Source organism: Saimiri boliviensis, chromosome 17 (assembly GCF_048565385.1).
Source record: "Saimiri boliviensis isolate mSaiBol1 chromosome 17, mSaiBol1.pri, whole genome shotgun sequence".
Classification (NCBI taxonomy): domain Eukaryota; kingdom Metazoa; phylum Chordata; class Mammalia; order Primates; family Cebidae; genus Saimiri; species Saimiri boliviensis.
Genome location: NC_133465.1, coordinates 33752133 through 33894489, shown reverse-complemented (window position 1 = coordinate 33894489; position 142357 = coordinate 33752133). Strand labels below are relative to the sequence as shown.

At 43.6% G+C, this 142357-nt stretch overlaps 5 protein-coding genes, 1 long non-coding RNA gene and 1 pseudogene across 9 annotated transcripts in view; 4 read left to right on the top strand and 3 right to left on the bottom strand.

The window, feature by feature from the left end:
- LOC120366915 (uncharacterized) overlaps positions 1–292 on the bottom strand; it is an 8226-nt gene extending 7934 nt beyond the window's left edge. Inside the window, exon 1 of the long non-coding RNA XR_005581436.2 lies at positions 205–292. This is a non-coding gene — a long non-coding RNA (uncharacterized LOC120366915). The remainder of the gene's footprint in view (positions 1–204) is intronic.
- Positions 293–21268: 20976 nt separating this feature from the next.
- On the top strand, positions 21269–27339 carry DYNLL2 (dynein light chain LC8-type 2). Its single transcript, XM_039476565.2, has 3 exons — positions 21269–21549; positions 24971–25109; positions 27031–27339. The coding sequence occupies exons 2-3, from the start codon at positions 24978–24980 to the stop codon at positions 27166–27168; spliced, it is 270 nt and encodes an 89-aa protein (XP_039332499.1). The 5' UTR covers positions 21269–21549; positions 24971–24977; the 3' UTR covers positions 27169–27339.
- Positions 27340–59185: 31846 nt separating this feature from the next.
- On the top strand, positions 59186–69059 carry LOC101050447 (mediator of RNA polymerase II transcription subunit 31). Of its 2 annotated transcripts, XM_010341954.3 has the most exons (5): positions 59358–59467; positions 62765–63101; positions 63918–63995; positions 64281–64377; positions 68682–69059. In XM_010341954.3, exons 2-5 carry the CDS (start codon positions 62939–62941, stop codon positions 68872–68874), a joined length of 531 nt encoding a protein of 176 aa, XP_010340256.1. In that variant the 5' UTR covers positions 59358–59467; positions 62765–62938; the 3' UTR covers positions 68875–69059. The 2 variants fall into 2 exon arrangements, with proteins under 2 accessions (XP_003931394.2, XP_010340256.1); XM_003931345.3 differs by lacking the exon at positions 62765–63101 and having other exon boundaries at positions 59186–59467.
- A 1461-nt stretch (positions 69060–70520) lies between these two features.
- TXNDC17 (thioredoxin domain containing 17) lies at positions 70521–72592 on the bottom strand. Its single transcript, XM_003931344.4, has 4 exons — positions 72392–72592; positions 71789–71870; positions 71311–71386; positions 70521–70695 (listed from the first exon to the last, which is right to left on the bottom strand). The coding sequence occupies exons 1-4, from the start codon at positions 72534–72536 to the stop codon at positions 70627–70629; spliced, it is 372 nt and encodes a 123-aa protein (XP_003931393.2). The 5' UTR covers positions 72537–72592; the 3' UTR covers positions 70521–70626.
- Positions 72593–73316: 724 nt separating this feature from the next.
- Positions 73317–76673, top strand: LOC141581844 (uncharacterized). Its single transcript, XM_074388530.1, has one exon. It carries the CDS (start codon positions 73317–73319, stop codon positions 76671–76673), a length of 3357 nt encoding a protein of 1118 aa, XP_074244631.1.
- Positions 76674–78340: 1667 nt separating this feature from the next.
- On the top strand, positions 78341–136362 carry KIAA0753 (KIAA0753 ortholog). 3 transcript variants are annotated; one of them, XM_074388532.1, is made up of 18 exons: positions 78341–78436; positions 84817–85447; positions 89080–89186; positions 90372–90434; positions 90840–91055; positions 93577–93787; positions 99193–99422; positions 101185–101351; positions 102845–102961; positions 104070–104159; positions 104390–104479; positions 112145–112223; positions 113275–113355; positions 116614–116799; positions 117871–117952; positions 122142–122262; positions 122776–123000; positions 133020–136360. In XM_074388532.1, the coding sequence occupies exons 1-18, from the start codon at positions 78341–78343 to the stop codon at positions 133135–133137; spliced, it is 2910 nt and encodes a 969-aa protein (XP_074244633.1). In that variant the 3' UTR covers positions 133138–136360. The 3 variants fall into 3 exon arrangements, with proteins under 3 accessions (XP_074244633.1, XP_074244632.1, XP_010340259.1); XM_074388531.1 differs by having other exon boundaries at positions 78341–78439; XM_010341957.3 differs by lacking the exons at positions 78341–78436; positions 89080–89186 and having other exon boundaries at positions 85361–85447; positions 133020–136362.
- LOC120366768 (large ribosomal subunit protein eL36-like) lies at positions 106611–106931 on the bottom strand (annotated as a pseudogene).
- Positions 136363–142357: the final 5995 nt, after the last annotated feature.

Here is a 142357-nt window from a genome sequence, read left to right as displayed (position 1 = left end):
GAAGAGATTCAGAACCCCCAAGTCCTCTCCTACACACCTACAAGGCCCCCAGAGTACTCTTCTGCAGTGCCTTCTATCAGAGCCGCCTACTCCTGGGGGCTTGCACCTTCAGCCAGGACCAGCGAGTGGCCCTGCTAAGAGATGTTCTGATTAGGCTCAGGGCCACTCCCCAGCCCCCTCTGTCCTCAGCAACATGAGTCCCACCTTTTCCTCCTCACCAGGAGCCTTGGGAGCTTGGGAGATATACCACGGATGGCTCTGACATGAATTTTCGACTCGGTGCGCCAGGCGATCAGAGCTGACTCCTCTCCCTTTTCCCATGGAGGTGTTGATAGTAACAGCAGTGACGAGCTGCCAAGTTGGCAGGAGAACAGAGCGACTGTGCACTGCGGATGGAGGGGGGTGGGAAGCGGCAAGCCAGCAGAGGGCTGGGCCAGAACGACAGTTTGTTTATCCCGAAATTGAAAGGGTCCCTTTAGTCTCAGCCACCAGCATCTTGCAGGAAGGAGGGAGACTTCCTAGAAGGTGGAGGCTCTGCGGGGAGGTCCAGGGTTGGTAATGTGGGTGTTGCTAGTCGGGTGGGTGGAAGGGATCTTCTGGCCGGGCCCGAAGCCACCAGCCAGCCTGGCCCCAGAGGCAGGACAGATACCCACCTTTGTACCTGCTGTTGAGGTGGCTGTGGAGTTTCTAAACTGGAATGGACCTGGGACGGGGATCTGGAGTTCTGAAGCTGCTTCCTCATAAATATAGAGACATCAAAGGGCATTTAGGAGGGTACCCATGCTCTGTCAATCAAATAAATCTGGAACCTGGGGCAAGTATTTTAATCCCTTGAGCCTCAGAGATTAATAATATTTACTTCAAAGCTTTGTGTGGAGACTCAATAAAGCAGTGATGGCAAAAATTTGTCTCCTGTTTACTCCAAGGCAGACACTGTGCTAAGAGCTCTATGTATGTGAATGCATTTAATCTTCAAACTTTATCAGGTGAGTACTATGTATATTCCCATTTTATGAAGGAAGTAACTGAGCACAGAGGGGTTAAGTAGCTTACTCAATGTCACAGAGCTAATGAGTAGCCAGGTTGAGAATTTGAACCTAGTAGTGTGTTGCTTAGGCCTGTGTTCTCAGCCCCTGTACTAACTGCCTTCACAGTGCAGCTGAGCTCTGAGCAGGGTGCCTGGCACAGAGCAAACATTTAGTGAATGTTAGCTACCATCATGACTTCCCTGGAGCAGTTCCGGACAGGGGACCCAGGCTCCTGACATCTATACCAGGGACTCCCTGGGGCCCTAGGTTGTTCTCCTTCCATCTTTTGTTTGTACTATCTCGTTCATCCTAGGAGCTGGAGGAACTTCTCTTTTGGAGAGATCGCTGGGCCTTGCCTGCTTCTCTCATCCCCTCCTCCCGAAGGCAGAGCAGAGGAATTCTCGGCTTCTTCCAGATACCCTCAGCCTGCAAAGAAAACATAGTCTGCTGTGTCTGCTGCCAGCTCCTCGCTGGCGACAGCTACAACCCATTTGCTCAGCACCAGCCCCAGCCTGTGCTGTGGGTAGAGCCAGGAGCCTGGGGCAGGACCCCAGTGCCCTATGTGAGAGCCTGGGCCAGTTACTGCCTTGGGGGCCACTCAAAGGGAGAGGCGTGGCTCACATGTTTTCTTGAATGGCTGTAAGAGCAATGACTGAAGGTTGGTGAGCTGTGTGCATGGACTCTTTCTAGGGTAGGAAATCCATTGTATCAACATGTTTTCAATTTTGGGAGGTTCATTAACACAGCCATGCAAATTGGTAGCCAGCTTTACAAGCTCACTAAACTGCTACTGGCCACCCTTGCCTCTCCTGAGGTGCCAGGCAAAGAATCCTGTGCCACTTTCTGGGTGACCAGAGCTACCTTCTGTCAGCTGTGAGATAGCCAAACCACACCCAGGAGCCTGCATTACTGACTGCCCCGCGGTGTGGACACCTCAGAACAACATCGTTTTGTTTATGTAAGTTCGGAAGCATTGCGGGTGTGTTGGGTACAGAGTCACCCCACTGTTTCCATCGGGTAAGATAACTGATGACAGGAGAATCAGGTAGGGTGGGGAAGCTGGGGCTAAAGCTCTGCTATGAACTCAGAAGGAAATAGAATATTCTAAATATTACAGAACAGACATAGCAGGGATACAGTATCTTCTAGTTAGAAACTTTTAATTAAAAGAATGTTCATGCCACGGGGATCAGCTAGAACATGATGGTCAATAATTATAAACAGTTGAGCATGGTGATGTGCACCTGTGATTCCAACTACTAGGGAGTCTGAGGCAGGAGGATCACTTGAGGCCAGGAGTTTCAGGCTGCAGTATGCCATGATTGTGCCTGTGAATAGCCACTGCATGCCAGCCTGGGCAACATAGCAAGACTTCATCTCTAAATTTTTATTTTTATTTTTTTGAGATGGAGTCTCACCACTCTGTCACCCAGGCTGGAGTGCAGTGGCACAATCTCTGCTCACTGCAGCCTCTGCCTCCTGGATTCAAGCGATTCTTCTGCCTCAGCCTCCTGAGTCGCTGGGACTACAGGTGTGTGCTACCGCACCCGGCTAATTTTTGTGTTTTTTTAGTAGAGACAGGGTTTTGCCATATTAGCCACACTGGTCTCAAACTCCTGACCTCGTGATCTGCCCGCCTCAGCCTTCCAAAGTGCTGGGATTATAGCATGGTATGAGCCACCATGCCTGGCCTAATTTTTTTCTTAATTATGAACTAAGAGGACAGTCACGGCCCCACAATTCCCTTACCATGCTCAGTACACAAGCAGCATTGAAGGCTCCTTAGGCATGGGAGTACTCTCTGCCTGGGCCAGGGAGGTGAAGAGGAAACTGAGGCACCAAAGTCGAAGAGAGGTCCTGAGATGTTTCAGGGCACACCTAGAAGGTAGTTGCCCATCACAACACAGGGCTGGCGACCATCTTGGTCTTTGGGATCTAAAATATTCAACTTGGGTAGTAATTCCTGCCTGTAAACCCAGCACTCTGTGAGGCCAAGGTGGGAGAATCAGTTGAGCCCAGGAGTTCAAGACTGGTCTGGGCAACATAGCGAGACATCATCTCTACTAAAAAGGAAAAATAAAGTCAGCCAGGCATGGCGGCACGTGCCTGTAATCTTAGCTACTCAGGAAGCTGAAGCAGGAAGACCCCTTGAGCCCAGGAGTTTGAGACTGCAGTGAGCTATGATCATGCACCTGCATCCCAACTTGGGCAACAGAGTGAGACGCTGTCTCAAAAAAAAAAAAAAAAAAAAAAAAAAAAAAAAAAAAAAAAATTCAACTTGGTTTGTTGGAGATTTGCTTTTTCCAGTGTTGTAATAGAAGTCAGAAAGAGGAAAGAATGCCTTATAGTCAACTGATGGGCACATGTCTGCTCTGTAAAGTAAATTACAAGGGTCTTAGTTCACTGTGCCCAGAAATGCATTTACTCCATTGGACCCTGAGGGGCTCATTTACAATACATGACAAATCGTCTGGGGGGTGGGTGTAGCGGGAGACTCTCTTGAGGAGTGGAGAACAACTGTGTGTTTCCCGCTGCTGGTTCTGTTCGGTGTCAAGCAGCAGTCAGAAGAAAGGCATGAAACCAGGCAAGGTGAGGAGCAAAGAGCTGGAACTGAAAGCAGAGAGAATTTACCATCGATGAGAAAATTAAGATCAAGGCAAGAGCTACAGGGAGTGGACACCTGCCTGCCCGTGAGAGAACCCCATGGGACTGGGTGGGGGAAAGAGGGCACACTCCCCAGCGCTTGACCTTGGATGGGGCACACGGCTGGCCAGCACAGAGGCAGGGGGATGCCCTGGATGACCTGTGAGAGAGTTCTTTCCCCCAGAGGTCTTGGGAGGAAGCCAGAATGGGCATGCAGAAGTGGGTCGAGGTTCTATTTTCCTGAAGAAGCCCTGAGCTGGAGACAGGATGCATTGACTGTTTATTTATTTATGAGGCTATCGATTATAATGCAGCTTTTCCACAGGATCCTGAGGCAGCTCGAGCTGGAAGAAGAAACCTCCTACCAGTTCACTTTCTTTGCCCTGAAGATGTCGGGTGTTCAGATAGGCTGCTTCCCTCCCTCCCTGGTGGTTCTCTCTCCTCCCCCCAGCCCTCTGCAGCCCACACCTCTGTACTACCTGAAGGATGGGGGATCCAGAGAGTTCCTCTAGTTTCTTGGGTCTGGCTGTTCTGGGGTCTTTCCAATATTTAGGGCATATCCCAAATCCTGAGAGCACAGGCTGTGTGCTTCACATGAGTAGATGGAAGATTTCTCAGTTATAAAGGCCTCTGAGATCTTCCTAGCAAAACTCTTTTGTTTTACGGAAGAGGAACAGAGGCCAAGGAGAAGTGATTTCCCCAAAGTCACACAAGGTGAGAGGCACAACCTGGACAAGAATGAGGCTTCTCAATCCTCCCAGGTGACAATCCCTTCCACTGTACCATGCTGCCTCCCAATTGGGCCCCTTTTCCTTGAAGTGGGCCCCCAGACAGATCCTTAATACCCACTCTTCCCCCTCAGTCCGGGGTTGGGGTGCCTCCGAGCTGGGAATCACTCTTGGGGACACGTGCTCTCTTTGGCATTTCCCCAACAGGCCTCTCCTTGGTTTGTTTTGCACTTGATGACATCCTGGTTCTCAGTCTGCCCCACTCCCAAAGAGGACTGAAGAGGCTCTGCTAACCCCAGAGCAAAACAGACGGTGGCGATAATGACCACAGGCCTGATCAGCCTCACCTGGCCTCTTCTTCCGCTCCCTTTGCCCTCCCCATGGGCCACCTTTCCTGAGGCCTCTCCCAGCCTTTGTGCCCCAACACTAGCCTTCTGGTGGGCGGAGATGCCATGTCCACTAGTTCCTGTGAATAAATGAGTCTTCTCTCTTGGCCCTGATTGGAGAGCTCAGTCTGCTGGCAGAGGCAGGAAGAGGCCTGCCCAGATAGACTGAATCTAAGATACTGGCCAACACTGTACTGCACCCCAAGGGCTGCCTCCATAACTTTGGAGACCCTGAATACTGGCCTGATTGGATGTGGCTCTAAAGATGAGGGTCATTGCTTAGGGCTGGACAGGTACTTGGCCTTATCAGGATTGTCTATGTCAGATGCAGAGGCATGTACCTGTAGTCCCAGCTACTCAGGAGGCTGAGGCAGAAAGACCATTTGAAGTTAAGAGTTCAAGGCCAGCCCAGGCAATATAGCAAGACCCTGTCTCTTGAAAGAATAACATGAAAACAAAAGATTTCCTATTTTCCTGTACCTCTCCTGAAGTTCACTTCGCCATTCATCATTCCACGGTTTAACCCCAGCCCAACTTACTGGCTTTATTTGACATTTCTTCCCTTCCCACAGGCTATGCTATAGCCAAAAGGAATTTCAAATAAACACTGCATTTTCTTCCTTCACCCCTATTGTTCTATAATGTCCTACCTTCTTGCTCCACACAAGTAAAAAATTCATGTTATAAGCTACTTTCCCTGATTACAGCAGCTGATGTTTATTGAGCATATACTATATGCCACACTGCACCTTTTCCTCACGGTGACCTCAAAATTCTCCCAATTTCTTCTAGGGTTATACAATGAGTGGCAAAGTCAAAATCTGAACCCAGGCCTGTGTTCTCCAGGGTCCATAATCACAGCCGCTACACCGTATTGCCTCTCAGGAAACAGGCATCCTTCTCAACAGTACCTTTCTCTGACTTAGGATTTGATCGGCACGTCCCTTACCACACATCACGTTTTGATTTTTCCTGTAACTATTTAAATCATATCTCTTTGTTTCCTTATTAGACCACGAGCTCTTCAAAAGTAAGGGCTGGGTGACATTTGGCGTCCCCAGCACCAGGCCCAGGGCTAGCACAGACAAGGTTTCATTAACCGCATTTCAAATGAAAGAATGAACACACGACTGAGCGTATCTGAATTGTAGTGAGGGCTAAAGTCTGCCCACAGTGGAACAGGGAGTTGGAACTTGCTTTTCTGAAGGCCCCAGCCTCACATTGCCTTTTTAAAGGCACCATGGGAAAGGAAGAGAATGGAAGCGTTTCATAGATAAGTGAGAGCAGGAGCGCAAACCCCTGCATGTCTGTAATTACAGAGCCTCTTGATTCTGGCTGCTGTTGGCAGCATGCTGGGGAACATGTTTTCAATCCTCCAGGTTGGGCACTGCAGGTACTACTGATTGCTTTGTGTGATCTGACATGGCTGTGAAAGGAAAAGAGAGAAGAGGATAATAAAACCTCCAAGCAGTGGCCTTGCCAGCAGAGCAAGGGCCTTCAGTGTGCACCCCACCATCGAGACCCGCTCGTGATAGGGCAGAGGGGAATCTAGCTGCCTTTTCTGTGCTGAACTCTTTTGGGAGTAGCGTCTCCACATGGAGCAGCCCAGGGCAAGGTGGTCTCTGGCAGGGTTAAGGGCAGTGTCAATTCACTGAGAAACCTTCTAAGTTGGGAAGACATTGCAGGAGGCTGTAAGGTGCAAAGTTCCTGATGGAGGACCGAATCTGCGAAGGAGGTGTGTGTGTGTGTATGTGTGTGTGTGTGTGTGTGTGTGTGTGTGTGTTCACTCTTGCTTGAGTGTGTCAGAAGCAGTTAGGGGAGGGTGCCCAAAATGAGACTGTGCTCCTTCCTTTCAGGGCCCTGAGGTTCCTTGGTGGGTCTATTTTCTCCAAGGTTCTGTTCAAGATTTAGCTTTCTTGGTCCAGGTTTAGAACAGGCAGATCTGGCGCCTGAGCCATGGCTAGGAGGACGGGGCTCTGCATTAATAGGAATCCACCTTTTTGTTTTGTTTTGTTTTTTGAGTCAGAGTCTTGCTCTGTCACCAGGCTGGAGTGCAGTGGCGCAGTCTCAGCTCACTACAAGCTCCGCCTCCCAGGCAAGCGATTCTCCCGCCTCAGCCTCCCAAGTAGCTGGGACTACAGGCAAGAGCCACCACGCCCAGCTAAGTTTTCTATTTTTTTTTTTTTTAGTAGAGACGGGGTTTCACCATGTTGCCCAGGATGGTCTTGATCTTTTGACCTCGTGATCTGCCTTCCTCGGCCTCCCAAAGTGCTGGGATTATAGGCATGAGGCACCACGCCTGGCCTGAATCCACCTTTGTTGAGAGAGAGGTGCACTCCCACCCACCATTCCTAGCTTCCTTTCCACAGCTGCATGTTCACCTCCTGCCCAAACAAAACAACAGCCTCAAAACGCTTGCCTTCACATGACTTCACTTACTTTTACTCTGAGGCTTGTATTTTCAGAGCCCATTTACACTCATTTGCCTGCTTCCATTTATAACAGCCCCTTCAGGAATACAGAAAGCAAAGATTCTTTTTATTGTAGATGAGGAACTAAAGCCCAGAGAGGCTGTGTGACTTGTTTTAGGTCACACAGTAAATTAGCAATGAAGCCCCAGGATTCCCTGCTCTGGCTTCCCGACTCCCAAGTTCTTTTCTTTCTTCAGTTCTGGGTCCCTACCTACCTGTCTCCTGAAAGGAACTCTCCACAGAGAAGCTCACACTTCATTAGTAACATGCACATCAATTCTTCTGGTGCTGGGTCAAAAGCAACTCAAAACTGGCACCATCCTTCCTCTCTCCTCCTTACCTCGTTCCTCCATTTCTATCCACCCCCCCAACCCCACTTAAGAAGTACTCATCTCCAGCAAGACTGCTCAATATAGCTTTTGCTGAAAATGTGGGGTGAATGCCAGGGAGCTTTCCTGGGAGGAGAGCCAGTGCTGTTTGTCCTTCCTGGGAAGGAGAAAGAAACAGTGGTGGCCTGGGTCCCCATAAATGGCCTGTCCAGGCCTGGAGAGGGGCCGAAGACATGGTGATGTGTAAGGAAACTAAGGGATATGATTTAGGTAGTTACAGGGTGTTGTCTTACAAGCTTCTCTTTGCCTCACCTCCCAGGCTGGTAACCTAATGGTTGCTGGATGGCCACCTCTTTAAGACTAAGAAGTCATCTAATCTGGTTCTACCCTCCAATTTGTCTACATGGCTTTGGGATGTTATGCATTGATTCATTCATTTATTCAGCAAATACTTGTTGATGGCTGACTATGCACTACGTTTGCTGGAAGTGCTGGAAACAGCACAGTGAACGTCACAGGCAAGATTCCAACAGTTTGAGAAAAGGACACAGTTCTTTAACACACTATTTTTGGGGGTGAGGTGGGGTGGGCAGGATAGAGAAGTAATGGGAGCTCAGAGAAACAGGGTAGCTGAGAAGGCCTCTCAGGAAAACATGTGTCTAAGCTGTGGCTAGAAAGATGAGCAGAGCATTAAGCAGACCGAGGGGGGAAGAGTGTTCCAGGCACAGTGAACAGCGTGCGTGCAGGCCCCGAGGCTACAGACCCACACCGAAGGAACTGAAAGAAGCACACAGGACCGAGCGTAGCATCCAAGGGGCAGATGGAGGGAAGACGGAGTAAGAGATGAGGCTGGAGGGTGGGGCAGGGACCGGGTCACGGAGGGCTTGAAACCTATGTTGAGTAGAATGACAATAAGCCACTGAAAGCTGTTAAGATGTGTGACATATTCAGATGCATGTTTTAGAAAGAGATTTTTCACTTTTGTGTGGAGTGACGCTTTTCAGTAGAAATATAATGAGAGCCACAAATGGGAGCCACATATGTAATTAAAATGTTTCTAGTAGCCACATAATGTAAAAATAAATAAGTGAAATTAATTTTAAATAAATTATTTAATCCAATGTATAAATATATTATCATTTAAATATATAATCAACATAGAAATACCAAGATATTTTACTTTCTTCATATTAAGTCTATGAAATCTGGTGTGTATTTTACACTTACAGCACATTTTGAATTGGACTAGCCACCTTTTGAGTGCTCCAGGCCACACTCAGTTAGCGGCTTTCATATTGGACAATGCAGACGTACAGAATACATTTGATGGAGCAAGAATGGGTATTAGCAGACGAGGGATGACGCTGTTGCAGCTGACCTGAAAGGTTATGGTGACTTGAGGATAAGGACAGATTTCAGAGATATGACTCCCAGGTTTCTGCCTTGGGCAGCTTGCTGGATGCTAGGTCCATGATGAGATGGAGGAGTCAGGAAGAGGTTTGGGGCTGAGTAGATGTAGAAGGGTTGAAAGTGAGGAGTTTTGTTTTGGACATGTTGCATTTGAGTTGCTTGTGGGGCATCTACAGAAGAACTTCTATTTGATAGTTTTCCTTCACTCCAACTTTTTGACTGGGCACATGGTCACTCAGAATAAAGATCATATATGGACCTCTGAGTTCTGGCCAGGGGGATATAGGCTCATGTATTGTGAATTCCAGCAAGTGTCTTGGAAGAGAAAGAATATGCTCCATCACTGCTTTCTCTCCTTCCTCTTAGAGCCTGAGCAGCCATCCTGGATCAGTTGAGGGTTGAGGGTGGCAGAATTATAGGTAGAATCCTGAGACCCTGACACTACGGAGTCATCACACCAGGCCTGGACTTAAGACTTCTGCACTTTTATCTTGTTTCAGCCATTTTATTTGGGATTTCCTTTTACTCACAGCAAAGGGATTCTAATGAATATAGCACTTAAATGGAGATGTTCACAGGGCAGTTAGATCTTACGGGTCTAAAGCTAAGGAGAGGGGTCTGGACAGGCTATAAATAGATTTGGGAATTACCAGTCTGTAGTTGGTCACTGAAGCCATAGCAACATATAAGATCTCCAAGGAAGAATGGCCTAGTGAGAAGAAAAAAAGATCTAGAACAGAACTCTGAGGAATACCAACATTTAAAGAATGAGCAGAGGAAGAGGAGCCTGCTAAGGGGACAGAAGGAGTAGCCTGAGAGACAGAAAGAAAACCAGAGAAGTGCTAGTGCTATGGAAGGCTAGGCAGGAGAGCGTCTCAAGGAGAAAGTGATCAACAGAAAACAGCCATCTCTGCTTGCTTCTGTGAGTGTGACAGAGTCTGAAAAAAACAACGTAGGGTTCTGTTGCTACCCAGATCCCAACAGACTAGTCATGTCATCCTTCTGCTCATAGCCCTTCAATGGAGTCTTAGTTTTTTCAGGATGAAGTTCTAGCTCCTTTGCACACCCTTTGGGTCCCTCCAAAGTCTAGCCCTAACTTTTCTGTCCAGCCTGTTCCTTTCCCCAGCATACTGTAACCTGGTTTCCCGTCATTCCCTGCCTTGGCTCGTGATTTTTTTTCCAAAATTCTACCCATTCTCTAAGACTTACCTCAAATGCCAACCCGTCTGTTCTCTGATTCTTCCATACAGATTCATTACCACTAACCCATGTTCCCAGACCATTTTGCTCACTCTTGGTCACAATCCTCCCTGTACTCTGACCTGTGCTAAAGTTGGTTGTACACATGTGTGTCTCCCCAGTGACACTGCAGGTCTGAGCAGTTGTAACTGCTCATCTCCATCTCCCTGGGCGCCTCCTACAGAGCTTGTTAGATGTTTCAGAAACGTCTATGGAGTTAATGGAACTGTTGTCCTCGCACAGACCCTAAGTAATAATGTAATCTCTGTTTTCTTTGTCGTATTACTGAAGGGGTAGAGGTGAGAGAGGAGACACTGATATAGAGAACCCTGGTATGGAGGAAAATAGACGTGTTGTGTTTGAATTCAGCTGCTCAAAGAAATCGTCCTAATCTGTGTGTCCCTGACTCCAGCAGCTTGTATAAAGAACCACCTTATTAATAGAAAAGCAATGGGGGAAAAAAAATAAACTAAAAATTCGTTCTTTGAAGAGATGGTAAAAATTGACAAATCTTTAGCTAGACTGACCAAAGACAGAAAGAGAGAGAGAGAAGAAGGTGAGAGAGAAAGAGAGAGAGAGAGAGAGAAAGAGAGAGAGAGAGTCAAGTTACTAAAACACTAAAGTTAGGAATGAAAGAGGGAATATTATTACCAACTTTAAGAAATAAAAAGGTGCAGCCATCAAAAATAACATGATCATGTTTTTTGAAGGAACATGGATGGAGGCTATCATCCTTAGCAAACTAATGCAGGAACAGAAAACCAAATACCGTGTGCTCTCACTTGTAAGTGGGAGCTAAATGATGAGAACTTATGAACACAAAGAAGAAAACGACAAACACTAGGGTCTACTTGGGGAGGAGCAGAAAAGAGAACTATTGATTACTGAGCTTACTACCTGCGTGAGGTAATAATATGTACAACAAACTCCCATGATATATGTTTCTCTGTGTAACAAATCTTCACGTGTACCCCCAAACCTAAAATAAAAATTAAAAAAAAGAAATAAGGATTTTTAAGGAGATATTATGAACAAAGTGCATAGCCTAGATAAAACATACACATTTTTAAAAAGGCATAGACTACTAAAACTATCTCAAGAGACAAGTAATCTGAATAGGACAAGAAAGAGATTGCATTATACCAGGCGTCCCCAAACTACGGCCCGTGGGCCACATGCAGCCCCCTGAGGCCATTTATCCAGCCCCCTGCTGCACTTCAGGAAGGGGCACCTCTTTCATTGGTGGTCAGTGAGAGGAGCACAGTATGTGGCGGCTCTCCAATGGTCTGAGGGACAGTGAACTGGCCCCCTGTGTAAAAAGTTTGGGGATGCCTGCCTTATACTATCTTAAAAACTTTCCCACAAAGAAAATTCTAGGCCTTGATGGCTTCACTGGTGAATTCTACTAAATGTTTAAAGAATTAAAATCAGCCCTTTCTACTCTTTCAAACATAGAATAGGAACACTTTTCAACTTATTTCATGTTACCAAAACCAGATGAAGACATCATAAGAAAACTACCAGCTGAGCACAGTGGCTCACACCTGTAATCCCAGCACTTTGGGAGGCAGAGGTGGGTGGTCAGGAGTTCCAGACTAGCCTCGCCAACATGGTGAAACCTCATCTCTACTAAAAACAGAAAAATAAGCTGGGCCTAGTGGCAGGTGCCTATAATCCCAGCTACTCTGAGGCTGAGGCAGGAGAGTTGCTTGAACCCAGGAGGTAGAGGTTGCAGTGAGCTGAGATTGTGCCATTGCACTCCAGCATGAGTGACAAGAGCAAAACTTCATCCAAAAAAAAAAAAAAAAAAAAGTGAAAAATAAAACTATCAATATCACTTATGAACATAGATGCAAAAATCTTTAACAAAATATTAGCAAAATGAACATGGCAACATATAAAAATGATTATATATCATGACCAAGTGGGATTTCCCCAGGAATGCAAGATTGGTTTAAACATTTGAAAAATCAATCAATAGGCCGGGTACAGTGACTCACACCGGTAATCCCAGTACTTTGGGAGGCCGAGGTACGAAGATCACCTGAGCCCAGGAGTTCAAGACCAGCCTAAGCAACATAGTGACACCCTGTCTCTACGAAAAAAAAAAAAAAAAAAAAAAAAAAAAAAAAAAAAAAAAAAAAAAAATTGAGAGGCTGAGGTGAGAGGATCACTTAATCCCAGGAGGTCAAGTCTGCAGTGAGCCATGATCACACCACTGGGTGACAGAGTAAGACCCTTTCTCAAAAAAAGTAAAAATAAAAATAAGCAGAAAGGAAAAAGAAAGTCTATCAATGTAGTATACCATACTAACAATAAAGAACAAAAGCCATGTGATCATCTCAGTAGATGCAGAACAAGCATTGGACAATTTGATAACATTTCACGATAAAAACACTCAACAAACTAGGGATGGAAGTAAACTTCCTCGAGTTGATAAAAGCATCTACAAACCTCCCACCTCTAACATTAATGGTGAAAGGCTGGAAGCTTTTCCCCTAAGATTGGCAAGAAGACAAGGATGACTGCTGTCACCAACCCTACTGAGTAACATACTGAAGGTTCTATCTAGGACAATTAGGCGAGAAAAAAGAATAAAAGACATGCAGATTTTAAAGGAAGAAGTAAAACTATCATAGATGACATGATTTTGTATATAGAAAATTCTAAGGAATACATACATACACATTGTTATGAATTAATGCATGAATTCAGAAAGGTTGCAGATTACAAATTATAATGGACTATACAAAAGTCAATTGTATTTTATATACTAGCAATGATTATAATCTGAACACAAAATTATGAAAACAATTCAATTTACAATGGCATCAAAAATTACTTAGGGGATATATGTACTGAAAGATGTGGAAGAGACGTACACTGAAAATTAGAACACATTATTAAAAGAAATTAAAGAAGTCTTGACTAAATGGAAAGACATCCATGTTCATGGACTGGAAAACTTCATATTGTTAAGATGGCAATACTACCCGAATTGATCTACAGATTCAACACAACAGCTATCAAAAATCCCAGCTGGATTTTTAACAAAAACTGGTATGCTGGTCCTATCAGTCATATGGAAATGCAAGGGACTCAGAATAGACAACAAATCTTGGAAAATAAGAGCAAAACTGGCGGACTCACACTTCAGATTTCACAATTTACTACTTAGCTACAGTCATGAGTTCAGTGTGGTACTGGCATAAAGATAAATATGTAGATCATTGAAACAGAATTGGCAGTTCAGAAACTCTTTGCATTTATAGGCAACTGATTTTTTATAAGGGTGTCAAGACAGTGGTGAAAGAATAGCCTTTTCAACCATTGATAAGAGACAACTGGATATCCGCATGTAAAACAAATGATGTTGGACTCTCCCTCACACCATACACAAAAGTTAACTCAAAATAGACCACCGGCCTAAATGCAAGAACTAAAATTCTTAGAAGAAAATGAAGGAGTAAATCTTTGTGAAATTGGGTTAGGCAATAGTTTCTTGGAAGTGACATTAAAAGCACAAATGACAAGAGAAAAAAACAGACAAATTGGACTTCATCCAAAGTAAAAACTTTTGTGCTTCAAAAGATATTAGTGAGAAAGTGAAAATATAGACCCATGGAATGGGAGAAAACATTTGCAAAATTAAATATTTGATGAAAGTCTAGTATCCAGAATACATAAAGAACAACTCAATAGTAATAATAATAAATCCAATGAAAAATGGGCAAAGAATATGAATAGACATCTCTCCCCAAAAGATATATAAATGGTCAATAAGCATACGAGAAAAGATGGTCAACATCATTGACTATTAAGGAAATGTAAATACAAACCACAGTGAGACACCACTTCACAGTCACTAGAATGGCTATAATGAAAAAAAGGCAAATAAGAATGTGTTGGTGAGGATGAGGAGACATTGAAACCTTCCAACATTGCTTGTAAGAATATAAAATGCAGACACTTTTGAAAAAAATCTGGCAATTCCTCAAAACGATAGTATAAAGTTTCCATAAAACCCAGAAATTCCATACCTAAGCATATTCCCTCCCCCCAAAATGAAAGCATATATTCACACACAATCTTGCACATGAATGTTCCTAGCAATATTATGCATAATAGCTAAAAAGTGGAAACAACCCAAATGTCCATCAACTGGTGGATAAGCAAAATGTGGTATACCCATACGATGGAGCATTAATTGGCCATAAAAAGAATAAAGTCCTGATTCATATTATACTGTGAATGAACCTTGAAAAAATACTAAGGTGAAATAAGTCAGTCACAATCACAGAAGACCATATATTGTATGATTCCATTTATATGAAACGTCCAGAATAGGCAAATCCATGGAGACAGAAAGTAGACTAGTGGGAATTGGAGGAGATAGGACAGAGACTGCCAAGGATATGGAGTTTCTTTTTTTTTTTTTTTTTTTTTTTTGAGACGGAGTTTCGCTCTTGTTACCCAGGCTGGAGTGCAATGGTGTGATCTCGGCTCATCACAACCTCCGCCTCCTGGGTTCAGGCAATTCTCCTGCCTCAGCCTCCTGAGTAGCTGGGATTACAGGCACGTGCCACCATGCCCAGCTAATTTTTTGTATTTTTAGTAGAGACGGGGTTTCACCATGTTGACCAGGATGGTCTCGATCTCTCGACCTCGTGATCCACCCGCCTCAGCCTCCCAAAGTGCTGGGATTACAAGCTTGAGCCACCGCACCCGGCCGGAATATAGAGTTTCTTTTGGGGGTGATGAAGCGTTCTAAAATTAATGAGTGATGGTTGCACAGCTCTGTGAATATACTAAAAACCACTGAACTGTGCACATTAGAAAGATGAATTTTATGACATGTGAATTATATCTCAATTAAGCTGAGGGGTGTGTGTGTGTATGTAATATTAAGTTGATATGTAAGGTGGAGGGGTCCTCCATTTTCCTAGTGAGAAGATCCCAAAAAGTTTTTGTTTTCGTTTTAGAAAGAGTCTTGCTCTGTCGCCCAGGCTAGAATGCAGTGACACAGTCTCCGCTTACTGCAACCTCTGCCTCCTGGGTTCAAGAGATTCTCATGCCTCAGCCTCTGGAGTATCTGGAATTACAGGCATATGCCACCACACCTGGCTAATTTTTGTATTTTTAGTAGAGGCAGGGTTTTAACATGTTGTCCAGGCTGGTCTCAAACTTCTGGCCTCAAGTGATCTGCCCACTTCTGTCTCCCGAAAAAAGTTTTTTGTCGCCTTGAATAAACCACAGTATGCCTGATAAGGCAAAGTTTTTCTTCAAAATTATCCTTGAAAAGGAAGACAAAATTGCACCAGTCTCATTTTGTAGGGGTCCCCACCTCCATTCCCCACCTCACTGTCAGGGACCAATGGTGAGAGACCATAGTGTGCATTTTTATGACAGTGGGGATAAGGATTTCCCTCATCTGTGACTCTGCCCTTCTCTCTCAAGGCTCTCAAGAGAGTGGACATTGGTGGTTTCTTACTTCTTGTGTCCACTAGTGGACTTTCTCTCTGTCAGCTCTTCCTTCCTCCATCTCAGAAGGTCTGTCAATCAGGCTGCTCTTCTCTTTTGTGACCAAAAGGTGGACATGTGACTTCACTGGGAATTTGAATTGAGAGTGGGGAGCCGCCAGGAGAACAGTGGATTTGCCTTACTGGGATGCCCTGAGGCAACTGTTCCATGAGTGCTGCTCCCTGGAGTCAGGGTGGCTATTCCAGTCCTGTTTGTTTTCCTTGACGTATTTCTTGCACCTAAGAACACAAACTTGGTCTTTTTAGATATTCAAGGCTGGTAATTTCCATAGCATTGTCTTGATTCTCTCTTGATGGTAAAGACAGGGTTTCTCAGGGTTGCCCAGACAATGAAGGAGGGAAACTGTTAAATTATGAGGAGTCATGACCTGAACACAACAACTTCCACCAGGCATCTTCTCTTTAGTTTCTACTTGGTGACCATTTGCTTTAATACTTTAATTGAAGCTCTAAACAATTCATTGAATCTAAACTAGATCAAGGCATGTTGTTTCTTAGGGGAATACAAAGATGAGCAAAATGACATCCCAGCTCTCAAGAACTCATTTGGTGTGAATTCTGACTGAGTGGATTAGAGAAGGTATCCTTTGTGATGGGGTTATTGAAATAGAGAATCATAGACTTTGGGGCTGCTGGGGACCTTACAGATCAGACAGTCCTCATCTTTCAGATGAAGAAATCCAGAGTCTGAGAGGCGAAATGACTTGACTAACAGCTGAATATGGCTTGGGACTTCCTCCTTGACTCTTAGTCCAGTGCTATGTCACTAGTTCAAGTGGCTGATCTTGTCTGCTTCTTCAGGGAATTTGAAGAGAGGAGGGACAATTTTTTTTTTTTTTTTGAGATGGAGTCTCATTCTGTCACCCAGGCTGGAATGCAGTGGGATGATCTTAGCTCACTGCAACCGCTGCTTCCTGGGTTCAAGCAATTCTCCTGCCTCAGCCTCCTGAGTAGCTGGGACTACAGGCACCCACCACCACACCCAGCTAATTTTTGTATTTTTAGTAGTGACAGGGTCTCACCATGTTGGCCTGGCTGGTCTCAAACTCCTGACCTCAGGTGATCCACCCGCTTCAGCCTCTCAAAGTGCTGGGATTACAGGCATGAGCCACCACACTCGGCCAAGGAGGGACACTATTTGGGGCTTGGTAAATAGTTGGCTAGGGAAATATGTCTTGCAAGACCACCCAATAAATCAGCAAAGAAATGAGGTGGATCTCAGCACTTCTAATCACATGGGACTTGACAGAGGCGACTGGCACCAGGGTCTGCACTGCAATGGGAGTGTCAGTGTATGTTTTTCCCAACCTTCTACAATTTCCTGGAGATTTTAAAGCCCAGTGTATATAGTATGCATTGCTGGTTCTTGGCAGAGAGAGCCTGGACACTGTTCCTTGAGGTGGAGGAAGAGAAACAGTGTCCTTCCAAGCTATACTTTTCAGTCATTAATGGGCACAATCAATTTATACAACACTTACAGAGAACTTTCCATTTCAGGAACTATGCCAGGTCCTGCAGCCACATGTAAGTAAGACGTGATTCTCACCTGAGAGGAACTACAGACAAACATAAGACTGACATATTTAATATTTAGTGGTCAGTGAAAACCCCTGGATGTTACAGAAGACGAGTATGCATTCCCTCTGGGGTTCAGGGAAGGCTTGGTAGATGACATTCAAACAAAGGAGTTAGCCAGGAAAAAAGCTCCAAGCCTCACAGGCAGGAGAGCCACATGAGCTCAGGTGTGGAATCTGCGTGTAGGGAAACAACAGGCAGTGGATGGTGTTACTAGAGCAAGAACGGCGAGATGGAAAGTGTGGGGACATAAGGCAGAGAAGCAGGGGTGCAACGTGTGGTGGCTAAGTTATGGGAAAGGACTTGGTCTTTATTCTGAGCAGTAATGAGGTACGTGCCTGAGGAAATCTGCATTTTAGATAGACCGCTCCATTTAAGGTAGAGGAGCCAAGAATGGAGACAGAGAACCAAATGAAAGAGATGATGAGTCCTTGACATGGGGGAGTCATAATGAGAAGGAAGGCATGGATTGGAAATATATCCAGGAGGTAAGCAGTGATGGAGACCTGGTGGGTGAGGGAGAGACACAAATCCAGGGTTTCTGGCTTGTGCCTGGGTGGATAATGGGGTCATAAGCTGAGATAAGAAATACAGGGAAGGCAAACAAGTCTGGGACAGAGAGGTTGATGATGACTAACAGTTATTAATCACGTATATGGACCAGGCACTGTACCAGGACTTTTTCATACATTTTCTCTTAACTCCATGAAGTGGATATGATTTTCAATTTATAGATGAGGAAAATGAAATTTGGAGATGTTGAATAGTTTAGCCAGATCTGCACAGTTGGTGGAGTGGTGGAAAGAAGTCAGAATCCAGGCATTCTGGCCCACTGCTTTATATGTGTACATGTGAAGAGTCTGAAGAGCCTGTGGGGTATCCACAGGGGAGAGGTCCAGGCATTAGGGTGGTCACTGGGGCCCAGATCATGGTAAAAACCATGAATGTGGGTGAAATTTCTAAGCTGAGCAGTGAGGGAAACAAAGTGCTCTGGGGAGGCCCGAAGTTAAAGAAGTAGCCAGACAGAAAGGGGTCCACCAAAAAGCCAGAAACAACAGTCTGATTTTGATTTTGAAATCAGAAGACATGACTGTGCTATCTGGGCAACAGGAAACTGGGCAATCGCAAACAGTGTAGCTGTATCAAATAAAAACATTCACCAAGTTAAGCCGACATATTAATTATAACAGTGGCTATGTTGCATAGTAATTATCCTAAACAGTAAGCATCTTACACAAATAGCAGTAATTAGTATACCACAACTTTCCCAAACTGTGTCCTGTGGAATAGTAGTTCCTGGAGATGTTAATAAATGTTTGGATTTAAAAAAGGGCTTTGGAGTCAGATAAGTTTAGGAGATGCTGGTATAATTTAGATAGAGGGCAAACCCTGTTTGATACTTTCCCTCCTCTTTCCTCTGTTAGGAGGCAGACTAGTATAATGGCTAAGACTGCAGGCAGTGGAGACAACTGGAGTGGAATTCTGCCACTGACAAATTGGATAATCTTGGGCAAGTTACTAAACTTCTCTAAACTGTAGTTTGCTCATCTGTTCAGGGTTATAGTAATCCATTCACTTCAAAAGGCAGCTCCTGGGATTAAACGAAATGCATTGCATTTAAAACGCTTAGAATAGAGCCTGGCATAGAGCAAGGGACTCATGAGGATTAGTTATTATTATCTATAAACCATACTATTAACACATCTTCCTGATAATCTACAGCAGGTATCCCCAAACTTTTTACACAGGGGGCCAGTTCACTGTCCCTCAGACCGTTGGAGGGCCGCCACATACTGTGCTCCTCTCACTAACCACCAATGAAAGAGGTGCCCCTTCCCGAAGTGCGGCAGGGGGGCTGGATAAATGGCCTCAGGGGGCCGCATGCGGCCCGTGGGCCGTAGTTTGGGGACGCCTGATCTACAGTTTAGTCCTTGACACACACACACACACACACACACACACACACACACTGATATTCACATTTCTTCAAAGTGAAAACCCTTGGCTCTGACTTCTGTTAGTTGAAGTTCTTTGTGCCCTTGTGTCCACCCACCACAGCCTGGAAATGAGCAAGCTCTTATCCCTGCTGTACTTCAGGAAAGGGGAGCAGGGAGACGGAGGATTTATGGCCTGGCAGCATGGCCTCTGAACTGCCACTGCCAGCTCATAGTAACCCTTGGGAATACTCGAAAAAAGTCATCTTCTGGTTGGACTCTGGTTTGTACCAGGACACACAACTTAGCAAGCAGCGTACAGGCTGTATTTTAGCACCCACTTGCTCGCTTGGTTGGATACTCTTGTGCACTGAATGACCTGTATAACCATACATGGCAGATCTGACCTTCAGGTCCTGGAAGGGGCTGGAAGCACAAGCCCTAAGTGGATAAATCGTGCTTCCTCATCCCCCTCCCACCGTCCCAGAGGCCACGCCTCCCATTCATGAACAGAAAGACTGACATCAGAATACCCTTAGTGTGAGGGGATACCCCAGGCCTTGATCGTTCCTCTGAAATCCCCAGCTGAGGTTGTTAGAAGACAGAGATGTGGAAAGCAGAAACGAGAGGGGATATTTCCAGGTTTCCCCTGACACATAATGAACACTAACTTTTAATGCTTCAAGCTAGAGCAGGCCAGGGCCAGAGCAAGTCTGACTTCCTGACTTTGGGAGCAGCAAAGGGAAAAAGATGGGAGTGGGAGCTTTCCCTGGCAGCTTCTTAATCCCTACTGTGTGATCAGAATGCTTGGTTCCCAGTAAAGGCTCGTCAGCCCTTTAGGTAGACACTTTCTGTATGAAACAGACCAGAGTGTTTTCCTCTGAGGCTAGTGAAAACCGCAGGCCTGCGGGTCTTTTCTGGTGGTGGGGTGGAGGGAGGGCAGGCAGATTCCCAACCGCACGTTTACACTCACCCTCCCAGCAGTCTCTTCAGCCTCCAAGGGGCTGCTGCCTGGGTGCACCGCAGCCCAGAAGCCGGTCAAGCCCGACCTGCGGGATCTGGCAGGGCTCTCCCCTCTCTGTACTTTGATCCTCTCTTTTATAAAGTGAGGGGTGTGGACGGGGTGCTTTTTAAGGCTCCACAGCTCGGACAGGCTTTAATTGGCACCTCTAGGGACTTCTATTTACTCTTCTGCAGTCCTGGACAGGCAGGGACAGACGACAGGAATGGCTCACTCTCACCCCCATCGCAGAAGGACCCCAAGGCCGTAAATGTGCAAGGACAGCAGAGGCCTGCGCACCAAAACACCCCCCATCAATTGTGCTTCGGCTCTGTCTCCACTGCTCTTGTAGATGAATAACCGGCTGGGCGCCCAGCTGAGAGTTTAGGTCCTTCAGCCTCAAACAACAAAGGCTAAGCTGGAGGAAGCAGGTACCTTTCTGGACGTGAGGGGAGGGAGCCCTGGGGCCCCACGCCTCTCCCACTCCACAGTGCTGGCTGTCCCTCTCCTTCCCACAGATACGGGAGGAGGGAGTGTCCTGCCATTTCCCCTGAGACTAGTGACTTCATCTCCTCCCCTTCCTTTCTCGAAGGTTGGGGTCTCTACCTCAGCCCCTCTGCTCCCTGGATCTGAAATCTCCATCCCCCTCGCCCTTTTTTCTCCTTGGGACTGGGGTCCCCACACCCCTCCTCTCTCGGGGCCACGTCTCTTAATTCCTTCTCAGGCCTGGTCTCTCCAGCCCCGGACGGAGGGGTCGGCATTCCTCTCCTTTCCTAAAGCCACGGCTCCCTCCCCCACCTGCTCCTGCTCCTCCTCCCCGCCCCCTCCCTCCGCCCCGAGGCATTGTGGGAGGAAACAAGATGTGGGGCGAGAGCGGCGCGGGGAGAAGCCCGCAGTGCGGGGCCGGGCAGGCGCAGCCAATGGGGAGCGCGGACGGCGGCGCGCGCGGCGGGGGGGGCGGGGGCGGGGCGCTATTTCACTGGGGGCCGCGCGTCGACCGCTCTCAGCGGCAGAGCGGAGCGGACCTGTGAGGCGCCAGTGCGGAGCGGGCGGGCCGGCGGCGCAAGGCGGAGCGCGGGCGGCCGGCGAAACTCCCAGGGCGGACCGCGGCGGGGAGTTATCGGCCCCGGGCTGCGGGAGCCGGAGACCGCGGCGGCGGCGGCTGCTGCTGCTGCTGGAGGAGCCCAGGGGACACCGCCCCTGCCTGCGCTCTGCCTCGGGCCATCGCTGCTCCCCAGGGGCCCGTGCGGACTCGCCTCCGTGAAGGTGAGCTCTGGGTGGGGGCGTCCCCCGGGTGGCGGCGTCCCCCGGGTGGCCGACCTGTGCCCGTCGCGTGCGGCTCCATGCGCCCCGGCCTCGCCGCGGTGGCCCTGCGGCTTCCTTAGCCGGCTCCAAGGCCTGTAACGGGGCTGGCCCAGCAGCCCTCCGCGTTGACGGTCCGGGCAGCGCCGCGCGCCCCCGCCGCCCCTCCCTCCCGGCGCAGCCCGGTCTGCGCCACTCTCTGCCCCGGCCACCCTCGTGGCGCTGCTGGAGGCCGGGGCTGCAGAGCTGCCCCCGCCCCCGCCCCCCGGGAGTCTCCCAGCGCTGCGTGGAGGCCCCTAGTGTCAGGGGCCGGGGAAGAGGGGGTGGAGAGGGCTCGGGCGTGACGCGGCTCCTCCTGCCGCCACCGCCACCCTCTGGGGCGTCCTTCCTGCAGCGAGGACGCCCAGTCACTCCGGCGCTGTTCCAGGCTGGGCGGGGGAGGGCGGCCGACCGGCCGGGGCCTGCGGACCTGGCCGGCGGCGCGGGCAGGAGATGGAGGGGGGAGGATGCTTCCTTGTTCCCCAGGTGCTGCTCTTCCGGACCGCAACGCACTGGAGGATGGGATGGTGGAGGGATACGGCCCCCTGGGGAGCCCAGAGGGGGAAGTAGCAGTGTGTGTGTGTTGGCAGGTGGGGATGGTGGTCCGTGTCATTTGGGGACTTATCCTTTTTTTGTTGTTGTTGTTGCAAAACCCGGGATAGAGGATGGGGGCTGTCCTGGAGTGCCCTTTGCGCTTTTCACAGGAGCCCTGGCTCGTGACTGAGACGGCTGGCCCGGGGCCCTCTGGCCATCTTCTCCTATTTGGAGGCCCAGGTCCCTTGCTTTTTCCCCAGGAGGGAGGGGCTAGGCTGGACACCTTCCTCTGCTTTGCTCACCGGCACCTTGGACAGGGGTGGTAGGGGTTGGGCTTCACCTCTCTCAGATGCCTGGGGGGTCAGGGGTGAAGAATCGTGCCATTGTAGTCACAAGACCAACATTATGTAACCACAGGCTCTCTCCTGTAGAGTAGGGTGGCTTTTAATTACCGTAACAAAGTTCCTCCTTTGGACTTTGGGAAAGAGGCAGTGGAGCAGGTGAACTGGCAGGCAAAATGGTGCCAATTTCATACTTTCACTTTGCTGTCTAACCAGGCCCCACCCCCACCCCTGGGTTTGTAAACAGTGCCCCCTTCTGAGTGGTAACCTGGAATAGGCCACCAGGTGACACTAGTTTTTCTTCACTTACACAGAGCCTTATAAGAACATTTCTCCCTGTGCTGCTGCTGTTTCTTTGCTCAAACCCATTGAGATTGCCCCATTTATTTCATTTCAGCCATTGGTTTTTGAAATGAAAATGTTGATTTGCCCAAGGTCATGTAGCCAGTCAGTCCTTGAACAGGGCTCTCGGAATCTTTCCTCAGCACCACATGGTGCTCACAGATTCCAGTTGAGGATCTGACTTTCCCTCTCAGGAATGTAGGGGCAGAGGGTGCTGGTCTACCACCCTTTGCTCAACCAGTTTCTGCCGAAGTGGAACCAGCCCTGCTTAGTTTGATAGTGCTAGATGAAGGGGCCTTGGATGTGGTCAAGGGCTGCCTAGCTGGCAGCTGGTGTGTGTGCATTCTGTGCATTTGTTGCAGGCTCAGATGCTAGTGGTGAGTTCTGCTTTCCCTTTCAGCCATCTAGTCCACAGGCCAATGTGAACTCAGAGATCAGGGTGGCCTGGGATGATACCAAGGATCTGTCCTTGAGCACGCAGGCTCCTCTGTAGCCTTGTATTATATACAGCTGGAATGACAGCATCTCTTGTCCATTGGGCTGGGCCACAGAGTGGTGCTTTTAGGGGTGGCGTGATGGGGAGATTGTTACTGCTCCATGTGTTGGGACTGTGGTCAAGGACAAAGGGCTCATCCTCCTCTGTTCTGCATAGTAGCTCACATGCCACCTGTCAGGCAGGTCCTGAGGTTCTCATCCCAGGAAGGGTCTATGCAGGGTCTGCTTGGGAACTCTGGTTGCTGTGGGATGGATGCCATGGTCCTGATAACAGGGATATGAAACAAGGTTCCTAAAATAGTAATTCTTTACCTTTCTTAGGTACTTTTTTGAATCCTTTATCTCCAGGATGTTCCCAAGCCTATGTTTATTTAGGGGAAGAAAGACTTCAGCATTCCTTTGAGGAAAATAATATTGTTCCCTAACATAGTACCTTTCACATCACCTAGTAGGTTAGTACTTTTTGAATGAATGAATAAATTTGACATAAGCACCAAAGAAATGACAAATCAGTGTTGAAGCTGGATCCAAAATCTAGGGCTTTCAAAAATTATATTGAGCTTTAAAGAATGAAATTGTACTGAGGTGAGTAGGGAAGCAGAGGGGAGGATGGGACCAGAGACATGTCCTGTGTGACCGACTGGCTAAGTCTGAGGCTGCCTTCCTACCCTCTACCTCTAAGGGACATCTCAGCCCGGAGTACTTGAGAGAAGGGATAATTATCATTATCTTTGCCCCACAGGGCATTGGTGGCCTGGAATATACCCTACCCCTTTTTGTATAGGGCAGAGGTTGGCAACATTTTTCTGTGAAGGGCCAGATAGGAAGTATTTTTGGCTTTGCAGGCCATACAGTCTGTTGCAGCCACTCAACTCTACCATTGTAGCATGTTCCTGCAAAACTTTATTTTACAAAAACAGGTGGTTGGCTGGATCTGGCTGATGGACAGACAATTCCTTGTAGACTGTCCTTGTCTGCAGATGCTATCATAGAACGTTAGTTAATCCTTAAAACAACTCTCACTAGACAGCTGTCCTCATTGCTAAAATGAAAATAATCAAATGCAAGAAGTCCAAGTGACTTGTCTAAGACTACTAGAGATAAACTCAGGACCAGGAGTCAGGCCTACCGAGTCCTAGTCCATCTTCTTACTGCTACGATGCCAGTGATGTAATAATGGTCATTAAATCAGAGGCTTGTTCTGTTCAAGTGTTAGGATACCTAGTTTATTCTCAGGACAACCCTGCAGTCTCCATTTTACATATGATGACAAAAACACAAAGATAATGTAACTTGTCCAAGGACACAGCTAGTAGATGATACACTGTAATATCATCTTGACTATTAGTGCTGTTCAGAGTATCAGAAGTAAATTTTAGAGTTGGAAAACCTCATTTTACCTATGATAAAAACTGATGATTTATTATGTCGTATTGGCCCTATATTACCCAGGGAGGGAACAATGTCTCTGCTAAAAGCTTAGGAGCGCTCTCTCCTAATGCTTCATGTCTGTGTTTTTTGTTGTGCCCACCCTGTATACTCCCCTCTCCCACTGGGACCCCACACCCAGCAGCTAATGTTCACTGCCCAGAGGATGGTGTTCTGTCAGCCTTACCTCTCTGCTCCTTCTGTAGTGTCACGATGTCTGACCGGAAGGCAGTGATCAAGAACGCAGACATGTCTGAGGACATGCAACAGGATGCTGTTGACTGCGCCACACAGGCCATGGAGAAGTACAACATAGAGAAGGACATTGCTGCTTATATCAAGAAGGTACGCTGGGGGAGCTGGGGGCTGATAGCCAGGGGTGGGGATTGATAGCTGAGCTAACCTCCAGGGAGATCCGGAGCTGGGAACATGAGAAAGCCCATATATCCTATGCAGACAAAACTCTAGGAACTTGCAAAGCAGACAAACTAGTAAGTGATTCTGAATTGCCCAAGCATTGACCTTAAGAGTTGTTAATAGCTCTGTTAAGTATGTGTGTATATGTTTACTTTTATAGATAATTATGCTACTGCAAGATATTGGGGAAGTATAAGATTATGCAGAGAAACTTCAGAATTAAATATTTTTGGCCCAATTCAGAACTATTCAAAATTAAGATCAAGGATATTTGAAAGAGAAAGATGTACAAATTTTCAGGGAACTACATCATTTTAAAGTGGGTATGCCTAGCCTATAATAATCCTCATTGTGTAGGAGGTTTCCTTTTTTTTTTTTTTCCCCCCTTAAAAAGGACTCAGATACTACATCAACCCTTTCTACATTCTTAAGAAAAGGGTGGGCTTGAATATACAATTTTTAAGAAATGGATGAGCAATAATGGGGCCATAGGTTTGGTCTCTGAAAAATTCCTGAGTGAATGGGTGACTGGATATGGTTAACATGGTAAGGAAGCAGCTGAGCCAGAAAGAAAAGGGGTAGTGGGGCCCCCCTGATTCCCAGTCAGGTCCCATATCAGTTGGAGGCATAGTCCCAGTATTTGATATTCTCAGCTCTGGCATCTCAAGAAGGATGTGTAAGAATGGTACAGTCTGGTCCATTGAAGCGGTAGGGTCTCTGAGTTTTACAGAACTGTGTTTTCCTACCCAAATGGGTAGAATGAAAAGAACCTCTGGAGTCCTGAGAGACTTTTTTGGGTGTGGAGCCAAGGGTTGCAGAGCCAGTTGGGACTTCACCTTCTCGCTGTCCTGTGGTTGGAGAGCCAGAAAAATCCTCAGATTTTTTGATCCAGCTCTTATTTTGCTTATGGAGAAATGATAACCAGAGAAGTAACTGGCTCTCCTGTATTACACGAAGTCTAGAGCTAGGATGGAAGCTGGGTTTGGTTTTCATTTTCGTAGTACTTCTTGGAGAGTTGTGTGGTATGGGGGCTGTGAGAAGACCAGATAAGTTGTATGTTGAGCATGTTGAGGGATGGAGCCCCAGAGTTGGCAGCATTGGTGAGCCCATGGTGGGGGGCTCCTGCCCTTTTGTGGACAAGGCAGGATGCCTCTAGAACTGAGTCTGCTGGCTGAGCCACAGGCAGTAGGGAGCTGATTAGCTCACAAAGATTTTCTGTAGTTTTGATGCTGAACTTGTGCGCCTGAGGGAATTGCCTTGATCTCATGGTAGAGGTTGTTGTTCTGGTACATACAGCCCACACAGTGCCAGGCACATGGGAGTGCCTTTAACTTTAATGTCTTATGTAGAACTACCTCCTGATACTCCTGATGTTTGGTCCTGTTTTGCTCTAATGCCTTGGTGTTTAACATTTGGAAATGCTGGTTTAGTAATGTGTGATACAGCAGGTGGTGGCTCCCCATTTGTGCCATGCTATTTGACAAATGGTCCTTTATTCCACTGGCCTCTCTGATTCCCTTTCTGAAGAATCCCAGGGTGGGTTAGGGGTGGTGTGAGTGGGTGGGGTAGCTAGAGGGAGGAGAGATGATCAGAGTGTAGAGTGCTGGAGGCTCAGGGGAGAGAAATAATGGAGCCTTTGTGGTGTTTCATTATTAATGAGGGGAAGAGTGTCCTGGCCAGCCTTAGAACCTGAGCTCCTGAGGTTTGGGGAGCTGAGGTCGAGGGGTGGGGTAAGGGTGATAACAACTAAACGTGTTGGTGCTGGAGTTGCAGGGAGAAACTCCCATTCTGATTTCTCCTTCTCTAGCTACCCTAGTTACCTTGCTTCTCTACCTTTATTCTTTTTTAGGAATTTGACAAGAAATACAACCCTACCTGGCATTGTATCGTGGGCCGAAATTTTGGCAGCTACGTCACACACGAGACAAAGCACTTCATCTATTTTTACTTGGGTCAAGTTGCAATCCTCCTCTTCAAGTCAGGCTAGGTGGCTGTGGTGAAGGTGTCAGTGGCGACGGCAGCGATGGCAAGCAGGCGGCGTTGCTGGGACTGTTTTGCACTGGGGCCAGCATCAGGATGTCCTCTCCAATGGCTGTGCTACTGCATGGACTGTATACTCGATTTCATGTGTATGTTGCAGTAAACAAAACCAAACCTCTTTCTGTTTAGTTGCCTGGGGAAGACGGCTGCTTTATGTTTATTTTTCAAGACTTTAAAAATATTTTTTGGTTGTATTGCACTAGGAAATCTCTCCCATCTCTCCCTTTTCTCTTTCTTTACCTATACAAAATAACAGGCCCTCCACAAAGACTAGGAGGCTGAAAGACTAGGAGGGCTGAGGAAAAGAAATAGGTCTCTGGAGGTGGAACTAAAACTGTGCAGCTGCCTCTTCCTGGCGGTGGATGCTGCTTTGGGAGGGCCAGGGAGTCTGCAGGGGGACAGTGTTGGGATTGTCAAGGAGAAAGGGATAGGAATGAGGTGGAGGGATTGATCTAGTACCAGGGAGAATATTCCACTGAACTGTGATTCAATGGCTTGGGGCAGAGGGGGTGGGGAGGGGATGTGTTCTTTAGGGGCCCCTGAGATGTGTTTGTCTGTGGTGTGTGGGAGTGGGGAGCAGACTTGTCTTGCTGTCTTGTCAGAATTTCTAAGTAAGGGCTGTGTCTTTGTGGATTACCTTCTTTTGTTCTTCCTGCCAGAGATCATGACAGGAGGATGTTGGGGGTAGGATTAGCCTGAATTTTTTTTTTTTTTCTTTACATTCTTCTTGTCTGCTCCCTGCTTAGCCCTCAGTTTTCTCATTCCTCTGGAGTTCTCTTAGAGCAGCCCCTGTTGTTAGTTGGCTGGCAAGGGAATTTCTGGTGACTGTAGTTCCTTAGTTAGGTGTTAGCAATCAAACCAAATCGATATCTCCCTTGATTCTTGTGTGTGTGTGTGTGTGTGTGTGTGTGTGTGTGTGTGTGTGTGTGTCTGTATGTGTATATATATGTGCGGGGTTTGGGGTAGAGGGGAGGGAGGGGGCAGGACAGTGTGGAATCTCTAGGGTGTATGGGTAGGTAGGGGACACAGTTCTAAGTGGGCCTTTATGTTAAAAGCCTCTGGGAATATCTGTTTTGGAAGTAAAGATAGGTGTCCCCTCCTTGCTGTCATCTAGCCCAGACACTCTGCTTGCTCTCTGGCTGTCTGTTCCCTGGGAAGGCTTTAGGAGGACCACCCAGGACAGGATGACCATGCTGCCATCTGCTCTGGAGCTGGGTCTCTGTGCAGAGGGACAGTGACTGGATGGTTATCTCTCTGGTGGGAGGTGAGGATGGAAGTGATAAAGAGCCGAGAGGAGCTTCTGGGGAGCCTCGGGGGAGGTCAGTCTTGCAGTGATGAAGCCAGATAGCAGGAGATGGAACAGGGCTGTGAGGGGAGGAGATTCCAAGGAGGATGCAGGGGAAGTCTTATCTGTTAATGTATTAGGAGTAGGGTGGGGCTTGGGGTGGGGTGGTCATTGCCGTTTGAGCTGCTGATTCTCATGAGTCGCCTTCAAAACTCTCGTGTAGGGTTGACAATGTGGGGGGTGGGGAATCCAACTTATTTTATTTTCAAGTCCATTCTTGGGGCTGGTGGGGAGGCAGGAGAATGCCCCTCCCTAAGCCCTTAGTGTGTGCCGAGCTTGCTTTTTGATGTTGGCAGGGGAGGGGGGACCTGGGTGGTGACTGAGTTCCCTATATCAAACCCTTCAATGGGCACAAAATTGAGTGCTTGATTTTAGGTTTTATTTTTTTATGAATGTCCAAATCTGTTTCTCCCTGCCCTCCCAGACTGTGTGGCCAGTTGAAAGTGTCTAGTTTGTGTTCATCTCTCCCTCATTTCTGGAGCAGGGCCTGAGACCCTGCCACATCTCCTATGCTCTGCATCCACGCCTCTTTTGGACATTAAAGGTTGACTGATGCACCTCTGCGCTGTTTGGGTCTCTTTGGGGGTTAAGGGGTTGACCTGGTGGCAGTGGTGCCACACAGTGGGTGATGGTGGAGGATTCCAGGATGGGGTAGAATGGGGACTGAAGAGAAGACCAGGCACAAGATACTGATTTTCCTGAAGCAACACTTATTTGTGCCTAGGCTTATGCCCCTTAAGTGGAAGAAAACTAGCCAGGAGCACTCACCCTCAAGGGCTCCTGGGTCCTACTGTCCTTGGTGGTGATGACCAGGTGAGCCATATTTTGTGTCTTTGGGATAGTAGCTGCTGCCTTCCTAGCTGCCATCATGGACCTGCCTGAGCTTGGCTTCTTCAACTTTTGCCCAGAGTTCATCTCTTTCATACTCTTCCCCTTCTCTATTTCCCTGAACCTGGGAACTATTTAGCAAAGGGTCTGGCCACTCAGAAATGGAAAGCTGGGAATATTCAGAAAGATGGAGCCACTTTTGGTGGAACCTAAGTGATTCTCGGACTCCTGTTGCCCAGACACAACTTGAGAAATCAGCAGTGCCAAGACTGAGAGTGTCTGCCCACCCCTGACTACACCGTCGTATGGCTGCAATCCTGATGGAGGGGTTAGGGAGCCAGAGGTGCTTTGGTTTCTTTGTGTTAACTGTTTATCTACTCAAAAACATTGAAGAGTTCTTGTATGCCTGGGCTTAGGATGCTGTTCGTACAGTAGAATGAGACAGGCAAGTTCTAGGCTTCTGTGACGTGCAGACTGTTGTGTGTAGAGCAGATATACACACACTGATCAACTTTTTCCAATAGTGATAAATGTGTTATCAAGGGAATGAACTGGGCAATAGGCTATTGAGTGTTAGAGGCAGGTAGATAGGGTTCCTCCAGTTAGGAAGGAGTTTGGCTGATCTTGGCAAGAAGTTCTACATCTGGGGCAGTGAGGTCCTAAGGGATTAAGATTAAAAAAATGGGAGAGACTCTAGAGCCCGAACTTCTGCTACTGCCTTAACTGACATAAGTAATTTGACAGAACTGGAGCTTTGGGAGGGAGAGTGAGGCCACAGTTCACATTTCATCAGGAATGAGTATCTCCAGGGCCAAAGCTCATCTACTTCCTGCCCTGATGAAAGGGGTAGTCCAGTGGCATCTGTGAACAACACATTTCCTGCACAGGTAGGTGCACAGTGCTCATCTGGAAGGCTAATCCTGCAGGGCTTACTGGAGAAGATGAGCCTCCACTCTGTGGGGCCCAGGATAGGAAAAGATGTGAGCATGTGTCACTGAAGGGACTGTGGAAGGCAGATGGAAATTGTGGGATTGTCTCAGAAGAACTGTGGCCATGGGAATGCCAATATCCCTGCATGTATCCTGTTCTCCAGTCTTCTGGGGACTCCCTTTGACTGAACCCAGCCAAATGGCCGATGACAAGGCAGACCCAGGGATGTAGTCTATAGGGTTCAGTCCCCGTCCCTACAGTGAACAGCAGGAAAGAGCAAGGTGGTGACAATCTAAGGGAGGCAAATGGAGAATAACCAGCATGGTAGGGGATCTTCTTTCTTGCTGTGGTGCTGTCGATCTCTGTTCCCTGAACTCTAGTGTCCTCCAGCCTAGACTTAAGGTGTGGCTCCCCACTAAATTATTCCCTCACCTCTTTTAAGTCTTTGCTCAAACATCCTCTTAGCAGAGGGGCCTTCCGACATCCTGTGCAAGATAGCGCCTCTCCTCCATCACTATTAACCTTAATTCCACATAGCACCTGCCAAGTTTGACGTAATTGTTTACTTTCTGGCCTCCGACAACTAGAATATAAACTCTGTGAGAGCATTTTTCTCTTAACTGCTTATCTTGAAGCACACAGTACAGCACCTGTCCTGTAGGAAGTGCTTGATGCATACAGATCAGATTGCTCAAATGGAAAGAGGAGGGTGCGAGCAAGCCTGGGCAGCGCTGGTGCCCCAGGGCAGCCTTGCCTTTCCTGAAGAGAATGGCTGCCTTAGGTCTGGCTCTCCTTGTTGCCCAAGCCCTGCCACCTTAACAGGTGTGAGAGGGTCACTCCCTAAGTGTATTTAAGCCACAGCCCCTCTTGCTTGCCAGTGTGAGAGGGTGAAATAGTGTGTTCATAAAATGCATTTTATTTTTAAAGCATTTCAGTTTATGTTGCTGAAACCTGAGAGCACCCCTCTGAGCTAGACTCAGTAATCATTAGCCACATTTTTGGATAAGCAAACTGAAATCAGAGAGGGTGAGTGACAAGGCCCATGTAGCTGGTGGCATTATTAGGGCTTAGCACTGATGTACAAGGGCTTGACTGGGTTTGGCAGCAGGGGTCTCATGAATACTCTTAAGATGTAGGCCCAGATCTCTTGGGAGTGAATCCCTGATGTTCCCTCTCTTGGGGCTCTGGTTTAGCAGGGACAGCGAGGATACTTTCCTCTCTCCCTCCTCCTTACTCCTCTCTGCTAAGGATTGAGGAGCCACCTCTTCCTCCTTAAGGCCTTTGGGAGAGATGGGTCTTCTGGTCTTAGAAGGGAAAGCAGATGCTCAGAGTTCTGACGTCTTAGGCCTCCCCTGAACAAAAAGCATAGCCCCTTCATTACCCAGTAACAAATATGACCTGTCACCTGTTGAGGTCAGGTGTACCTGTGTGTCTGTCTTTGTGATGTGTGAGGGCTTGGTGTCCACACTAATGTACATGAATATTCCTACCCACAGACTGCTACTGTGCCAATATAGATGTTCCTAAGAAAGGTCAGAGAACCAGCAGAACCCTGGGTTCTGCCTCTCCCTCCTTTTGTCCGGATGAAGGTGTGTAGGTGTGTAGTCTGTGGTGAGGCTGCTGGACACTCCTGTTTCGGGCTTTCTAGAGAGAATCCAAACATGCAAAAACAGTGTGGTAGTGAAAGCAGATGAAATCTAAAATCAGAAGACCTGGAGTCGAATCCCAGCTCCAACACTTACCCACTGGATGAACTTGGACAAGTTACTTGATCTCTCTGATCCTCGATTTCTTCATCTATAAAATCAAATGACATCATATATGTGAAAATGCTTGGAAAAGGGTAATGATGATGATGAAGATGCTGATTATTAGGGTATCTAATAAAGTTGGAGAAATAACAGAATCCCCCCTCACATCCCTATTCCACCACCAGCGTTCTCCCTCCCTGCTCAATTACACCCATGCTATAGGGAAGAAAACGGGGAAGAAACGTGTCTAAGATCACATGGGTGTTCGCAACAATTGGGATGCAGAACTTGATCTGACTCCCAGGCCAGGTTTGATTTTGGTTTGCAGTGGCAGAGAGGACTAATTTATCACTGGGTTCTGAGCCCCCTACTGAACTCTGGATTGCCCTGTACTTGGTGGTGGTGTACGGTTCAGTAGTTTTTAGCATATACACAAACTTGTGCAGCCATCACCACTATGTAATTCCAGAACATTTGGTCACCCTCAAAAGAAACTGTGTACCTGTTTGCAGTCACCCCCCCATTCCCCCTTCTCCCCAGCCCTAGGAAGCCACTGATCTACCTTATTTCTCAATGAATTTGCCTATTCTGGACATTTCATATAAATGGAGTTGTACATGTGGCCTTTTGTTTCTGGCTTTCACTTAGCATGATGTTTTCAAGATTCCTCTGTGCGTAGCATTTATCAGTACTTAATTCTTTTTTCTAGCTGAGTAATGTGTGGGTCTATCACATTTTGTTTATTCATCTGTTGATGGATGTTTGAATTGTTTCTACTTTTTGACCATTGTGATTAGTGCTGCTATGAACATTGATGTACAAATTTTTGTGTAGATACATGTTTTCGATTCTCTTGGGGCATATTTTCTTTGTTAATGTCAGTTTTCTTATTTAAAAAAAATCTAGACAGGTTGGCAAATATTTTTCGTAAGGGATCAGATAATTATTTTAGACTTTGTGGTCCATATGACCTTATATATATATATAGATTACAGTTTCTGAATTTTGCCATTTGAGCATGAGAGCAGCCATAGACAATATGTAAACAAATGAGCATGGCTATGTTCCAATAAAACTTTTAAAAAGCAGGGGCCAGATTTGGTCTGTGGAGCATAGTGTAACAACCCTTAATCTAAATGACACATTAACATGATACATTATTCTAAAGGCACAAAAGGCAAAAATTCTCCCTCCCACCTCTGTCTTCCAGCTACTGGGTTACCTTCCTTAGAGGCAATAATGTTAAGAGATTCTGTGTGCTCCTTTAAAATAATGAGCATATTTTAAAGTGGCTATGTTCTATTCCACTATGTGTTGCCGATAGTTTAATCAACACAAAAGAACTGATGTATCTGAAGGTAAAAGAATACTATTTGAGGGGTGTTGCACTGACCTGCCTATCTTACTCCTCGATCAGAATAATCTTTTGAACTCCTGAGATTTGCCCAGTCATTTTGGGGCCATGTCTGATGAATGCTTGATGATCTCTTTAGGGTCAAAAACAAGCGTTGACTCTGAAGAGATGCAAGATTTTCTCAGATGATTTGTGTATCAGTCAGAGTTCCACCAGAGAAACACAACCAGTAGGTTATCTTCTGTCTTGTCTATTTTCATATCCATGTATCTGTCATCTACCTAGATTATTTGCAAGGAATTGGTTTAAGCATTTGTGGGGACTTGCTAGGCAAATCCAAAATCCATAGGGCAGGCTGTGTGGGAGGGAGGTCTGGAAACTCTCAGACAAGAGCTGACATTGCCGTCCACAGGTGGAATTTCTCCTTCTTCAGGGAAACCTCAGCTTTCAACTGAGTGGATCAGACCCAACCATATTATCCAGGATAATCTCCTTTACATAAAGTTAACTTATTGTAGATGTAAATTACATTTATGAAATATCTTCTCAGCAACACCTAGATCAGGTTTTGAATAACTGAGTATTAGAGCCTAGCCAGGTCAACACATGAACCTGATCACCACAATCCATGTCTTGTTAACTTGGCACCTGTACACATCTCCTTAAACCATTTAATCTCCCAATAAAGACAGCAACAAAGTAAAACTTCTGCCTATCATGACACAGTTAACCTGTGTACAACTGAAAATGTGCCCTTTCCCAGAAGAGAATTCACAGTCCTTGACTGGTGTTCACTTTTATTCTTGAAAATCCAGTAACTCGGCCGGGCGCGGTGGCTCAAGCCTGTAATCCCAGCACTTTGGGAGGCCGAGGCGGGTGGATCACAAGGTCGAGAGATCGAGACCAACCTGGTCAACATGGTGAAACCCCGTCTCTACTAAAAATACAAAAAATTAGCTGGGCATGGTGGCGCGTGCCTATAATCCCAGCTACTCAGGAGGCTGAGGCAGGAGAATTGCCTGAAACCAGGAGGCGGAGGTTGCGGTGAGCCAAGATCGCGCCATTGCACTCCAGCCTGGGTAAGAAGAAGAGCGAAACTCCGTCTCAAAAAAAAAAAAAAAAACAGAAACAAAAAGAAAATCCAGTAACTCTACTAATATTATGTAAATGTAGCTATTTCAATAAATTTTATGTTTGATGACAAGGGGATAAGAGGGAAGAAAAAAATGCATAAACATACATGAGCATTCATAACAAAATAATGACTACTTGTAATAATTATAGTACTCACTTCTGCAACTGGTCACATGATTGTAGCTAGTGTTTATAACTACTCTTCTTCACTACTTATTCCCTATTTTATTTGCCTTCCTCAAGAAACTCAGAGCTGGTTGTAGTTCTTTGCCTGGTGGGAGGGCCCCAAACTTTCATTCCTGAAGGGTCTGGGAAATTAGAAGTCTTACCTGCATTGGGTTATTACCATTTTCCACTGGCTTTAATCACCGTAGGCATGGTAGTACTACGAGATGTCCTGAGGGATCTCTGGTATTCCAGACATACTTTTCTTCCCTCCGTTGTTTCATAAAAGCTTAATTTCCATTTGGTAGTCAGGAGGAATCACCCCGGCCCAGTGAAGGCAAACTCTTCTTTGCCTGTTGATTCAGAATCATGGAGCGCAAAATGACCCATGGCAGTCTTCACTTCCAGTTCAATGAAATAATTGTGACTCCTGGTGAAAGCATTCCTCCCTTTGGAATGAAGACCTCTAGATAAGCAAAGCATAAAGCTACAGAGATGGGAGGCAAAGATTTTAGCAGTGGATAACTAGGGATAATAGTGAGTTGTGCCATTTCATCTCTACTACTGATCCCTGGAAACATGAATCCTAGCTATATGACAAATAGCACCATATGTGGGAAGCTGAGTTGGAGTATATATGGTCTCCTGAAGGACACTGCCTCCACCCTGCAAGGTGTTGCCGCCAAGCTGGCACTCTAACTAGATCTTCAAAAGGCCGTTCTGCCTTTCAAGCCTCGGAATGATGGAGAACATGGTAAGCTATGAGCATGGGCCCATTGCTACCCTTCACTTGCTGTGAAATGAGTTTATTCATCAGAAGCCCTGCTGTGTGGAAAAAATGGTGATGGATAAGGCATAAAGTCTACAGATGATAGTTTTGGCAGAGCATTAAATGCAGGGAAAGTAAATCCAAACCTAGACTGTCTGTTCCAGTAAGAACAAAGTGTTGCCCTTTCATGATTGAAGTATTCCAATCAACCTGCTGCAAGGTGGCTGGCTGATCACCCCAGGGAATGTTGCTGGGTCTCAGTGTTGGTCTTTGCTGCTGGCAGATTGGCAGATTGGACACTCAGCAGTGGCTGTGCTCATGCTGGCCTTGGTAAGTGGAAATCCGTATTGCTGAGCACATACATACCTTCCACCCCTGCCACCATGGCCGCTTTTCCAGATTCCTATAGAAATGAAATTGTACAGTGTGTACTTCTTTGGGGCTTTGGTTTTTTTTTTACTCAGCATAATTATTTTGAGATTCATCTATGGTGTTTTTCTGTGTATCATAGTTTGTTCCTTTTTAAAATTGTTGAGTAGTATTCAATTGCATGGCTATACTAAAATATATTTATCTGTTTCTCAATTAAAGGACATTTGAGTTTCCATTTTGGCAATTATGAATAAAGCTGCTATAAACATTTACATACAGATTTTTGTAGGTTTTTATTTCACTTGGATAAATAACTAGGAGTGGGATTGCTGGATCTTATGGTAAGCATATGTTTAACTTTATAAGAAACTGCCAAACTATTTTCCAGAATAGCCACACCATTTTGCATTTCCACCAGCAATATATGGGACTCTCAGTTACTCCTCATTCTCATCAACATTTGCCATTGTCAGTTTCTTTTTTTAAAATTTCAGCTATTCGGATCGTATGTGATGGTATCTCATTGTGGGATTTTAAAATATCACATTTTTTTTGTTAAAAAAATTTAAATTGGCTGGGTGCAATGGCTCATACCTGTAATCCCAGCACTTTAGGGGTCTGAGGCAGGTGGATCAACTGAGCTAAGGAAATTTGAGACCACTCTGGGCAACATGGCGAAACCCTGTCTCTACAAAAGTTACAGAAATTTTATGTTAGATGACAAGGGGATAAGACGGTGTGTGTGGGCATGGTGGTGTGTGCCTGTGGTTCCAGCTACTCAGAAGGCTGAGATAGGAGGATTGCTTGAGCCTGGGAGGTTGAGGCTGCAGTGTGCTGTGATGGTGCTAGTATATTCCAGCCTGGGTGAAAGAGCAAGACCCTGCCTCAACAAACTAAATTAAAATTTTATTTTTGAATTGACAAATAATAATTATACACTTTCATGGCGTACATAGTGATGCCTTGATATGTATAATACATAGTGATCAGATCAGGGTAATTAGCATATCATCTCAAACATTTATAATCATTTTTTTGTGTTGGGAATGTGCAATATTCTTCCAGCTATTTGAAACTATATATTATAATTAACTATACTCATCCTACAGTGGTATAGAACACTAGACTTTATTCCTCTTATCTAGTTGTAATTTTGTATCCTTTAACAAATCTCTCCCTATCCTTCCCCTCCCCCACTCATTGTGGTTTTAATTTACATTTCCTGTGGCTAATGATGTTGAGCATCTTTTCAAGTGATTATTTGCCATGAATGTAGCTTTGATTAAAATCTTTTGCTCATCTTTTTACCGGGTTGTTTGTTTCCTCAATGTTGAGTTTTAAGAATTCTCCATATTTTCTGAATACATGTCCATTATCAAACATATGATTTGCAAATATTTTCTCTCAATTGGTGGCCTTTTTATTCATTTCACTATCTTTTGTATAGCAAAAATGTATTGAATTTTTATGAAGTCCAATTTATTCTTAATTTTCTTTTGGTGTTGTATTTAAGAACACTTTGCACAACCCAAGGTAGCAGGGGTTTTCTCCGTTGTTTTTTCTAGGAGTTTTAAAGTTTTACATTTTACATTTAGATCTATGATCCATTTGGAGTTAATTTTTGTATATGATGTGAGGTATGAATCAAGGTTTCTTTCTTTTTTTTTAGTTTTAAAGATTTTTTTTGTTTTTCTTTTTAAATTTTTAGAGACAAGGTCTTTTTTTTTTTTTTTTTGAGACGGAGTTTCGCTCTTGTTACCCAGGCTGGAGTGCAATGGCGCGATCTCGGTTCACCGCAACCTCCGCCTCCTGGGTTCGGGCAATTCTCCTGCCTCAGCCTCCTGAGTAGCTGGGATTTCAGGCACGCACCACCACGCCCAGTTAATTTTTTGTATTTTTAGTAGAGACGGGGTTTCACCATGTTGACCAGAATGGTCTCGATCTCTTGACCTTGTGATCCACCCGCCTTGGCCTCCCAAGGTGCTGGGATTACAGGCTTGAGCCACCACGCCCGGCCCGAGACAAGGTCTTAAGGTCTCACTCTGTTGCTCAGTCAGCCTGGAGTGCAGTGGCACGTTAGTAGCTCACTGCAGCCTTCTAACTTCTGACTTAAGCAATCCTCCTGCCTCAGCCTCCCAAGCGGAGACTATAGGCACATTCCACCATGCCTGGCTGATTTTTAAATTTTTTGTACAGATGGGAGTCTTGCTTTGTTGCCTAGGCTGGTCTTGAACTGTTGGCCTCAAGCGATCCTTCTGCCTCAGGAGGGATTACAGGCTTGAGGCACCATGCCTGTCTATTTTAAGGATGTAAAATATCCTTGGCATGAGAAATGTTCATGACATAGGTTAATTAGGAAAATGGAACAAAACACAAGCATATACCTGTACGCACCTTTCAATTTTAACTTTGAAAATAATGTATAGGTAAATACTTATTCATGATCATTCACACATCTATCTTGTAAACAAATTATATTCTGCTTTTTAAAAATCCAGTCTGTAGTTTTCAGCTGCAAAATTGGCAAAATTGGGGATAGCAATATGTAATTAATTACATTTCCTATTTGTCTTGCCTATTTTTCTCCTTTGTGGCTTTCTTTTTTTTTTTTTTTTTTTGGTTTTGGTTTTGGATTTTTTTTTTTTTTGAGACAGGGTCTCGCTCTTTCACCCAGGCTGAAGTGCACTGGCATGATCACAGCACAGTGTAGCCTCAACCTCCTGAGTTCAAGCCATCCTCCCACCCCAGCCTCCCAAGTAGCCAGGACTACAGAGGTGTGCTACCAGGACTATAGAGGTGTGCCTGGTATTTTTTTTACTTTTTGTAGAGATGTGGTTTGAGACTCAGGCTGGTCTCAAACTCCTGGGCTCAAGCAATCTGCCCATCTTGGCTTTCCAGTGTGCTGGGATTATAGGCGTGAGTAACTGCACCTGGACTTTCTTTTGAATAGATCAATTTTTAAAATAATTCTGTTGTTTTCCTCTGTCATTTTGGAAACTATACATTGTTTTCTTATGTTTTTAGCAGTTACTAAAGTTACAAGATATGTATTAATATATTGATGTTGATAGTTAATACCTATATGGACCTTAAAAACACTTTTAGGCCAGGCGCAGTGGCTTACACCTGTAATCTCAGCACTTTGAGTGGCCAAGGCAGGCGGATCACCTGAGGTCAGGAGTTCAAGACCAGCCTGGCCAACATGGTGAAACCCCATCTCTACTAAAAATACAAAAATTAGCCAGGTGTGGTGGCGGGTGCCTATAATCCCAGCTACTTAGGAGGCTGAGGCAGGAAAATCACTTGAACCCAGGAGGCGGAGGTGCCGTGAGCTGAGATCATGCCATTGCACTCCAGCCTGAGCGACAGAGCAACACTCCGTCTCTAAAAAAAAAAAAAAAAAAAAAAAAAAAAAAAAAAAACCCACCACTTTAAACTTCACTTATCCCCTTCCAACTTGTACCTTTTATGGGACTGTATTATAATTCATTATTATTATTGCATTCCACACTTATTTTAGCTCACTTTTTAATTCTTCATTCATTATTACATCTCAAAAATATAAAATCACTTTCATTATTTTTCTTTTGTGATATTTCTTTTTTCTTCTCTTTTCCCTTTGGCCTTCCCTCTCCTTCTTCCTTCCTTCCTTTTGTTTTCTTTCTTTCTCTCTCTCTCTTTCTTTCTTTCTTTCTTTTTTGAGATGGAATTTTGCTCTTGTTGTCTAGGAGGGAGTGCAATGGCATAATCTCAGCTCACTACAACCTCCGTCTCCCAGGTTCAAGAGATTCTTCTGCCTCAGCCTCCCATATAGTAGCTGGGATTACAGGCATGCACCACCATGCCCAGCTAACTTTTTGTATTTTTAGTAGAGATGGTTTCTCCATGTTGGTCAGGCTGGTCTTGAACTCCCGACCTCAGGTGATCCACCTGCCTCGGCCTCCCAAAGTGCTGGGATTACAGACGTGAGCCACCGTGCCCAGCCTCCTTCCTTTTGTTTGCATTCCTTTCTTTCTCTCTCTGCATATTGTCATCCCATCTAATTGTTTTAATATTATTTCTTGAAAGACATTTTTTCTCCATTAATTGTCTTTGCATCTTTGTAAAAAATCAGTTGGCCATGTTCGTGGATTCCTGTACTTTCTATTTTGTTCTGTTGATCTATGTGTCATCCTTTTGCCAATGCAATACTGTAGCTTTATAGTAAATCTTGAATTTGAGTAATGTGAATCTTACAACTTTATTATTATTTTTTGAAATTATTTTAAGTATTCTGGTTTCTTAGCCTTTGCATATAAATTTAAGAATCAGCTTACTGATATTTAAAAAATATCTTGCTAGGATTTTGATTTGAATTGCATTTAATCTATTTATCAATTTGGTGGCGATTGATAGCTTCATAATATTGTTTTCTGATCCATGAACGTGGTGTATCTCTCTATTTATTTGTCTTCTTTTTTTCCTATGACTATTATGTAATTTTCGGCATACAGGTTCTGCACACAATTTGTTAGATTTATTTCTAAGTGTTTCTAAGATTCATTTCTAAGCATTGTTCTAATAACAAATGCTATTTTTAACAGTCATTTAAAAAATTGTTTTAAATTACTGATTTCCAGTTGCTTGCTTGATGTTAGTATACAGAAATATGATTGATTTTTTTTTTTTTTTTTTTTGAGACAGAGTTTCGCTCTTGTTACCCAGGCTGGAGTGCAATGGCGCGATCTCGGCTCACCGCAACCTCCGCCTCCTGGGCTCAGGCAATTCTCCTGCCTCAGCCTCCTGAGTAGCTGGGATTACAGGCACGTGCCACCATGCCCAGCTAATTTTTTGTATCTTTAGTAGAGACGGGGTTTCACCCTGTTGACCGGGATGGTCTCGATCTCTCGACCTCGTGATCCACCCGCCTCAGCCTCCCAAAGTGCTGGGATTACAGGCTTGAGCCACCGCGCCCGGCTGATATTTTGTATATTGACTTTATATTCTGTGACTGTGCTAATTCAATTTTTTTTTTTTTTTTTTTTTTTTTTTTTAAAGATGGGATTTCACCATGATGGCCAGGCTGGTCTTGAACTCCTGATCTCAGGTGATCCACCCACCTCGGCCTCCCAAAGTGCTAGGATTACAGGCTTGAGCCGCCGAGCCTGGCTGCTAATTCACGTTTAGATTCTAGGAGCTTCTTTGTACATTCTGTGGAATTTTCTGCATACTAAATCATGTTGCCGGTAAGTGGAAACAGTTTTATTGATTTATTTCCTTTCGGTATGCTGTTTTTTTTTTCTTCATTTGCTAGGACTTTCAGTATATATTGATATATTGAATAGGAGTGGTGGGCATGAACATCATGGGCTGCTTGTGGATCTTACAGGATGCCTTAATTCAGGCTTCTATAACAAAAATGCCATTGACCAGGTGGTTTAAATCACATTTGTTTATCAAAGTTCTGGAGGCTGGAAATTCCAAAGTCAAGACATTGGCAAATTTGGTGTCTGGTGGCGACCTGCTTCTTGGTTCACGAATGGTTGTTTTCTCCTTGTGTTTTCACATGCAAGAGTAAGAGAGCTCTCTAGAATCTCTTTTATAAGGACACTAATCCCATTCATGAGGGATCTGCTAGAGGTCCCACCTTCCAAATTAGAGTCTTTGCCAGAGCCCTCATGAATCAGGCATTAGGAGGTGGGGCCTCCTCCCAAAGGTCCAACCTCCTAATGTTTATTACATTGAGGGTTAGAATTTCAACATACGCATTTTGAGAGGTGGGCACAACATTTTTCTTTCTTTTTTTTTTCTTTGAGATGAAGTTTCACTCTTGTTACCCAGGCTGGAGTGCAATGGCGCGATCTTGGCTCACTGCAACCTCCGCCTCCTGGGTTCAGGCAATTCTCCTGCCTCAGCCTCCTGCGTAGCTAGAATTATAGGCACGCGCCACCATGCCCAGCTAATTTTTTGTATTTTTAGTAGAGACGAGGTTTCACCATGTTGACCAGGATGGTCTCGATCTCGTGACCTCGTGATCCACCTGCCTTGGCCTCCCAAAGTGCTGGGATTACAGGCTTGAGCCACCGCGCCTGGCCCACAACATCTTTTTCTATAGGAAAAAGGAAGCATTCGATCTTTCAGCATTAGGTATGATGTTTAGAGACAGGGTCTTGCTATGTTGCCCAGGCTAGTTTTGTACTCCTGGCCTCAAGTGATCCTCCCACCTTGGTCTTCCAAAGTGTTGAGATTACAGGCATGAGCCACTGCCCAGCTGTATTAAAAAATATATAGATGCCCTTTATCAGACATCTTTTACTCCTAGTTTCTGAGAGTTTTTATCTTGAATAGATGTTTAAATTTGTCAAATGCTTTTCCCATATTTACTGAGATAGATAATCATGTGGTTTTTTTTAACTCTATTAATATAGGAAATTACAGTGATTGATTTTTGAATGTTAAATCCAACCTATATTACTGTCTCTTTGTCGATGTTTGGAAAGTCCCAGTCAAGCCATCAAATGATGCAGCCTCTGCATTTTTATTTATTTATTTATTTACTTACTTACTTTTTATGGAGTCTTGCTCTGTCATCTAGGCTGGAGTACAGTGGTGCAATCTTGGCTCACTGCAACCTATGCCTCCCAGGTCAAGCGATTCTTCTGCCTCAGCCCCCTGAGTAGCTGGGATTAAAGGTGTATGCCACCACATCCGGCTAATTTTTATAGTTTTAGTAGAGACAGGGTTTCGCCATGTTGGCCAGGTTGGTCTCAAACTCCCGACCTCAGGTGATCCTTCCACCTCAGCCTCCCAAAGTGCTGGGATGACATGCGTGAGTCACTGTGCCTGGCCTATTATTATTATTATTTTTCAGACAGGATCTCACTCTGTTGCCCTGGCTGGAGTGCAGTGGCATGATCATAGTTCACTGCAACCTCAAACTCCTGGGCCCAAGTGATCCTCCTGCCTCAGCTTCCTGAGTAGATAGGACTACAGCTGTGCACTGTCATGCCCAGCTAATTAAAAAAATTTCTTTGTAGAGATGGGTATCTCACTATGTTGCCTAGGCTGGTCTCAAACTCCTGGCCTCAAGCCATCCTCCTGCCTTGGCCTCTCAGAATGCTGGGATTATAGGGATGAGCCACCATGCCTGGCTCCCTGCCAACATCTTGACTGCAACTTTGTAAGAGAGAACCAACCACTCAGAACCGCTCAGCTAAACCATTCTGGAATTCTTAACACCCCCTACCCCGTCCCCAGACAGGGGAAATAGTAAATACTGAGTGAAATAGTAAATATTTATCATTGTTTTAAGCCTCTAAGTTTTGGAGTAATTTGTTGTGCAGCAATAGCTGACTAACACAAGCACACACACATTTAAATACATGGACAAAGAGAGGTTTGGATAAACTTTAATCCTCTGGAAAGGGACTGACTTTAGGGGTTGGAGTTTAGGGCAATCTCTCTCTCTATCTCTCTATCTGTCTTTCTATCTCTCTCTCTGTCCATCCATCTGGAGAATGTAATTGTGCGAAAGGAAAAATGCATGCTATCCAAATATTAATTACCAATGTCTATCAACTGCTGTATTGATAAACAAAAGTGGTATTCCATACAATGGAATATTGTTCAGCCATGAAAATGCTTACAATACAATATAGCATTTCATGCTTATAACAGAGATGTACTTTGAAAACCTGGAAAGTGAAAGAAGCCAGAAATAAAACACCACATAAAACCTGTGAGATTATAAATGTTTCTTGTTTAAGCCACTACATTTTGGGGTAATTTGTTACATAGCGATATATAACCAATATGGTAGGTTTGTAAATATTAGCGTGACTAAAAGAGTATAGTGAAATGTCCAGCACATAAAAGGACACTATAATAAATGTTGGCTGGTATGAGAAGAAAAGATGTGTCCGGTTCCAGAGATTGTCCCTCATGGGAGACCAGGGACAAGGAGGAGAAGGGCACAAGGGGAGGACCTCAGTACTTGCCCCAGCTGGACAGAGCACCTCAGGTCACTCTCTGCCTGCTCTGGAGGAAGAAGACATGAAACACACACATGCTCCCTCACCCCTTAATCTGCATTTTCCCCTCTTAGGGTACTGTTACTTTGTCCATAGCATAGAGTTATGTAAATACTAGTTATACAATATGTAACTAGTATATAACCAATAACTAGTTAAGTAGCTGATATATAGTAGTTCAGTAGCTGATATTTCCAGTTGCCCATCTTCTGCAGAGAACCCCCTCTTTGCCTCAAAGCAAACAGCACCCATCCCTTCTTGCAGGGAAGGACTGCATATGAGAGAAGGAATTACCTTTCTCCTGCTCGGCTTCTGTCCCAGGAGTGAACCCCTTTCCTGTTCTCCAGGGAGTCAGCTTCTTCCCATTCAAAGGAAAAAATGTCTGTGACTCCTGTCCCTTCCTCAAGGAAAGGAAATATGATCAGAGTGTTGCCAGTCTGACTGTGTGCAATCCTTTTAATGAGAAAAAATATCCCAAGGACTCCTCCTTGTTGACCAGTCCATTTTATTATGATATTACTTAAGTATTTAACCACATCTAACTATATGCATATAGCTCTTATATGACTATAAAACTCAAAGCAAATTTACAAAGTAAATACAAACATGATTACAAAACCTGTAAAATTCAAGTGAAAAGACACAAATGTATTTTTTTTTTCTTTTTGCATCTAAGTCACACCTCCTGCCAGGAATGAGCACCTGCCAGCCAGAGCACAGGTTCCCCTAGGCATGCTGTGCTGCGCGTGCCAGCTGGGTCACTCACTTCTCCCCCCAGTTTTCCTTGATTTGAACCTTTACAAATCTTCCCTTCTAACAACACATCTTGGGGTCATTTGGTTACCAAGTGGTGCGAGCACATCATTTAGGTATCAGGTCTGTTTTTTTTTTTTTTTTTTTCCTCCTCATTAGCTCTGAATAATTAAAGTAGCTAAAGCCACAGGTAAATAAATACAAATGGGGCCACTGGAACTGGGAGGCAGCTCTGAGTTTTAAAGTGGCCATCCAGAGTTCCTTTTTTTCTTTTTTCTTTTGAGATAGAGTATCGCTCTGTCATCCAGGCTGGAGTGCAGTGGGACAATCTCGGCTCACTGCAACCTCTGCCTTCTGGATTCAAGCAATTCTCCTGCCTCAGCCTCCTGAGTAGCTGGGATTACAGGCGTCCGCCACGACACCCGGGTAATCTTGTATTTTTGGTAGAGACGGGGTTTCGCCATGTTGGGCAGCCTGGTCTCGAACTCCTGACCTCAGGTGATCCTCTGGCCTCGGCCTCCCAAAGTGCTAGGATTACAGGCGTGAGCCACCGCCCCCAGCCTGTTTTTATTTTTAATGTTTATTTTTTAAATTGACAAGTAAACATTGTGCATATTTATGGTGTGCACCATGACATTCTGATACATGTATACATTGGGTAAGGAGTCCCTAGTTTTTAAAAGAAGGGTTGTAAAGCATCTTGTGCCTGGCACTTTTCGGTAATATTTAGTTTCGTCCCAGCAGAGTCGCAATTCGTTTCATATTACCTTTGGTTGTTTGTCACTCGGTGTAAAGTTCTGGAAAGAGAGGTCCATATGGTAATCCCCTTTGTGCCCACACTGCCTAGCACAACGTTCTGGGCACGGGTACGCAGCCCTTAAGTTTTCAACGAACGTAGTTGAACTCGCATGGAAAAGCAGCACCATCTTCTGGCTGAAGTGGGTAATGCTGCACAGGGCCAGAGAGCGGCTCAGTTAGAGGTTTGCAACTCAGGTGTGTGTGTGGATGCGCGCGTGTGTGAGTGTGAGCGTGCGCACGTGTGTATTCTAGTACAGATAAATGCACTCTTTCCTCACCTTTGCCGACCTCTACTATCAGAGTTTTAGCCTGAGAATGGTTGAGGCATCCTGGCCTCTAGAGTGAGATGTTTGCTTTGGAGCAAGCTTGATCTGAATTCACCCGTCTGCAATGTGGAGAATCAGGCCCAGAGAGGTTAAGGCTGGCTCAGGGTCACCCTGCACGGTGGTGGCAGGGCTAGGCTGGAACCATCACTCCTGACTCTTCATCCAGGACTCTCAGAATTCCAGGGACCACCTTCCTCCTGAATGCTGAAGTTTTTGTCTTTCTAAAACCATAATCTTTGCAGTGGATGCGCAGCTTGGGAGAAGTCATTTGGTTATGAATGGTTGTAGGCAGGGAGCAAGGATGGCAAGTTGAAGGAAAAAGCATTTGTTTATTGAACATGCGATGTGCCAAGTACCCTGTATGTATCTGTATGTACAGACTATCATCTTTACAATGGAGATGATAGTAGCAGCTCTTTCAGAGCATTGTTGTAAATAAAGTAATATAAATGTAGTCATATACGTAAAATGCTTACATATATTTAAAGTTGCAGGACTATAAATGAGCACTCATATGTTTTAGTTTCTATATCAGTTATATTGTCTGGGATGCAGTTATTTGGAAACAGTCTGATCCTTTTCGGTCTTGCTTTAGTTAGGCAGCTTCAGAGGAGTGTTCTGTCTAGGACTAATTATTCGCCACTATTGAGTTATGGCCTTCCGGCATATTCTATTCTGTGAATTATGAGCTTTTCCAGTCTGGCTGGAGGCAGCAGGCACTGTTTCTGGCTCTGTGCAAGTCCTGGGCACTGTTCTCTCCTCCCTTCAGAAGGACCTCAGGTGGTTTCCTCACACACACCTGCTGATGAGTACACTGCTGAATACTTGACAGGGACCCTCTGCACATCTCTGGGCCTCTCTGTGTAGCCCTCTCCTCTCCAGTACTCTGTATTAAGAATTCTGGCCACCTTGATCTCCTGGGACTTTGCTGTGTCTCCTCAACTCAGAAGCTCATTGGCTCCACCTGGGTTCCCCGTCTGTACTGTGGCCTGGAAACGTTTTTCTGGGCTGTGAGCTGGGGCCATCTTAGAGTTCATATGTTTCTCCGTCTCTCACATCACCATCCTTTGCAATCCACCCAGTGTCCAGATTCTTACCTTGTTATTTTGGCTGTTTCAGGCAGGAAGATAAATCTGGTTCTTGTTACTTCATCTTGGGCAAAACCTAAGCCCATCATTTGATTTTACAGCTTTAAACAGCAGCCATCTATTTACTCATGATTGGCAGGTTGGCGATTTGGACTGAGCAATTCTGCTGGCTGTGGCTGGGCTCACTCCTGGACCTGCAGTCAGCTGTGCATCAGTGAGATAGCTCTGTTTCCTGGGCATTTGCTGGCTGTTGACTGGAGAGAAGAAAGCAACTGGACCACCTGCCTCTCCTCCTCTAGCAGGCTAGCCTGGACTTGTGGGTTCCTAGAGCACTAGAGAGCAAGCCCTTGCGATGAGCACTTTTCGCTTCTATTCTAGAATCAGTTTTGCTATTGTCCCTTTGTCCAAAGACAGTGACCCACCCAGATCCAAGGGGTTGAGAAATGGATTTCAGCTCTTGATGGGAGGAACTAGGAGCTCTGTTATGATTCAGGTTCCTTCTCTGTAAAAGGGAGTAGAGAGCACCTATCTTGAGGATTTGTGATAACATATAAAGCGATTCTGTTTTAATGTGGTGCACAATCACTAGCTGGCTGCTGATTTTTATTCTTTTTTTTTCTCTATCTACTATTTCTAGTGGTGGGAGTGGGGAGTGGGAGAGATGGGCTACCGCCTGCTGAGACCACCCTCCCCACTCACCTCACTTTGCTCAGCTGCCTGTGCTGTTGATATTGCCAAGACAATGATGACATGTAGACCATCCCCAAAAGATGCTGTGTGATAATAAACACCCCTTGGTCTGCCTGAGTGGAGTGTGTGTGTACACACACACACATGCATGTACAGGTAAGCCAATGTCAGAAGAAACAATGGCCTGAAATTAGCAAAAAACAATTGTTTCTGGAAAAATTTGCACCAATTGCTTGGGAATCTGAAGGCAAACGTAGGCACAAGCCAAGTCAAGAGATCAATGGGCCTAAAGCAACTAATGGCAATGATGACAATGGTGATAGTGATGGCGAGGGTGATGATGATGGTGATGATGGTGATGATGGCGATAGTGGTGGTGTCAGTGATGGTGATGATGGTGATAGTGATAGTGATGATAGAGATAGTGGTGGTGTCAGTGATGGTGATGATGGTGATTGTGATGGTAACAGTGATGGTGATGGTGATGATGGTGATGATGACAGTGATGATGATAGTGATAATGGTAGCTACATCTGTTGAGCTCCAGCAGATGGATGTAATGGTTCAGAGCAGGTCTCTGCTGTCAGGAAACTGATTGAATCTTCTTCTGCTTCTCCAGGACTTGAGGGTCATATTGGTTAACCTCTCAGCTACTCTTTGGTAAATGTGGAAATAGTAGTCCTTACCTTTCAGGGTTGTGAAGATGAAATAACATGTGAATTCTCAGCTTGGAGCCCAGTACACAGCAGCACTTGGTATGTGGTGAATTTTGTTAAGACAATATTACTCTCTTGGGCTAGGTACTGTGCTCAGCACTTCACATACATCTTTCCATGTAGTCCTCCCCAAAAGGTGTCATGATAGTATTATGATCCTCATTTTGCAGGTGAGGAAACAGAGAGCAGAGAGTGTGTAGCATCCCAAAGTCATTTAGCTTTCTTTTTTTTTTTTTTTTTTTTTTTGAGACGGAGTTTCGCTCTTGTCACCCAGGCTGGAGTGCAATGGCGCGATCTCGGCTCACCGCAACCTCCGCCTCCTGGGTTCAGGCAATTCTCCTGCCTCAGCCTCCTGAGTAGCTGGGATTACAGGCACACGCCACCATGCCCAGCTAATTTTTTGTATTTTTAGTAGAGACGGGGTTTCACCATGTTGACCAGGATGGTCTCGATCTTTTGACCTCGTGATCCACCCATCTCGGCCTCCCAAAGTGCTGGGATTACAGGCTTGAGCCACCGCGCCCGGCAGTCACTTAGCTTTCTAAGTAAAAACCAGAATTTGAATCCTGGTTGATCTTACTCCAAAGCCTTACCGTTAGGTCTAAAGGCTTGTGGTGGGTTTTTGTATTATAGCAAAAGATTAAAAATATAATTACCCACCAGTAGGGGATTGGTTAAACAAGTTACAGGACATCCTGACAATACACAGAGTTGCAAACAAAGTATTTAGGAAGATTTTCAAGCTATATTAAGAGAAAAGGGCACAGTATAGAATAGCACACAGTATACTACTACTTCTATAAAAGAGGAAGATTGACATACAAATGTATGTGTTTACATATGCACAGGACACACAAGAAACCAATGGCATTAGATGCCTATGGGGAAGAGAACTAAGTGGCAGGGGGACACAGATGGGAGGGATACTTTACTATGCAACCTTTTATATTTTTTGGGTTTTTTTTTGAGGGTCAGAGCTGATCTGTAATTTAATATGTGAATAATTAACATGATTTCACTGACTTCATTTTTTATTACTCTCCCCCACTCTCAGTCCCTACAGCTACACTGGGTACTTGTGTTCCTCAAACATACCACGTTCATTCCAGCCCAGGGCCTTTGAACTTGATTTTCTGCATGAGAACCTCTTCCCTTGATCGTTGCCTTTCCCTCACCACATTCAAGTCTCTGCCCAGACGCCATCCTTCAGAGAGGCCTTTCCTGAACAAGTGACCTGAAATCACCACCACTGTTCATCATTGCTTTCTTTATCTCACTACCCACAGTCTCCAATTATGTTATTATTATTATTATTATTATTATTATTATTTTTGCGACGGAGTTTCGCTCTTGTTACCCAGGCTGGAGTACAATGGCGCGATCTCGGCTCACCGCAACCTCCGCCTCCTGGGTTCAGGCAATTCTCCTGCCTCAGCCTCCTGAGTAGCTGGGATTACAGGCACACGCCACCATGCCCAGCTGATTTTTTGTATTTTTAGTAGAGACGGGGTTTCACCATGTCGACCAGGATGGTCTCGAACTCTTGACCTCGTGATCCACCCACCTCGGCCTCCCAAAGTGCTGGGATTACAGGCTTGAGCCACCGCGCCCGGCTCCAATTATATTATTCTGTTTTTCTGTGTATTTACTTGCTTCTTGTCTATTCCCCCACTACAGTGTAAGTTCCAATAGGGCGAAGGTTTTTGTCTGTTATATTCCTGGTGTACAATACATGACAGATGCTTAATAAATATTTGCTGGTTGAATTAATGAGTAGATAAGCCTAACCTTTCTCCGTGATATTATTCACAGATAAATATGTTAACGTATTAATCAATCAATTGAACATATATTTATTGAATGTCTAATATGTTATAAAACAGTCTAAAGTTCCCACCCTCCTGGGGCTTTTATTCTCATTGATTGATTCATTTATTTACTGATACACAACTACAAGCCAGGCTCTATGCTAGGTACTTCAGAAGAGATGTTGACAAAAAGCAGTGCTTTTTTTTTTTCCTTTAAGACATTTGTACTTGTTTAAGGAGTAGGGATGGAAGTGGGAATAGGACTGGGGAAAGATTTGGTTGCACAGTACAAAATATGAAATGTTAGGTGCCGTAGGGCTAGGAATGAAGACAGGGGAAGAAAGACCTCATTTGCCTTCTCTGATGTTTTAGGCTCTAGGGAGAGTGATGGAAATGGGAGTGGGAGTGGGGAAATATTTGGTTGCACAGTACACTATCTGAAATGTTTGGTGCTGTAGGGCTGGGAATGAAGATAGAGAAGAAAGACCTTATTTGCATTCTCTGATGTCTTAGGCTCTAGGGAGAGTGACAGAAATCAGAAGAGAAGGAGAAATGTTGATGGTCAAACAAGTGGTCCAGAATTCTAACAGAACAAAAGAAGAAAAACTGTATTAGACTTCACTTTCTACTGGAGAGGCAGGCGGGAAGCAGCCCCATGTATGCCTGCTGTTGTACTCATGACACTGTCCACACACCATGAAACAGGGAACTCAGTCACAAAACATCGTGTCTGAAAGGTTCATGCATGTCACACAGTAGGGGCTTAAATAAATATTTGTTGGGTGAATGGAGCACATACGTATAACCCTTTGCTGTAATAAATTTGTTAATTCAACAAAAATTTATTCAGTGCCTACTATGTGATATTTTGTTGGGAGGAGTTTTCTAAGCCTGATTTGGAGGAAGACCATGGATTTAACCTGCAACATGTCCACTGCCAGCCTTGATGGGCCCTCTGGAGGGACTTGTAGGGTGAAGTGAATGTTGGGAGCTCGTTTAGGCAGCCCTAGCCATGTGTTACTGTCCATGGTCCTGAAACACCACCCTTGATCTTTAGGACATGAATGCTGCTTCTAACACAAGAACATTGGTGACTTGTGTCCAGCATCTTTCAGAGATCCTGAAATAGGTATGGAAGAAGAAGGTAGAGGAATATAGGATACAGGGTTGGGGAGAGAATACACAGAGGCTCTTAGAAAGGCACAGCCCCAAGAGAATGTCAGGGAGTTATTTGACTTTGAAATATTAATATTTCACTTCCATTATGAAGGAAACCACCCTAGACATAGACCATGGCTAAAATACTGTAAAGCTGAAGAGTAAGGAGAAATTTTTGTATGAGACTAAGCAAAGCTGAGTGAGTATTAACAATATTGGGAGAGCAATATCAAGATGGCTCAAATGAAATACCAGTTGTTATATCAAAGAGTTCATGATAAAAATAAGCTATATGGAAAATTTTACATATTTATTACATATTCATTATGTAATATGTATGCTATATAAGTAAATTACATATGTTATGTCATATATAATACATTGTCTATATTTTGTATATAATAATATATACTATTTGTAATATTCCTCATAGCATATTATAACATTAAGCCATATGGAAAAGTTTAAAGAAGAAACAAACCACCCAGTTCTATCACTCAGAAATATGATAGTTCATCAAATCAAGGTTTTGGTTATACTTCAAATTATTTTTTGTATCACTAAGAAAACCTAAACCATAATAAAATACATAACTTAAGGCCGGGCGCGGTGGCTCAAGCCTGTAATCCCAGGTCTTTGGGAGGCTGAGGCAGGTGGATCACAAGGTCAAGAGATCGAGACCATCCTGGTCAACGTGGTGAAACCCCCTCTCTACTAAAAATGCAAAAAATTAGCTGGGCATAGTGGCGCGTGCCTGTAATCCCAGCTACTCAGGAGGCTGAGGTAGGAGAATTGTCTGAACCCAGGAGGTGGAGGTCGCGGTGAGCCGAGATCGCGCCATTGCACTCCAGCCTGGGTAACAAGAGCGAAACTCCGTCTCAAAAAAAAAAAAAAAAAAAAAAAAAAGAAAGAAAGAAATATTTTATATATATATATATAAACTTAGAGTTTTTATTAAAATAACTATTTTAAACCTGTATAAATTGGTCCAATATATTTCTAAAACATCTTCACATTTAGCCTTCAACTCTTCTGAATCACTGTTTGACTCAGTAGTGTGTGTGTGTGTGTGTGTGTGTGTGTGTGTGTGTGTGAATACAATATCCTTTGTGCATCAAGAGTATTAATAATGCGGTGTTTCTTTTCTTTCTTTTTTTTTTTTGAGACGGAGTCTCACTCTGTTGTCCAGGCTGGAGTGCGGTGGCACCATCTCAGCTCACTGTAACCACCACCTCCAGGGTTCAAGTGATTGTCCTGCCTCAGACTCCTGAGTAGCTGGGATTACAGATGCCCACAATCACACCCAGATAATTTTTGTATTTTTAGTAAAGACAAGGTTTCACCATCTTGGCCAGGATGGTCTCAATCTCTTGACCTCGTGATCTGCCCGCCTCGGCCTCCCAAAGTGCTGGGATTACAGGTGTGAACCACCACAACCGGCCTGCAGCATTTCTTTTTCTTTTTCTTTTTTTTGAGATGGAGTTTTGCTCTTGTTACCCAGGCTGGAGTGCAATGGCGCGATCTCAGCTCACCGCAACCTCTGCCTCCTGGGTTCAGGCAATTCTCCTGCCTCAACCTCCTGAGTAGCTGGGATTACAGGCACGCACCACCATGCCCAGCTAATGTTTTTTGTATTTTTAGTAGAGACGGGGTTTCACCATGTTGACCAGGATGGTCTCGATCTCTTGACCTCGTGATCCACCCGCCTCGGCCTCCCAAAATGCTGGGATTACAGGCTTGAGCCACCGCGCCCAGCCAGCATTTCTTAGAAGAGTGCTCAGCTATTGTCTCTGGACTTTATTTCTAAGGTACTGCTTTGAGTTTTGATGCTGGCACTTGCTTGATCTTACCAGAAGGTGTCAGCAATAACAACTACTTCATGGTTGCCACCTGACTGTCAGCCATTATCTGGTTACTGGATTTCAGAGTTGTTTATATATGAAAAAGAAAAAAAAAAAATCAGTATTTTAGAATGGTAAAGACAGTAACTGTATTATTTCAAATATCTTTCTATGCTATAAACAAAAGAAGAATAAATGGATAGAAAGTTTTAGATAAGGTTAGAAAAAAATGATTTTGTAAAAATTAATCCCTACTCTACATTTTATTAAAAATACAAATTAAGCTTCTGAAATTTTAACAAAATTCCACAGAAGAAAAATAAATTGAAGTAGATCTGAAGGAATGGCTATACTTTAAATAATGTTTCCACCCCAGGAGATATTAATTACTAAAAGATCCCTATAACGTTAAGGACAAGTGATTATGAAAACCATACAATCATAAAGAAGTTAGAGTCATTGATTTTTCAAACCTCAGGCACTTCAGATTCAGACAGTACTGACTGATCCCCGGCTATAAAAGGTGAGGTGGTTAGCAGAGTTATCCTTCCTCCTACCTTTGTCAATCTCCCAATATTGTTACTTATATTGATTTTCCTCTTTTTGGGATTTTCATTATTTATATTTGTTCTATACAATAGACTAATTACAATTATGTAATTCCTAGCATTTATAATTAGGGTCTAAAGCTTACTTCCCAAACTTTTTGCACTGTCTTCTTCATTCTTAAGTCCTTTTGGCTTTGTAATGATTTCTTTTCAAAGTAAGACATGCACATAGTTTAAAAAGTCAAGTTTCACCAGTTGGCCCTACATGAAAAATTGCATTTCTCTGCTCCATATTTTCATTTATCCGAACCTCACAGCTCTGAGGGAGTAATCCTACCTCTTACAATGATCTCCTTTGCTGTCAGGTTCACAGCCCCCAAACAATGACTTCTTGCTATGGCAATTGAGCTTTTCCATTATTTACTAGACCCCTCCTAACACACGTATACCTATCCTGAGTCTCCTCTCATCCTCCAAATGTAATTGCCACCACTTTTCATTAAATCAAGATCCAGTGCAGAGGCCTGCCAACATACATGTCACCTGGACTGGATCTTTTTTATAACCTCCTAGGTGATAAACTTTATTCTAATATTAATCATGAAATAAAACAAATATGTAATAGTAAGGAAAAGAAAAAGTAAGACTTTTCTTTTATTAAACTTCATATAAATAATAACAGGAAAAAATAAAAAACGAATATTGCAGTACTAAAAAAGAAAAAACAATCGTCCTAATATTGCATTGTTTTTAGGGTGGGTGCTTTGGATGCCCAGCTTCTAATTCTTTAGCTTTTTTCAGTAACTTTATGTAATATTGAAGGTATTATATATTTCAAGATAGAGCCATACATCGCTTTTTTTTTACATTATTTTCCTTATTGAAGTCCACTAGATTAATATGGTTTCATGTTAGTATTCAAATTTCTTTATAAAATTCAGAGTAATTACAAACTGAATCAGTTGCTGATTTCACAACAATATTATAAATGACTGCAAGTTCTTCCAAGCTCCTGGAGCACAAAAAACCCCAACTATTTATCAAAGAATTCTTATATCTACCTAACATCTAAATCACTTGAGTGTCTTCATTGTGATTTAATTTGCATTTCCTTAATAGCTGATGATGCTCAGCATCGTTTTGTGAGCTTATCTTCTATCTGTATACTCTCTTTTAGTGAAATGTCTTTTGCCCATTTCAAAATTGGGTTTCTCTTTCTGCAGTGTTTTGAAAGTTATTTATAGTCTGTATACAAATCCTTTGTTGGATGTAACTTATAAATATTTTTTCCCAGTCTGAGATTGTCTTTTTGCTTTCTTTTAACAGTGTCTTTCATAGAGAACATTAAAAAAAAATTTTTTTAAGACAGAGTCTCCCTCTGTCACCCAGGCTGGAGTGTGGTGGCACAGTCTCGGCTCACTGCAACCTCTGCCTCCCAGGTTCAAGCAATTCTCCCACCTCAGCCTCCCAAGTAGATGAGATTATAGGCACATACCACCATGCCCAGCTAATTTTTGTATTTTTAGTAGAGATGGTGTTTCACCAGATTGGTGTTAAACTCCTGGCTTCAAGTGATCCACCCACCAAAGTGCTGGGGTTACAGGTGTGAGCCACTGCACCCGGCCCAAATTTTGATAATGTTTGACATTTTCTTTCATGGCTTATGCTTTGGTGTTATTTTCGTAGATTCTTTGGGAATTGCCACAGAGATGATCATGTGGCCTGAGAATAAGGATAAAGTCACAAGGGTTTTCTTTGTTTTCTTCTAAAAGTCTTACATTAAGATTTATAATTAATTTTGAACCTATTTTTGTGTAAAGTGTGAAATGTGGCTTGGAGTTCATGTGTCTATATAAAGATATCCAGTGGTGTCAACATCATGTATTCAGAAAATTATCCTTTTTCCAATGAATTACCTTCATACCTTTGGCAAGAATCCACTGGCCATATTTATAACATGCGGATCTATTTCTAGACTGTCTATTGTATTCAGTTGATCTGTTCATTCACCAATACCACACTGTCTTGATTACTTAGCTTTATAGTAAGCCTTAAAACCAGGCAGTGTGATTCCTCCAAAATTGTGCTTTCAAAATTATTTTGGCTATTCCAGTTCTTTTGTCTTTCCACATACATTTTAGAATCATCTTGTCAATACTTACCAAAAGTTCTGGAATTTTGACTGAATGCATTCAATCTATATATCAATTGGAGGATAAATGACATCTTCACATTGAGTCTTCTGGTTCATAAACATGGTATGTCTTCCCATTTATTTAGGTCTTCTCTCATTTCTTTGATCAACATTTTGTAGTTTTCAGCATACAGATCTTATACACATTTTTTGTCAGATTACATGCCTAAGTTAATAATTTTTTAGACCTATTTTAAATATTTTTCTTTATATTTTGGTTTTCAGTTGTTCTTTGCTAGTATCCTGCCATCTTGCTAAACTTATTAGTTTTCTGAGTATTTTTGTAGATTTTTTGGGAATTGCTACATAGATGATCATGTTGCCTGAGAATAAGGATAATTTGTTTACCTTTTGATACGGTTTGGCTGTGTCCCCATTCAAATCTCATCTTGAATTGTAGCTCCCATAATCCCCACTTGTCATGAGAGAGAGCCAGTGGGAGGTAACTGAATCATGGGGGTGGGTTTATCTTGGGCTGTTCTCATGATAGTGAATATGTCTCATGAGATCTGATTTTTTTTTTTTTTTTTTTTTTTTTTTGAGACAGATTCTTGCTCCGTCACTCAGGCTGGAGTGCAGTTGCACAGTCTTGGCTCATTGCAACCTCCATCTCCTGGGTTCAAGCAATTCTTCTGCCTCAGCCTCCTGAGTAGCTGGAATTACAGGCACTCACTATTATGCCCAACTAAGTTTTATAATTTTAGTAGTTGGAGTTTCACCATGTTGGACATGTTGGTCTTAAACTCCTGACCCCAGGTGATGCGCCTGTCTTGGCCTCCCAAAGTGCTGGGATTACAGGCATGAGCCACTGTGCCTGGGAGATCTGATGGTTTTATAAAGGGCAGCTCCCCTTCATACGCTGTCTTCCCTGTCACCATGTAAGATGTGCCTTTTCTTCTCCTTCGACTTCCACCATGATTGCGAGGCCTCCCCAGCCATGTGGAACCTGGTTAAACTTCTTTGCCTTCCTTCCTTCCTTCCCTCCCTCCCCCTTTTCTTTCTCTTTCTTTCTTTCTCTCTCTTTCTTTTCTTTCTTTCTTCTTCAGCTGCAGAACCAGGCCTTTGCTCAGTTTTACACACAACAGCGGCCCTAGGTACTCCGGTAGTTCCACCTTGACTTTGGTCCTGCGGACGGCAGCAGAGGCTCAGCCTGGGTGGGGCTTGGCTACGGGGCGCTCGGCTAAGCCCTGCGCCCTCCAGCGGCCACGCCCTTCCTCGGAGCCTCTGAAAAAGCGGCGCGAAGGGAGGGAGGGAGGAGGAGAGAGAGAGGACTCGGTTCTGAGGGGACGGGGGCAGCAGGTAGAAGGGTTGCTCCTTCCTTCACTTTCTCTTCCCTGTGGTCATTGACTGTGCTAAGCCCTGGGCTGGGCGCTGGGAACCCGGAGCCATGCCCTGGACAAGAGCGCTTTGAAGCCGGGACGTGCTGGTGGCAATTCTCGCTGTGCGACCCCCTCCCCCGTGGCTGAGGCCCTGCAGGGGCCCCACCGGCCTGGGGACAGCCTTCCCGGAGACCTGGAGGTGGGGATGGCTCAGCCAGGAATAGTGAGAGGGTAGGCAGGGGAGAGGCGTGCCAGGCAGGGACAGAACAGAGGGGAAGGGAAGGCCAGCTGGAGCTCAGAGCCCAGGTGTGGGGGGTCAGCAGGTCGGGTGGCCCCAAGGGCTTTGGATTTGGTCCCGAGAACATGCGGGAGCCATTCAAACGTGTTAAGCAGCGGGAGTGAATTACGGAGAAATCCTGCTGGCTTCAGAAGGGTTTGGAAGGTCTGCAGCAGAGGTGGCGAGGCCGCTGGTGTGAAAAGCTTTTAAAATCGAGAAAGCAGGAGGACCGACAACTCCTCAGGCGACCGCAGAGTTTCCAGGCACGAGAACTGTGTGGAATGAGAGGCGCTCAGGAGCGTCCCTGAATTCCAAGGAGATCGAGCAGCGGGAACATTTATTGAGCGTTTACTGTGTGCCACCAGCTGCCCACCCTAGGGAGGGAAGAAGGGAGGAAGGAGTGCGCCTTTCCACCTTCCGTCCTCCGTTCACTCACCGTGGAGTTGCGGGGCCACCTGCTCCGAGCGCATTTTCTTTCTCCGAAGCTCGGAGCAAGGGCGTGGGGATGCGGGGAGCAGGGCTCAGCAGGTTCCACGGGACGTGGGCGGTCGGGGGCGGGGCGGATATTGGGCAAGGAAGCGGGAGATGCTCAGGGTCTAGAACTGACTGGGCCGGATTCTTGTTTAGAGGGAGGTGAAGCGAGGGAGGAGGCGCGGGTGACACCAGGGGAGGCAGGAGGAGAGGTCTGGGAGGTGGGAAGAGGGGCGGACCTCATTCGGGCAAGTTTCCTTGAAGTTCCCTGGGACTGACATCTGGATCTGGGGAACTGAGAGAGAGCTGGACCAGTGCTGGGAATTTGGGGTTGGTGGAAGAAAAAACATAACAGAACCCGGTAGAACCCCAGGTTGATATGATACATGATGGGATGCGGGTCGGGAAATCGGGAGTGTTCTCCTGTCTTGGCTTCCCATCCCTTCCCTCTCACCACCCACTCCACCCCAGGCGATAAAGCCCCAAAAGTCAGAGATCCAACAGCGCTAGCGCTTGAAACGGCTTTTTAAAATACAGAAATTGAGAGCACCGATGGCCGCTCCGGTGACCGCTGAGGTTACAGACAAGGGAGCTCTGTGCAACGAGGGGCGCACAGGAGCATCCCCTCAATTCAAAGGAGATCGCTTAGCCGGGACATTTATTAAGCGCTTACTGTGTGCCACCTGCGTGTTTTCTGTCCAAAACACACAGGAAGAAGGAATCAAAGCCTGGTACAGCAGGCAGGCGAGGTTGGGGAAGGAGTTATGAACGCGGGTACCACGGACTTTGGGGCAAGTCTGGATGGCTGGGAAGCCAACCTCCAACTAAAGGCAAGGGCGGGCGTGGGCGCGTGCGCGCGCGCGCGTACACACACACACACACACACACACACGCCTCACAAATTGGATTGCAGGAGAGGGTGAAGTAGGCAAGGAGACCCAGTCTGCCGTGGCGCTTGAGGAAGGTATATATAGGCTACCGAATTCATTCCACTAGCTTTGCACATTAGTCTTGTGCCAGACTCTGGGACTCATTTCCCCCCGACACCACCCCTTTTTTTTTTGAGACGGAATCTCGCTTCTTCTCCCAGGCTGGAGTGCAGTGGCGCGATCTCGGCTCACTGCAACCTCCACCTCCCGGGTTCAAGCAATTCTCCTGCCTCAGCCTCCCGAGTAGCTGGGATTACAGGCACACGCCACCAAGCTCGGCTAGTTTTTGCATTTTAGTAGAGATGGGGTTTCACTATCTAGGCCAAGCTGGTCTGGCCTCGTGATCCACCCGCCTCAGGCTCTCAAAAGTGCTAGGATTACAGGCATGAGCCACCGCGCCCGGCCGGGACTCGCTCCATTTGAGGGTAAAATTCTCTGCCTCCCTGGACTCCTGCTCCTCCGGCGTTCCCACAGTCGGGCACTGAACCCTAGCGGTGGGCCAAGCCGGCGGGGCCGGGAATGGGTGGAGCCACCGCCCCCATATCCCACAATGCCCCGGGACCGGAAGAGGGAGCCGTGGCTTCCGGAACTTCTCCCGCCCCTCTAGGCTTTTGCTTTGTTGGGGTGGTGTTGATTCAGCTTGTTATGGCCGCGGCGGTCGCTATGGAGACAGGTGAGTAGCTCTCTGAGCCTGGAGTCTTCGCAGATAGACCTTTCCTCAGCTCAGACCGCTTCTCCCGATTCCCCGGGGGCCTCCTTCCAGGCCTCACTCTCTGCAGGGTTAGTATGTGGACAGGGAGGAGACAAGGCTCTTGGAGCGTCTAGAAAGGCTAAGGTACTCTGCAGTTTTCCTAATTTGGTTTGTTTGCATATCTTTGCTAGTCACAAACGACCCCACCAGCTCCCCGGCGTGGGCAACACTAAGGGAGAGGAGTTGTGTCTTAAAGCATGTCCTCCTTGTGTTTTAAAGCGTGTCCTTGATTGGCTTTCTGCTTCTCACATGAGCTTGCATAAGTTTGAAATACTGTTGCCAGACTTGTGTATCATTCTGCTACTTGTGCTTCTTATATATTCATATGTTCCGTGATCTTTTAGGCTCCTGCAGTCTCTTTTTCAGCTTGCATCCTAAGTTTTTCTTAACAGATTCAGCACGTAGATTTTGGGAAACTTAATCACTGTTAACAATTGTTACAACACATTATTAAAATAGGGGAAGCCACAGTCATTACAGCCTACCTTAGTTATTGATCACTGTTAAAATTCCTGCAAAGTGGCCCACGAGTGGTAGGAATTCTGCTCCGTTTGTGTGGCTGTTTTCTTTGATGAATTCTTTTTAACTTTAGAGGTAACCTTCTTCCATGACTGTTTCTTAGGTCTCACTACAATCCTGATATGCAGAAGTGGGGTGCTGCCCCTGTGGACCATGCTCTAGCTTTTCAAACTGCTAGAACTGTCAGTGTTTCTCAGCCTCGGCACTATTGACATTTTGGGACCAGTGGTTCTTCGTTGTTGGCAGAGAGTGGGGTGTTGACCTGTGCACTGTAGGATGTGAGGTGGCATCCCTGGCCTCTACCCACCAGGTGCTAGTAGCACCTTCTGTGGACCGCCCCCCAACTTTTCCACCAAACTAAAATGTCTCTAGACGTTGCCACATATCGTCTGGGGGACAAAATCACACTTAGTTGAGAACCACTGTTCCATATTCTACACACAGAAGCCAGAAGGATATTTTTAAAATGTAAATGGCATCATGCCATTCCCCTGTTGGAAACCCTCCAATATTTTCCTGTTGACCTTAGAATAAATCTCAAACTCCTTACTGTGGCTTAGAGGACGTTCTGTGGACTGGCCCCTGCTTGCTTTTAATCTCCTGTCTTCATTCTGCTTCCATGTATATATAATTGCCCCTCTCTCATTCCAGCCACACTGGCCTTCTTTCTGTTCCTTGAACATTCAAAACTTGTTCCATCCATCTTTTGTATTTGTTGTTCCTTCTGCCTAGAATGCACCCTTTCCAGATCACTCACACACATCTCAGATTAAATGTTACCTAATCAGTAAGGCCTTCCCTGACCATTTTATCAAAAGAAACGTCTTAATTCCATTCTCTACCACATTACCCATATATTTCCTTCATAGTGCTAATCACAGCAGCAAATTGTCTCGTTTCATCATTGCCTGTCTGCCTTTTCACCACGGTAAGCTCCACTAGAGTTGGGTCTTTACCTTTTTTACTGCTATAGTCCAAGTTCCCAGAACACAGACAGTTCCCAATGGTACAAAAGCGACATTCCGTAGAAATACTACTTTAAGACTCATACGACCATTGTTTCTCACTTTTAGTACAGTAAGCAATAAATTACATGAGATATTCAACATTTTATTATAAAATAGGCTTTCTGTTAGATGATTTTGCTCAACTTTAGGCTAATGTGTCCTGAGCATGTTTAAGGTAGGGTAAACTAAGCTACGATGTTTAGTAGGTTGTAGATAGCAAGTGCATTTTCAAATTATCATATTTTCTACTTACAATGGGTTTATTGGGAGGTAACCCCATCGTAAGTGGAGGAACATCTGTAGTGCCTGGCACAGAGCAGGTACTCAGTAAATGTGACTCTTGTCCATCTTCTTCAAACTTCAGGTCAGGTTTCAATGACCTCTTTCACTTTCTCTTCTAAGATTATTTTTGCTTGCTGGTGGGTTTGCTATCATTTTTAACTACATCTAACCTACCTTAAAAAAGTGTGTGAGGCCGGGCGCGGTGGCTCAAGCCTGTAATCGCAGCACTTTGGGAGGCCGAGGCGGGTGGATCACGAGGTCAAGAGATCGAGACCATCCTGGTCAACATAGTGAAACCCCGTCTCTACTAAAAATACAAAAAAAAAAAAATTAGCTGGGCATGGTGGCGCGTGCCTGTAATCCCAGCTACTCAAGAGGCCGAGACAGGAGAATTGCCTGAGCCCAGGAGGCGGAGGTTGCGGTGAGCCGAGATCGCGCCATTGCACTCCAGCCTGGGTAACAAGAGCGAAACTCCGTCTCAAAAAAAAAAAAAAAAAAAGTGTGTGAATGGGAGTGCCAGGTAAAAGAAAACCATTTACTTTGAAACGTAAACAAAGACCAATTAATAATTTATGAGTCTGTTTGTTGCCTCTCAAGCTGTTAGCAGGCATGGAATCATTCCACAGGTCATGATTTCAGTTTGGTCTCTGTTCCTAAGGGGTGAAGGTCATCTGAGGGCTTTGGATCCCAAACTCACCTTACTCAGAGGCTGAAACAGCCTCTTTGTCCATCAACCCGATTTATATAGCATCCTGGGCCTGAAAACCGTTTGTGTTGGCTTCAAGTGAATATAATTCACTGGGTTAAAAGCCGACTGGTCCAAGACGCCGCAGGATGGTCAAAAAACGTTGGCTGTGTTCAGGAACCGCAGCTTAGCTGTTTCTTACATCGATTTTTGGGCTGTTTCCATGAAACCGAAAAAGACTGGTCCACCTGGCAGCTGGCTGGCTGGCAACTGGAGGCCTGTCTGTCCGGGCTGAGGGCCCTGGCCCCTTGTTGGCCTTTGGGAAGCAGCATCTCATCAGGCTATTTTTTTCTCTCTGGGGGGCGGCCGGCCTGGCTCGCTGGGCCGGGCTCTCCGCGCGGTGCAGAGACGTCTCCACCCGCAGGGTCCCTGACGTGGCGGGAGGTCGTTTCCATGCGCTTCGAGGAGGCTTCCAGGTGCCAGGAGGACGCCTCGAGGACGCCAGGGAGCCACTTTCCTGACGGGGAGAGGGAAGGCCCCTCGCTGCGGCCCTGTGAGGTCTCCACCCATCGGGACGACGTCTCCACGCGGACCGTGGACGTCTCTGCGTAGCGGGCGGTCTCCACCAGGGCGAAGAGTGCTTGCTCCCTGGGCTGAGGCCATTCTGCCAGGGGTGAGGGGACCAGGGAGGCCTCTGGGTACCCCACACACCAACCGTCACTGCAGGCAGAAGAAAGGAAAACAACTGTACTGCCACAGAGGGGAGCGCCACAACACGATGACGTGGAAGCACCACGGTCCTTCGAAGGCCAAAACACGGCTCCTGCCCCTCGGTCGCTCCCACGGCCCTGCCCCCGCCCCCTGGCTGTTCGGGAGCCAGCGGGCATAGAGCGGGCCGGGATGGGTGGAGTCTCCCGGTCTCACATCCCACAATGCCCCGAGACCGGAAGCGGGAGCCGTGGTTTCCGGAACTTCCCTCGCCACTCTGGGCGTTTGCTCTGTCGGGCTGGTGGCGAGTTGGTGTCTCTGGTTGTTATGGCCGCCGCCGTCGCTATGGAGACAGGTGAGTAGCTCTCTGAACCTGGCGTCTTCGCAGATGGAACTCTCCTAGGTCCAGACCGCTTCCCCGGGGCTTCCTTTCAGGCCTCACTCTGCAGGGTTCGTATTTGGACAGGGAGGAGAGAAAGCTCTTGTGGCGTCTAGAAGGCTAAGGTACTTTTCGTAGTTCTCCTAATTTGGTTTATTCCACATCTTTGCTATTCAAAAACCACCAGCTCCCCAGCGTGGGCGAGATTAAGAGAGGATTTGTGTTAAACCTTGTCCTCCTTGACTGGTTTTCTGCTTCTCACGAGCTTTCGTGTTTGAAATATCGTCGCTAGACTTGTATATCATTCTGCCGCTGGTGCTTCTCACATATGCATACGCTCCACGATCTTTTAGGCTCTCTGCAGTCTCTTTTTCAGCTTGCATCCTAAGTTTTTCTTAACGGATTCAGCACGTAGCTTTTGCTAAACTTAATCACTGTTAACAATGGTTACAACGCATTATTAAAATAGGGGAAGCCACAGTTACTACAGCTTACCTAAGTGATCCCTTAAAATTTCTGCAAAGTGGCCCACGAGTGGGTAGGAATTCTGCTCCGTTTGTGTGGCTGTTTTCTTTGATGATTTATCTTTAACTTTAGAGAAACTTCTAACGTAATCCTTTTAACCAAGGCTCTGCTTTTCTTAGATTTCGAAGAAAGGTTTCTCTCCACCCACTCCCAGTTTGGGAAGACCATCTCAATATTAGTCAGGTTTCTTTATTCTTTCCTTACCACAAATCAGTATTATATACAGTGACCTTTATTGTCGATGATTTTTGCTGTCTTGTCTCCTAGATGATGCTGGAAATCGACTTCGGTTTCAATTGGAGTTGGAATTTGTGCAATGTTTAGCCAACCCAAATTACCTTAATTGTAAGTCGTTAAGCACCTCATTAAATTGAGTAGCTATTAATTTCTGACAGAAGAGTTGCAATTCAAAATAGTATCTCCTTGTACACATTCTCAATGAAATGAAATTACACTTATGCTGGTTTATAGATGTAATTGTGCACATTGGGACTTGTGTTTTGAATCCGATGTGTGTTGGTGGCGGGAGTGTTATGTAAATAGATCCTTTATATTAGGGGTAACAAATCATAGTTTAAGAATTGGTTTGACCTACAGATTTTCTTTTCTTTTTCTTTTAATGCTTTTCAGTTCTTGCCCAAAGAGGTTACTTCAAAGACAAAGCTTTTGTTAATTATCTTAAATACTTGCTTTACTGGAAAGACCCAGAATATGCCAAGTATCTAAAGTAAGTTTAATTTTTATAATCCTAAGCCTGTGTATACTTTATTATGTAATAGATTTCTTGGTTTCACATTGGCAAAAATGTATTTTGAATCTCTCCACTTCTTTTAGTTGTTGCCACCTTAATACAAGACACCCTCATCTCTAACTTGTATCACTGCAGTAATCTATTCCCTGGTTATCTCTGCTTCCACTTTTACCTTCCTGCTCCCCTGCCCCTTCCCGCAAACCAAACAAAGCAAAACAGCTTTCTACACAGAAGCCAACTTAATCACTTACAAATGTAAATCAGAACACTTTACTTTTTTGCCTAGAACCTTTCAATGGCTTTGCATTCCATGGGGAATAAAATCCAGTCTCTCTTTTTTGGGCTAAACCCCTCTATGATCTGGCTCTGCTTTGTCTGACCTTGTCTTTTACCAACCTCCCCATCTCCCCAGGTTTCTGATCCGGAAGAATTCACAATCTGTAAATGTAATGACATAACCGTGGGCTGAAATTAAGAACACAAAAAGAGGGTATCTGTAAGGAAGGTGTTTGGGGTTATTTGGAGGAGTCTTACCTGAGTCTTAGAGCTGCTATCTTTTCTTTAAGGCCTTTTGTGTGCCAAGAACAGTGCTAAATACTTCACATGCATTTACTCATTTGTGTGTATATGTATGTTTACCATTCAGGTTGTTCAGCAGACACTTTCCTGTTAAAGCTTACTAAGTTGCAAGAACCATATTATAACCAGAAAGCGATTCCCTTTTAATGGTAAAAAAACAAAAAACTACACCTTGAACTCACACTCTTGATTTGTCTTGAGCAGGTAGTCAGAAAGCAGTAGTGAACTTTTTTTTTTTTAAACAAAAATTTGAGAGGAAAATGTTTCCAACTTGTCTTGAAGTCACTTATCTATATGCAGTAGCAGTTGACTCGCAAAGCATATACATCTTGTGTTGCCTGCAGGACCATTTGTATCTTTTCTGGCTTTTTATCCATTTAATAATCCAAAGAAAAGACTTTTTAAATAGTGTATTTCAACAAATATTGTATATATGTAGATTTACAGACTCAGTGTTGGAAGCCTTAGCCACCAGTAAGTTTAATTTTATCCACAGTGTTGCTGAGAGATGGTTATCTACACTGTTTGGAAGTTTCCATTGATCCCATGTTACTCTGTCAAGAGCAGCTAATTCGATTGTTAGCCAGAAGTTATAAAGTTCTTCCTTATGTTGTGATATAATATACCTCCTTGTAGCTTCAGTCTGTTTGTCCCTGGATCAAGCTAGAATCATTCTATACCCTCTTGAGGACAACAGCTTTTTAGATATTTACATTCAAGAGAGATTGCAAATTAGCCCATTTTGGACATTTTATTTAGTCTGTGCAAGATTTTATTTAAAAAATTTTTTTTAATGCTTGCCAACGTTTAAAGATCACAAAGTTTTATTTAATAAATGCAGATTTCCAGATGCTCTTTAAAATCTGTAGGATCTAGCAACCATAGATCTTAATTCTTCTAAGTCAACAACTGGCTGAAGCTGAGAGCAGCTGTCAGCACTAGCTGCTTTCCACTTGGTGGAAGAGACTTTCTACCACTTGGCCTGCTTAATTGCTAACTAGTAGCTGCCACTATAACATCTCCCTTATATCTCTTTTTCTCAACTCCCTTCAGCCATTGTGCCATGGTGCCCAGACTTCTCATGAGTTCAGGTTCCCTCCTTTGGATATTTGTCAGTTGTACCTTATGCAGTTCAGCCAAGAACTAAACACAGGCCTTCAGATGTGGTCAGAGTACAGTGGGCCAGAGGTCTTTTCTTTTCTTTATGTGGACATACACCTCTATTAATTAAACTTACGTTTATATTACTTTTGGGGTGGGGAGTGGGGAGAGGATCACATTGTTGACTTGGGGGCAGCATTAATGTCAACTAAAATCCTTCAATTCTTATTTTCATCAATGCTGTTCAGTTCTCCCTATCTTGTTTATTTTTTAAAACACAACCAAATGCAGAACTTTCCTTTTCTACTGCTTCTGTTTCATCTTGTTGACTTGTAGCCTATCCAGAGTATGATTCTTTATTTGTCTTCTAATATATTCTGATATAAACACTGCCTATCTAAATTCTAATTATTGACCAAATGCTACTTGAGACTTCCCTTGGTTGTCACGTTATTTTACAGCTGAAGAAGCTGAACTTTAGAGAGGTTAAGTACCTTGTTAAAGGCTACTCGGCTAGAACTTACATCCTGGTCATTTTAACTACTCATGCTGCCATGAAAGGGAATTAGCCAGGGCAGGTGTGAATAGAGCATTGTAGCATAAGCAGCCAGCAATCAGAGCAACTGTGTATTTTTAGTATGTAGATAGCAAACCTTTACTACCTTGGAAGTTACTCTCTTAGAAGCATGGTACTAAGCCCTCTATTCAGTGTGGTGTTCAGATCAGCAGCATTGGTTCCATTTGGGAGCTATTTAGAAATGCAGAGCTCAGGCCCCACTGCAGACTTAAGGAGTCAGTCTGCATTTTAAGAAGTGATTCATACACACATTAAAGTTTGAGAAGTGTTGCTCTAGCATCCTATTTTCCAAACTTTAGTCATTTGCATAGCACTTCTACAACTTTGGCTTTATCTGCATACTTCCTATATTTCACTGTATTTTGTCTCTTTTAAATGCTTTTATGTCAACTTGAAATAATTTTACTTACAAAACACCTGAAAAAATAGTAAAGAGAATTCCTGTATTTTCTTCACTCAGATATTCCAGATGTTTAACAATGCAATCAGCAAAAATCAGAACATTAATATGAATTTATTACCTAATCTACAGAGGTCAGATTTTGCCACTTGTCCTGCTGGTGTGCTGTATGCAGTACAGGATCCAGTCTAGGCCTGCATGTTGCATTTATTGTCATGTTTTCTTATCGTCTCCTTTAATCTAGTGGTCTTTCCTTTGCCATGACTATGACAAAAATGATTTTGTATCCATCATATATCCACAGTCACATGAAGTCTATTTGTTCCACTACTGGTGATATTAATTTTGATAACTTGGTTGAGGCTGGTACCTTCTAGGTTTCTCCATATCAAGTTACTATTTTTGCTTGTATATTTAATAAGTATCTTATGGGGAAATCCTTTGAGACTATGTAAATATCATATTACATGTATTTTTGCCCATTAATTTTAGCATCATTTGAAGATACTTGCTTTTGAAGAAACAGTTTTCATTGTGGTGATTTTCTAATTCTTTCATTCTCCATTTATTAGTTTGGAATTCGATTGTAGGGAAGTACTTTTCCTTGTTTTTTACTTATTATTTTATTAAAGAAATTTACATCCATTTAGTATGGACTTTCGGATTCTTATTTTTATTCTGTGAATTTTAATTATGTATTTTCTTGCTCTGAATATTCCAGATTTGGCCATTAGGAGTCCCTTCAAGTTGGCTCCTGAATACTTTTGATCCTCCCAAGAATTTTTAGCACTATTTCTTCTGGCATTACGTAATGTTCTAGGCTTATCTTGTCCTTTCCCTGTCTTATCCCTGAATCAGACTTTTCTTCAAGGAAACCTGCTCCTTGGAAACCGGGCACTGTGTGTTCGTTAGTGCCACAGTGTCATTGCTTCTAGGCCCTCTCAGTAAACAAAGCTCAAGAACTCTATATATGTATGTATGTGTATACATGCACACACATATATATCTGTCTGTGTCTCTATATATTAAGAGCCATAAGTACATGCTGTTTTCAATACCAGCTCAGTAACACAGGGTTCATTCTAGCCTTGTTCCTTTACTTGTCTATAAATCCTTTTCTGACAGCCAGAAATTCGGCTTTCTGTATCCACAGTATATTTACTTGTCCAATCCTAGAGTATACCTAATTTCAGAATTGGTATACCTCTGTGGAGAAGAGTACAATGTATATGCATAGTCCTCTTTGAAACTGAAAGTTGTCTTTTTATCACTGTTGATGGAAAAACCAGTAACTATTAATTAAACACAGTTACTAAAATATGTTCATGTTCTTCACCTTGGAAACCACTAGAAGGGAGTAGCATGGTTTGTCCCTAAATTTTCACTCTGCTTACCAGTTACTGTGTTCTGTAGTCTTGAGCAAGTTAATTTAATCCTTCTGAACTTAAACCTTCTCACTTGAAAATTTTGCTGAACACTGACTTTTGATGACTATGCTACTAGAGTGTACTAAGTTAATGTTACATAAATGGTAGGCTACAAGATCATTTTTAAGAAAATAACTGAATTAGACCTTGGCATTATTAAATTATGTTGTTCATTCACTTATAAACTTAAACCCAGGTACCCTCAGTGTTTACACATGTTAGAGCTGCTCCAATATGAACACTTCCGAAAGGAGCTGGTGAATGCCCAGTGTGCGAAATTTATTGATGAACAGCAGATTCTACACTGGCAGCACTATTCCCGGAAGCGGATGCGCCTTCAGCAAGCCTTGGCAGAGCAGCAACAGCAAAATAACACGTCGGGAAAATGAAACACTGGATACAGACGAGGCTCTGAAGACATATATATATATAATGTATTTCTTCTGTATAGTGAAGACAAAAAGAATGAAACTCTTCCTATCTAGCTTTATTATGGTAGCCCCTAGAACCTTTAGTGTGCTTTTTAATCCAACTAACTCTTTATTGTTAATAGACCATCACTGTTAAACCTGAAGTGTTCTACTTTGATTTCCATACGGATTTTAAGGTGTTTCTTTTTTAAGCATTTAGTATAATCAGCTGATTAAGAATGGAAAAGTTAGGTGCTTTAGACCAAATAAAGAAGGCATTGGGGCATGGGGTAGGGATGGGCCACCAAGTATACTAAATTCTAAGGCTAGCTCTTCCTGACATATAGTAGGGCAAGGCCATCTCCTGGAACCTGTGTCTCAGATCAACTACTCTACCACTCTTATCTATGTAGTGAGAGTAGCGGAGTCAGTGACTTCTTTAAATCACCAGAAAGAAACTGCATAAAAGTTCTTTAAATTCTGCAGGAAAGGAAATACCTGTATACCTGCTTTGCAAGGTGGCTTTAAGAATCACTGTGGCCTCACTTGACCTAGTCATCACAGGACAACTAGTGGTTAACTACTAATTGGTCTGTTGACTTTAGAACAAAGATGAGGAGCCTCAAGTACTTGTGCTTACTTGGGAAAGCTAACACTGATTTGGGAGGTACCACACACCAGGTGCTATGTTAAGCGCTTCCTTGAATTCTCAGAACCTTGTTTATAGAAGACAAAACTGAGGTTTGGACAGGGTGAGTAACTTAACTTACCTATGGTTACACAGCTAGTAAGTGGTAGAATCAGTGTGACTGACTCTGTGAATCACCATGCCCAGCTAATTTTTTGTATTTTTAGTAGAGACGGGGTTTCACCATGTTGACCAGGATGGTCTCGATCTCTTGACCTCGTGATCCACCCGCCTCGGCCTCCCAAAGTGCTGAGATTACAGGCGTGAGCCACCGCGCCCGGCAGGAGTCTGTATTTTAATAAATGAAACAAAACTGCCTGAATTAAACAGAGGCTGGATTAGAGGTACTGTGCTTCCCTTCAGTGGTGAGGTTAGGTTCTACATTCCAAAATCAAAGAAGGGGTTTCAGGAATATCCGTTGCTTTGCAGATGCATAGAATTTAAAAGATCCAGATCTTTTTTTTTTTTTTTTGAGACAGAGTTTCGCTCGTTACCCAGGCTGGAGTGCAATGGCGCGATCTCAGCTCACTGCAACCTCCGCCTCCTGGGTTCAGGCAATTCTTCTGCCTCAGCCTCCTGAGTAGCTGGGACTACAGGTACGCTCCACCATGCCCAGCTAATTTTTTGTATTTCTGATAGAGACGAGGTTTCACCATGTTGACCAGGATGGTCTCGATCTCTTGACCTCATGATCCACCCGCCTCGGCCTCCCAAAGTGCTGGGATTATAGGCGTGAGCCACCACACCGGGCCCTCGATCCGGATCTCTTTAGAGATTTGGAAGGTGTCCTCTGTACCTTTAGGGGCTTTTAGGCATTTCTGTCACTTTCAATAATACATTCCTTTGAGCTTTTACTGCTACTTCTGAAGATATATTACAGGGAAACTAAGGGTTCATGAGCATTTTAATAGCACTTTTGTTTATAGACACATGCCAGTTTTTTTTTTTTTTTAAACATTTATTGCTAATATGAATTCAAAGCAAGTATACAGTTTATTGATACTAAAATCAGGAAATCAAGACATGATTGCCATCATAAAATCTTAATCTTCAGAGAACAACATTTCCACGAGGTTGGCCTGAAGACACTCAGATTCTACCAGTTTTTGAGGCTGTAAGAGAACAGTCAAATCTTAACTACTCCTATAAAACATTATTAGGAGTGGAACGAGCTCTGCATTGAATGACATTAATCTTTGAAGACAGAAATTCTGCAATTTAGAAACTATCAACTAGTTATAACAAGTTTTATGAAAGCAGATATTTGCTGTAAGATGAATCACTAACATACTTGGCTCAAGGGACTTAAATCCCAAATGCCAGGAAGCTCTGCAGACTAAAACAGGAGACAGCAAGCCCAGTACCCTCTTCCCCTCAACTCTGTAATTTAGGATCCCAGGGGCATGACTGAAGTAGAGGAGGTGCCCTTTCTAACCAGAATTATGAATTATATAGAAAACAACTGTTGATGCAAGTGTTTTAAGGAATTATCAGCCTACTTTCTGGTTATAGAATTTGTTAACAGTGACTTACCATGAAAAAGACCTAAAAGCTTGATATTTACATTATTAGTTTATTGGGATTGGCCACAGGAATGAACTCTCAGGAGCACTCTGAACCGCAGTGGAGTTGAGATGCAATATCAGATCTTTACAACATTGGATCCAGAGCAAGTTAAAAGAGTTGTGACAGTGAATTAAAGGCCCAGCATATTTAAAGATACTTACTGTTCCATACTTAAGTAGTGTAGGCACTGCTGTTACTTTCAAGTTTTTTCTGAAGTCATTATTTGGATCTTTCCAACTATTCCAAAAGACAAAGCGATCATGAAAAAAATTTACTTGGTTTATTACAGTTTGCTTAATATTTGACATATCCCTATATTTTTTAGTAATCATTCTTGCAGACACTTAAAAAAACGTGAGGACTATGGCTTAATCTATTAATTACCCCGTGCAAAGTTTTAAAGCGTGACTAAGATACAAAAGTAAAGCCAGCTAAGTTCTGGGTTACACCAGACCAAATTCGTTGAATTACCCTTACTTAATTCAAGTGGGCTTTAAAATTTGTATTTAATAGCTTCTAATTGTTTAACTTGTCAGACATAACCTTGTAACAGAGAAACTGGGCGAGTCCCTGAGACCCTTCCCGCATAAGTTCACAATTCGCGCATGCCTGTGAAGTAGTGTATACATTGCCACTTACTAAGGCTTGTCTCCTACTTGGCAGTAGATGAACACACATCCTTCACTAACGTGCTTCAGCCCCTCTCGTACGACTGGTTCAGCTTTTAAAAAAAAAAAAAGTTGAGATAAACCCGTTAACTCTACAATCAAGCACTAATAAACAGTCTTCCTTTCCCCTTCCCCCAGTCTTGGTAAATACTCAGACTTTAACCTGCAGCTAGCTGAAGAGATCAGCAGAAGTCAGGCGTTCACTTCTGGTCTTAGAACCACATTAAGGGTAAGGACCAAATCCCAGTCCAAATTTGCCCCTGCACCACCGCGCCCATAACAATGGAAAGCATATGCATTTGCTGACCAACTCACGCATTCTGTAAGACACTAATAGTACAGGGTGAGAAGTTTTAAGGAACTAGATTCCAAGATCATCCGGGTAAAATGGTAAAAAGAAGAGCGCTCTTGGCAGGGCAGGGTAGGATTTTATACGAGGAGACGGGGACAGATCAGATTGCCCCGCAGATGTCTGGAATCAAGACACTCCGCCTCCACTAAGCCCCCTTTCTGGTCATAGCCTCCACCTTCCTGCCGTTTCCGCTGTACAGGAGCCCCGGAATCCCGGCCTCACCCTGCACGCAGTCGGGGCACCAGCTTTTCCCTCCGGCGTCCTTAGAACCCGTAAAGTAGGCGAAAATGGTCTTGCCATTGTGCTGTTCCACGGCCCGGTTGAACTCCTCGAAGCCGGACACACTCACCTCCTCGTAGTGGGCCATCGGCACGACGTGGAACTGCTGCTGGAGGAGCGCACGTCTGGCTGCGGCGGGCGGGCGGGCGGGCAGGCGGGCGGGCGGGGCCCACTGGGCGGGGCGAGGCTGCTTCCGGGTGGGCAAGAGGGGGCGGGGCCTACGGGAGCCAGAGCCGCCGTAGAGTACGGAAGCCTCTGAGGACCACAATGCACCCGCATGGCTTTCTGCTCTCGTTTCTCAGCTCTTTCTGGGTTAGCTGCACTCCCAAGCCCAGGCCTCTACCCCAATCTAGCTCCGGCCCCATGGACACTGGCTGCGAAACTTACCGCCTTGCAACACCTGAATCCTTAAGTAGTTCAGGAGCTTCAACAGCTCCCAAGCCTCCCTGCGCCTGTTGCTATGGCGACTGGGATGGCGGCCGGAAGCGCGGCCTAGTTGGGGGTCCCCCTTGCCCGCCTCCCAGTAGCTGCGTCTCGCCCCAGGCCAGGTGGGCTCGGGCCGGGGCTCGGGGGGATTCTGGGAAGCTGCGTTGAGTCTTGAAGCTGGGGGAGAGGAGACCTGACCCAGACCGTCTTTGTCGCTTTGTCCCCCCAGTTACCTTTTCTGCCGTCTAGGCTTTAGGGGGGCCCAGGACTGGGGGCGGGTTCCCGAGCCTGGGCGGGGGTGGGATGGGTTGGGGGCTGGGAGGGAGAAAGGCTGCGAGGCGGGAGCTGCGTGTGTGAGTGCGTGTGTGGAGCAGCTTAGGGAGCGAGGTGCTAAGGCAACCCCCAGGGCCGCCTTGGGGAGAGAGGGAACTGCCCTGGAGCTATGAGCCGGGCGACCGGCCGAGGGGCCGTGCCCAGGCTGCGCGGGGGCGAGCCAGCGGCTAAGATGCCGGGTCGCTGCGTGGGGCCCAGCAGGTCGGGGAGGGGAGTTCGGCGGCCGTGGGGGAAGAGACGGGGCGCGGGGACCTCCCGAGGCCGTGGAGCAAGGCGCCGGGCGAGGTTCTCGGAGCGGGAGACGCGCTGTGTGAGTGCAGAAAGGCCGCAGGGCTGTCGGCGGCCGTGGGGGAGGAGACAAGCTGCGGAGACCAACGACGCCGCCGGGGCGAATGAGGTTCCGGGAGCTCCTGGGACCGCAGGCTCCAGCGAGGCTGCAAGGGACCCTGGGGCTGTGTGGGTGAACGGAGCTGTGGGAGAGCCCGAGGTGGTGGGGCCTGCCGGGGCTGTGTGGGTGACCGGGTCTGGCGAGGAGGAGACCGAAGGTAGGAGTCCCCGGGGCTGCGAAAGAAAAGGTCGCCCGGGATCTCTGGGCCATGAGAGCATTCTTCACCTGTGGCTGAAGGTGCAGGCTATGAGAGCCGCCTCGGGATGTGGGGAAGGAAGTAGAGTCGAGCTCCATCCCGTGCCTGCAGGAGAAGGACCCGTCGAAAGGGGTGTTCCTGGCCGAGCTTCCTGGGTAGAGACAAGCCATGGCGGTCTTACAGGGCCCTGGGTGAAGGGACAGGCAAGGGGGTTCCCTCGGGCCCCCTCAGGGCCTACAGCTCTGGGCTTAGGGGCAGCTTACAAAAGAGCCTTAGGCTTCTGTGGGCAGGTACAGGCGGGGAGGGTGCCGCCTCCTGCGGGTGTGCCTGGGGCTCTGGAGTCAAGTTCTGAGATGGCCCCACATCTGTGGAGGGGACAGGCTGTGGGGGTTCCCGCGGCTGGGGAGGAGTTAGGCTATGGGATTACCCCAGGCCCTTGTGAAAAAGGACAGGCTGTGGGCGAGTCTGGGGCCGTGGGGTGGCCTGGTGCTGTGGGAGCGCCCAGAGCTGTGGAGGGAGAGCTCGGCTGTGGGGGTGCTGCAGGGCAATGGGGGAGAGGACAGTCTCCGCGGATTCCTGGGGCTCTGGCACATGAAGCAGTCTGTGGGGCCAGCCCTGGTGTATGGGGGAGGGGACAGGCTGCGGGGGTGCTCGACCCAGTGGTGGAGGAGCCTACCTCTGTGGGGGCCGCAGGTGTATGGCACAGGAGACAGGCTGTGGAGGAGACAGGCTCTGTGGGTATCCCCCGCCTGTGGGGCACAGGACACTCTGTCGGGGTGCCTTGTGTTACTGAAGAGGAAACTAGATATGGAGGTGATCCAGGGTTCAGGGAAAGGGGACAGCCTATGTGGGTGGAGACAGGCTCTAGGGGTGACCCAGGGTCACGGGGAGCTGCACAGACTGCAGAGCCGTCATGTCCTGGGGAGCAGGCGGCAGGCCTGTGGGGGATAGAGCAGGATACAGGGATACCCAGGGCCTTGGAGAAGGACATGGGCTTTGTGAGTTTCCCAGGGCTGTGGGGAGCGGGACAGCCGGTAGGGGTGCCCCAGGCTGTGGTGGTACCGGGAGCCCTGGGAGACGAGCTGAGCCACAGCAGGGCCCTGGGCCTGTGGGATGGACAGCAAGCTCTGGGGGGGCCCCCAGCTGAGGCAGTGCCTGGGCTTGAAGAGGAGACCGATGGTAGGAATGTCCTGAGCCTGTGGGAAAGGAGGCAGGCTGTAGGGGAGCCAGAGAGTCTGGGGCGTTCAGCTTTAGGGATCCCTGGGTCTGTGGATCAGGAGGCTGACTGTGGAGATGCCTCATGCCTGTGTGGGAGGAGGCAGGCCGTGGGGGTATCTGAGACAATGGGCATACTCAGGGCAGCAGGTGGGACCCAGCACAGGTGTGTGGCAGCAGGGGTCCCCATGGCGATGAGTGCTCCAGGCTGTGGAAAGGTGCCTGCCAGAGTGCCAGCTGCTGTGTGGGCGTCTGGCCCTGTGTGTCAAGAAGGCAGCTCTAGAGACATTTCGAACCTGTGGGAAAGGGCTCAGGCTGCCAGGTTATCTGTGGCTTCAGGAGGACCCGTGGCTCGGGAGGAGCTGTGGTCTGGCGGGGAGGATAGTGGTTCTGGGGCTTTCCCAGGCCCATGGGAAAGGAGACAGATTATTGGGGTTCCTGTGGTGCCTGAGGAGCCTGGACTTGGGGAAGAGACTGACTCTGGGGGTATCGCAGGACTCTGGGGACGGAGACAGAGGGTCGGGGCCCCTGTGGCCACTGACGTGCTCCTGGCTCCTGGGACGCCTGGTTCTCTGGAGCTGGGGCCTGGCTGTGGAGGCTTCTCAGGCTTGTCGGGGAGGCAGCAAACTGCAGGAATGCCTGGGACTGTGGGGCTGTCTGCAGCTAGTGGGGTGCCTAGGCCTATGCAGGAGGAAACCGGCTCAGACTTGTTGGGAGAAAGAGAGACAGAAGGTAGTCCTGCAGATGCAAAGGGTTCCACAAGGATGCCTGGGCCCACGGGGGAGAAGACTGGCTCTGGGGGCATCTCAGGCTTGTTGGGAGGCAGACAGAGTACAGGAGTGTCCATGGCTGTGGGGCTGCTGGGGTCTTTGAGGGAGGGGACATTCTCTGACTGTGTCCCTGGTCTGTCTGGAAGCAGGAAGACTCCTGGGAGGCCTGTGGCTGCTAGAGGTTCCATGGATGTGGGAGTGCCCACAGCTTCTGAGCTCCCTGGGCCAATGGTAGGGGATACCAGCTCTGGGGATGATGGCTCAAGCATATGGGAAAGGAGTCTGGCCACTGAGGGGCCTGCTGCTGCCAGGGTTCCTGGACCTGTGGAGGGAGAGACAGGCTCTGAAAGTGTCTCAGGCCTGTGGAGAAGGAGACATGGTGGAGCCATTCCCGAGGCTGGGAGGGTGCCTCTGCCTCTGGGGGTGCTCGCAGCTGTAGGAGCTCCCATGGCAGGGCGTGCACCTGCTGCGGTGTGGGTGACTGGGTCCTCAGGAGCAGAAGCAGATGGGGGTGTCTCAGGTCTGACCATGTGGAGACAGTCCACAGTGGGGGCTTCAGAGGATGAGACAGGAGGTGGGAGCATTTTGAGACTGGCTGGGAGCAGCCAGGCTGTGGGGGCATCTCACACCTGTGTCCCCGGGGCCAGGTTATGGAGCTGTCCAAGGTCTATGGGGGAAGAAATGGCCTATGAGAATGCTCTAGGCATGTCAGGGACAAGAACAGCTGTGGGGATACCCCCAGTTTCAAGAGAGGACGTAGGCCTTGGCCATTTCAGAGACCTCCCACATCCAAGTGGGAGGAGGCTGGCTGGAGGAGTGCCTGCAGTCAGAATGAGAGGGAGCAGTTTGGGAGAGAGTTACGAGGAGGAGGCCAGATTGAGGGGGGTGTTCCGGTAGTGTGTGTAGGGAAGAAGTTGGGGTAGGCGTTCTGGGGCTCTGTGGGAGGGAGCAGCTTAGGGGGAGGTTTGTCATGGGTGATGAAAGCATAGGCTGTAGGCATCTCAGGATGGGGGAAGAGAGGTTTTCTGTGGAGATGCCCCAGGGTCTGTAGAGGGACAAATTGGGAAGTTTACTGGAGCAGTGGGAAAGGGACAGATGGCAAGGAGCATCCCAGAACTTTGTATAGGGGGACAGTTTCAGGGAGGGTGTCCCTGGACTCTGTGTGTGTGTGTGTGTGTGTGTGTGTGTGTGTGTGTATGTGTGCATGTGTGTGTGGCATCACTTGAGGCATCCTGGAGCTAGGGGTTGCCTAGTTTTTTTCTAGTGGAGAATGGATTATTTGGCGTTTGGCACATGGAAGCAGCCAGGGGGAAAGAACTAACCATTTAAGAGTTGGAGATTTCTGCAGACTTCGCCCCCTACCTTTGACGACGTCCAGCCAGTTGGGATTGCCTTGCTCATGTGCCTCCTCCCATCCGCTTTTTTGATTGTGTGTCTACAGCCTTAGAAATAAGAACTCTTAGACAGCTGTCTTTATATTCCTAAGATGTGTCTGTCTTTAAGCAAACCTAGTCTGCAAATTTTGGATTTATTCAAAAGCCTAAATTAGGGTGTTTTTTTTTAACCTTGAATTTCCTGATTGATATACTATGGGATTATTTGAGAGAACAAATTCCCCAGTGATTTAAAACTAGTCAGTTTACAGAAAATCAGCTTAACTTGACACGTTAAGTTGTGTGCTATGCTACAAGCACTTTGTTATGGGAAATAGGAGAGCAAGGCAAGGCCCTTACCTCAAGGTGCTTTGTCTGGCTGGGAAGATGAGACATATACATGTGAAATAGGTAAATAACAGCATGAGACAACACTACATGTGATAAGTATGTGAGTGGCAGTGATAATAAAGGCTATAGGCCTTCAGAGTGGGGCAAGACAATAAGGGTAGAGCCCTTTACAGCTTACCAAATGCTTTCATGTCTATTATGTTGTGTACATACGTGTAGGGCGGGGGAAAGATGGAGGGAAATGAAGATTGAGCAGGATCATTCAGCTCTCCAAATGGCAGATCCTGTCCTGAATCTAGGAATTGTGATCCTACAGGTTTCCTTAGAGTCATGGAGACTTACACGCATTTGGGCCACCCAATAGAGTGAAGCATACTCTTTTTCACTAGTGTTAAGATCTGTGAACATAGACCCCATGTCCATAAAACCACCCTGCTGGAACATGCTAGTTTACCAGGGCAAAGCTCTATTTTGGGAATAATGTCTTATTGGAGACCTTTGAGATTTGAAATTTAGAGTGGAAAGGGCCCAAGAGATTATTTTTAAAATAGTAAGTGTTCCCCTATTTTTTTTTTTTTAAATCGGGCACTTCCGAAGTGTGGTTGCTTTTATAAATGGAAGAAACTGTGATTTACCTGTCTTGAAGCAATCATTCTCAGTGTGAGGTTGCTGTTGGCTACTTCTAGTATATTGTTACGTGAGCATGGCATTGTGTTTTATCTGTTCTTTCCCCCTGTTTGAACGCTGTTGACCTGAAGTAGCTTTGTTTGGTTTTAGGAATGGTTTTAGGGAAGACTATTGCCTGATGACAAGGCTGTCACTATTGTTCTGTAACCTGACATGATGGGACCAAGCCAGCCAGCTTCAACCTCTGTTCATCTGGCATCTAGGACCCAACTTGATGGGAGGAGCGACCCCACAGTACTTCAGACCCAGGTAGTTCTGTTTTTACCTGTGATTTTTGTTATGAAATATTTCACATAAAATTTGAAGGAAAAGGACAACACTTCTTTGAAATCACCTCCTAGATTCAGCAATTGCTAACAGTTTTTCCTGTTTTTCTACCTACTCAAACATGTGTCTCTAAAATTTTTGCGGGATCACCCCAAAGTAAGTTGTAGTCATTGTGACACTTAATAAATATTTGAGAATACCTTTCCTAAAAATAAACTGTCCTACTTAATCATAATATTATTCTCATACCTAAGAAAATGGACAAAAAATCCAATTACCCAGTAACGAGTCTTTAGTCAGCTTTACTCAGTTGTCTCAAAAATGTCTTTTCTCCTAGCATTATGAAAATATTAAAAAATACAGCAAAGTTGAATTTTACAGTGAGCACCTAGATTCCATTGTATTTCACTATATTTGTTTCACTGCATATCTATCACTCAGTCATCCCTCTAGAGATCCATCCTCAATCCATCTTACATTTTGACACATTTCAAAGTCAATTACAGACATGAGTACCCTAACTTCTTCCGCATGCATGTCGTACATTCAAATTCACTGTTTACTGTTTTTTCTTTCAATATACATTTTACATCAGAAATGATGAATACATTGCAGTGTGTACATCTTTTCACATTTGCTGAGCTTTGACAAACTCATACACCTGTATAACCCATAGTTCTATCAAGATATAGATCATTTCTATTATCCCAGAACGTTCTCTTAATGCCCCTTCCTAGTCAATCCCCACTCTTCCCCTCCAGAGACAGCCACAGTCTTATTTTTTCCATCACAGAGTAGTTTTTTCTGGTCTTGAACTTTATATGAATGGGATCATATATACTTTTCAGTATTAAGACTTAGTTCACTAGCTGTAAAGGTTTTGAGATCTATCCATGTTATTGTATGTATCGGTAGTTTATTCCTTTTTAATCCTTTTCACCTGTTCCATAGTATGAGTATACCACAGTTTGTTTATTCATTCTCCAATTGATGGACACCTGAGCGGGATTATTATAAATAAAGCTGCTATGAACATTCTTATACAGATCTTTTTATAAACATGATTTCATTTCTCTTGGGTGAATACCTGACTGAAATTGGTGGGTCATGGGGTAGGTGTATAATTAGTTTTACAACAAGCCACTGGACTTTTTACAAAGTAGCGATACCATTTTACATTCCTGCTGACAGTGTATGAGAGCTCCAGTTGCCCCACATCTTTGCCAACACTTGTCTTTTTAGCCATTCTGGTGGGTGTGTAGTAACATCGTGGTGTACAAAGAAATTTTTTTGTAAATTTGACATAATTTTAGACTGACAGAAAAGTTCCAAGAATAGTACACAGAATTCCTGGATACTCTTCTCCCAGATTCCTCAAATGCCAACATTTTGCTACGTATTCCCTCCTTCTCTGTCTCACTATCTCTGTATACACACGTAGTATTTTCTAAACCATTTAAGTGTAAATTGCAGACACAATGCCCTTTTACCTCTAAGTATTTTTTTTCTAAAAATAAAGAATTCTGTTACATAGCCATAGTACAGTTTTCAGAATCAGGAAATTAAGTTACTACTATCATATAATCTACAGACCTTACTGAGATTTTGTTAGTTGTTTCTATAATGTCCTTTATAGCAAAAGAAAATACGAGATTATAAGGTGTATTACACTGGCATGTCTCTTCAGTCTCTGTTAATCTGAATGATTTCTGAGTCTGTTTTTATATTTTGTTACATTGATTTTTTTAAGCATATAGGCCAGTTATTTGTGGATTTTCTCTCAATTTAGATTTGCCTGGTATCTTCTTACAATTACATTCAGTTAATGAACTTCTGGCTGGAGAACCGCTGAATGATACTGAGTGCTTCTCAGTGCACCGTATCAGGAGCTACCTCTTGCCAATTTAGTCCCAGCACTGACAGTGTTGACTTTCATAATTTGATTAAGGTGGTGTCTGCCTAGTTTTTTCTTTTTCTTTTTTTTTTTTTGCTTTTTCTTTAATTTTTATTTTGCTGCCTAGTTTTTTCACTGTAAAGTTACTCCTTTGTTTTTTGTAACTATTTGTCTTTGAGACTATGTTAATGTCTTTTTAACACCTCAAACTTACACCAACTACTTTGAACATTTTTGCCTGAATCAAAATTTTATTATGATGGTTGGCTAATGGGGGTTTCTAATTTTACCCTTCCTTCTACATTTATTAGTTGCCTTGCTACTGTAGGGAAGAACTTTCCCTTCTTTTCCTAGCACTTACGTATTTAATTCAGCACAGACTCATTATTATTTTTGATTTAGCCAGTGAGAGCCACTTCGAGTTGGCCCCAGTGTCTCTTTGACATGATCTTATCAGCCTTTGACCACTTTATGGTATTAAAAAACACTCCAAGGCCTGGCATGGTGGCTCACGCCTGTAATCCCAGCACTTTCGAAAGCCGAGACAGGCAGATCACGAGGTCAAGAGATGAAGACCATCCTGGCCAACATGGTGAAACCCTGTCTCCACTAAAAATACAAAAATTATCCGGGCATGGTGGCATGTGCCTGTAATTGCAGCACTTCGGGAGGCCGAGGCAGGAGAATCACTTGAGGTCAGGAGATGAAGACCATCCTGGCCAACATGGTGAAACCCCATCTCTACTAAAAAACACAAAAATATTAGCTGAGCATGGTGGTGTGCACCTGTAGTCTCTGCTACTCAGGAGGCTGAGGCAGGAGAACTGCTTCAGCCCCAGAGGCAGAGGTTGCAGTGAGCCGAGATTGTGCTACTGCTCTCCAACTTGGGTGACTCCATCTCAAAAAAATAAATAAATAAATAAAAATGAAAAGATACTCCAGGCTCAGCTTGTCTTTTCCTTGTCGTAGCTCTGGAATTAACCATTTATCCAAGAACACTTTGATTCTTCAGTGGAAAATGAAATTTAGAAAATCAGTATCTGGGGCTGGATGTGCCCCTTGTGTCACTGTTTCTAGGCCCTCTGAGAGGACAGAACTAGGAAATAGATGTATACTTGTCTGCATATACACACATGTACGCTCCTTCATAAATGCACATCCACACTCACATGTATCTATATCTCTGCACTTTCTCATCTCCTTTCTTTTTTTTCTCTTCCTCCTTCTGTATATCTCTGTGTCTGTCTACCTGTATGTCTGTACTAAAATTCACGAGTTCACACAGATAATCCCCTATTCAAATGCAACACTCCATATTTCTAACTCCCTTGTCCAAGAGCATGAACACTGGCTCTCATTACTCACAATACTTTTACTTTTTTGCTCAATTCTAGAATGTACAAAAAGTAGTTTCAGAATTGTAATCCGTGTCTCTGTGAAGAAAGCCTGCAAATTAGAGTTCAGTAATTGTTCAGAGTACATTTATTTATCTTTAGTCTGAGGGCATGTAGTCCAAATGCTGTGTTCGAAAGTTACTGGGGTTAAGTTGTTTCATCTTCATTTTTTAGTGTGGTTATATTATTTATTTGAGATTCAGTTTGGTTTATTGATTTCTGTTGGTATTTATTTGAGGGTTTTCCACTATCCTTATGGATTTTTTTTTTCTTTCTTTCCCTTTTTCTCCATTCATTTATTTCTTTCTTCCTGTCTCTCGTGTATATGTGAAACATTAACATGGTTCCAAATACAAAGAGTTGCATTCAGAAAAGTTATCTGCTACTCCGTTCCCTCTTGCCTTTCCGTCCTGTTCCTACCTGTTCCTGTAGATAATGAATCTCATTAGTCTCTGATTTTTGTTTTCTTTTTGTGCAAGTGATTCAGATGCATATATATTTTCTCATCTTTTTTTATATGAAGGGTAGTAGATGATAAATAAATCTCTCCACATCAATTCATAGAAATGCCACAGAGATCTTCATTTTTTTTTTTACATCTTTGTTTTACTCTATTGTGTGGATAGACCATTGTTAATTCAGCTACTCTCCTCCATGGGCACTTACGTTGATTCCAATAATTTGCAATTATAACAGGGCATTGAGTAACTCTGTACATGTATATTGTGGGAGATGTATCTGCAGGGTAAATTCCTAGAAGTGAGGCTCCACGGTCAAAAGGTAAATGCCACACTTGTCCTTCAAGTTGCCTGCTTGGGTCTCTTTCAAGTGTGTTTTCTTTTTTTCCTGCTGTAAAGCTTTTTAATTAAAAAAAAAAAATAGTGATGAATGCCTCTGTTTTTGTTAGATATTGCCAAATTCCCTCCATAAGAATTATGTCAATTTACATTACCACCAGCACCTCTTCTATGAGGGTGCCTGGTAAGGCCCACAGCCTTACCAACAACATGTATCACTGTACTTTGAAATGTTTGCTAATCAGTTGGGTAGGAGATGGTATTTCTGTGTATTTTTAATTTGTGTTAGGAGATTGAAAATCTTTTTATGTATTAAGGACCTTTTTTAATTTTTTTTTTTTTTTTTTTTTTTTTTTTTTTTAGTATAGATGGGATTTAACCATGTTGGCCAGGTTGGTCTCAAACTCCCGACTTCAATTATCCACCCGCCTCAATCTCCCAAAGTTCTGGGATTATAGGCATGAGCCACTGCACCAGGACTATACCTCAGTTTTTTTAAAAAAATGTCAATGTATAGAAGCCCTTTGTATTAGCAAGTATTTTCTTTTTTTTTTTTTTTTTTTTTTTTTGAGACGGAGTTTCGCTCTTGTTACCCAGGCTGGAGTGCAATGGCGCGATCTCGGCTCACCGCAACCTCCACTTCCTGGGTTCAGGCAATTCTCCTGCCTCAGCCTCCTGAGTAGCTGGGATTACAGGCACGCGCCACCATACCCAGCTAATTTTTTGTATTTTTAGTAGAGACGGCGTTTCACCATGTTGACCAGGATGGTCTCGATCTCTCGACCTTGTGATCCACCCGCCTCGGCCTCCCAAAGTGCTGGGATTACAGGCTTGAGCCACTGCACCCGGCCATTAGCAAGTATTTTCTTACAGTTTTTCTGTTTTTTTTTTACTTAACCTATGGCATTTTTTGCCAGGCAGAAGTTTAATTTTTTTATTTTATTTTAATGTAGTCAAACCTGTGACTTTTTCTTTTATTGTATATGGATTTTGTGTCAGTTAGAAAGCCTTTCCCTATACCTAGCTTAAAGTGAAATTCACTCATATTTTTTTTTCTAGTACTTCTGTCAAATCCTTGAGCTATTTTAGATTATTTGTAATTTTGGAAGAAAACTTTTTTCCAAACACTGTTCATTAGTCTGTGTACTTGTCAGGTGATACCTATTTGTTTTCTTTTTAGTGAGGTTTTAACTACTTTTTAAAAATCCAAAATACTTTCCTGAAGTTTTACCACTGTGGATTATTTTTAAGTGACTCCTGATGCATGTGATTATGTAAACACATTCATTGTGAGAGCTGGGGAGGCCATCTACAAGGTAAAGGCATCACAGGACTTGGTTCATTCAATTTGTAGGCATGGATCCTCCTCAGGCTATTTATCTGTCTTTGACAGGTTCATTCTGGAAGGCCTAAGGAGGGTACATATTGAAAGCCATAAATTTGTTTCTTTCCTTTAACCTGATAATCCTAGAACAGACCATTTAGCCTAAGGCAATAATTTTAAAAGGTTAAAAAACTAAATGTATGGAGATATTAATTGAGGTAATATTTCTATTAGTGGAAAAACTGGTACAATTTAAATGTTTAATAATAAGGTTATAGTTAAGCATGAAAAGACCATTCACTGGATTTTGGAAAATGCAACCATGAAAAATAAGAACTGCAGGGATATGGAAACATGCTTATGTTTAAGTGCAAAACAAAACAAACTTGTTATTTATTATGAGGAAAACTGACCAAAACTTGAGCCTGTGTAAGAAAGCACAAGTGGACTGTTTTGAGCAAGATTCTCTTAGGGGCAGGATAAAAGATGGATCCAGTCACCAGCTGAAGTCTTAGGTATTAGCAGATGCCTTGGGTCTGGTGTGCTGTGTGATACTATCCCTGGAGCAAATTTTAAGAAAGCTCCAATGGGTTATATTGGCCACTTGCTGGAGCCTGACATTTTGAAATAGGACAGAAGTCTGTAACTGGGAAATTGAAGGACTTAGCAGTTGTCACTTGAATCTTTCTGGGTTGACTTTTAGAGTTGGTTCCCAGTATGACATTAGTACACAGAAGGTTAATAGTATGGGACTGGGTGATTGCAGGATAGAACCAGGGCTATGCAATGAACTCAAGGGTGTGGGATAGTGGCTGTGTCTATCAGTAAAACAGAAAAATACTTAGCGCTAATGATCTGGTGGGCGAAATTTTAGAAATTTGATTATAGACATGTACCAATTGTACAATAGGTAATTTTTCTAATGTCTGCTTACTTGTATTTGCTTTTTAAAGAACCAGCTGCAGTTTAATAGGAATGTTCCTACCCATTCAAGCAACTTGGCAATCCGATATTCTTGCCCACATGCCATTAGAATTGAGAAACTGAAGCACTCGTACAATGAATCATACCATTGTAAAGATGCAGATTGTAGTGTTGGTCCTGACCTAGGCAGTTCTGTTTCATTTTCCGTCATATCAGAAGAGAGACTTAGCTATGCCGTCCACCTGGCCAGAAGAGATGTGAAACGAAGACAGTTAGAAGAACACGTGAAGGAACATCATCTCAGAAGTCAGCCTCAAAGTGCTCAGAAGTGTGGACATACTAAGTATAAAATACCTGACCACAGGGTGGAAAGGAAGGAACCAAAGAGTCAAGCAGTCTGTCAGTGCGGTCACCAGCCATCCAAAGTAGAAATCTCCAGCTCGGGTGCCAAAGTATACCTTTACTCATCTCATCCAGGCCAGTCAGATCTAGATCTCACCATGCCAAATTCACCACCTACCCATGATCCGGGACTTCAGCCTCATCCCAGGATAGGTGACCACAAAAACATCAGTGAACAGAAAAGCCTGCTAGAAGTCCAGCGACTCCAGAAAGAATTGAGCAGTTGTATCCACAAAATTGAAGAGGTAACTAAGAAAGGTGAGAAAAATTTGGTTCTTTACTTCGACCTAAGGCTGTGAGTGTGGGATAGTTTAAATGCATTCCTTCAGGACTCCCAGCCCCTACAGCAAATTCATTCCTTCCTTTGTGTGTTGGTTCACTGGAGTGTGAGCACTCAGGACAAGACAGGCTTGGAGTTTGACCCGTGTCTTGCCCCAGCTCCTCTTTCCCGCAGAGGGACATGAAGGAACTTCTTTACTGTGGCTGCCCTTGGAATGTGCACTGCCTGAGGGCCCAGCCTAGGAAGTGGCATTAATGTTGTCTGAACCTTAGGTCTTCCGGCTCCTGAGTGCAAATTACCCTATCATGTTTTTCCTCTTCTGGGAAAATTATTTTTTTAATTTGCTCAAAAAAAAGCATAATGTATGTATGTTATAGGTAAAACCCATTCTCTCTTGGGCGGTATTTAGGTAAGTGCACACCAATGACAAGGGAAGTTGTGGGTATATGTGTAAAATGTTTGACCACAGGGTAGAAAGGAAGGAGTATAATCATCATATATGGTTTTCTACAGTTCTGCAGTGTTCTCAGGGCCCTTGCGTTTCTCTGCTGAGGAGAAGACTGGTTCCACTGGAGAATTTGGGGTTACTGTACTAACAAGTAGGAAATCAAGCCCAGCTTTCAGACAGCAAGGGATACAGAGTTGAGCATCAAAAGAAACTGTTGCACTAGGACACTACACAGCCTAGAATTATTTTTTGCATTTTCAATTTAATATATGCATATGTACATATATGCATCTTATGTAAAGAATTTAAGGTACCTTAAGAAATACCTGTGGTTGAACAAGATGAAACAAAAATGTGCATGAGGATATTGTGGCAGAGGAAAAAATAAGGAAAGGAAAAACATTGACTAGGGATGAGTCACAAATTTATTTCTGAGCTTCTAGAAGCCAGCTAAAGAGGGAACTTCAATCGCCTGGAGAATTTACAAAGTCTAAGACAGAAAAAACTATTGTGTAAGGAAAACAATTATTCCACATATTAAGGCCAGAAAGAAATTTCTCCTGTGGGTCTTCTTAAAGAGTGTGTTATATAATATCATAAACAATTAAAAAATGTTCCGTTATAAAAGTAACAGAAATGTTGTGGCTTGCTTCTCCTTACACTCCTTAGTGTCAGCCTGTGGCATGACTCCCCACATACTTTGAATAGAAGCCCTGCTATCAGGGGAATCAAGCTATTAGGTCCACTGTTCTGGTGATCTGGCCTAATACGGGGGAACTGTTAGAATAGAGCTTTCAAAGTCCCCATGAGGAAGGACTGGGTTGGTTTATTTTATTTACACAGATTTTCAGTCTGTCACAAGTCAATACTTAACTAATGAAAATGTCACAAAAGTGGCAAACCGGTATGGAAACACATAAATGTATAGTTTAAATTTCTGTCCTTACCTTTCATGGACTAATAATAGTTTGTAATAGCCCCTTACTGCAAATCCTCTTTGAAATAACCCCAAAGCACCCGTTTGTGCTTCCCAAATGCTGCTTTGTAGACTGATGCTGATGCTGCATCAGAGTCGTCTGCAATGAGCCTTCAAAACCCGCCATCTAAGCCTGTCCCATTCCTGTTCAGATAAATACAGGAATCCAGATTTTCTCCCTACCATGCAGCCCAAACAAGAGATGAAAATAATTAGACATAGAGGATCTCATGAGACTACATCTATATGTGCAGCTCCTGACTGCAGATTTCTGTTTTCTTCCAAACAGCCTTACACTCTTTGCATTGTTTGATGTTTCTTTTTTTTAACTCCCATATCATTCTTTTTAATTTATTTTTTATTTTTTTGAGACGGGGTCTCTCTTCATCAGCCTGTTTGATGTTTTAAAGAGTAAATATTAAAAATTTGAACTTATAAAATATACTTTTACTAATTAAATATTGTCTTTTCTTTAACAATTGGAATAATTTGAAGTTTTGTATAAGAATTTGTTTGTGAGGCTGGGCGCGGTGGCTCAAGCCTGTAATCCCAGCACTTTGGGAGGCCGAGGCGGGTGGATCACGAGGTCAAGAGGTCGAGACCATCCTGGTCAACATGGTGAAACCCCATCTCTACTAAAAATACAAAAAAATTAGCTGGGCATGGTGGCACGTGCCTGTAGTCCCAGTTGCTCGGCAGGCTGAGGCAGGAGGATTTCCTGAACCCAGGAGGCAGAGGTTGCAGTGAGCCCAGATCGAGCCATTGCACTCCAGCCTGGGTAACAAGAGTGAAACTCTGTCTCAAAAAAAAAAAAAAAAAAAAAGAATTTGTTTGAAAACCAGGTCCTGGAAGGAATAGATAAATTGTATCTCCTTCAGGCAATTTTCCAGAAACAGTTTCTTTGAACCAATCTCTCGAAGATGTAGAGCACCAGTGTGTACAAGGGGATGCTTACTGAGAAATACATGAAGACTCTAGACACTCAAATAATTTTGAGACTTGCTATCTTAATATGTTAGAGAAAGGATTTATCTTTTGAATTCAAGATTAAGGCTGGGCATGGTGGCTCACTCCTGTAATCCCAGCACTTTGGGAGACTGAGGTGGGCAGATCACTTGAGGCCAGAAGTTTGAGACCAGCCTGGCCAACATGGTGAAACCTGTCTCTACTAAAAATACAAAAATTAGCTGGGAGTGGTGGTGTGGACCTGTCATCCGAGCTACTCAGGAGGCTGGGGCATGAGAATCACTTGACCCGGGAGGTGGAGATTGCAGTATGAGACTGGTGACAGTGTGAGACTCTGCCTCAGAAAGAAAAAGAAAAAAAAAAGATTAAGGTAAGATACTATCTTAATCTCTCTCTCTCTCTCTCTCTCTTTTTTTTTTTAAGACAAATTCAGTCTCACTTGGTTGCCCAGGCTGGAGTGTAGTGACACGATCTTGGCTCACTGCAACCTCTGCCTCCTGGGTTCAAGCAGTTCTCCTTCCTCCTGAGTAGCTGGGATTACAGGTGCATACCACCACGCCTGGCTAATTTTTGTATTTTTAGTGGAGACAGGGTTTCACCATGTTGGCCAGGCTGGTTTCAAACTCCAGACCTCAGGAGATCTACCCATCTTGGCCTCCCAGAATGCTGGGATTATAGGTGTGAGCCACCATGTCTGGCCGGGATTTCTCTTTTAAATTCAACATTTGATTATTCTCTGTTAAACAGCAAAGAGTAAAGAACATGTTAAGTGTCTTTCAGGACATATTGAGTGGCTGATAAACAGGCATTTATTAATACCTTCTTTACATTGTAAAACTATCTTGCTAAACATAAAAATAGGCCAATAAGGAGTTTTTGAAAAAATAGCAAGAATAACAGATTCTGGCTCAATATAAGGAATTCTAAAATAGTAAGAGATGCCTCACAGTGAAATTGCAGTCCAGTGGGAATTCTGGCTGGAGGGGAGCGTGATGGAGTAAATGTCTTCATGTCTCTTCCATCTCTCAGACAGTACACAGGTCCACTTACTGCTGGTTTCTTGACTGATGAAAAATGAAATTTTCTGTTACGATAGCCTCATTTTTTTCTTAATAAAACCAGAGATCTTCAACTTTATTATTTTTGTAAGTAATCAACTTCTATAAGCTTTATTATAAGGTTTATAATCCACTTTTGGGGGAAACTATTAATATTTTCAGATAGACTAGAAGAAGCTTTGGATCCAGATGAAGAACGCCGAGTCCGTATCAGGAGACAGGAGCAAGCTGTTCGCTCTGCCCGAATGCTCTACGTCCTCCAGCAGCAGGTGTGAAAAGTTCAGGGAGAAGTAGTGCAGTCAGCCTTGTGTACTGCTTCCTTAGAGAGTTTCAGTTTTCCTTTTGTCTCAGACAGTTTAGTGCTAGAGTATCCCATAGGAGTTCGGACAGATTTGTGAGGCTCAATTTCCTGAACACATGGGCAAATAATTCTCATTCTTGTTGTAATCTGCCTTTGTGTGAGTGAGTGTGTGTGTATGTGTGTGTGGCCAAACTTCTTAAACAGAGATTCTTGATTTTTTTTGAGGTCATAGACCTTTGACAATCTATTAAAAGCTACTCCTCCCCATCCCCAAGATGCTTATACATTATATAGCACATATTTTTGTATAGGAAGTCAGGTGGATCAGTTACCCGGAACCCTTGATCCCAGCTATGGACCCTAGTGTTAGAGGAGAGACCTTGTTAGATTCCCATGTATTTCATGTTTTATAATATTAGAAGCTTGTAGATATTAAATAATTTGATTATTATTAATTTGATTACTCTTTACAGCAAAGAGTAAAGACCATGCTAAGTGTCTTGCAGGACACCTTTAGTGGCTGATCCACAGGCATTTATATTCTTTACATTGTGATGGATTTTTAAGAAGTGTTTGCTTTGATTTTAATGCCTTATACGTTGGCAAGCCTTTTATTCATTTCTGGTCACTGAAGTCACATGTTAGCCTTACTGCTTGAACCAAAAACTGTACTTTTCATTGAAAAGAAAATACCTGAATTAGATTTTGCACTGTATTCTTTTGGGTTCTATTTCAGTTCTTATTCTACACTGCTGCTGTAGAGATTGCTCTAAAACATGACTCTTGTCAGACCTCTGCTGAAAAGACTTTAGTGGCTCTCTGTAACTTAGAGGATGAAAGCTAAACTCTTCAGCAATGCATGTAAGATTTCATGATCCAGCCGCCTGCATTTCTAGAGTCACCTCCACCTTCACTCCTTCATGCTAAATTCCTATTCCACTGGGGACCAAGGGATGGAAGGTGAACACTGCCTAGTCACCATCTTGAACTGGAAACCAGTAACTGTATTTCGGGTGTCTTTTTCTTATTTTCAAGTGACTCGAATTAATGATGGTTATGTTTGGACAAGACAAGATATATCAATGTATCCTTTTCTACCAAAAAGATCAGTGGAAAGGTATGAAGTTTCTTCTTTCCCCTTTTTACAAAACAGGTAAAAGAAATCCAGGAAGAGTTGGATAAATTGAGTCCACATAAAATTAAACACACTAAGAAGGTATGCTGCAATTAAATTATGATCAATTCTTATTTAAAAATTATATTTCCCAATGTTTTCTTAGTATTGTATAGGGTCCTCTGCACTAATGTTATTTTCAGTACTTGTAGAAACCTGTTAGTGAGGGAGTGAGTGCCTTAGATATTCCGAATGTGGTTGCCTTCCAAGGAACAGGTTCTAAAAAATAGATTTTTGTTGTTGCCGCTGATATAAGAAATTGGGAGTAGTAGGGAAAACACCATCACTAGAATACTTTAGACTTTACAACTCCCTTTACTGTGAAAAAGTTTTCCCTATAGAAAGCACTTTATACAGAAAGAAGATAGGCTATAAATATTGTTAGAAGCTGGGTAAATGTTAGGAAGTTCTGAGTGTGAAATGACTTCTCCATCTTTTTGTTACCAGTCATGGGCAATGTCTAGGCTGGCGGCTGCCCATCGAGGAGCGATTCGGGCCTTACACATGTTCGTCACTCAGTTTGCTGACCGAGGGGAGCACCCCCTTCCTGGTCGGTGCAGGGAACTGGGCAGCCTTATTCGCCAGCTTTCACTTTGTTCTGCCAAGCTGGATGCAGACCCTTCTGTTCCTGATGTGGTTATAGACATTCTGCAACAAATTGAGGTATGGAATTGATTACAGTTTTTGTTACAGGTGTATTGCAAGTAATGCTTACTATTACCTAGTTTCATTAGGATTTATGGAGAATACAAGACAAAGCTGTTACCTAGTGAATTAAAGCTTTGCAGAGGGCCCAAGGATCACTTCATTTTTATCTTGTTATTTTTATGGTCTGGACTATATTATCGTGTCTCACTACTTTGAAAATTGGTGACTTGGGCCGGGCGCGGTGGCTCAAGCCTGTAATCCCAGCACTTTGGGAGGCCGAGGCGGGTGGATCACAAGGTCGAGAGATCGAGACCAACCTGGTCAACAAGGTGAAACCCCGTCTCTACTAAAAATACAAAAAATTAGCTGGGCATGGTGGCGCGTGCCTGTAATCCCAGCTACTCAAGAGGCTGAGGCAGGAGAATTGCCTGAACCCAGGAGGCGGAGGTTGCGGTGAGCCGAGATCGCGCCATTGCACTCCAGCCTGGGTAACAAGAGCGAAACTCCGTCTCAAAAAAAAAAAAAAAAAAAAGAAAATTGGTGACTTGAGTATAAAACATGTAACAACTTTAAACCAGGTTCATTAACTAAACAGAATGTCCCATTCCCTGGCCCATGCCATTTAAGAAAAAAATATAGAAAAGGAAACCAGTAAAACATTCTTAAATTAGAACATCAGTGTTTAATTTAGGTGGATTTTAGAAAAGAAGAAACACTGAAAGATACAGAATGTGAAATCAGAGCCTCAAATCTTGTAATATAGCTAGAGACTTCTAGAAATCTCAGCTGGCATGTATTAGACAGGAATCGATAATGTTCTTAGTTTTCATTGGTGACAAAGACAACAATAGCAATATGCCATTAATTTTATAGTTCTCTGAAGTTTGCATGATGTTACCATATAATTATGCCATTTGAACCTTTCTGTGGCAGTATGCTTTGCAACTGGTTTTACTACTGTTGTACAGATTAAGATTTGTTTAGAAAAAGCAAAAGTAAGAGAGATGACAGTTGTTTTCTTGGGAGCTAGAGATCAAATTCTATCTTCTGACTCCCATGCTAATATTAGTTCCCCTATGCCATACATTTTCATCCGCAAATAGAAAGGTGATCTTTATGTTAGTGTGGCATAGTAAGCTGTTAGCTGCAGAAGAATTCTAGATTAATGACACTCCAGTTCTGCCACCATTAACTAGCTCTTGGAGATCTTTAAGGCCCCTTCTGCCTTCACAGGTTCATTATCAAGCAAATGTGTCTGTGATTTTCATTGGTTCGTTCATATATATAGAATTCACTGGGAGGAATGCTATTGTCAAATGCGGACCTCAGAATTTTAGGCAGCATATCAAGTCATGTGATGCTTTTTTAACTTATCCGTAAGAAGCATTTATGGGCCAAAATAACTTCATTTAGAGTATTCATCTTTGTAATCCTAGAAGGGATCTGTAGAGACTGTCTAGGCCCTCTCCCACATTTTGAGCTTGAGTAAGAGTACCTCTAACATCAGGTTTCTTTCTTTCTTTCTTTTTTTTTTTTTTTTTGGAGATGGAGTCTCACTCTTATCACCCACACTGGGGTGCAGTGGTGCAATCTCAGCTCACTGTAACCCCCGCCTCCCAAGTTCAAGTGATTCTCCTGCTTCAGCCTCCCGAGTACCTGGGATTACAGGTGCCTGCCACCGCATCTGGCTAATTTTTGTATTTTCAGTAGAGACGGGGTTTCACCATATTGGCTGACCTTGTGATCCACCTGCCTCGGCCACCCAAAGTGCTGGGATTATAGGTGTCAGCCACTGTGCCTAGCCCAACATGCTTCTTAAACAGAATGTTTATCTCCCCTACTTTTCAAAATGTAAGACGTGTTATCTTTCCTGTTGTGGCCCTACACCATTTCACAGCACATTTTCTTACTATGTTACTATTCTCTGAACTAAATCTTCCTGACTGTGTGCAGTTGTCCTTAATCTATATTGACCAGGTAGAGACTGGGCCCTGACTTCCCAGTGATGAATGGGTGGGAACTTACTAGAGAAAATGCCTTTTTTAGGAAGATGAGACACAGATCTTCTACTCTTGTTGTGTTGGACAAGTGACCAAAGCCACTGGACCTACTAAGTGTCCGTTAGTTCATGAAAATGTATGTTAAATATAGGATGTTTGCCCACTTCAAAGACTTATTTGAGTTTATGAGATTTTTGTTGATGTTAAAATGCTTTTGAAGCAGATAGGATAATATTCTGAAGAATATAATTTCTAAAATGATGATTCTTTAAGATTTGGATGCCTTTAAAAGTACTCATATTCGTTATCTCTTTGCTATTGGCTTCAGTGAGCTACACATCTGAAAGAACTCACAGAAATTGTTGATACTAATTAATTAGATATCCTAAATAATGACATTTTTAAATTAAGATTTTGTTAACTGTCAAGAGAGAGCCATTTAATAACACATTTCTCTGGAGTCCTTACTTTCAGTTTTGTGATTAAAAGTATACTTTTGTGATATAAACTAAAAATAATTGACCATTTCATGGCAGGCTTTGGAATCTCTCCTGGAAAAGAAACTGTCACCGAAAAAGGTGAAAAAATGTTTCAGTGAAATTCGGAGCAGATTTCCTATTGGTAGCCAAAAGACCTTAGAGAGATGGCCAAGTACATCACCAAGGGGTGAGAGGAGACCCTTCACAGCAAAGGACACATTTCCACAGGAAACAAGTCGCCCTCCTGTGGCAAAGAAGCTTCTTGCTGGTATGTCTCTTAAAGTTTTTATTGCAGGATATTTTATTCATTAAAGTTATCTGGGCTATAAGAGTTACTGCACTCGGGAAAGTCAGGATTTAGGACCTAGCCCACAACAGATGAACTTTAACTAGGATCAGTAAATAGCAACCAAGATGCTTCCTTAGGTTAGAGGCTGGAATATTCTGCATGTAGAGGAAGGTTGAAAGTGACGTTTCCTTTTGCTACATCGTAGTGTTTGGGCTACCCAAGGCAAATTCCCTTAGAGCTGGAAGGTAGAACCCTGCTTTAAAAAAAAAGTTTATTTTAAGGATTGATATGTGTAACACACACAGAGAAAGACACATGCATGAGACAGAGAGAGAGAGAGAGAGAGAGAGAGAGAGAGAGAGAGAGACATTATATTTATAAATATATATATATATATTTTTTCTCAGATAGTTAAATAAGCTTTTGTTATTCCAAGAAGTGAGATTGTTAGGTGATAACAGTATGCACGTTTAAACAGATACTGCCAACTTGCCCCTTTAAAGTGGGCACACATTTATGTCTTGACTAGCAGTGACATCAGTATATATTTCCCCACATCTTCACCAAGTACATTATATAATAAAGTTTTAAAAATTTTCCAGTCTCAGCGGACAGTGGCATCTTCTTGTTTCATATTGTATTTCCTGATTCCTGGTGAGGGTTATCGTTTCTTTCACATGCTCCTTAGCCATGTTATCTCCTCTTCTGTAATTTGCCTGTTCATATTCTTTATCCATCTCCCTGCTGGGTTCTAAGTATTTTGCTTATGGATGTATATGTTATGATACTACATTTTGTTGGGCTGAGGTACACGTTTGAATGCTTCTGAAATCATTATTAATTGATGATAACTTGCAGTTAATTGTAACATTTTAACATTGTAAACATTTTAAACATTTTAAAATTCCTGTTGATATATAAACTACTGATGTGTCTTATAATTGATGTTTTAGATTTGATGAAATATGGGGCTTGGTTACTTAACTCTTGTATTTCTCTAGCTAGATGAGATTACCTATAAATAAATATGGACAAATCCAGTAAACTTTTTTTTTTTTTTTTAAATTAAAGTAAAACATACAAGCTGGGTGCCTTGGCTCACATCTAGCACTTAGAGAGGCCAAGGCAGGTGGATTGCTTGAGCCCAGGAGTTTGAGACCAGCCTGGGCAACATAAGTAGACCCTGTCTCTACAAAAAATACAAAAACAGGAGTGGTGGCTCACATCTGTGATCCCAGCTACTTGGAAGGCTGAGGCAGGAGGATCACTTGAGCCTAGGAGGTAGAGGTTGCAGTGAGCTGAAATTGCACCACTGCACTCCAGCCTGGGTGACCGAGTGAGCCCCTGATTAAAAAAAAAAAAAGAAAAGAAAAAAAGGGGTAGAACATACAGATAGTAAAGTACACAAAATATAGATTTATAGCTCAATTACCAGAAAACAAAAACATCTGTATAACTACTATCCAAGTCAAGGAATAGAACATTACCAGCATCTAAGAAATTCCCCTTTGAGTCACCCCTTCCAGTCTTTATCTTCTTCATCTTCCCAGATTATTCTGATCTTTTTTTTTTTTTAAAACAGAGTCTTGCTCTGTTGCCCAGGTTGGAGTGCAGTGGTACGATCTTGGCTCACTGCATCCTCTGCCTCCCAGGTTCAAGGGGTCCTCCTGCGTCAGCCTCCTGAGTAGCTGGGATTACAGGCATGTGCCACCACACCTGGCTAATTTTTGTGTTTTTGTAGGGATGGGGTTTCACCATCTTGGCCAGGCTGGTCTTGAACTCCTGACCTTGAGGGATCTACCTGCTTTGGCCTTCCAAAGTGTTGGGACTATAGGCATGAACCTCCTTGCCTGGCCTGTTATTGGCGTTTTTAACTGTTTTAGAGTTCTGTATTTAATCTACTTATATTTAATGAGATTAATGACATATTTGAACTTTGTTCTACCTTGTTTTGATTTTCATTTGCCGAAGTTTTTTTCTTTGTTGTAATTTACTACGTTAATCAAGATTTTATTTCCTTTTTTCCTCATTGATTTGAAAGTTATATATCTATCAGTCCAGAATTCAGCGGATTTATTTCTCAATCTGCCACTATTCTGTGGAACCTTAATAGTTTAGTTTGCCACTTCTATGACAAGCGGAACTGTAAGAGACCAAGACTGTTTTCCTACTTGCTTAAGACTCTCAATACTTCAACTCTGACACCAAATGTGTAGATCTTTTTTGCCACACCAAACAATTATCCAGGGGATACCAACTGGGTATCCTGTAATTCAACTCAATTCTGACACCATCTACCTGGAATTAGAGTCAGATACCATTGGTTAAGGTTCAGTCCCATAAGACACCCCAACTTCAGGCACCAATCCCAAGTTTCAGGTTGTGACCTGTACTTCTGATTGACAGGCTATAAAACTGGGATTCCCTTGACCCACTCCTCGGGTTTGCTAGGATGGCTCATAGAACTTAGAGAAACACTTTACTTATGTTTATCCATTTATCATAAAGGGTATTTATAGAGGACACAGATGGAAGAGGTGCATAGGACAAAGTATAACTTTTGAAAGGGCCATGGAGCTTCCATGCCCTCTTTGGGGAAGCTCCCCTCCAGGAACCTCCACATGTTTACCATCCCGGGAGCTCTTCAAACCCTGTACAGGGTTCAGGGATTTTTACAGAGGCTTCATCACATAGGCATGATCGATTATTAACTCAATCTCCAGTGCCTGTCCGCTTCCTGGAGGATGGAGGATAGAACTGGCAGTTCCAAGCTTCCAATCATTGAATGTTCTTTCTGGTGACCAGCTCCCGTCCAGAAGTCCTCCAAGAGTCACCTCATTAGAGGAAAAAAAAAAAGTTTCCTTAGCCAGGAAATTCCAAGGGATAAGAGCTCTGTGTCAGGCAGTGGGGTTAAAGACCAAATGTTAGGAAAAAAGAAGAACCTAGCACCCCTAATGCTCAGGAAATTAGAGTAGTTTCAGGAGCTCTGTGCCAGAAACTGGGCTAGAGACCAGATACGTGTTTTTTATTGTATTACAATAAAAATCCAATTAATTCATTTCCATTAGATATTTACTCACTTTAATGGGATGTTCTCTTTCCTTCATTGGTAGGCAGGTACTAATATAGTATCTTCCTTTTAATTAGGAAGGCTGCATTTGCCAGCCTTTCCCTTGAGGGTGGGTGTCAGATTAATTTGTCCTTATATTCTCTGTGCCAAGCCCAGCATCTGCTGTATAGTTAGGCACTTAGGTGCTTGTTGAAAGACCTGTGAAGAAGTGTAATTGTGGCCAGGCGCGGTGGCTCAAGCCTGTAATCCCAGCACTTTGGGAGGCCGAGGCGGGTGGATCACGAGGTCGAGAGATCGAGACCATCCTGGTCAACATGGTGAAACCCCATCTCTACTAAAAATACAAAAAACTAGCTGGGCGTGGTGGCACGTGCCTGTAATCCCAGCTACTCAGGAGGCTGAGGCAGGAGAATTGCGTGAGCCCAGGAGGCGGAGGTTGCGGTGAGCCGAGATCGCGCCATTGCACTCCAGCCTGGGTAACAAGAGCGAAACTCCGTCTCAAAAAAAAAAAAAAAAAAAAGAAATGTAATTGAGTAAGAAAAGATTTCTGGGCAGCAAATCACAGTAACTTGAATCCTGGGCGCTAGGGAGCTCATTTTGATAGACTGGAGAAAATGGAGAGAACATTCCAGGCCTTCACACAGAGAAGTATTTAATAAATGAGTTAGAAAATTTGAGGTGCCTATCAGCTGACTAGTGAAAAATAGAGATCAGTTTCAGAGAGAAGTTGGAAAACCTGCTGACCTAAAACTCATTACAGGAACAAATGTAGGAAAGCTGGGCGGCAGAAGGAGAAAACTTGGACCAAGAAGATCTAGATTCCAGTCACAGCTCTGCCAGTTTGTAAATCTGGGTTGACTTAATCTGTCTGAATCTTATTATTTTTTTTTAGACGGTGTCTTGCTCTGTCACCCAGGCTGGAGTGCAGTGGCACGATCTTGGCTCAACAGCAACGTCTTAAGAAAGTCTCTTCTGCCCCTGTGTCACACTGATAGTCTCCTGTATTTTCTAATTAAAGCTTTAGGATTTTCTTTCCACATTTAGGTCTTCATTCGATTTAGAATTTTAAGTGTTCAATTGTGAGACAAGGATCCTGTTTTATTTTTTTCTCTATGGATACTAGTAATCTTAGCACTGTTTTTTGAACAGTCCAGTTCAAACACACTGATTTATCATGCTGCCTTTGTCACATCCATCATGTTTCATGGATTTCTGCCTGTGTTTACATCACTCCCACAGTGCCTTTAATGCTTTCTCACTAAGACTTTGTCTTTGCAAGAGTAAGATTCCTGCCTCCACCCACCCCCCACTTTGTTGGCTGTTCTTCAAAATTATTTGGGCTATTGGGATTTTATACTTTGCATGAATTTTAGGATCAACTTGTTTAGATCCATGAAAAAAAATCTGTTCGAGATTTAATTGAATATGCATTTGAAATTATGGATTACTTGGTGGGGGGAGAACTGACATTTTTACAGTCTGTTCATTGGTGAAAACAATGTATTTAGATTTTCTTTCATGTCCTTTACCTTTTAAATTTTTATGTAAAAGCCTTATGCTTCTTTCATTAGATTTCTTCCAACATGCCTTATAGTTTCTGTTGTCAATGTTAATGAGATTTTTTATCTTATATTTTCTATTAGTTATTTTGATAATGTGGAGATAATACTGATTTTATGTGTTCATCTTCTTATGTCCAGAATCCTTGCCGATACCTCTTCTCAGCTATAATAGTTCGTCTGTGGAGTCTCTTTGATTTTCTATATTGTCTCATCTTCAAATAAAGACAGCTTCCTTTCCCATTGCAGGTGGAATGTCTTGTTTGGAGTTCAGACTTTATTCTCTATCAAATTAGGAGCCGTTGAAGGTTTTGAGTATATAAGTGACATTTAAATATTACATTTGAGAAGAAAAATTTTGGTAGCCAGGAGACAGTGTGAAGATAAACAGGGGATCAGTTAGGAGACACTATTATTTTAGTCACAAGAGATGGCAAGCCTGACCTTGGATAATAGCAAAAGGGAAGGAAGGACAGAAATAAATGTAAGTGCTGTTTTAGAATTAGGATCAAAGGGACCAAGTAAATGAGTAAATATGAGAGTGAAGATGCAGGGAGTCAACCGTGACACCTGGTTTTCTACTTATAAACCTGAATAATATTCATAGGAGGAGGAACAATGTTAACAACAAAATATCCGCTTCTCAGCAGGGCTAGGATAGATATTTGGAGCTTATCTATGTATAGATAATCATTCTCAGCAATTTGATTTGAGTAGCATTTTCCTTAGTTTGTTCTTCAAAAATCTCCATATAGATAAGTATCAGCCTGAAATGGAGCTTCCGGAGACCCAGAGGTTGCAGAGTGAGCTTGATGTATTAGATGCGGATATCCTTCCTGAAGAAGGACCATTTATCCTAGACCAAAGTGCAAGCTTCAAAGACGAGGCATTAGCCGTGGCAAAAACAAAAGCAGTGCAAAAGAAGCCTATGACTGAGAAAGTGCCGTTTAGGAAGAAAGATACTCTGGCACCAGCAAGACAGCAAGTATGAAATCATTCCTTTCCTTTGGCCCATTTATATTTATCTGACATTGTCAAGGTCACATAAGCTGGTATGTGGTAGAGCCAGTTCTCAGGCAGTTGGATGCTAGAGTCTTTGAGTCTAGCTATTTAAGTCATTTATATATTTAAAAAATATATAACAGTTTTTAATATTGTTATTAGAATAGAGAATTCTTTCTATTCCTACTTTGGTAAGATTCTAACTAATATGATACCAATAACTAATTGGGCAGGAGATTTTAAAATTCAGTTGTTTTTTTTTTTCTGCTTCTGATTTGGAAGTGTGAGATTTGAGGGGATTAAGATCTGGTTCCCGCCAGTGATGGTGGCTCACACCTATCATCCCAGCACTTTGGGAAGTGAGAGGATTGCTTGAGGCCAGGAGTTTAAGAACAGCCTGGGCAACATAGTGAGACCCCATCTCAACTGAAAACAAAATTAAAAAGAAAATTAGCCAGATGTGGTAGCTAATACCTGTAGTCCCAGCTGTTTGGGAGCCTGAGGCAGGGAGATCACTTGAGCCGAGGAGTTTGAGGCTGTAGTGAGCTATGACTGAGCCACTGTACTCCAGCCTGGGCAACAGAGTAAGACCCTGTCTTAAAGAAAAAAAAAAAGTTGGTTCCTGCTAAAGATAAATACTGATCAATAATAATTACTGAATATTAAAAGGGCATCCTAGGGTGAGTGCTTTCTAATATGGCTTTGGAAGCCAGCAAGGTAAAACTTGGTTTGAAACTATGTTATATTTTAAGCTTCTGTTTAAACTTACCTATGGCCCTATCAGTGGAAAACTGGCCAAAAGACTACCTCCTAGTTGAACACCTTTATTGTATTAGTGACATTTGGTGGTCTTGCCCAAAGGCTTCTGTAGCAAATCTGTTTATTTGCAGGTGGCCTCCAAAAAAAGAGAGAGCAATTACCACAAGTTATTGACAGATAATGGATTAGGATCAAGTCCATTTCTTCCCAAACTTTTATGGGGATTGGGGGGCAGGGGTCATTGAGATGTCAGGATTGAACTTGTAAGAATTCAGATGGGTGCTCTTCTCCAGAGACAGAACCTCATTCTCTATAGCATTTTTTAAATTTAGACCTAAGGTTCAGAGAGGTTAAGTGTTTTAACTAAGAATGTTTTACACATTACTTGAGCCCAGGAATTCAAGACCAGCCTGGGCAACACAATGAGACCCTGGCTCTACAAAATATGAAAAATTAGGCATGGTATCACGTACCTGTGATCCCAGCTACTCAGGAGACTAAGGCAGGAGAATCGCTGGAGCCCAGGAGTTTGAGGCTGCTGTCAGTTCTGATGGTGCCACTGCACTCCAGCATGGGCAACAGAGCGAGACCCTGTCTGTAAAAAAAAAAAAAAAAAAACAAAAAAAAAAACAGAAAAGAAAATAGAAAAATAATTTAACAATATGGAATGAGTTTTTTTGTTGTTGTTTAATTAGGAAAAAAGTTGTAAATAAATAAAAATATATTTTATATATAGTTTATATGTTTAAAGGTGTCAGGCAGAGCCAGGGATTCCAATTCTATACGCTCCACTCTCACCCCCTACCATGGTTGTTTCAATGTAATTTACAACCTCCTCCAAATTTCTACCACAGTGCTTTCTACTCAGGTTTTACTGAATGGATACATGAGTAACATAGAGAACTTGGAGCTTCAATGAGTCAGAGGTTGAAACCATAGTTTCTTTGATATTTGTTTGGCTTTATAATTCTTATTTACTCTCACAGGGACTCCACAAAGCTGAAAGAAGTAGACAAAGCCAACCTCACACTAAAAGCAGAGTGCAGCAGACAACAGTTTCATCCAGATTAAAAATGAACCGACAGCCTGTGAAAGACGGCAAGGCACCGTGGATACCCCCAAACCCCACATCCCCACCAGCATCTCCTAAAAGGTATGTGAAAACTCAAGGGACCGTTTGTTTATGTGATTCTGTTTTCCTCCACATATCAAAGATAACCTATAGCTCATAAGGAGCAAATGAAGTAGTAGCCTTAATTTTTTACATTAAGAAGAAATGCTTTTTTGGGTGAGTCATATGTGAGAAGTCTTTGTCTTGAAGCTTGTTGGTTTCTTCTTCTTCCTAACTGTGGTTGGAACAACTTTTCCATGGCGCACCCCAACACTCGGGACATGTGTCATTATATGGAAGATGATGGGCTTCGCTTTACTTGTCTCTTCGGCCAATTGATTCGAGAAACTTGAGGCCAGGGACTTTCTTTTTTATATTTGAATGTCCAGTGCTAGGTGTATAGTAGGCATTCAGTAAATCTTTGCTGAGTAAATAAATATTTTAAAATAATTCTAACTCTCTATCAAGATAATTGTGAACCGTAAAACCATGTAGATGTCACCAACATTGTCTTAGCTGTGGGGAGCAGTTAGGATAATGTTGACATTACTGTCTTGCATCCTCATTCGTAGCACATGGAGAATGAGAAGCTGCCATTTCACAGGGCTAGAGAGAGGAGCAGCATCCAGTTAGGTGGAAATAATCTTTGGGGGAATTGGTTGAAGATAAAGGGGAGCTTATTTGTCATGAGACAGTAGTTCTTGAAAACGCAATGGAAAGGACCAGGAGATGGAGCAGAAAAAAGAAGGAAGTAAAAAGCAGTAATGTCAGGGAGAACAAGGGAGAAGATAGGTGACTGGAGGGTTCTGTCTTTGGGAACCATCAGAAGTCAGGGTGAGCAGACTGGTGGAAGAGAAGCCCCTAAGATTCCAAATGAATGTGAAGGAATGGCTGTGCTCATTCATTCATTCTCGTTTTAAAGTTAAAGAAACAGTGTTTAGAGAATTTAATGTCTATTCATCTAACAGCCAGACCTCAGATCAGGTCTTCTGATTTCATGATGTGCTTTTTTTGTTTTTATTACTGTTTTCTGTATTCTTGTATACAAGTATTAATATGGAGATGTACCTTCAGTTGGTAAGCTCAATTGAAGTTTGTATTGCAAACCAAATATACAGTGGACTGTCTTTTAGAGTGCCCATGTGTGGTTGGCAGGGGTGGGACATCTACGCTCACAGTGCTGTTAGGCCTTGCAAAGATACAGAGTTGTCTTATACTATGGAATGTAATTAGTGATCCGAATCTATATATTGTAACAGTTTTGTTGACATTCACCCAGTGTTCTGTAATTGATCACTATTTCTCATTTAAAATCCTGATGGCTTCTTTGAAGCAAAGGAGAATTTGTCCTCTTTGACACTGAGCCTGAGTGCTGGAGGATCTCACTCTTCTTCACATGCAGCTTCTACTTTAGGACCCCATGCTACACATCGCCATTAATTTAATGCTATCGTCTTCTCTGAGCTGGCGCCTACTTGAATGAGTCACTGGACACGGAGTGAATGATGACAAAGGTGCTTTTCCATTTTTTGCAGTGCTGCATGGCTAAAGGTGAAATCTAACCCCAGAGATGCCACAAAAGAGTCTCTCCAGCAAGAAGATACTCAAGAGGAAAATCACTTGACAGGTGCTGTTGAGCACGAGGCAGTCAGGTTTGTGCTAGTATTTTTCAGATCTTTGAAAGTTAAAGAGCTCCTTTTACATAGACTTGGAAGTCAACCCTTTCTTCTCTTTTCTATTTATAAAGTTGATTATTTAAAATGTAGGCTATTAAAAAATAAAATGTAGTTTATTAAACTTTTCTGTCAAACTATATAGCTTGCAGTGAGCTCCTCTATTTTTTTCTTATGTCGTTCATTCATAAATTATATGTGTGTCAATTTTATATCAGTTGCTAGTTTTGTATATGACACTGTTACGAGCTTTATGGAGACTTTTAAAAGGGCAAATAGGCCATAATCCCAGCCCTTGCTTATTTACAGTCAATAGAGAAGATACGTGATTAGCTATAATTTAAGATAGAACGAGGTGTGTAACCTAGGAACTGAGAGAGTTGAGAAAGGGGAGAAAGTTACTTCTTGCTGCAGAGGTCTAGGCTTCATGCATCGAGATGGAAATTAAACTAGGACCTGAAGAACAGGCAGGATTTCGATATGGGAGATGAGGTGAGAACATTCCATGGGAAGAGAGCAGTGAAAACAGCTTTGTCTACATTTGTTTGGCTGAAATTATTCTTGCAATTATGGGAAAGCAAAAATGAAAGCGGCCCATTAAATAATTTGACAATATTCATGTATCTTAAACCAAAAGAATCAAAGCATTTTTACATACAACAGAGTTGTCCACAGTTTACTTTTCCCTTTTGTTTTTATTTGACTTCACTATGCCTATATGGCTCCTGGGGGTTCATTGTTTAGTCTAAACTTGAAGATACAGCAAGGGTTTTGTTTGAGTCTAATAAGAAACCCAAAGTACAAGGGATAGCTAGTTTTCTTGAGAACCTTTGAGACAGGTTCTTACTGCGTTGTACACTAACTCAGAGTACTTTTGTGCATAAAAGTATTTTCACATGGAACACGTTCTAGAGAGCTTTACAGGTACAGAGAGGTTATGTTACCTACTGAGTACCTTAGTAGAGCCAGGATTGGTGCTCTGCGGTGGAGGCAGGGGGCGGGGTCCTGACTTCTGGTCTGTTTCTGTGATAATGACACCTTGCTGTGTTGAGGCAGAATTGGTTTGACTCTTCTGACTGTCTGCTAGGCTCGCATGGCTTGATGCTGAAACTTCCAAAAGATTGAGGGAACTAGAAGAATTAAAAGCCAAAGAAACTGACAACATGCAAAAACAGAGGTAAATATTTGTTCCTGAGGTAGGAAATGGTAATGTTCTACATTTCTATACATTAGCAATACATAGAGGTTGTTTAGGTCTAGCTACCCTTCTTATGTTTATTGGCTTTCTGCCTCCTTAAAAGACTGTGAAGTCACCTAAGAAGCCTACAGGGAGCCAAGACTGGAGCTCAAGGGAGTCCTGACTGTGCTTTGAGGAGACTTGGGGTGATTCTTGATACTGTTCTCTAGGCTTGACTGGCTTGATGCTGAAACTTCTAGAAGAGCAAAGGAATTGAATGCTCTCAAAGCTGAAGAAATGGATAGACTCCAAAAACTGAGGTATGTATTTGTTTCTTAGGAAGAATAATAGATGGTGGCCTGTTCTAATTGATCTGGATAGTCCTGACAACCAACCTGGACTGTTAAGGCCTAACTTTATTACATGAATGAATGAATACCTGCATGTCTGCCTGTATATTGTACCATACTTTTTGCTAGGAAATGTTTCTTCTGTGTGGAGTTTGAAGGAGGACTGAACAAAATCTGTAATTTTGGAGTTCTGTCTGAAAGATCCGAGTCTTACGTTGATTTTTTTGGACAACCCTCAAAAGTACTTTTCTCTAGCCAGATACCAGCCCTTCTCAGATCAGAAGATTAGTATGATGCATATACATTTGCTACTCATACGAGTCAACATATAGCTACTTCCGTTTCACATGTTAGTCTGAATGCAGGCTATAGTTTTCAAATGTGGTTCCCTTTTTCTATTCACTCTCTAAGTGTTTTCAAAGCTATAGGCACTGTAGGCATAAAGAAGCTTGTTAAAAGGTTTAGTTTAGCTGCTGCTGCAATTGCCTCATTTTTCCAACTCTGATAATAATTCACTCTGTAGTCGCATAACAGAACACTTACTGAGACACCTGTGCATTCTGTCACCATTCATGATGGATTGTTCATCTCAGGTTAGAAGGGCTGTGGGTATATCATTAGAGGGCCGAGACTTTTTATCAAGTCATAAAATTTCAGAATCTTGGGGTTTGAAGGATCTTTTTCCCCCAACTGATGCTTTTGGCTCCTCTCTGCTATCTCCATCAAGGAACTGTCCAGTATATTTACACACACCCTTTGTGATGGGATAGTCACTACTGTCTGAGGGAATCTATCTCGTGGTCATTTATAGCTAAGAAGGTGTGACCTTAGGCTGTGTTGAAATTTGATTCTCTGTGACTCTTACCCACTTGTCCCTTGGGCCATATAGCAAAAGCTTAATCCTTTGTGCCCCATTTATTTCTCTGTGTGTTTTTACTTCAAAAATTAAACATATCATACATATAGAAGAACGTACTAAATGCACATGTACAATCCAAAATATTACAGAATGAACCTCTACATACCACCATCGTAAGCCACGAAATCAGCCATTGCCGCTACTACAGAAGTTTCCAGTGTGTCCCTTCTCGGTTGCATCCCTTTTCCCCCAGAGGCAGCGACTGTCCTGATTCTTGTGTTAATCTTTTCATTACTCTTCTTCATAAACCTGTTGTCTATGTGTGTATCCCTAACAATATCTTGTTTAATTTTGAAAACTGAGAAACAGGCACAAATTTAGTTGAAATTGGCAAGGGCAGTGTTGATGGTGGTATCATCTGAAGACTCCTAGGGGAAGACAGGTTGAACAGAGTCTGGATCCCATTCTGACTTGTGCTCTCATGAGAGTTTGTAGGTGTCCCACTCAGAAGGTCACTGAGCAGGGTCACGAGTGAGTCCTGGCACACATAGGGCATCCTCCATCTGGAGGGCCTGTAGGTGAGCCAGGTCCACTGGACTTCGGGAAGAAGCCTGGTCAGGAGAGAGGCTGTCTTGTAACACACTGCTTCTCAGATCTTTCTGGTGGGGTTGAGATGAGTATCCATAGCAGACAGCAGATCACAGAGGGAAGAACAGAAACTTCATCAGCAAAAGGGCAAGACAAGCCAGGAATCTAGGCTTGGATCTCCCATTTCCATATCATGTTGTAATCTTCTTCAGTTTGCTTGCTTGTTTTGATGGAACACGTGCTAATTTAGCTGCTTTTTTTTTTTTTTTCAATTAGGAACAGGGTCTCACTGTGTTGCCCAGGCTAGTCTTGAACTCCTGGTCTCAAGTGATCCTCCCATCTTGGCCTCCCAGAATGCTGGGATTAGGCATGGGCCACTGTACCCTACTTAATTTAGCTTCTTGAAAAAGGATGAATGGGAAGTAAATCCTTTCACACCTTTCAAGTCTGAAAATGTCTTTATTTGCTGATAAACCTTACTAATCTCATGTTTGCTGGTAGCCTTACTGGGTGTAGAAGATTATTTTTATTGGAAATTTTTAAATTTAACTTCTGACTGTGAATTTTTTAATTTAACTTCTTATTGTGAGGTAATTTTTCTTTTTTGGGGGGTGCAGCTGTTTTTTATTTCAGGGAGACAGCAGGGGAGGGGGCTCAGACTTTCTTGGCAGCAGCTTTCCGCATGGCAGCCAGGACATTGCTCAGCTCCTTCCGCTTCCTCTTGGCCTGGATGTGTGTCCCCACTCTTTTCTTGAAGAACTTGAGGGCCCATTTGTCCTTGGAGACCTTCAGCAACTCCATGGCGCACCACTCCTACCGGGCAAAGCCACACACCTCCCGGATCACGTCCTGCACGAACTTGGTGTGTTTGGTCAGATGCCCGTGGTGGCGGCTGTGCCTGGGCTTGCTCACGTTCTTGGTTACCTTGTGGCCCTTGTTGAGGCCCACGGCCATAGGATACTGAAGAGCCATGGCTGCTCCTCTCCAATGGCCACCGTGGTGGAAGCGTGAGGTAATTATAGAGTCACACAAAAACCCAATTTCCCCAAATGGTAGCCTCTTGGGAAACTACAGTACAGTACTACAACCAAGATATTAGCATTGGTATAGTCAAAATATAGAACATTCCCATCCCAAGAGGATCCTTCATGCTGCCCTTTTGTAGCCACACCCCTTTCTCTCCTGCCCCCATTCACTGCTTGGCTAAATGACTCCTGGCAACCACTCATCTGCTTTCCCTGTCTATAATTTTGTTATTTCCAGAGTGTTATTGTAAGCGGAGTTATATAGTATATAACTTTTTGGGATTTCTTTTCTTTACATCATTCTCTGGAAATTTTATTGAGCTTATCACATGTATCAGTAGTTCATCCCTTTTTGTTGCTGAGTAGTATTCCATGGCGTGGATGCAAACAAACCATAGTTTGTTTAACCATTTACCTCGTCAAGAAATGAGCCTGTGTTCTCAGCTATTCAATAGGCTGAAGTGGGAGAATCCTTTGAGCCTGTGAAGTCTAGGCTGCAGTGAGCCATGATCATGCCACTGCACTCTGGTGTGGGCAGATCCTGTCTCAAAAAAAAAAAAAAAAAAAAAAAAAGAACATCTGAGTTGTTTATAGTTTGGGGCTATTATGAATCCAGTTTCTATAAACAGTTGTGTACAAGTATCTGTGTGAACATAAGTTTTCCTTTTTTTCTGGGATAAATGCCCAGAGGGCAGTTGCTGGGTTGTATGCTAGTTGTATGTTTTGTTCCAAACTGCCATACCGTTTGCCAGAGTGGCCTTGTCTGTTTCCACCAGCAGTGTTTGAGGGAACCCGTTGTTCTGCATTTTTGCCAGCATGTGGCGGTGTTACTGTGCTTTCTTTCAGGCGTTCTGATGGGTGTATCGTGGCATCTGAACGTCTTTTCATGTGCTTGTTTGTGGCATGCGACCGTGGGTTTTTCTGCAGTATTTGGCTGCAGTAGGGCAGTTATTTTCTGTTTTCCATCTTTCTAGGCTGCCCCTTTCTTGGTCCTGTTGCTAGAGAGAGCAGACTTTATTTGCACTGGAGACTTCTTTTTTCTGTGTGTGTTGGTGTTTCTGGGTTGCTGGCTTCTCTAGTACCTACTCTGGGATATACGAGGCAAAGAGGAATCCCAGAGAACTCGCTGCCCTGTCATTCGTTTGGTCCTGGTGTTCCTAGCTGGTGTGCCTTCTCTACTCCTTTCCAATTCCTCTCATGAGTGCGTATATTTAATGTCCAGGATTCTTAGTTGTAATTAACAGGAAGAATAGGGGAAAGTACATTTTTTCAACCTCTTCAGAAGCAAAAATCTGAGCATTTCCAATGAGAAATCAAAATTGCTTTTTATCCTTCTCTAGAGGCTTATAGACTCTGTTTTCTCCTCAGGGTAGCTCAAAGTCATAATGATAGGACTTACTATGGGTGTATTTTCATTCATTAGTAGACCTTTTCAATCAGGCAGTTTATTTCCTTTAGTTCTGAGAAGTTTTCTTTTCTTTTCTTTTCTTTTTTTCTTTTTTCTGCCTCTGTTTTCTCTATTCCCTCTTTCTGAAGCTCCTGTTCTTTGCTGTTGGACTTCCTTGATTGGTCCTCTGATTTTTTTAATCTGTTTTTTCCTACTTTCTTTCTCTCTTTCCCTGTCTTTCCTCTTTTCTACCTCCACCCCTACCCTGCACCAACAGGAGATTTCCTCCATCTTTAATATTTAACCCACTGAGTTTGTCATTCTGCCAGTGTTTAAAATTTAAAAATTAAAAACGTTGAGGGCTCTATTATTCTCCAAATATCTCTTACTCAGTAGTCTCCTATCCTTGTTTCAAAGATACAGTGCTATTTTGAGTATACTAACATGTTTCCCCTACCTTTTGACCGATAAAATCTTTTTCTTTCCTTCCTTAGAAATCGAGTAATCTTGGCTGTCTTCTCATGTTTAAATATAGGACTTATTACGGATCAAAACCTCAGTGCATATGGATTGGAATTAGTGTTTTAGTTTTTTTAAATAATTGTTTCTATTATGGTATAATTTACATACAGTAAAATGCAAAGAGCTTAAAGGTACAGTTCAGTGAATTTTGACAAGTGTATATACCTGGGTAACCAAAACCCTAATCAAGATAAATAATTTGTTCTTCAGCCTAGAAAGTTCCCACATGTCCTTTCTGGTTGTTCTCTGCTCCCCTCCACCCCCACCATCCCTCACAGAGGCAGCTACTTTGATTTCTTTTACTGTAAGTAGCTTTGTCTGTTCAGACTTCATATGAATAGAATTATCAAGATCTGCTCCGTTGTATCTGGCTTCTTTTGCTCAAGAAATATTTGAGCTTCATCCACATCGTATGTGTTTCAGTACAGTTCATCCATTTTAGTGCAGAATAGTATTCCATTGTGTGAATATGCCACAGTCTGCTTTTTCATTCTCTTGTAATTGACATTTGGGTCTTCCCATTTACAGTTAGTGTGAATAAACTTGCTACAGACATTCTTGCACAAGGCTTTTTTGTAGAAATATGATTTCATTTCTCTTGGGTAAATACCTAGGAGTATAATTTCTGGGTAATAGATTGGCAGTTGTTTAATTTTATTAAACCAGCCATATACATTTTCCAGAGTAGTAACTTTTTTTTTTTTCTTTTGAGACAGAGTCTCACTCTGTCGCCTAGGCTGGACTGCAGTGGTGCGATCTCACCTCACTGCAAGCTCCGCCTCATGGGTTCATGGGATTCTCCTGCCTGAGCCTCCTGAGTAGCTGGGACTACAGGCATGCACCACCACACCTGGCTAACTTTTTGTATTTTTAGTAGAGATGAGGTTTCACTGTGTTAGCCAGGATGGTCTCGATCTCCTGACCTCGTGATCTCCATTCTTGCCTCCCAAAGTGCTGGGATTACAGGCAGGAGCCACTGTGTCCAGCCAGTAGTAACATTTTATACTGCCATCAGCAGTGCATGGGAGTTCATTTCTAGTTGTTTTACATTCTTGCTAGCAATTGATCTTGTCAGTCTCTTAGTGATTCTGGTGAGAATGTGGTGGTGTCTCCATGTGGTTTTTTTTTTTTTTTTTTTGAGACGGAGTTTCACTCTTGTTACCCAGGCTGGAGTGCAATGGCACGATCTCGGCTCACCGCAACCTCCGCCTCCTGGGTTCAGGCAATTCTCCTGCCTCAGCCTCCTGAGTAGCTGGGATTACAGGCATGTGCCACCATGCTCAGCTAATTTTTTGTATTTTTAGTAGAGACGGGGTTTCACCATGTTGACCAGGATGGTCTCAACCTCTCGACCTCGTGATCCACCCGCCTCGGCCTCCCAAAGTGCTGGGATTACAGGCTTGAGCCACCGCGCCCGGCCTCCATGTGGTTTTAATTTGTGTTCCCTTGAAGATGAATGATGTTGGGCACCTTTTCTAGTGCTTATTGTGAAGTGTCTGTTCAAGTCTTTTGCCCATTAAAATTTTTTGTAAGTGTTGATTTGAGTTCTTTGTATTTTCTGGACATGAGCCTCTTGCCAGATATGTGTGCAGCAGATACTGTCTCTCAGTACTATGGCTCACCTGTATGTCTTTGTATTGGTGTCTTTTGATAGTTGAAAGTTTTAAATCCTGATTCAGACCAGTTTATCAATTTTTCTTCTCTGGTTAGTCATTTTTGGGGAACTATCTAAGAAATCATTGCCTATGTTAGGATCTAAAGGATTTTCTCTTATGTTTTCTTTTAAGTGCTTTATAGTTTTAGCATTTATTCTTATGTCTGTGATCCATTTAGAATTATTTTTTTGTGTATGAGATGAAATACTGATCAAAATTTTCTTTCATGGATATCTAGCTATTCCACCACCATCTGATGAAAGTAACATCTGGACCATTTTTTAAGAACACTTAGGTTGGTCTTTAGGTCTTTCCTTTGGCATGGGTCAGACTGCCCAGAGAAGTTTTCCGATCTTTGGCTCTTTGGCCCAGAGAGTAAGGATCAGGATGTTGCTATCCTAGGAGCCGAGTTGGGAAGAGGACTGTGAGTCTATTGACATAGCATTCAGCATGCATACCTGACCCCCACCTCTTATCGGAATGGTACCTACAGCCTCAGCTGTGATTGGCTGCCCCTAGTTAAAAGACCCTCACACAGAGAATGAGCAATCAGACTTCTCTTAGTTAGAAAGAGGCAGCTGTGTAGTTGTGTGAAGCAGGAAAAGGGATCTAGGGGTCTTAATTTCTCAAACATCATTTGGCTCTTGTCAGTTTTTATACCACCCCCTCCCAGCTTAGCCCAGGCCTAGAGGTACCTGGTACTACCAGTTGTGTGCCTGGTTAAGTCAGCAGTACAAATTGTGTGGGTTCTAGTTTTTCCCATTACTGGCCTTAGAAGTCGGCTTCCTCAGATCAGCTAAATTAGTTATCATTTTGTCCTTTGTTTTCTAGCGCCCTTTTTTTCTTCGTTGTTTTTGTGGGTGTAAAGCTAACTTCCTGGCCGGGCGCGGTGGCTCAAGCTTGTAATCCCAGCACTCTGGGAGGCCGAGGCGGGTGGATCATGAGGTCGAGAGATCGAGACCATCCTGGTCAACATGGTGAAACCCCGTCTCTACTAAAAATACAAAAAATTAGCTGGGCATGGTGGTGCGTGCCTGTAATCCCAGCTACTCAGGAGGCCGAGGCAGGAGAATTGCCTGAACCCGGGAGGCGGAGGTTGCGATGAACCGAGATGGCGCCATTGCACTCCAGCCTGGGTAACAAGAGCGAAACTCCGTCTCAAAAAAAAAAAAAAAAAAAAAAAGCTAACTTCCCTTGTTTCAGTGGGATTTGGAGAGGGAATAAAGTTGGTTTCTTTTGTTCAGTTTACTATCCACTTCAGCTGTTAATGGCAACCAGTATTTTTTTAAAGGTTACTCAGTGCCTAACACTTCAGATGTTACCTAAATCCTTGTGCATAAAGTAAGGCCCAAGGCCAGCTCTGCCACATCACCTAGGAGCTTGTTGGAAATGCAGACTCTCAGGCCTTATTCAGACCAAGTGAATTGGAATCTACATTTTCACAAGATCCCCGGAATAATTGGTATGGCCGTTAAGGGTTAGAGAAGCTCATGGTTTTTATAATCATTCTATTTCCCTTCACCTGGAGAGGTAAATAAATGTGCAAAATAGGATATTTTATTGCCTTTGATTTTAATTTTCAATTTTATTTCTAAATAGTGTTTCTGCCACCCAGTTAGCAGACAAGGTAGAGGAGGCAGTTCTGGATCGTTTGAAGCCTCTCTTGGTCAAGGCCCAGGTAATCTAGTTCATTTCATTTCCTCGCTTTTTGGAAGTTCTAGATTTAAAAGGAGTTGCTACAGAGGTCTCACTGATCCTTTATAGGATCAAGTGTCTCTGTGGCAGCTGGAAGTTACCCCCAGACCACCACACACTACTGACGTGCCCTCCATCATGGAGAAGGGATAGAGATAAAGGGACAAGGGGAAAGTCCTACATTGAGAAAGTTGAGATTTCAGTTCGGGAAGCAAGTTGAGATTGTAATCTTTGTTCCTAATGAAATAGATCTGTTGGTGAAGTTAGTGTTCCATTAACAGCTTTCACTCAAATGCTGTGTTTTTTCACCTCAGTGGTTTGGAATGATGGGCTTTATTTTTCCAAAGGATGTTACAGTGGCTTCTGTGAACAATCCAGTACTATCTTGAGGATGAAATTATGTATGGTATCACCAAGAGGTTGTGCCATCCTCCCATAAGCAGTAAGCTCAATTCTATAGCCAGACCCTGTTGATCCACCCTGTAAATAGAAACAGTCTTGTGTGTATGACTAGATGAGGCCACAGAAGAATATTATACATTTAAATGAAATGAATGACATTTGGGGTCCCTAAACAGGCCCCAGAACTTCTCTATTTTTAGTTAGAGAAATGTTACATTTTTCTTAGAGTCCATGGAGATATCAGTAGTATAGAACTAGGAAGACTCTTAGAAATCAAGTAGTCTTGAGCTGTAGAGTGGCTGAGAAAAAAAAAAATAAAAGAAATCAAGTAGTTCAACTTTCTCATTTTATCATTGAGGAAACCGGAACAGAGAGGTTGAATGACTTGCATAAAAGCATGCAGCTATTCTAGCAATGTTTACAGAGTTGAGGGAAGAAAAAGGCTGGAAAGCCAAGATCAACACATGGCATTTATTTCCATGAAGACAAAGTGCTTTGAATTGCTGCAGAAGCCTAATGTAGCTAAAGCTGATGAATAGTTCCACACAAGTTATTCTGGTAGTAGAATTCATTTGTACTAATAGGAGCTGCAAGTTTTTATACTCCATGAATGTATTTGTCTTTTTTACTAGAGAGTCAATTCTGCTACAGAAGCAAATACTCACTTGAAGGATGGTTTGTCAGTAAACACGACAGCCCAGCCTGCACAGGAGGTATGTGTTGTGTGTTGTTGGCATTCTGGCATTATTGCTTGATAATGTCTTCAGTTGTAACAGAAATGGTATACAGAGTGCTTTGCAAACACTATATTATCCTACTCAATAAGTATGAATAATATTTTCCACATTTGGCATGCTAATTCTTTCAGTGTATATTTAGTACTATGACTTAGATCCACCTTGCAAACAGCGCACAGAAATCTTACAACCACAGGTTTTTGTTAGTGGCTCTTTGTCCCTCCTCCAGGTAACAGTGTGTAGGTGCCCTGTGTGGCCCTGAATGTCGATGGCTTGCGGCAGAGTAGCTGCCCTCATTTCCTTTCATTCAGCCTAGTTTCACTCATTACTGTCCTAATTTTCTTTATGCCTGGGGCCTAATATTTACTGTTAGGCAAGCATGTTTTGGGTGCCTAATATGTGACCAGTGTGTGGCTTAGCAGAGAGAAAAAGGTGACCCAGGAAAAAAATGAGAAAATTTGAGAAAAATCAAAACATGTTTTATTGCTGCCCACTCTGTATGCTTTCTCTGGAGGACCTGTTTTTTTTTTTTGAGACGGAGTTTCGCTCTTGTTACCCAGGCTGGAATGCAATGGCACGATCTCGGCTCACTGCAGCCTCCCACCTCCTGGGTTCAGGCAGTTCTCCTGCCTCAGCCTCCTGAGTAGCTGGGATTACAGGCACACGCCACCATGCCCAGCTATTTTTTTTTTGTATTTTTAGTAGAGACGGGGTTTCACCATGTTGACCAGGATGGTCCCGATCTCTTGACCTCGTGATCCATCCACCTCGGCCTCCCAAAGTGCTGGGATTACAGGCTTGAGCCACCGCGCCCGGCCTCTGGAGGACCTGTTTTTAGTATTTGTGGAAATGTTTCTACCTTGCCTAGGCTTAGAGCTGTGGAGTGGAAGGTGCAAGTTGCATCCATTTAATCTTTCTGGAGCTTGGAGAGACATTTATTTCTTTAATTGCCCAGAGCAAGGAGAAGAAGCTTCATCCCAGCTTCCTTCCTAGGCTTCAGAGCAGAAGGAAATTGGAATGAAGTTCCATCAACCCGGTGACCTTAGGGGCAGGAAGAAGGTAGATTTCAAGAATGTATTCCTATTCTGATTATTAAACAATATTTCAGCTGTAACATATTTTCATAATCTCTGTGATCATAACTTTATTGTACCAAGCTTTTATGACATAATCTGATGTGAAGTGAGACGAAGACTGAAAGCTAAAAGCCTACATTTGGCCATTGCAAATTCTGGTGTGTTATGGCTTTGTGTTTTTTGCAGCTTAGCCACCAAATGATATGTGTGTGTGTGTGTGTGTGTGTGTGTGTGTGTGTGTGTGTGTGTGTGTATGTATACATATATATGTGTGTGTGTGCATATATATATATATATACATATATATGTATATATATATATATACACATACATATATATATTTTTTTCTAGAGGAATAATGAGGCTAACATTTAACCTAGAGAGGCAACTCCATCCTGCACTATAATATGAAAGGAAAATGAAGTGATGATGAATGCTGGCAGTGAAATAGACATGTTTGAGTGTACTAGGAATGATCAGCCTTATATATTAGAATTATTTTGTAGGCATTACCTGATGTTTAACACAATTCTTTGAAACAGAAAAGTAACTCTATGTAGTATTTAGAATTCTGGGCTGTTAAATAGCAACATTATGGCAGAATATTCCAGGCAGCACCATCAAGAATCAGTGTTTACAAAGAACTGAATGAAAACAAACAAAAGCAGACTAACTCATAAAAGTTGGCATGAAATAGAAAATTGTTTTTACTATGTTAACTTATAAAAGAGCTGGAAGACCTTGAACACAGATTCTCTCAGTTTTCTGATCTTTAAAATGGAGGAGACATTGGCAAGTAAAATGCAGCTCTCTGTAGATTTACTTATAGACAAGATTATTACTGATATCAGGAAAAAGCTCTTGTAGAGGTACCATTATAACATGTCTGTCTATTGCTGCTACTGTTGTCATTGACTAAACATGCACATTAAATATATTTTTCCAAAATGTATGAGTTCTTTTAGAATTAAAAGTTATATACATGCACATGGCTAAAAATTTAAATAATTCAGAAGAAGTATATGAGAAGTTATACCTCCCCATAAGCAGGTGCCATCTGCTGTTCTATATTCTGCTTCTTCATTTATAATAGTTTTGTGCTCTTTCTGTATCATTGCATTGAGACCTTCCTTATCTTTTACAATGACACATAGTATTTTTGGTGTTCTATTCTTTATAGATGGAAAATATATGCATGCAAGCATTATTGGTTGTCTCTAGATTTTTTTGTAATTTTATTATACTGGTTATTCAGTTTAATTTTTATTTCTTTAACTTTGATTAAGGTTGAACATTTTTTATTTGTTGGCCATTAATATATTTTCTTCTGTGAATCATTAAAGGTTTCTTAAATTGCCATAGCTGCAACCATTCATTGTGTGTCTTATTTCATGCCAAGCACTATGCTAAGTGTCTCAACATGCAAGCTCTTATGAAATCCCTACAGCTCTGATATATAAGAGTATTTCCATATTAAAGATAAGAGGAATGAGGCCCAGAGAGGTCAGGTAAACTTGCCCAAAGTTTCCAGCTTATGAGTGGGGAGAACCAGAATTTAATTCTAGAAATATTTCCTTCTATTGCCTGATAAAATTAATTCCCACAGCAAACATTCTTTGCAAAAGCCTCTTTCAGGACAGATTATAAACATGTATTCAAATCAAGAGAAATACAAAGCTTGTAAAATTGCTTTGGAAGCTGGAAAGTGGATTATAGCTACAGAGTTTCAAAGACAGAATCCTGAACTTTGTGATGTCATATGAACAGACATTTTCACAGAAGCACTGCACCAAAAGAGAATGGTTACATCCTCTGAAATGTGTGACTTGTAAACTATTGGAGATTCTCCTGAATGCAGCAAAAGGAAGAGATTTGTTCCACCAACTGGCAGAACAGATGATAATGATAATTTACGTGGACGGTTATTGTATTACTTGGTTAATGCTTTCATTTAAATGACTGTAATAAAAATTGTTTTGATGTTACTGCTTTTGATACTGACTTAGAATTCTGTTTTAGCATAGAAACTCTGCCATTTTAATCTGTATGTTGTTGGCTTATTATGATTTGCAATAATTTTTAAATGTTTCTGTTTTCGTTACATCGCCTTCCCACCCCTAATCCACCCCATGCCTACCCTCTTCCCCCCATCTTGTAGGTTACAGCTGTTGATTCTGAATCCAACAACATTCATCAGCTTGATGATTTTTTGGAAGATTCTGCCCATGAGCTCTGGGCTATGACTCATGCTAAGATCTTGGGGTCTGAAACCTTAGCCGCCATTGAGGACAGCAAAGATAGTCTAGATCTGGAGATCATGATGCGCCGAATGGAAGAAATGGAAGTAAGGTCTGGGGCTCCGGGTCTTGCTGGGGTTGGTCTCTGCAACTTCATACGTGAGAGTCACACAGCCCCAGTTTTAAATCTGTGCTCCATTGCCAAATAAGTGCATGACCTTGGTGTAGACTGCCCCTCTGATAAGTAGGGAGTTTAAGGATAAAATGAGGCAGAAGTATTCAGCACACTACTTGCCATGTAATCTAGTAGGTGACCATTATTACTCTTGTGTAATACCATTATCAGTGATAATTACCATTATTACTGATGTGTAATTCCAAAAACACTGAGACCAGGGCCTGGGCCCACAAATGGGATCATAGGCTTTTGCATCTGTCAGCCTGTAAGTACTATTCAGTTTGCTTCCTCTTCCCTGTTAGAGTGTGATCCTATCAAATCATAGATAATTTTATCTTCTTCAATTTCTGTGATGCTGCTTCACCCAGCCTAACCCCTGGGTTGTTCAGTGCAGGAAATTGAGGTATAATAAGGAAGTGAATGACATGACCAAAGTCACAAAAAAATCCTGGCAGAGCCAAAATAGGAATCCAGGTCTCCTGACTCTCAATTCAGTATTTTCTTTTTAACTGTACCATGATTAACTCAAATTTCTGCTTTGCTGATAAATAGAAACATTATAGGGAAAACAATTTTCTTTTTGAAGTTTAAAGGTATGCAATTTACCTCAGTCTTGAAATTTCCCCTCGGTGATAGTTGTCTAGGCCTGGGATGTCCAAAACAGTAGCCACTAGCCACAGGTGCTTATTAAAATGTAAATTAATTAATTAAAATTAAACACAATAGTTAGTGGCTGCTCTATTGGACAGGGCACATACAGAACATTTCCTTCACTGCAGCAGCTTCTAGTGGACAGTGCTGGTCTAGATTGCATTTATGTTCATTGCTTTATTTTATTTTAGACTTTTTCTCATGAACTAATTACTTCCTGGCCTGACAGATGCCCATTTCTGACAGTATGTTTGTATCAGTTGTGTCTGCTGAACTTTTACATCTTTAATGGTTCTGCTTTATAATGAAACTCATTTTTTTCTCCTAAACTTTTTTTTTTTAAAAAAAGAAATACCAGGAGTCAGTTCGTCAGAGATACCATAAAATCGTATATGCTGATCCTCACCTTTGGATGCAGGAAGAAAACAATGGTGAGTGTTTCCCCCAGGCTTCCCCTAACATTTTATTCGGAAAAATGTCAAACATACGGAAAATAGAAAAAATTATCTGATAAACACTCATATACTCCCCTTCTAGGTTCTACAGTTAACATTTCACGCTCTTTGCTTTGTCACCTATCTGTTAATCCCTCTATCTATCCATCAGTTCTTCTTATCTTTGCATTTCAGAGTTGTAGATATCGGTACATTTTACCCCTAAATATTCAGCATACCTATTATCAACTGGAGTTTAATATTTACTTATGGCTTTTTTTCTGAGATAAAATTTACAGTGATTTGCACAGATTCTAACTGTGCCATTTGCTGGTTTTTGACAACGGATACATATCTGTTATGCAAACCCCTATCAAGATATAGAACATATCACCTTGGAAAGTTCCCTCATGCCCTGCCCCCCCCACCACATAGACAACTGTTGGTGCTTTCTTAGTTAGCTTTGATTGTCTAGAGTTTCATTTAAATGCAGTCATACCATATGTACTCCTTTGCTTAGACGTCTTTCATTAACTATAGTGTTTTATAGATTTATCTATGTTGTTTATTTCCTGTTGCTGTTATTAACAAATTTAAGTTTAACAAGTTTAAGCTACATAGTTAGTGGCTTAAAGTACAAATTTATGCTCCTGCATTTCCGGGGTGTCAGTAGTCCGAAGTGAGTCTTAAAGGATTAAAATCAGGGTGTTGGCAAGTTCACACTAGAGGCTCCAGGGACGAATCTATTCCTTGTTTCTTTCAGCTCCTAAATTTTGGGCTATTAGGAATAAATCTGCAATGAATGTATACGTGTGTATAATCTTTGTGTGTATGTTAAGTTTTTCTCTTGGATGAATACCTAATAGTAAACTTGACAGATCTTAAGATTAGTTTGTGTTTAACTTTATAAAAGATTGACACATCTACTCCAAAGTGGCCTTGCTCCTGTTTCCAACATCGTTGCCAACATTTGGTGTCATCAGTCTTTTTAAAGTAACCATCCTGGTGAAGGTGAATAATGATATTTAGAACCTTTTCAAGTGATTTTTTTTTTTTTTTTTTTTTTTTTAATGACACAGTTTTACTCTGTTGCCCAGGCTGGAGTGCAGTGGTGCAATCTTGGCTCATCACAACCTCCAGCTCTCAGGTTCAAGCAATTCTTCTTGTCTCAGCTCCCAAGTAGCTGGTACTACAGGTGTGCACCACCAGCCCCAGCTAATTTTTTGTTGTTAGTTGAGACAGGGTTTTGCCATGTTGGCCAGGCTGGTCTCAAACTCCTGTCCTCAGGTGACCTACCCACCTCGGCCTCCTAAAGTGCTAGGATTCCAGGTGTGAGCCACTGCGCCCGGCTCTTTTTAAGTGATTATTAGGCATTTGTATGTTTTCTCTTGTGAAGCATCCAAAATCTTTTGTCAATTTTTTTTTTTTTTTTTTTTTTGAGTTGCTTGTCTTTTTGAGTCATAGAACTTTGTTATGTATTCCGGGCACATTATTTTCCTTTTTTTTTTTTTTTTTTGAGACTGTCTTGTTCTGTCGCCCAGGCTAGAATGCAGTAGTGTGATCTTGGCTCACTGTAACCTCTGCCTCCTGGGTTGAAGTGATTCTCCTGCCTCAGCCTCCCAAGTAGCTGGGATTACAGGCACCTGCCACCACACCTGGCTAATTTTTGTATTTTTAGTGGAGGGGATTTCACCATCTTGACCATGCTGGTCTTGAAATCCTGATATCATGATCCACCCACTTCAGCCTCCCAAAGTGCTGGGATTACAGGCGTGAGCTACCACACCCAGCCCAAGTTCTTTTTCAGATACATGTTTGTTTTGTTTTGTTTTGTTTTTTAAAAATAATTTTAAAGAGATAATTTACATACTTAAATTTAAGTATGTAAATACTTAAAACCTTTTTAAACTGTACAATTGTTTAGTTTTTAGTATGTTCACATAGTTGTACAACTAATTCTAGAACATTTTCATCACTCCTCATTCTCTCCCCACCCTGGCAGCTACCAGTCTACTCAAGGTTTTTCAAAAATTTTTTTCCCATTGGTGGCTTGGCTGCTTATTTCCAAAAATGTTTTATTATGAGCAGACATTTTTAATTTTGAAAAAGTCTAACTTATCAATATTTTTAGAGCGGTGTTTGCTTTCTATGACCTAAGAAACCTTTACCTACTCCGAAATGGGGAAGAGATTCTCTTGTTTTCTTCCAGAGGCTTTATGGTTTTAATTTTATGTGTAGGTCTATGATGCATCTTACATAAAAGTTTGCCTGTGATTTGAGGTAGAGGTTGGGGTGAATTTTGTTTTTTCCTGATAGATGTCCATTTGTTCTAGTTCCGTTTACTGAAAAGATTTTTGCTTTTTGGCTTTTCAAAATTTATGCATATGTATTTGGGCTGCAATCACTAGGTTACTATCCCCACTTTGGCTGGGAAGCATTACTCAAATTCTGTTTGACTCATGCTTGTGAGTTCCTGCCTTACTCAAGGAAAGGAGGAGAAGTATGGTTAAACATTACCTCTACAGGAATGTCAGCACCGTGAGTTCTACCCTTACAAAGACAAAAGGAAATTGAGCATGGAAGGTTTACCACAGCAGCCTGTATCACATTTAATTATGTAAAATAGGACTTTGAGGTTTTGTGTTGGAAAAAGTACTCTCCCTGTCATATTTTGACCAAAAGATGAGCCATTTAAACAAAACACTGATGTGTTCCTTTTGTATGTTCTTTGTTTTCAAGTGCTGTGTGTTTTGCTCCTGTTGTACTCTCTTCTCCTCGGGCCTCCTCCAGCCTCCATTTTCATCCTCACGTAATAGTCGAGCTGTTCTTCAAGCCAGGCTCTGTGATCCTACTAGCCTGTGCTTTCCCTGGTGTCTCTGCACTGGAACTCGGCTCCCTTCCTGGCCTGTGAATGCCCATAGCACTTTCTGGCATGTCCTACCTTGCATTCAAGGTGTTAGCGAAGGTGTCTTATCTCTCTGAACTAAGCCACAGATTATTTGGGACCAGAGAATTTGTCACTGTGTGTGTATTCCCTTCTGTGCCTAGAACAGGGCTGGCCTGGCAAGGGCCCTTTTCATCATTGTTTAGTCAGTCCGTGGGCATTTTAGCATATTTCTGTGTGGAAGCAGAGGAAAGGTAAATGTTGGAGGGCAGTTTGTTTCCCTGACGGTTTGGCCACTGGCCACAAAGTTGGGTTGCATCACGTAGAAGACAGTCCTGCAGAGTACTTCGTGTTCTCTGTTTTCAAGGATGATTTAAATTATTAGTCACTATCCGTGACTCTGCCGAGAGTCTAGGTATGCATTTAAAAGGATCTTTCTAGGACACAAAGAACTGAAATGAGGCTTTGGACACGTTCTGGAATCATGGAATCATAGGAAGAGTCCTGTTTCTGCTTGTTCTGATTGTTTAATTGCATCACAAAACCTAATTTAAAGTGATCTTTATGTTGTGCAGTATCTATATCTCTTATCTCCTCTGAGAACAGTTGAAAATTTGATTGCGCTTTCAGTCATAGTTTTACAGAACCTGACTTATGTAGTACTTCTGTCTGACAGCAAAAAAATTATAAGCATATAAATGAGAGCTGAGTCGCTTGACATATAGATGCTCCCTACTTAAGAGGACAAAATTTCTTGCTACACTTGAAATACATTTAAAATTATAAATAATCTGAAACTCAGAAGAGCTGTCAAGCCTGCAAGTTATAGTTAATAAATTAATGTTTTGACTATCATCATGCAGATTTTTTCAGCATTGCCCAGAGACAAATTAAATCAACTAATTAAGTGTTCAGGTGTGAGTGTTTTTTTTTTTTTTTTTTTCCTTCTTCAGTAATCAAAGCATTTAAAGGTTAAAAAATCCAATTGCTAAGACTCCTTGAGTGGGTGGCTGGGTCCTAATGGAAGCCATGTAGCCAGGGGCTTTGCATAGACCTCCTTAAAAACCTTCCTCAGAGCAAGTTCATTATTTCTTGAAACTTATTGCTCATTGGTCTCTTTGTAACATGTAAATCCACCTTTGAATGTAAAATGAGCATTTACGCATTGCACTGCTAGCCAACCCTATTGTGCTTAAGAACTGTCCATGTAACTTGTTGTCAGGTTCTTGGCCACTAGGACAGCTCTAAAATGGACACCAAGTATTCTTTATATGCAGTCATTTTATGACCTTCCTTTTCTAGACCAAAAAATCTCAGCAATAAGTGAAAAGCCTCTGTCTCCTCATCCAATCAGAATCATGAAGACAGTGGATCGCAGGGATCCAGCCGTGAACATCATGTTAGAAAGGCCCTGTAATGGCAAGTAAGTGGCAAAGATACTTTCTGATTTCATTCTAGTTGGTTACCTTTGATGTTATTAAATTTTGAATTCCTTCAGTTCCCATAAGAGAGAGAGAGAGATTCTTCCTTTGAGCAAGATCTTGCCAAACACCAAGATGGCTGAGTAAATAGCATGTTTATAAGATGGGCGTTGAGTGTGTTGCATCTTAAGGAGCTTTTTCGTATTCAGTAACACTTAGCTGTTTTTTTTAATGTGGAAAGCATCACGTCAGTACATGTGGGTTGTACTGATATTTACTGCACAATTTGCTTTACAAATGCTATTGTCTGAGGGACAGGTATTCCCACCGTGTTAAGGGTTGGTTCATTGAAAAGGGGAAGCAATGTTTGGTGTTAGGATGTTGAGTTTTGTTCAGTGTGAGAAAGAGAAATCAAGATGAGCCTTTGGCTGTCAAACCATGAGGGTAAATTAACAGTTTATTTAGCCTTGCTTACAGATGATTGTGAATGCTTTCATCATTTTATTTGTTCTCAGTTCCCTGGATGAAAGCGTGGGAACAGAGGAGGGATCAGAGAAAAGAGAGGCTCCCCTTCTCTTCCTTGCAGAAGATTCTCAACAGAAAGAAGGCCGAGCTCACCTCTTTGTCCCAGTGGGTATGCGTCACAGCATTGGTGACTACTGCAGTCGTTTTGAGCAGTACCTTCGGATCCTGTCTCATGAGGCTGTAGGCTCCTTCAACCCGTGGCTGATAGCTGAAAGGTCAGTAAAATGTTACAGTCCTCTGTTTAGGAACCAAGTGCGAAATTTTAGACGTAGAAAAAGCTGGCGAAAGGATTAGCCAAGGTCTCTTTCCATGTTTTTGGGCCCTGGAGTTTCAGTGGTTGTTCTTGGGCTAGGAGACAGGCCTTCTCTAATAACTGCCTGTGTTCAGACATGGAACCGTACAACAGCCTGAGTGGTGCCATCCGCAGGGATGCTCTGCAGCCTTCTTTTCCTAGGCAGAGGGTCCTAGTTACCTCAGGCTGTCATCACAGAATACCATTAACTGTGTGACTTAAACGACAAGAATTTATTTCTCACAGTTCTGGAGGCTGGGGAGTCTAAGATCAAGGTGCTGGCAGATTGAGCATCTGGTGAGGGCCCTCTCCCTGTGGCTTGCAGATGGCCATCTTCATGCTGTGTCCTCACGTGACAGAGAAAGGGAACTCTGGTCTCTTCCTCTTCTCAGAAGGGCACTAATCCCATTGAGGGACCTCCACCCTCATGACCTCTCTAAACCTAATTATCTCCCAAAGGCCCCACCACAGATACTGTCACATTGGGGGTTAGGGCTTCAACATATAAATATGGAGGAAACACAGACATTGAACCATTAACAATAGCTACGATACTCAGGAGTCAATTAGAGCTGACTTCCTGTTGCTGCTAATGCTCGTGTTGTCCCATCAGAGAACACAAAATGTTCTTGGGCAGGAAACAGCCACGACCATGAAATCTTCCTGGTGGGGACAAATTTCCTTTTATAAGCAGCAGGCCTCAGATTTTACAACATTTTCTTTAACCCTTCTCCTCCTTTCTTTATGTGGGTAAGGTAGTTTTACAGAGTCACAGAACAAGATCCTGCTCCTTTTTTCATTATAAGTACTTAATTAAAAGATCTGTGTAAATCTGTTCTTTTTAAATAGGGCCCACATTTAAATTCCTCACAAGTTAACACCTTGGTACAAACATGCAAGATATTTTTCATCATTGAGCTAAGTAGTATACTATGATTACATTTATTTTTAAAACATGCTCCAGGAGTTAATAATTGCCTCTTTTTATTTGCTATTTATTTTATATATTTGTTAACTTTACCTACACAGTAGCCAACCTCTCAATAATAAAATTTTTGTCAGGATCAAAAATACCAGTTAGTCTCTGTGACTCAGCCCCACCCTTACTTTTTGTCCTGAGGTACCCCTTTTCCTCCTACGCAAGTCCGCGCTCCTCTCCAGATCTGCTGGATGGCTTGCATCCTGGGGCTTCCCTTCCGTATCATCCGTCATGTTAGGCTCTGTCTCCTCGAATTAGAGTCTCTATTTTCTGATGTCCTTGTCTTCTGCTTTCTTGGTTTACTCTCTTATTTTGATGGATCCTATCCTGCTTTGTGTATTGGAGGAAATTTCTCGAAACTTACAAGTGTGAAAGTATCTCCCTTCATATTTGATTGATGACTTGGCTGAATTTAAAATTACTGGTTTATTTTTTTTCCAAAGAGTTTACCTTCCTTCTTTTGTAGGGGTGGCAAAGGGATTGTTATTTAGCTGCCAGAATAGGGGTGGAGTCTGTCAGTCTCCCTGCTTGCTCTACAAAGCTTCAACCAGTTTCCTCATTTTCTACCCCATACTGCACTCTGCCTTCATGATTCTCAGTACTCTCACTTGCTGAGCCTTTCTGGTATTTTAAAGGGACAAATCAGCTTGTTTTTGCCTGTCATCCCTCCCACTTCCCCTTATAGATGCTTAGGTTTCAGCTTCCTCTGTGCTGCTGAATCAGTTATGATTCTTCTGTATGCTTGTGTCTTTTGAAAATCTTGGACATTTCTCATCCACTTGGGTCTCTTTTGGTAGACATATGTGTTTGTTTATCTATTTTCTTGTATTTAAGTAGGATTTAGGGTGGGATCAGGGAGAGTCACTTGTGTTTAAGCCCTCAGGTTGATCCTGAAGTCTTGAGATTTCTCTTTGGTATATATAATATTCCCTTCAAAGTATGTAAGATGCCTTGTGCTGGTAGAGATACACATTTGTCTTTACATGTATTCTGAAGGATTATCTGGGAGAAGAGAAGTAAAAGCAACTTGCTTCCTTTTGTTAACAGAGTCTTGTAGCATATGTACTCGTTTTTCTATAACCTATCTGGCTTGGTGAGGCTAACCAGCATATTGGGAAATCCAAAAGCAAGCCAAGGAAGGTAGACTGTTCCTTGTGTGTTCTTACCACCTGCAAATGATATGTTTTGTTCATAGTTGTTAGGTAGATATAGAGAAAACCTGCCAGCCTATAACAGGCTAAAATAAAACTACTGCAGTCGTTTTGAGCAGTACCTTCGGATCCTGTCTCATGAGAATTAGTACAGAGGTATTAAAATATGCCTGGATTTTTACAGTATTTTCCTCTGCTGGCCTTTGACCTCAAGTGACAGTGCATGTGAACATTTTAGCTCTGTTTTGTTTTTAATCTCTTTTCTTAAATTATTTTATTTTAGATGGAGTCTCACTTTGTCACTCAGGCTGGAATGCAGTGGCACGATCTCATCTCACTGCAACCTCTGCCTCTTGGGTTCAGGCAATTCTCCTGCCTCAGCCTCCCAAGTAGCTGGGTTTATAGGTGTTGGCCACCACACCCAGTTGATTTTTGTATTTTTAGTAGAGTCAGAGTTTTGCCACGTTGGCCAGGCTGGTCTTGAACTCCTGACCTCAAATGATCCACCTGGCTCAGCCTCCCAAAGTGCTGGGATTACAGGCATGAACCACTATGTCTTTTTTTAAAGTTTATGATTTGATTATTATCATATCTCAAAGATGAGAGTTATATTGATCAGATCTTTAAAAAGCATCCAGGCCGGGCTCCGTGGCTCAAGCCTGTAATCCCAGCACTTTGGGAGGCCGAGGCGGGTGGATCACGAGGTCAAGAGATCGAGACTGTCCTGGTCAACATGGTGAAACCCCGTCTCTACTAAAAATACAAAAAATAAGCTGGGCGTGGTGGCGCGTGCCTGTAATCCCAGCTACTCAGGAGGCTGAGGCGGGAGAATTGCTTGAACCCAGGAGGCGGAGGTTGCGGTGAGCCGAGATCGCGCCATTGCACTCCAGCCTGGGTAACAAGAGCGAAACTCCGTCTAAAAAAAAAAAAAAAAAAGCATCCAAAGACAGTTGACTTCATCTAATAGCCTCTTGGGTAAAGAGAAAACTGAGGTTTTTCTTTTCTTTTAATGTCTTTATTCCTCTTTATACCTGTAGAAAAGCACTGTTCCAGTGATTAGTGTGAGCAGGTGATATAAACTGAATGCAAATCAAAGAGTGATTGTGAAAGGAAGGGCTTAAGGTGACAGTGCTTTTATTGAAACCAGACTCTTAAGAATTCTTGGTTTGAAAAACAATCAAGTGAATTCTGGTTGAAAAGGACAGATGAATGTATATATTTATCTTTACTTCTTATATCTCTATCCCACTATATATCACTAAAAGAATGAATAAAATACATGAAACAATAAATGACAGCAAACAAGAAAGATCAATAAAAGTTTGGAAGCCATAAAGCAGTTAGACAAATGGTAAATGACTTAGCAGGCTAGGGAAAGCTAAATGCTTAATCAGGATGAAGGCAAGAACCAAGTTTATTTGTAAAGAACACTGGTTAAGACTCAGGAATTTGAAGCATCAGATGCTTGTGAATGCATGGATATAGGTGTATTGGGGCAGTCTTGCATTGCTATAAATACCCAAGACTGGGTAATTTATAATGAAAAGAAGTTTCTTTAGCTCACAGTTCTGCAGGCTTTACAGGAAACATGGTGCTGGCATATGCTTGGCTTCTAGGGACACCTCAGGAAACATACAGTCATGGCAAAAGGCGAAGTGGGGACCAGTCACATCACATAACAAAAGAAGGAGTAAGCAAGGGGTGGGGGAGAATACCATACACTTTCCAGTGACCAGATCTCATGAGAACTCACTGTTGCGAAGACAGCACCAAGCCATGAGGGATCCTATTCCGTGATCTAAACACTTTCCACCAGGCCCACCTCCAGCACTGGGGATTGCAGTTCATCATGAGATTTGAGCAGGAACAAATATATGAACAGTATCAACAGGTGAGCCAGGAAATAGGAGGCTTGGTTGAAATTCATGTTCTTGAAAATGAGCAGACAGCTGAGATGACCAGACATTTGATAAAACCCATGAAGGATACATAGGCTATTATAATAGATAAGCACTCCGTGGAAGCAAAGCAGAGACAATACAGTGAGCAGAATAAGACCTTAAAAACAGACTAGAATTAATATTCTTAGAGAGCTAAGTGAAATTGTTTTATCATGAAACAAGAACAGGATACTATAAAAAAGGAACTTACAGGGAATGAAAAGGAAGTTCTTAGATATTAAAAACATGATGGCTCAAGTAAACTCACTAGAAGGATCCAAAGAAAAAAGTCAAATGTCTCAGGCAGTAGAATAAAAAGACGAGAAGCTAGATAATAAGGAAGAAAATATGTTTTTAAATTAGAGGCCTGTTATAGGAGATTCAACATCTGAATCACTGCAGTTCCAGAATGTGGGAAAAGGGAAATAGGAGCAATGGGAAATTATCAGAGAAATGCTATAAGAAAATTTCCCAGAAGGCTGTTAGTCTTTGGATTGAAAGGGTTCATCAGCTGTCCACTTAACAAGTGAATGAGTGAATGAAGGAATAAATGAATAGAACAGAACACACCATGACACATCATTATGAAAATTTGAGCATCTCAGTATAAGGAAAAGAAAAATGACTGTACACATTTAAATAATCAGAAATGAGAATGGCATATTGTTTTTAGTAGCAACACCAGAAACTAGAAGATATTAGAGCCTGCTTCCAAAATTTAACCTAGAATTATGTGCTCAGATAAATTATCAATTAAAGATAAGGACAGATAGAATAGAAACATTTTTTAAGGGCTGGGTATGGTGGTCCATATCTAATCCCAGCACTTTGAGAGGCTGAGGCAGGAGGATTGCTTGAGCCCAGGAGTTTGATGCCAGCCCAAGCAACATAGTGAGACTTTGTCTCTACAAAAAAATAAAAAATTAGCTGGGCATGGTGGGAGATGCCTGTAGTCCCAGTTACTCAGGAGGCTGAGGTGGGAGGATTGCTTGAGGCCAGGAGGTCAAGGCTGCAGTGAGCCGAGTTGGCACCACTGCACTCTAGCCTGGGCAGTGGAGCAAGACCACATCTCTAAAAACATAAAAACACATTTTCAGGTGGGCAAAGTGTTTAAAAATTTAGTTCCCATGCTACTGGAGGATCTAAATTACCAATGCAAGATATACATTAAGAAAGAAGAAGAATTGGGTTTTAGGAAACTTAGACTCTACTGTGGAACTTCCAGAAGAATGGCAAAAGCCTTTCCAGGACAAGATTTTTCAGTAAGCATAGAGAAGAACTAGTCCGGATTATAGTAGTGGGATAGAGCACTTTAGAGGGGATGGTTCCACAAGGGGAAAAGCAGAACAGGGAAGATTAAAAAGGAAGAAGAAAACCAGATATAGTACCTAACGTGTTGGAAGGTAGTGGAAGTACCCTTGCATTTCTCTCGCAGTTTGAGTATAAATAGTGATAGGAATATAGAAAATGAAGCAAATATAAAAACGAGGTAATCACTTTTGCTCCTAGTGATGACGCACTTGGTAATTTGGACCACCTCTCCCACTGAGGATAACTGTTAATAGAAAAGCTGTATTAAAAATAAAACCTATATTCTTGAAGGCATCAAGAAGTGAACTAGGTAATGAAGAATAATTGGGCCAGAATCCTGGAGAAGACAGAGCCCTGGGGAGGTTAGCTCTTTGTTGAGCACTGGGTATTTGGTTTGGAGAGAGATAAGCAGCACTTCTGACAGCCTTTTCAGATCAGAGGACGGAGGTTGGAATCCATGGGTTGCCAAAGTGGGGGGGTTGTCCTGGTGAACTTTCCTCACTTTTAATTGGGACCCTAAAAGATTGCACTCTGGAAGTACAGGTGACCTGGATATAAATAGGCCCTCTCATGGACTCCACTCAGCTTCAAATTATCTCAGATGGGATTGAGGTGATTCTAGATTGTTACTGCCCCACAGGCACCAAGCATTAGGAAACATAAATTTTCTCTGGAGGAAAATAACATCACCTTAGGACTCAATTTATTTCTACAATTGTCAAATACAGTGTCTGGTATATGGTGAAAAATAACCAGGCAACAGAGAAACAAGACAATAAAAACACAGACCTACAGCAGATTCAAATATAGAGCTATCAGACACAGGCATTAAAATAACTGTGCCTAGTGCATTCATAGAAATGAAAGACACGAATTAGAACTTCAGCATAGAACTGGGAACTAAACAAAATCCAAATGGACATTCTAGAATGAAAGATAAAGTTTCTGAAATGAGGAATTCATTACATGGGCTCAATAGCAAATTAGATAACAGAATTAAAAATTAGAGACTAGGAACATAGGATAGAAGAAAATATCCAGGGTGATTCCCAGAGATGAAAAGTGAAGAAGAGAGGGAAAGGGACATACAGGAGGTAAGAAGGTCTTAACGTGTTGTTGGGATCTCTGGACAGGAGAAAGAGAAAATGAGTCGGAAACAACATCCCAAGAAATAATGGCCAACACTTCCCCCGAGTAGCAAAAGACATCAAGCCATAGATTCAAGAAGCTCCAAAAACCCCAAGCAAGAAAAATACAAAGAAATCCATACTTATTCATGTCTTCATATTACTGAAAAATTGCAGACAGAGAAAATCTTAAAATTAGCTAGAGGAAGAAAAAACAATATAAACAAAAACAGTGGAAGCTGGAAGACTTGGCATATCTTTTAAAATTCCAAAAGAAAAGAACTACTAATCTGGAGTTCTAAGCCCAGTGAGGATATATCAGGAGGCAAGGTGAGAAAAGAGTTTCCTAACAAAGCTGAGTTACCAGTAGACCATCACTGTAGGAAATATTAAAATCAGTCACAGATGGAAGGTCAGAAATATAGGAAGGCATGAATTTTTAAAATAGGTAAATGTGTAGGTTAAAGTAAATATTGTCTGTATGAAGCAATAATACTGATGTTTTATGGGGCCGGGCGTGGTGGCTCACGCCTGTAATCCAAGCACTTTGGAGGCCAAGGCGGCCGGGGCAGATCACCTGAGGTCAGGAGTTCAAGACCAGCCTGACCAACATGGTGAAACCCTGTGTTAAAAAAATATATGTATATATACTGATGTTTTATGAATGCATGTGTACGTGTACTCGCACATTTAAAATGTACATTAACAATAGTATGTAAGAATATACGTCAGGAAGGGGATAAATAGAGTTAGTATTCTAAGGTCCTTGCATTGTATAGGAAAAAAAGTAAGGATATCAGTTAATGTTAGATGTCAATCATAGATACTTGTTGTGACCTAGGGTGGCCACTCAAAGAATAATACAAGTGCATGTAACATCCAAGTCAATAGAGAAGAACAGATGTAGTTTAAAAATCACAAAATCTAAAGGAAAGCAAGAAAGAAGAGAGAACAAAGAGACAAATACAGAAAATACCTATTATTTTAGAAGCGTAAATTCAAAAGTATCAGAATAACATTAAATGAAAAAGGACCTTACATGCCAGTTAAAAGATAAAAGACTGTCAGATTAGCAAATGAACAAAAACAACTGGGTGGGGATAGGGTAGAAGGGATAAGAGAGGGGGAGTAAAACTTACTTGCATTTATTTACCTTTTTTGTGTAACTCTTGACTTTTGAAACCATGTGAACATTTCTTATATATCCCCTCTACTCAACAAGAATTGTTGGGGGGACCCTTAAATTGAATATAAAAGGAAACATGAACCTAATTGTATTTCAGATAAATAATATCACACTAATGGGATGAAGCCTAAGTCACTTTTGAACATTGATTCTATACCTCTGGCTAAAGACAAAAAGAACTGTAAACACGCAACTGGATTCTAGTTCGGAGGTTTCTTTTACACAGTGGCATGGGTTAACAGTTCTAAAACTACTTTCTCTATATTTTAGCATTGGTCAAATAAGCACATTGTGAATAATGGCAGCAAGATTTCTAGGGGAAGGCTAGGATGAATGTATGGTTTTTTATAGATGCGGAAATAGACACAGGGTCTTTCTTAGTTTGTCTGCTGAGAAGGCCCAGAAGCAGAGGCGCCAGCCAGTAGCAATGAGCACACTTGTTACCCACATCTTGGTTTCTGAATACTGTTCTCCTTGGAAAGGTACTAGGGCTTCTTGGAAGAAGGGGTGATTACAAGACTGGGCCTGGGGCTGGAAAAATGTAAGATAAGCCTTAAACATCTGTGCTAGAAAGGAAGTGCTCAAAACATGATTGGGACATGCTACAGGAGCCAGCTTGAAGAGGTGCCTACTGGCCAAAGCCAGGACATTTTCAAGCTTCAAAATAAGTAATAATAGTCATGGATTACAAACTACACAATAAAATAAGAATCTAGAAGAACAAACTGATATAAATGAATCCATAAGTAAAGGAAAAAGGAAAGCTTTTCATTACAGTAGAATGCCAGCTATTAATTGAAGAGGGAATGATGGAATTATAAAATCAGTGTTTGGCAACCCTGTAATAATTGATTTAGGCAAGTTTGATGAGAAACAGGAATTTACGTAGTCTCAAAGTATCTCCCTCCACTATACCTATTAATTACAAAAGCGAAAACAGTAATACAAGGGAGAAACCTGGCAGACATCACCATAACCCAGGGATGCAAAATTAACTGTCATCATTAAAGGATAGTAAATAGATCTCATGGTGCACTGAAGGGACACAGTATCCTTCTGGGACATTTCTTTCAGATGGCCTGAATCTGATCTTATAGAAAAAACCCAAATTGAGGATTTTTTCTTTAAGAAAAAAGAAATTCTACCCCCCCCAAAAAGGCCTTTACTCTTTAAAAAATGTTATGGTCATGAGAGGCAAAGAAAAACTGAAGAACTATTTCAGATTAAAGTAGACTAAGATATGACAACTAAATGTGACATAGAATCCTCGGCTGGAATCTTGGACTAGAAACAATTTTCCTTTGAAGGACACTGGATGGTTGGCAAAATTTGAATAGGGCCTGTAGATAAGATTAGATAATAGTTTTGTATCAATGTTAATTTTATAATTGTTATAATTGTACCATCGTTATTTAAGAGAATGTCCTTGTGTGTAGGTCTATTTGGGAGATATGAAGCCTGCACCCTGCTCTCAAACAGTTCAGAAAATAAAGGGGGGTGTGTGTGTGTGTGTGTGTGTGTGTGTGTGTGTGTGTAGGTGTAGGTGTGTAGAGCACCTGGGCTTCTGCAGAGAAGGCACACCCCTTTCCTCCATCAGCCAGTCAAGCAGCTGTTAGAGGTGGGGCTAGGTGGCAGCTGGTTGGTTTCTGGTCACCTCTGGTTTCAGACATATTGAGGATGAAGTCCATCCTGTGTATGTTTAAGGCTCCTCCCTCTAGCAGGCCTTTGGGATCTAAGCACCACCATCCTTCTGTTTAGGAGAGCAGGGCCTTGCACCTTGTTTTCCTTCTTTAGAAGTATCTTGGCTATTTTTGGCCTTCTCAGTTTCCATTTAGATTTCAGAATTGACGTGTTAATTTCCACAGCTGAGTAAAAGAATGGCTCCCATATATGGCTGTACATACCTTTATTTTATTTTATTTATTTTGAGACAGAATCTCGCTCTGTCGCCCAGGCTGGAGTGCAATGGCATGATCTTGGCTCACTGTAACCTCCGCCTGCTGGTTTCAAGCAATTCTCTTGCCTTAGCCTCCCAAGTAACTGGGATTACAGGCATGCCTGCCACCACGCCGAGCTAATTTTACGTATTTTTAGTAGAGACAGGGTTTGACCATGTTGGCCAGGCTGGTGTCAAACTCCTAACCTCAGGTGATCCACCTGCCTTGGCCTCCCAAAGTGCTGGGATTACAGGCGTGAGCTGCTGTGCCCAGCCTTGTACATACCTTTAGTCGTGTTGTTTGTCTTCCAGCTTTTCAGAAGAGCTGGTAGATGAAGCTCTGGGTGCCGTGGCTGCTGAACTTCAGGATATGTGTGAAGATTATGCAGAAGCTGTGTTCACCTCGGAATTCTTAGAGGCTGCTACATAAAGGCTCTTCGAGGCAAGGCCCTCTGTGTCACACTGGAGAAGGGATGGCACCACCCTTTGTTTTGGCCCACAGGAAATGTTTATCCTCAGCTGTCCACCCAGAAGGTGCTGCCCACTCAGAGGAAGGCAGTGCTGGGGGGCCGTCCTCACTTCGCATTTCTTTTGTCATGGCAATGGTTCTAGAAATGTACCATGCAATGTATTACACTTACCAGTGCCCAGAAATACCACTTGATGATGATGATATTTTCAGAATGTGGACTTTTCCTACTGAAATATGATCTTCATTCCTCTGGCTCAGTTGGTGATGAAAATGTTTTGAAAGATAATTGATACCCATATTTCACATAGGGATTCAGTGTGCTGTTGAACTCTCAGTGGCATCGATGCTAACACGAGTGCAGCTCCTAGCTGGTCCCATCACCGGGCTCCTGTTTTGCATCTTTGACGATTTTCTGTCGGGACCTCTGCCCCTACTGGACTGTAGACTCAGGGGGAGCACAGTTTGGCTCTGTGGCCAAACCTCTGCTCTGCTGCAGCTTATTACAAACAGGAGTCTACTTGTCGTCAGTGCACAGTAATAGACACACATTTCCTTAATGTTCCACTCCTAGGTGATTTTTCACATTTTTAATTCCTCAGCATATTTTATTGCCGTGTGTTGACACAATCTGGTATAAAAAATTTCTCTGAAATCAGAGGAAGTTTGAGGACATCAGGAGAGGACCAGGCCTTCTGCTGTGCCTGGGTGAAGGTACAGCGCTCACCCTGTCTCCAATGAGGTCAGAAGTGTCTCCATTTCATACCACAAAGGAACCCCGAGCGGGAGTGGAGAACAGATGGATGGCGTGAAGACCTCCGTGTCTCCCCCGAGAAAGGAAGAAACTTAAGAACCGATATAGCTTAGTCCTCCAACATCTTACAAATCATGTTTGCCAAGAGAAAAGCCTGTGTTTTCAGAAACTGAATTCAGAAAAAGGAATGTGTGTGAAACTCAGGCCACTGCCCGAAAAGACTTTCCCTCAATTCTTAGCCTGAGGCTTGGTGAAGGAAATGTGCGGGAAGAATGCCTGAGACTTCCCCAGGGAATGACGGAACTCTTTTTTGAACTGGTAGAGTGTTGTCACCTGGGATTTTTCTCCGACGTACAAGAAATTCAGGTGATTTAAGCTGCTTGATCACACTTATTTGTGCAAAATTGATTTTCATTTAATGTTAATGTTTTCCTGCTTAATTTGTATAACTTCAGAATGTAAAGAGCTTCAAGGTAAATTACAAGGTCTTTAATCTGGGGAGTGAAATGTGTGTACTTGAATTCATAGGAGCACCTGTCGTTGCTAGTGTAAAGTAATTTGTGTGGCAGTTTGTACTGTGCTGATTTTTTAAAATAAACCCAATATTTTAAAGTATGTGCCTCTCTATTTGAAATAATTTACATCTCCTTTTTTTCCCACAGGCAAAGTGAAATGTGATTTACAGAAACCACTGAGAATACTTTTATATGTGATATGAGTATAGTGGATTATTTGCCACCCCTTCCCCCGAGAAGAAAATAAATGACAATAAAAGCCAACATCTACTGAGCACATACTAGAGCATTGCTCTCAGTGCTCGCCGTGTAGTCACTAAATTAATCCTCACTCATCTCTGTGGGATGGATAGCATCATTGTTCCCTTCTTATAGATGAGTAAAGTGAGGCACAGAAGGAGATCATTTGGTCAAATTTGTATTCTGTGATCCATGATCGTGGCTTCACTTATTCCCACGAAGATAATTGCCGCAAGTTTGAGAGTTCACCTGAGTGCGTCTTGCTGCCTTTCCTTTTCCCTACTCAGCCTGTGCCGGACACCACCCTCTGGAGCAGTCACTTTCCTCACACTTCCTGCTGCAGCCTGTCTGTCACCTGAAAGGCCCAGCCCAGGCTTTTCCCATTCCCTCGCCTGTTCCTCCCACCAGGTGGATCTGCTCTTCTCTGACTCACGTGGGTGGGGCTTAAACCAGCCCCAGTGTTCAGGTGTCGACTTCATATCCCTGGCTCATGGCGAACATCCGCAGCCAAAGGCATTCTCCAAAGACACAAAAATATACTGCAAGAAATAAACATTTTCATTTGGAAATGGAAGCTAAATCCTTAGACTATATAAAAGTTCCTGTTCATCGCCTTGCAGCCAGCCCAGACATCTAGAATTTTTGTTCTTCATGAACAAGGGCTGACCGACCGTAAGTCGCTGTGTAATTCCCTCCAGCTTTCTCACGACCTATTCGTGTACTATTTTCAGAAGCAGAAATATGCATGAGTTTAGTGTTTTTGTGCTGCATAAGCCGTCCCCAATGTACAAACGTTAAAATGCACTCTGAGCTCTCCACCGGCACAGCTTGGTCCCACGGGATTTCTGTCTATTTCTGTGCTTACCTCTAGTCTGTATAGCTCCTTGAGGGCAGGGACTCTGCCTAGCTGGTCGTTGGCACTCAGTAAATTCTTCTGAATTAATGAAAGGTAAAAAGCAGACTGATTGACTTGCTACAGGGGGTATGTCACATCTCAGTCCACAGAAACCTATGTTGGCCTTTTGTGACCCTGAGATAGAATGCCATCTGAGAACTATAATCCCACCTTGGAGGTATTGTGGCCATTGCAATTCTGGCTCAGATGGCAAGAACTTGCTTCCTCCTCCTAGAGCAGGGGATGTACCTCAGCCTCATGCTGCTCCTGACCTTGAGTCAGCCTTGGCCAGGGTGCTCCTGGGGATTGGGCTGGGGCGGCCCAGGGACTGAAGAAGACGACAGAAGGATGTGATTGGAAGCCCCTTTATTCTCATGCTCTGTTACTATTTCAGCACCGTGGTCCCTTCTCCTTCTGCCTGTTGGTGCTGGGGTTTGGAGGAGAGAGAGCGAGGAAAGGAGGGCTTTTCTCTCTCCATTTCCTCCCTGGGCTCACAATTCTTGCTCTCCTGAAGGTGGGCTCTGTGTGTGTGTGTGTTGGGGGAGTGGGGGAAGTGGAGGCATGAACGCCACTGTGGCCTGTGGTTCTGAAAGGCAGGAGGAAGGGTCTGAGGGAAGCCCAGGGCCAACAGCAAGGGGAAGGGTCCGGGTCAGAAGGTCTCCTGTGCTCTCTGCGGCACAGTGTAGGTTTCCATCACGCTTTTGTGTTTCTGAGAGGTGCTCTCTTTGTTTTGGCAACGTGAGACAGTAGTGGGAATTCCCTGCAAAACCTGTAAGTCAGGGGTGTCTGTATCACCATTGGCTTGTTACCACCACAGAAGAGCCCTTTGGGAGGCGCCAGCCTGTGAAAGGGCTCCTGGGTCTCTGGGCTCTTGAAGAGCAGCAGAAAGGTAATGGCCTTTCCCCATTCAGCCCCATTACTTCAGGAGCTGAGATCTCAGATCTGTTTCAAGGCTGGCTTGTTGACTGAGCCCAATAATGTGGGCCTGGATTCGAGGATCTTCCACCTGATACCCTGTGTGCTTCCTGTCAGTCCTCAGTAAAATAGGGAACCTGCTTAGGCCCAAGTGAACTCAGTCAACAGACCCAGCAATATCATTCCCTGACCTGGAGTGCACAGCTGGCTTCTGGAATTAAGGCTTCCCTCCCGGTTCAGCTCCAGTGCTGGGCCCCCTTCTTGCCAGCCTGCCCAGGGCCTTGCTCCCCTCTCCCCATTCGTCTCCCCAAGCCTGTGCCTGCCTTCCCAGATGACCCCTTTATCCTTTATCTGCTGCTCTCCCTAAAGTCCGCTTGGCTGTTCTTGTCCTCATGTACCTGGAAATCCTTTTCGGGAATCAGACCTGCTGCCTTTTGCTATTTTCCCTGGCTCGCTTTCCATCCATCCAACTGGACTTCTGCCTGTGGCCTGGAGTTAGGTCCATCTATTCCCACCACTGAGGCTGCCTACCAGCCCCCCACCTCGTCACAGGTGGCTCCTCCCCTTGGGGAGTCCAAGTCACTCGCATGTGCCATCCTCGCTCTTCCTGATGGTGTCATTCATTCCCCATGACACTCTGGGTCTCATGGTCTTATCCCTCCCTCCACTCGTTTCAACACCTCAAATCCCTTTGTGGAGAACCTTCAAAGATCTTCCCCAGTTGTTTCTGGAGCATCTTTACATCAAAAAGCACCGTTACACTATCTCAGCTGAGACCCCATCCACCTCCACATCCTCATCTCTGTAATGCTCTCTGGTCACTGCTGGCCCTTTGTCTTCATTGCAGCCCTTCACCCTGTCCCCTTTTACCCTCTCCACTTGGGATCTCTCCTCTTCTGGCGTTGCTCTGTGGCCTCCTCCACCCCCACCTTCCTTGCTACCTCCCTCCCTGAACTTAGTCATGCATTTCCCTTCTGCTCTGCCTGGCTCCCCAGAATCTCCCACCCACACATCGTTCCTCTGTCTTCACTGTGGGTCTTGGTGAGGTCAGCCTAAGGCCTCCCACTCCTGGGCTGCAGAGCCCTGCAGCAGGTCACCATGCCTGTGTCCGGAAGCTCACAGCACAGCACATTCCTGCTACCTGCCAGAGGAGTCCCTCAATGCAACGAGGTAGCTCTATCCATGCCTGGCAACTCTTATGGACTGGGGAGAATTCCAGGGAGACTTGCAGCTCTGAAATGCTGTGATCAAGAGGGGCAGGAGCATTCAGATCCCAGACGTGGGCTCTGCCACCTGCGCTACAGTCCCAGCGTTCCTTAAGCCTGAGCTGAATTTGACTGAGGAAGCCCTCAGCAGACATTGATTTCTCGAGCGAACATGGGCAGCAGGGAGTCCAGGGAGCCGTGGACATCAAACTGGCCACCAAATTTGTGCAGCCACTGCCCTATGTGGTCCCAAAGACCTCCTGGGGGAGAGTGCCATCTCCAGGGCCAGGCTCAGTAAGAGATGTGGCTTTTCTTAACCATGATTATCTAATATGCTGCTTCTGGAGAGTTACTAGAGGTCAAAAGAAATTCCCTGAATGCTTTGAATTGAACAACATCTCACGTATTAGCTGGCACTTTACAATACATAAAATGCATTTCAACATATTCTTTCTTTAGGTCATTATAACCACTCCTGTTTTGTGTTCCAACAAGTGATTCGGCTCATTAAGAATTTGAGCCACAAGTTAAACTCCTGTGTGATTTTTGTGTCTTGGTTTCCTAATACGTGAAATGCGAATTTAAAAAAATAGCACCCACCCAAGGTTTCTGTGAGGATTAAGGGAACTACCCATGAAACCACTTAGAATAGCCCTGGGCAGACTGTAAGTGCTCAGTAAATGTTACCTATTAGACTGCATTGAGAATGTCCTAAGAGGGAACCTTTCAGCTTGTTCACACAGGCTTGGTTCCGAAGCGTGTCCCTGGCCTTCGTCCACCCATTTCGCCCTCGCGTGCCTCTCAATCCTGTGTCTCTCCTCGCCTCGCCTGTCACACTGGACACTCGACAGCACTTTTCCCGGCCTTGCCTTTGGCTGCCCTGAGGCTAACATCTGGCTCCCCACTCCAACTGGTCCTCTTGGGCTGCCTTGGATGGACGCCTTTGCTCTAGGGTTTCCAGTGCCACCAGAACTCTCTAAACTGGACCACATCCTTACAGGCCAGTTGAAGCATTAGCCCCATTTCACAGATGAAAAAGCTGAGGCTTGTAGAAATGAAGGGGCTTGCTCTGTGTCATGCAGGCATGGGGGACAGAGCAGAACTCGGCCTGGATCTTTTGACTTCAAGTCTTGTAGCTTTTCCATTCAGCCACACAGTTTGACCTTTCTCCCAAGTAGATGATTCTTAGATGGCCTAGGTGATCTTAGCAGATGTCAAATATAAGGGCAGTCTCCATTTTTAAAAAGTCAGCAAATATTTTCTATAGTCCCAGTCTTTGCCAGGCACGGTGCTTAGTTCTGGGCGTATAAAGATGACTGAGATGTCTTGCTTCACTTCCTTTTTTTTTTTTGAGATGGAGTCTCACTCTGTCACCCAGGCTGGAGTGTGGAGTGCAATGGCACAATCTTTGCTCACTGCAACCTCCGCCTCCCAGGTTCAAGCGATTCTCCTGCCTCAGCCTCCCAAGTAGCTGGGATTACAGGCATGCTCCACGGCCCGGCACAGGTCAGAGCTGAGCTGCGGCCTCAGTTTCCAGCTACTCCATCATAGTCTGCTATTCTGAGCCGCTACACTCCTGCTGGGGCTAGGCCCTGCCCAGAATCCTGCCCACAGAGTAACAATCACCCCACTACTCAAGTGCTATGTCCTCAGTGCTTTATTTACATCACCTTGTCTGAATCACACTAGCATTGAAATACAGAGTATCAGCGGGGCACGGGGGCTCAACGCCTATAATCCCAGCACTTTGGGAGGCTGAGAAGGGAGGATCGCCTGAGGTCAGGAGTTTGAGACCAGCCTGACCAACATGGAGAAACTCCATCTCTACTAAAAAAAATACAAAATTAGCCGGGTGTGGTGGCGCACGCCTATAATCCCGGCTACTCGGGAGGCTGAGGCAGGAGAATCGCTTGAACCCAGAAGGCAGAGGTTGTGGTGAGCTGAGGTTGTGCCATTGCACTCCAGCCTGGGCAACAAGAGTGAAACTCCATCTCAAAAAAGAAAGAAAGAAATACAGAGTATCATCCCATTTTACAGATGAAACAGAAACCCAGCAAAGTGCAGAATTTCCCATCTAGAAAATGGCTGTCACCAGGTCTCATTACAGATTTTATATTCTTCTCAGCATACTACAGCGCTGCTCCCTGGGCCGTGGCATCCAGCCTGCCGCTGGTCAGACCACCCCACTCTCAGAGTCTCCTGCCAGGCAGGAGCTGGGGCTCTGCTCTGAAGCCTCAAGTCAGGTGGCAGCCAGATGCTGTGCTGTGGCCTCGGCTGCCTGTGCCAGGTGACTGTGAATTGGGCGTACCAGTACCAGCGCTAGCCTGGGTTCTCCCTGGGCCAGCTGTGCCTATGCAGTGCTGTTCCCCAGATGACTTTCTGCTGCACCCAGGCCAGCCTCCAGCAAAGCCAGCATCCCAGCTCTCCTGTCTAGCTTCTTCCCCTGCCTCCCAAAGGCATAATTCTTAGGCAGCCTCTCCCCACGTGGTGGCAAAATGGGCCCAGCAGCCTCAGCCTGATGTTTCTTCTATTTAGCAATCATAGCAGAAAAGAAGCCTGTGATCCCCAAGAGGGCCTGCCAATGCCCCTGGATTACTGCTGCCTGCCTCTGATTGGCCCAACTTGAGTAACAAGCCCATCTTCCATGGAATCCCTATGTTATGATTGGTCAGATGGGAGTCATATGTCCACCCCCAGAAGAGCGGACGGATCAGCTTCATCTCAGCTACAGGGACTGATAGATCATGGGGCAGGCAGCTCCCCCGAGGAAAATGGGGGCCCTGTTACCTGAAGCAGAAGGAGTTCACACTGGACAGGCACAAACTGCTGCTGCACATATAAAAAGCAGCATGCCTGGTCATAAGACACATTTTAATTTGCACTACCCTTCATTTAAGGTTCATTACATACTACGGAAATGCAAAGAGGGGGCGGTGGCTCATGCCTGTTATCCCAGCACTTTGGGAGGCCAAGGCAGCCAGATTACTTGAGATCAGGAGTTAGAGACCAGCCTGGTCAACATGGTGAAGCCCCATCTCTCTACTAAAAATGCAAAAGTTAGCCTGGCGTAGTGGTGCATGCCTGTAGTCCCAGCTACTCGGGAGGCTGAGACAGGAGAATTGCTTGAACCCGGGAGGTGGAGGTTGTGAGCTGAGGTCGTGCCACTGCACTCAAGCCTGGGTGACAGAGTGAGACTCTGTCTCAAAAAAAAAAAAAAAAAAAAAAAAAAAGATTGCTTATACCCATTACTAGACATAGTAAAAAAAAAAAAAAAAAAAAAGGGAAATGCAAAGAGAGTTTAGACACAGACCTTCTCAAAGCAGAACACAAATAAAAGGGGGAGGAGAGGGAAGCTAGCATCCTGTGGTTGCACATTGAAAGGAGCGATTCACTGTTACTGAGTGAGGGTTGTTGTTTTGATGATCTTCATGGAGGAGGTGGCATTTGAATTAGACCTGGAAAGATAGTTGATGCTCATTCAAGGCCTGAAGTCTTGAAAGAGGAGGACGTAGGTGTGAACACAGTGTGATTAGACAGTAAAGGTGCTGGCAGGATTTATAAGAGCTGAGACTTCCACACTGTTGTCTCAGCCCATCTCGGTGACCAGGAGAGCGTCTTGTGTCAGAGGAGCCTGAATGTATCGGAGGCAGTGAGGAGTGGCCTCAGCAGCTCATCACTCCACCAGGCAAAGAATTTTGTCCAGCTTCCGGAAGATGCTCTGGAGTAGGAGTGGGCAGCTTCCCCCATCCTGTCCTCCCTCCCTCCCTTTGAAAGCAAGTCTTATCTCAGATTGTCCTTGCTCATGCTTTCTAATCTTTATTCCATTTCTAAATGGGGGAGTCTACCGGGAACCCCAGGCCCTGTATGTAATCAATCCCTCCTCTGAAATCTAATCTGTCATAAATTCTAGCTGCACAATAAATGTGCAGAGAGGTCTGCAGGCATGGGCTTTTATAGTCAAAGAGAAAAAGAATCGGTGCCCAAATGATTGAATGGAGAACAATGGGAATCTGAGGGAGGTGCGTGCAGGAGGGGCAGATATGGAGGGCCAGCGGCTGCGCCTGGAGAGCCTGCCATGCTCGGCCCAAGTGCGCGCCCTCCCAGCAAGCCGGGCACGTCCTCTGCTCGGCCTCCTCGCCTTTATTAGCTCTTGGTAATGGATTTTATATCTGCTCAGTGTGATGAAGGAATCTTGGCAGTCCTCAAAGACCTGCAGAATCTCCTCCCCACCCTCCAATGGGAAACTGGCAGCCTTCGTCACCCTTGTAGGTGGCTCTCCGGCCAACATTTACTTTAATGTCAAAAAGAAATCCCAGGCATGGGATTTGAAACAGATGCGGGGCCAATGAGGCATCTGGGTCTTTGTGAGGACACTCTGGGCAGGGCCTGGAGGCCTGGGCTCTTTCTGTCTGTGTTGATTGTGTTTAGCCTCTGGAGGGGCATGTGGTGGACTCCTCATTCCAGGCTGGGGCCTGGAACCGGCATCCATCACTTGTGACCTGCAGCATGTGTGACAGAGGCTGCCTGGGCATAAGGGGATGGGGCTGCTGGCTTGGCTGCCAAAACTCTTAATTATCTCAGATAATTGTTCACAGCCTTAGGCACGAACAAGGCCCAGGCTCCTCACACTGACTTAGGGGGCCTGTTTCCCATCCAA

Excerpts from the sequence above, each read along its gene's own strand:
- DYNLL2 (XM_039476565.2), top strand. The coding sequence starts at position 24,978 with ATGTCTGACCGGAAGGCAGTGATCAAGAACGCAGACATGTCTGAGGAC. Across the intron at positions 25,110-27,030 it reads TTGCTGCTTATATCAAGAAG|GAATTTGACAAGAAATACAA; the intron begins GTACGCTGGGGG and ends ATTCTTTTTTAG.
- LOC101050447 (XM_010341954.3), top strand. The coding sequence starts at position 62,939 with ATGGGTGGAGTCTCCCGGTCTCACATCCCACAATGCCCCGAGACCGGA. Across the intron at positions 63,996-64,280 it reads CAACCCAAATTACCTTAATT|TTCTTGCCCAAAGAGGTTAC; the intron begins GTAAGTCGTTAA and ends AATGCTTTTCAG. Across the intron at positions 64,378-68,681 it reads GAATATGCCAAGTATCTAAA|GTACCCTCAGTGTTTACACA; the intron begins GTAAGTTTAATT and ends ACTTAAACCCAG.
- TXNDC17 (XM_003931344.4), bottom strand. The coding sequence starts at position 72,536 with ATGGCCCACTACGAGGAGGTGAGTGTGTCCGGCTTCGAGGAGTTCAAC. Across the intron at positions 71,871-72,391 it reads GTGCCCCGACTGCGTGCAGG|CTGAACCAGTCGTACGAGAG; the intron begins GTGAGGCCGGGA and ends TTTTTTTAAAAG. Across the intron at positions 71,387-71,788 it reads CAAGTAGGAGACAAGCCTTA|TTGGAAAGATCCAAATAATG; the intron begins GTAAGTGGCAAT and ends CTTTTGGAATAG.
- LOC141581844 (XM_074388530.1), top strand. The coding sequence starts at position 73,317 with ATGAGCCGGGCGACCGGCCGAGGGGCCGTGCCCAGGCTGCGCGGGGGC.
- KIAA0753 (XM_074388531.1), top strand. The coding sequence starts at position 78,341 with ATGATGGGACCAAGCCAGCCAGCTTCAACCTCTGTTCATCTGGCATCT. Across the intron at positions 91,056-93,576 it reads ACATTCTGCAACAAATTGAG|GCTTTGGAATCTCTCCTGGA; the intron begins GTATGGAATTGA and ends ATTTCATGGCAG. Across the intron at positions 104,480-112,144 it reads GATAGACTCCAAAAACTGAG|TGTTTCTGCCACCCAGTTAG; the intron begins GTATGTATTTGT and ends ATTTCTAAATAG.